Genomic DNA, 144179 nt, shown 5'->3' on the forward strand with positions numbered 1-144179 from the left:
CTTTATCAATGGCACTTTATCAAACTTGTAACCGTAAAAAACGTGGATTCTCAGCACCTTCCTCATAAACAATTCTTGAACCATTTGGTACAGGAACTAAGATTTATTTGTTCGTGTTCGAAACGTATGTTGCACAAATAAATCATAGTTCCTGTACCAACTGGTTAAAGAATTGTTTATGAGGACGGCGCTGAGAATCCATGTTTTTTATGGGTTACAAAATTTTTTGTTCCCACCCTTATTGATAAAGTTTCACAGTATCTAGGCCCTTGACAGATTAACAGGTACAAAATAGTACACCACTTAGATGCAGGTAAGTGGTATGCACTTATGAGGGCAGAAAAATGTGCTACTGTACGCTTCAAAAATTATTTGAGTAAAACACCACCCGGTGATTACTTTTGGCTGTCCTTTCACAGTATATAGGCCCTTGACAGATTAACAGGTACAAATTAGTACTCCACTTAGATGTAGGTGTTATGTTATGCACGCCGGTCGCACACGCTGGCCGTGAGTGCATGGTCCCGTTACCTGCTGCTGCTGGCGGGACTGGGACTTGCATCGCGGGACGCGCCCGCATGCGAGCCCCAGTCCGTCACTCACCTGGTGCTTCTCCTGCCCCAGCCTCTGCCTCACTGCTCCGGCACATGTGTCCCCGTCCCCTAGGGCGCGCACGCGCCGGACCTTTAAGATTTAAAGAGCTAGTGCGCTTATTAGTGTGATTCACATGTGACTCATTTATATATTCCTCCACCCTCCTCACACCCCTGCCAGATCTTTGTTGCCTTGAGCCTGAGAGAAAGCATTCCTGTTTCTGTCTTGCCATGTATCTGATCCTTGGCTTTGTGACCCGACCTTGCTTCTCTGCCGCCTGCCTATTGACCTCCTGCTACATCCTGACTACGCAACCATGCTGCCTTCCCTGACCTTCTGCTATTCTGACTACAAGCTGCCTTATTCCTCCTGTGCCTTGCATCTCCTCAGCTGCCTGTGTGGTTGAGCCGTGCCAGGGGTAGCGACCTGGGTGCCGCCTGCTGTATCAAGTCCATTCTGCTTTGAGGCGGGCTCTGATGAAAACCAGCGGCACCTTAGATTCCGCTCCCTGGTACGATCCAAGTCATCTGCCACACTGGTCCAGCGGATCCACATCCACTGGGGTTCCGGTCTTCTGAATCGTGAGTGTTACAGTAGGTATGCCCTTATGATGGCAGAAAATTCTCTACTGTAAATAGATAAAAAAATTAATACAAAAATTAATTGAGTAAAACACCAGCCGGTGATTATTTTTGGCTGTCCTTTCACGGTATGAAGGCCCTCGACAGATTAACAGGTACAAAATAGTACACCACTTAGATGTAGGTATGTGGTATGCACTAATGCGCTACCGTACGCTTAGAAATACGTATTTTTGATTGCCTGCAGTAAAAATCCTTTTCAGTGAAAAAAGCACTGCTCTCTGTCCACCAGAATGCTGATGTGACTAGGAGGTGAAACACTTAAATGTGTAACACACACACTAGGAGGTGAAAGCTTTTATGTGTAACACACACACAGTCTGTCCGTCCTATCTCTCTGCAGTGTAATAAATGAAGTGACAAGCCACAATATGGCTATCATATAGGGCTGTAACATCACAGGGGTGACTGGCTGCTGATAGGCTGCATCCTGCATGTGATTCAAGGTCATCCCGCCTACCTGCCTTGCCCCATGTACTGACATGTGGATCCGCCATTTTAGATGCCCTGGAGCATGGACGGCACTAAATGGAGTTTAATGAAGCAATTTGCGCCACAGAATTGCGGTGATATTCACATTCATTGTAAATCAAATTTTTCATGAAATTCGTAACGAATTCGGGTTCGCCAGCTTCGATCCGCTCATCTCTAGCTATCACCTTTGACAATCTACCTGCAAGAATTTTGGAGAAAATGTTTACATCGCAATTTAGGAGGGAGATTGGGTGATATGATTCTGCCAACTTCTCACATTTATTATTTTTTAAGATCAATGCAATAAAAGCGTGTGACATGGATGGAGGAAGCCTTCCTACCCTACAGGATTCATTAAAATTTGATACAGCTTAGGAGCCAAAACATCCCAAAAAAAATTATACTCTCCAAACGGAATCCCATCATGTCCAGGAGCCGAACCCAGTGGGCCCCCTTCATAACTTTCTTAATCTCTTCCAGAGTAATGGGAGCATTTAACATGTTAATTTCTACTTCTTACAATTTTGGGAGGTGAATGTCTTCAAAATATTTCTCCATTTCCTTTTCAGACTTAACTTCTACTGTATATAAATTAGAAAAATATGAGTGAAAAAGTTCCTCCAGCCCATCCTGATCTTTTATAATCAACCCGTCCTCATCATCAATCTTTTGAATTATATTCCTCCCTTTCTGCACTTTGATTTTTTTCAGCCAAAAATGTATTAGGTTTTCCTGATTCCACCAACTGCCGGTGCCCTGCAAAAAAAACACTTTATTCTGTGCTCTTTCCTGATAAAATTTCTTTAACTCTTCCTGTGCTTGCTTTACCCCATCAAATTCTTCCCCTTCTGGCTTCTCATAGTAATCAATTTGAGCTTTTTCTACTTCCTTAATTAGGACACGTTCCCTCTCTCTAAACTGCCTCTTTTTCCTAACAATTTCTTTAAACAGTATCCCTCTCAGGTATGCATTCAATGCGTCCTAAACTATAATTAAGCCCGTAGAGCCCTTATTGATGTCCCAAAATTCAGATAGTTCTTGTGCAAAAATACTGATCTTTCCCTATTATAGAGAGCCAGTGTGAATTAAACCTAACTGGCCCCCACTCCTTTTTAAGTTTATTGCTAACATCTATCTGTAGCACTTGGGGAGTATGATCTGATAGGGCCCTTGGGGAACAACTGATTCCCTTCACTAATCTTGCTGCCTTTTCATTTCCCAGGAAAAGATCAATTATTGACGCTGATCGATAAGACGAGCTATAACAGGTAAAGCATACTTCGTCATTATATAATTCCCTCCACAGATCAAACCACTGGATTTCATCAATAAATTTTGAGAGTAAGGTGTAGTACCTACTTGGCTATGAGCAGAGAAGCTTCTTCTAACTTTAATAGGATTTACAGCAGAGTTAAAATCTCCATTAACTATCGATGTGAGCAATACTCCTAATGTGAATGGGGGGGGGTGTATATAGTCAACCTCTACCTGTTCAAGAATACCATGTAAGAAAATATATCTACCCCCTTGAGTCAATTAATTTTGCTTTCAACTGAAAAGAGATTGACCTGTGGAAATATACTGAAACTCCCACCGAGTATGTTGTATAGCAAGAATAAAATTCTTGTAAAGCCCACTTTCGTCTAGGTATGTGAATTGTTTCGGCTGAAAGGTGAGTTTCAGCTAACCCCACCACCTGCCGGGACATACTTGGAGATTAAATCAAAGATGGTGCACCTTTTGTCAGACATACCCCTCACATTCCACATCAAAATCTTAGTAGAAACCCTATTCATAACTCAAAGAAGAGAAAAAAAAAATCTCTCTCCCCTCCCAAACCTCCGCTTTTCCCACCCTTCCCCTTCCACCCCCAACTGACCACATCTAGCTTAGTCCTAGGGTCTCTTGCCTTATGTCACTTCCACTCTCCCCGTCCAAACACCGCCCCCACCCCCAGTGACTAGGAATAAATTATTATTTCATCTACAGAACACTTTAGAGTAAGTTAGAACAGCAAACAAGAACACCACATCATTGTGCTTAACTCAGAGCTTAGCTGAAAACAATAATGAAAAGCTTATGTTAGCTGCATGCATTCTTCTTCAAACCCCTGTAAACGAAGCCCTCTTAATCTGAGTCTCCCTAGCATAGTCTGGGTAAAAGGAGATTTTTACCCCTTGGTATTGCAATTTGTAAATTTTTCTGGCTTCCCTCAATATAAGATCCCCAGACAACAATGCTTTACGCAACACAGTTCTTCTTGGGGGTGCCCGGTACATGCTCCCTACCAGGGACCCTATGAGCCCTTTCAATAGCAAATTAATTTGACAGAGGTAAGTTTTTAAAAACATCCTTAAACCAGTGGAGACAAAACTGGACTGTATCCTTTCCCTCTACTCCCTCCGGAAGTCCAATTACTCTGATATTAGAATGTCGGGATCTGTCCTTAAAATCTATTAACTTGAGTGGAAAGGAAGAATTTTCTTTTTTCAGAGAATCTATGTCCACTTGGTGTGCTTTTAACTCCTTTTTAATTTCTGGTAACACTTTTAGTGTATCAGAAATTCTCATTCTTATTTTATTTAGATTGTCTCTTAAAGGGATTATCAAGGAAAAAGCTTTTTTTTTATGTATCAACTGGCTCCAGAAAGTTAAATAGATTTTTAAATTACTTCTATTAAAAAATCTAAATCCTTTCAGTACTTATCAGCTTCTGAAGTTAAGGTTGTTCTCTCTGATGACACCTGTCTCGGGAAACACCCAGTTTAGTAGCAAATCCCCATAGCAAACCTCTTCTAAACTGGGCGTTTCCCGAGACGCGTGTCATCAGAGAGCACTTAGACAGAAAAGAACAACCTCAACTTCAGAAGCTCATAAGTACTGAAAGGATTAAAAAATTTTAATAGAAGTAATTTACAAATATGTTTAACTTTCTGGAGTCAGTTGATATATAAAAAAAGTTTTTTCCTGCAATACCCCTTTAATAAAGAAATATCCACTGCCATGCTACCCACGTTGCTTGTAAATTCTTTAAATCACAAATTACATTATTTAATCTCCATCAATATATTTTCCAGCATTTGCGGGTCCTGCTCCACCTCCCCTCCTACCACATTTTCTTCAATATGCAACGCCTCATATCTTGAGCCTGAACGTGTTGAAGTAGGCTAAATTGCCTTAGGTTCTCTGGTTTTGCTAGTTTGTACCATAGTTTGTGCATACATTTCTCTATTCTCCCTCTATTCTTTTCCTTAAGGGGAGACACCCCTGATTGTCTAGGCTTGGGGGCCATTTATGGGAGAGAGTTTGTTATAAAAAAATTGATGGATGATATTGTATGGGGTTTGGCAGCGTCGGAGTTACTTTTCAATCAGTTCTAAAATATGAGAGTAATACAGTTATATAAAAGTAGAGCTCTCTGGCAATTTTTTGCTTAGTTTCACCTGTGTCACGTACCATATTGCATACCGTGCCCTCGTTTATCTATTCAGGTAGCAGTGTGCCACAGCAAACAAATACTTAATAATTCCCTTCAGCCTGTGCTCAATCTACAGGGTGGGCCATTTATATGGATACACCTTAATAAAATGGGAATGGTTGGTGATATTAACTTCATGTTTGTGGCACATTTGTATATGTAAGGGGGGGGGAAACTTTTCAAGATGGGTGGTGACCATGGCGGCCATTTTGAAGTCGGCCATTTTGAATCCAACTTTTGTTTTTTCAATAGGAAGAGAGTCATGTGACACATCAAACTTATTGGGGATTTCACAAGAAAAACAATGATGTGCTTGCTTTTAACATAACTTTATTCTTTCATGAGTTATTTACAAGTTTCTGACCACTTATAAAATGTGTTCAATGTGCTGCTCATTGTGTTGGATTGTCAATGCAACCCTCTTCTCCCACTCTTCACACACTGATAGCAACACCGCAGCAGAAATGCTAGCACAGGCTTCCAGTATCCGTAGTTTCAGGTGCTGCACATCTCGTATCTTCACAGCATAGACAATTGCCTTCAGATGACCCCAAAGATAAAAGTCTAAGGGGGTCAGATCGGGAGACCTTGGGGGCCATTCAACTGGCCCACGATGACCAATCCACTTTCCAGGAAACCGTTCATCTAGGAATGCTCGGACCTGACACCCATAATGTGGTGGTGCACCATCTTGCTGGAAAAACGTGCCAGCTTCAGTGAATAAAGAGGGAAACGCATCATCATGTAGAAATTTCGCATATCCAGTGGCCTTGAGGTTTCCATTGATGAAGAATGGCCCCACTATCTTTGTACCCCATATACCACACCATACCATAAATTTTTGTGTTCCAACAGTCTTGGAGGGATCTATCCAATGTGGGTTAGTGTCAGACCAATAGCAGTGGTTTTGTTTGTTAACTTTCACATAAAAGTTTGCCTCATCACTGAACAAAATCTTCTGCGGAAACAGAGGGTCCTGTTCCAATTTTTGTTTTACCCATTCTGCAGCACCTGAAACTACGGATACTGGAAGCCTGTGCTAGCATTTCTCCTGCGGTGTTGCTATCAGTGTGTGAAGAGTGGGAGAAGAGGGTTGCATTGACAATTGAGAATTTTCCTATCCTTGGTGACGGAAAATTTAGATTTTAATAAAAACAAGACGTGAGTATTATGCTATTTAAACTTCTTTACTGAACCTCAGCAGCAAATAGATATGGTAAGTATAAAGACATTTTTTATACATGAAACTATAAACTATGGTGTAGCCTAGTGTACTGTCCATGTCAGCAACCAATCAGGTAGCATAACCGATGATATTAACAACTGTAACATTTGTAAATTCCTTCTTCTTTGCAAAGTAGAATAAGTAGAATTGGATAAACCGGATCAAATGTTGAACGTGAAGATAACGTAGAGTCGGAGAAAAATGTAACATCTCAATGAGTAGAGAAGGACATAAAGGATGGAGAGGAGTTGATCACTGTTGAGCTGAAAAGAGAAGAAAAAATAATTAAAGGGATGGGTTCTGGGAGGGATAATACTGGCGTCTTGTTTTTATTAAAATCTAAATTTTCCGTCACCAAGGATAGCAAAATTCTCAATTTTAAGGCAAAACAAGACGCTTCGTATTATGCTAGTTCAAAGCTAGGCATAAAATGAATATTATACATAATCAACAATATAAATAGATAGAATAAAAGATATATATAATAACAACATAGATACATGAGATTCAGGTTTAAAATAAAAGGTTTTGAAAGTAGAATCAGAAGACCAATTGGCAGCTTTTAGTAAATCCGAGAGAGAAGCTCCGGATTGGAAAAGTTTAGTGGAGACGGCACTTCTAGTAGAATGGGCTGTAAATTTTGAAGTATCGATACCCGCTAAATGCATAGATTGTTTAACTCATCTGGCCAGAGTGGAAGAAGAAACAGGTGCATGAGGTCTACAAAACGAGATCAATAATTGAGAGAGGAAGAAGATCTGAGAGATTTGGTTTTAGTTTCATAAGAATGAAGACAACAGACCACACAGAGTTTCTCGTGGTGAGGAAAAGAGGGATAAAAGACGGATTGAAGATTTGTTTTAGTACGTCGAGAAATAGAGAAAATAACACCCTGAGGAGTGTATTGTCTACGAGAAATATCAAGAGATTTTAATTCAGAAACTCATTTGACAGAAATGAGACATAAAAGAGTGGTAAGTTTGAAAGAGAGGAGTTTGAGAGATGAATCATTATCTTCCCATGAAGAGAACATATCTAAGACAGTGTTAACATTCCAAGTAAAAGTGTACTTAGGAAGAGGAGGTCTACGAAAGCGAATACCTTTTAACAATTGGCAAACTAAAGGATGTCTGCCAATAGGAATAGAATCAATAGGAAGATGTCTGAAAGAGATAGCTGAACGATAAAGATTAATCGTTCTGTATGCTTTACCGTCATCGAAAGAGGCTGATAAAAAATTCAGGATGTGACAAATAGATGCTTGTAAGGGATCCAGATGTCGTCGATCGCACCAATGAGACCAAAGTTTCCAGGCTGATCTGTAAGCCGACTTGGTACCTGGGGCCCAGGCATCTGAGAGTATGTCCTGAGTAGATTTTGAAAATTGGAGGTCAGATCTTGACGACCTGAAATTAACCAAGCAACTAGAGGTAGTTGGTTGGAAAGAACCAGAGGATGACCATTCCCTTGAGAATCCTAAAGGAGGTTCGGAAGGGAAGGGAGAAGATGAGGAAAATCTATGAGGAGATTTAAAAGTTGAGGGAACCAAGGTTGAGTCGGCCAAAGAGGGGTAATGAAAACTAGTGTGGATTTCTGAATCGAGGTCTGAAAGAGAACTCGAGGAATGAGATTGAAAGGAGGAAAGGCGTGTAGTGTTTTCTGAGGCCAAAATTGAAGGAAGGCATCTACGCCTAGAGCTTCCAGATCTGGGCACCAGCTGAAAAACAGAGGTAGTTGGGCGTTGAGACGTGAAGCAAAGAGATCCAGATGTAGTGGACCCCAGAAAGAATTGATCGATTGGAAAGTTTGATGAAGGATGTTTCCAATCGCTGGAATCTGTTAAATATCAAGAATACCAATCTGCCACTGAATTGGAGATTCCTGGCAGGTATTCTGCCTTCAGGACAATATTCCTTTCCAGACAAAAATGCCAAAAATCTTTGACAAAATCTGCAAGAATCTTTGAAGTCATACCTCCCAAATGAGTGATGTATTGGACAGCGGATATGTTGTCCATACGAAGAAGTATACAACAATGGGAATAATTTTTTGCAAAGCTTTTCAAGGCAAAAAAAATCATGCAAGTAGTTCTAGAGAGTTTATGTGCTAGAGACGATTTCCCTCCTGTTGAGAGGGAACCGCACTGAGCGCCCCAACCCGAAAGGCTTGCATCCGATTCCATAATGATGTCTGGATTCGGATTGAAAATTGCTTTCCCGTTCCATGATTCTATGTGATTGAGCCATAAAAGAAGTTCTTCTTTGGCTTCCAAAGAGAGGGGAATCTTGTCGGAATAGCCCAATCCTTCCCTCAGGTGACGAATCTTCAAACGTTGAAGAGCTCTGTAGTGAAGAGGAGCTGGAAAAATGGCTTGAATGGAGGCTGAAAGGAGACCCACAATTCGAGCTATAGACCTCACAGATATTATATCTCTGTGGAGAATTTGACGGATTTTCTTCCGAATAGTTTTCAGTCTTCTCGGGGGAAGGCTTAGAGTGGTTATTTGAGTATTGATCATGAAGCCTAAGAATTCCAGCTCTTGGGATGGGATTGGAACGTATTTCTTCAAGTTTATGAGGAATTCGAGATGTTGTAAAAGGGACAATGTGCAATTCATGTGAGTCAAAAGTAACTCTTTTGATTGAGCCATGGGAAGGATATCGTCGAGGTAAACGATGAGGCGAACCCCGCGACTTCTGAGGGAAGCTACCACTGGTTTCAGTAGCTTTGTAAAACACCATGGGGCTGATGAAAGACCGAACGGAAGGCAAGTAAACTGCCATTTTTGATCCTTCCAAAGGAATTGAAGGAAAGGTTGAGATGATTGATGGATTGGTATTGTCAGATATGCATCTTTCAGGTCTATTTTTACTAACCAATCTTGTTTTAGTAATAAATCTCTTAGGAGATGTATGCCCTCCATTTTGAAGTGGCGATAGATGACAAGATTGTTCAATAGTTTTAAATTGATCACTGCTCTGTGACCTCCGTCTTTCTTTTTGACAATAAATAAATTGCTTAGAAAGCCTGGGGAATTGTAGGGAGCAGGAATTATTGCCTGTTTGGAAGCAAGTTCCTTGACTTCTTGATCTATCAGAATTTTGTCTGGGAGGGAAAATTGAATCGGATGAGGAAGGCAATTGAACCAGTTGGGCAACAAATTCTATTTGGTAACCCATGACAGTGTTTAGTATCCAAGAGTCTGTTGTAGTCGTAATCCAGTTTTGGGAAAAATAAAGGGGTCTGCCCCCTAATGGGATGTGATGGAAAAAAGATAGAGGTAGATTTACCTGTTGGAGGTCTAGAGCGAGGGTATCCTCTCTGTCCACATGGGCGCCAGGGTCTGCCCCTGTAAGGAAAGAAAGGGGGGGAGGGCATTGGAGGGTCCTCCATATTGTGCAGATGGTTGGGTAAAGGAACCTCTGTAGTATTTAGATTGAGAGAATCGGCCGGAAGAGCGGTTCCGTCCTCTCCCGGCCTTCCCAAAAATTATTTGGGAGAACACCTTTTTCATTGACACTTGTGTCTTATTCAAGGATGAAAAGAGGCCTACGTACTTATTAAAGGGGTGTTCCAGGACAAAACTTTTTTATATATATCAACTGGCTCCGGAAAGTTAAACAGATTTGTGAATTACTTCTATTAAAAAATCTTAATCCTTCCAATAGTTATTAGCTTCTGAAGTTGAGTTGCTGTTTTCTGTCTAACTGCTTTCTGATGGCTCACGTCCCAGGAGCTGTGCAGCAACTATGGGGATATTTTCCCATCATGCACAGCTCCCAGGACGTGACATCATCATTGAGCAGTTAGACAGAAAACTTCAGAAGCTAATAACTATTGGGAGGATTGAGATTTTTTAATAGAAGTAATTTACAAATCTGTTTAACTTTCCGGAGCCAGTTGATATATATAAAAAAAGTTTTTGCCTGGAATACCCCTTTAAGATCTCTAATAAAATCTTCACCAAAAAGCATTCCTTTGGTGGGATTGAGGGTTTCCACGGAAGCTAAGTTTGACCGTTTCCTTTCTGTAGAAAGGGAAGAGTTGGCGTTGCCAAATATGCAAATGACTCGTTGGGCCCAGCCTTTCAATGTCTCGGTGTCCACCGAAGTATTAGAGGTTGAGGCTTCCTCGGCCAAGTTTAAAATTTTGGTCAGTGGACCAAGTAAATCCATCAATTTATCTTGGCACGATTTAAAGCTGCGGTCCAGTCCTTTTTTAGGGTTCCTTACAGTTTTGAAAAAAAAATTGGACAGGAGTGGGTCCAACTCAGGAGTGCAGGAAGTGTTATGGGGTAAAGTGGGGCGAGGGCACTCTGGCTTAAGTTTACTACGGGATGGGCGATCCAAGGATTTGTGTGCCCATGTGGCTAGAAATTCTGCCACTTTTGTATTTGGAAGCCATTCCCCCGATCTTGGATGGCATATGAGAGAGGGATCGAAATAGGATTCCCCCGTTTCAGTCACTGCAGTGTCTTCCTGCGTAGCAGGGTCATCATGATTAGAATCACTTTCCTCATTGGAAACATAAAGTACCTCTTCCACATCTTGAATATCGGAATCATCAGATTCCTCAGAGGAAGACATTTTAAAGGAGTTTGGTTTTGCTCTGAAAGCGGATTTCATTGCCCTAATGGATTGTGCCTCCTCGTGGGCTGAGGGTGAAACAAGTGACTTTGTGCGTCACCAGTAACAGGACCATGTTTAGGGTCCGAGGATTGAAGTAAAGTGGAGTCAGTTTGAACTCCAGACGTTTTAGGTTGTTTTGAGGGATATGGGCCCTCATATGAGGTATGGCGAGTTTTGCTTTTAGCCTTACCAGGGCCCTTGAAGCCTTTAGCCAAATGGGATACAGACTCCTGTGGAGTCCAATGTATGTCTGATGGAGTCAAAGGAGGTAATGCTCCTGAGGCGACATTGTTAGAGCGGGCGAGGGCCATAGAGAAAGACTTCTTAATGGAAGTTTGCAGTGCAGAAACTGCTGATTGCACCGCTGTGTGTATTGATTTGGGACAGAAGCATCCACTAGACATGTGCAATTCGGTTCGGCACGAATGTCTAATTTACTAAATTTTACTGTTTTCGGGCATTCGGACCGATCCGAATGCATGAAAACATATTTTGAATATTCCAAAATAGCCACAATAATACGAATAGCAAATAACGAATGCATTCATTATTTCCCCGAATGCGTGCGGTAAATAACGAATGCATTCGTTATCCGTAAATGAACGTAAAGAGTTCATTCTAATAACAAAAATAATAAAAAAAGGATACAGATACCGTTTCATTTTTCGGATACATTCGGTATTCGGGTACATTCGGTAAATCTTTTTATTATTTTTTGGACTTTAGCGATCCTAAAAAATTATGGAGATACCTTTTTTATAAAAATTTCGTAGGGTACCATGAAAAAATAACAATAAAAAAGATACAGTAGTGATGGAAAAAATTGTATCTAACGAAATGTATCTTTTTTTATTATGAAATGTTTATTAATTTTTAAACAGGGATCAATTTATGTGGGCAGGTAAAGCACTAAAAATGTAGCCGACAATAATAAAAATGTAGTGTGTGCGTATTTTTCACTTTTTTAAAAACATTTTTTAGGTAGTACTACTACTCCCAGCATGGAGCACACTCTTCCATGATGGGAGTAGTAGTTACCTGTACTAATTGACAGATCGCCGGGGTCCCTTGTGATTCTCTTGTATAATGTATAGATGCGGTGGCAGCTCTTCTCTGGTCCCCTGCACTCACGTATATATACACATATTCATATTTCCCGCAGAGCTGTGATTGGCCAGATGGTTCCAGCCAATCACAGCTCTCTGTGAGAAATAGGAATATGTGTATATATACGGCCGTGCAGGGGACCATAGGAGAGCGGCCGCCACATCCATACATTATACAGGAGCATCACCGCAGGTGTCAGGAGTGATACCCACAGTGATCTTTCCTTTACTACAAGTACTACTACTCCCAACATGGAGTACACTCTGCTCCATGCTGGGAGCTGTAGTACCTGCATTAATAGACAGATCGCAGCGGGTGTCAGAAGTTACACTCGCTGCAATATGTCTATTAATGCAGGTACTACAGCTCCCAGCATGGAGCAGAGTGTGCTTCATGTTGGGAGTATTAGTACCCAGCGGATGTAACTCCTCCTGACACCCGCTGCAATCGTCCTTATGTGAATGTCGGGATCAGCTGTTCTCAGGGCTACAGAGCCGGGAGAACAGCTAACGCTGATCCGTAGGTATACATCGTATATCTACTGCCCAGCAAGAACTTACAGTGAGCCTGCAATGTGTATACAGTATACACATTGCTGGCTCACTTAACCCCTTGCTGAGCTGTGCGCTATGCACAAGCCCAGCAAGGAAAGAGTTAACTTACACTGCTGGACAGTGTAGGTTAACCCTTTGGGCGGTATACACTATATACAGCTAGCTATAGATAGCTGTATATAGTGTATACAGAAGACGAAGTCCGCTTACTTCCCTCGAGTACCGGGCAGGTCAGTGTAGTGATGATGTCATTAGTGGGTGGATCTACAGAAGGGAACTAGGCTAGTTAATCTGAAGCTCTGTTCACATTGACCGTTTTGTATAAGGTGAACCAACCATTCTGCCAGTGTCTACCCGGACAGGGAGACTCCAGCTGTTGCTAAACAACAACTCCCAGCATGCCCAGACAGCCAAAGGCTGTCTGGGCATGCTGGGAGTTGTAGTATTGCACCAATTGGTGGCTCCCTGTTTGGGTAGACATTGCATCATGGGTGCTCTCCGCAGCGGACAGCGCCAAAAATGTCATAACCATTTTTTTGTGTTTTTTTTCTTCTCGTTTCAGATCCGTGTATGCAGAGGATTACTGCGGATTCGATGGATAACCGCCACAGGGGTGCCGGGAAGAGCCGGTACCAACAGGCCCGGAGCGTCAAAAATGGTGCTCCTGGGCCTAGGCGGTTTTTATTTAAATAAAAATAAATTTAAAAAAGTATAGGGTTCCCCGTATTTTCAGCCTGACATTACCAGGGTGGGCGAGGACCATTGTTACTGGCCCTCCCCAGCCTAAATAACGCCAGCCTGTTACCGCCTAGGCCCAGGAGCACCATTTTTGACGCTCCGGGCCTGTTGGTACCGGCTCTTCCCGACAGCCCTGTGGCGGTGGGTACCAGGGTAATAATTGGGGGTTAGCGCTAGCTATTTTTGGGGCTAGCACTAAGCCCTGGCTTAGTAATGGATTCAGTCAATAAGACCAGCTTCCAATACTACGCCTGAAAATTTTATTTAAAAAAAACACAACACATTGGATAAATTATTTTATTTAAAAAAAAACACTTCCCCACAGCCCTCGTTAACCATTTTATCAAAATAAAAAATAAAAATCCGCCGTAATCGATCGAATCCACAGTAATCCTTTGCATACACGGATCTGAAACGAGAAGAAAAAAAAACACAAAAAATTGGTTATGACATTTTTGGCGCTGTCCGCTGGGGAGAACACCCATGATGCAATGTCTACCCAAACAGGGAGCCACCAATTGGTGCAAAACTACAACTCCCAGCATGCCCAGACAGCATTTGGCTGTCTGGGCATGCTGGGAGTTGTAGTTTAGCAACAGCTGGAGTCTCCCTGTCTGGGTTGACACTGGCAGAAGGGTCTGTTCACATTATACAAAACGGACAATGTGAACAGAGCTTCAGATTAACTAGCCTTGTTCCCTTCTGTAGCTCCCCCCTAATGACGTCATCACTATGGGGCGGAGCTACATGGACCTGCCCGGTACTCGAGGGAAGTAAGCGGACTTCGTCTTCTGTATACACTATATACAGCTATCTATAGATAGCTGTATATAGTGTATACCGCCCAAAGGGTTAACCTACACTGTCCAGCAGTGTAAGTTAACTCTTTCCTTGCTGGGCTTGCGCATAGCGCACAGCTCAGCAAGGGGTTAAGTGAGCCAGCAATGTGTATACTGTATACACATTGCAGGCTCACTGTAAGTTCTTGCTGGGCAGTAGATATACGTCAGCTGTTCCCGACATTCACATAAGGACGATTGCAGCGGGTGTCAGGAGGAATGACATCCGCTGGGATCTGTCCCTTACTGCAGGTACTAACGTCTGACACCCGCTGCGATCTGTCTATTAATGCAGGTACTACAGCTCCCAGCATGGAGCAGAGTGTACTCCATGTTGGGAGTAGTAGTACTTGTAGTAAAGGAAAGATCACTGCGGGTATCACTCCTGACACCCGCGGTGATGCTCCTGTATAATGTATGGATGCGGCGGCCACTCTCCTATGGTCCCCTGCACAGCCGTATATATACACATATTCCTATTTCTCACAGAGAGCTGTGATTGGCTGGAACCATCTGGCCAATCACAGCTCTGCGGGAAAAATGAATATGTGTATATATACGGCAGTGCAGGGGACCATAGAAGAGCTGCCACCGCATCTATACATTATACAAGAGGATCGCAACGGACCCCAGCGATCTGTCAATTAATACAGGTAACTACTACTCCTATCATGGAAGAGTGTGTTCCATGCTGGGGGTAGTAGTACTACCTAAAAAATGTTTTAAAAAAAGTGAAAAACACGCACACAATACATTTTTATTATTGTCAGCTACATTTTTAGTGCTTTACCCGCTCACATAAATTGATCCCTGTTTAAAAATTAATAAACATTTCATAATAAAAAAGATACATTTATTTAGATACAATTTTTTCCATCACTACTGTATCTTTTTTATTATAATTTTTTTATGGTACCCTACGAAATTTTAATAAAAACGGTATCTCCATAATTTTTTAGGATCACTAAAGTCCAAAAAAGAATAAAAAGATTTACCGAATGTACCCGAATACCGAATGGATCTGAAAAATCAAACCGAACACCCGAATACCGAATGTATCCGAAAAATGTAAACCAAAAATATTACCGAACCGAAATTTTTTTCCAAAGCGAAAAAACAAAACAAAACAAAACAAAAAATTTTCTAGTGCACAAGTCTAGCATCCACTAAAGATTGAATGTTTTCCTGGGAGGCATTTTCAGCCACAGTAGCTCTATTTTCCTCAGACATTATATTGTGAATATTATTTGGAGATAGATGAAATAAATAATGCGAGCTGTAAAAAATTAATTAAGGATAAATATCGGTAAAAAATTATTGAAATATATAAATATTTGTATATAGTAGGGAAAATAAAGTAAGTTAATATATTAATTAACCATGTAAATAAATGAATTAGAATAAATGATGAAGAGTTAATTATTAAATAAATAAAGAATTAATGTATATAGTTAATTCCTATAGGGGTATATGAAGAGTGTAAAATCAATCAAATTTTTATATAATATAAACCTGTTGGCTATAGTGAGGCAGTATGGGATAGACAGAGGGGAATTGATTAGAATTTACTAAAAAAGGATATCACACAGTATACAGTAATGAGGAACTGTACGGAGATATTCACACAGGCGTCCGCAGGCTCCGAAGTCTCTGAGGAGAATGACAGAGCCCGCGAACGCTTGACAGGAGAGGACCTCGCTGTCAACAGATATAGCGAGATCCAGGACATGCGCCCGAGACGAGGAAACGGCGGAGGGAGAAAGCGCTCGAGACAGTCAATGTCGGTTGTGGTGATGCAGTTAGGAATAAGGTAAGAGAAAGGCACAATATAATAATGATAAATAAATGGAAATAAAGGAATCGGAATCGGAGGTTGGAACAACCTGAAAGTATATGAAGATAGGGAAATGAAAGTGAATAGGCGCGGTCTATGGGAAAATATATATATAATATGGATGATATAGGGCACAATAGGGACACAATACTGATAAGGTCAGAAAATTGAGTATAAAATTATATAAAAGAGGAATTGATAAATTATAAGGTATGGATCAAGAAAGATATATATAAGTATGGTAAATCAATAAACAGAAGTATATAAGGAAAAATAAGGGTAATTGATTAAAATAACAAATATGGAAGAAATAGAAGGAAAATATTAATGAAATGAATATACATTTTAAATATATACCAAATTAATACAATAATATGAAAGAGAAAAAACAACTTATCCTTGTCTGACTGCTGAGCAGTAAAGAAGAAGGAATTTACATATGTGACAGTTGTTAAAGGAGTACTCTAGTGCAGAGTACTCCTGCTCCGTCCTGCCCGGGCTGCAAAATAAATGAAAATGAACCATCACTCACCTCCCTGGGTTCTCGCGGAGCGCCACTACAGCTGATCGGTGCTCCGGTGCATCTCCTTCATACTTCCGGGTGTAAGGAAGCGTCACATGGCGCTCAGCCTATCGTCAGCCGCCGCGATGTTCAGCCTCGGCCGGCGATAGGCTGAGCGCCATGTGACGCTTGTTACACCCGGAAGTATGAAGGAGATGCATCGGAGGACCGATCAGCTGTAGTGACGCTCCGCGGGAACCCAGGGAGGTGAGTGATGGTTCATTTTCATTTATTTTGCAGCCCGGGCAGGACAGAGCAGGAATACTCTGCACTAGAGTACTCCTTTAATATCATCGGTTATGCTACCTGATTGGTTGCTGACATGGACCAAGCACATCATTGTTTTTCTTATGAAATTCCCAATAAGTTTGATGTGTCACATGACTCTCTTCCTATTCAAAAAACTAAAGTTGGATTCAAAATGGCCAACTTCAAAATGGCCGCCATGGTCACCACCCATCTTGAAAAGTTTCCCCCCTCACATATACTAATGTGCCACAAACAGGAAGTTAATATCACCTACCATTCCCATTTTATTAAGGTGTATCCATATAAATGGCCCACCCTAACAAGAAGATATTTACACCAGTTTATTAGTCCAGACATTATATTTTAGAACTCCATTACAATAACTTTTCAATCTGGCAATTCCTTAGTTATACAGTAATTATAATGAAAAGTATACCCTTACAAGAGCTTTGCCAAAAATTTACTTTTCTTAGAGTTCCTTCACCCTCTGTCCAAGTATACATTTCTTACAATAAAGCTTCTCGGGCGGACTGCTGAGCTGAATTTACTCGGGATGGCAGTGAGGGGTCCCTGTGGTGCCTCCGGCCATTACCAACGCACCTCTTCCTAGCCGCCGCCACCTCACTCAAAACGGCAGCAAGGAGACAAACACCATAGAGCTCCCGTCTGATGGTAGAGCGCTGCACCCTCTCTCATATGGTGCGCGCAACCCGGGGCTCCAGTCCTCCAGCACCTGCAAGTCATCTATTAGCACATCTCCTTGGTTTTCCTGCCCCGCAAGACATCTCCTTATTTCCTTTTTTCTGGCGCAGTCCCCGGACTTACCCCCAAAGGATCCCCCACACAACACCCTCAACACCAGGCCAGACAGACAAACGCAGGTCCCGGCCACAGCTTGCATCCTCAAGTCCGGATCTCGCCTCAGGGGCTCAGGCATCTCAGTCAGTCTTAGTGGGTAGCTTAGTGGTGCTACCACGTCATGCCTTCTGAGGGTCCCCAACGTGTGTGTTAGGTGGCACTCGGATATGAACCAAGAGTGCATATTTTTTATAAATTAGGCGCAAGTACACAAAAGAAAAAAAACAACTACTGACAGTGTAGGCAATCACTTCATCCACTCTAGTACTGATTAATTCCCCCAAATGTGGTTATCGAGATTGAATTATATCTCTTATTGAGTTTAGTTTATTTACCCGAATTGTATGTTGCCAACAATGATGGCTTAGGTAAAAACTAAACAATTTCTTCTTAATTTTCCTAGCTGAATTTAGGTGCAGGACTTTCTCCTAGTTAAATAAGTGGAAATAAAACCGTCCAAACTCATAACATTGTATTTCTTTCTAAAATGCTTTTCTGGAGCCTAATTTTATTTCTACTGGAATTTTTTCTTTTAAAAAAAATTTTAAATGGTAAAACCATGTTCACAAATATGTTAGGAAGCTGTTGTGGAGCTCCAGAATATTATGTGGTACAGCATCAGGCAAATAATATAGATGTAATATCTGTATTCTGTGTTTTTCTCTGTTTGTGTGTATTCACACCTGCTTTTTATACCTGACCAGTTTTTTTATGTTGTGGGATTTGGTCAGGATAGTGTTACTGTTTGTTGCCAATAGGCTTCCAGGGGGAGTTACTGTATATAGACCTTAGCTCTGCTGGTATTGCATGCTGCTAATTGCAATATGTTTGCGCTATGTTTGACATAGCACCTTTGTCTGTGTACATGTATAGCTATGGCTTCTTATCCTGTATTTGTGTATTTAGATTTCAGCCTTGTTTGCACTTTTCTCTGGGTTTTAATGTTATGCTTTGTATATATGTTCTTTGGTTAGACCCGCGTTCAGATTGTATTCTATTTTTTGTCCTGTTTTGGTCCTTGTTAGTTTTTCCTGTTTTGGGTCTTGGAATATGTCTAGACTTATTCAGTTCTCAGTCCAGTGTTCGGTATTTAGTATTCCTGTTTAGAATCTTGACCCATATTCCTCTATGTTATAAAGTTTGGCTTTTGAAGTTCCCATAGTTTTTCTTGTAGCTGTCTAGTGTGAATTGTGTTCTAGTATTTTAACCTGTATGGTGTCTGACCTTCAGTTAACCCATACATCCTGCATACCCTGTTCCTGTTTAGTCCATGTTATATCTATCCTGTTATTCAGTCCTGGTTATATTTTCATATCTACTTGTCCATACGTGACATGTTCATGACAATAAAATCCCCACAAATGGAGTAGAGAATATACAGTATTTCACATTATTCCACCCCTCACATTTTTTGTTAATAATTTATATCTTTTCTTTTTTTTTATTTATTTTTATCAACACATTACATCATATATATCCATGTTAAAACAAAATTAATATGTATCTTTATTTCACCCGTTCTCTAAACGGAGGATCTAGAGAACGGGTGAAAGAAAGGTACATATTAAGTTTGTTTTTACATGGATATATATATGCTGTAATGTGTTGATTAAAAATAAATAGAAAAAAAGAAAAGATATAATAAATCCCCCCTAGCCGCATTGACCTCCCACTCCCGAGTCAGCCTGTTGCCCATTTCTTCTATGGACAGTTGTCCCATTCTTTCATAATAGAAGAACCCTTCTTTTTATCCTTATAATACACCATTTCATATTGTTTTAACTTTCCGCACCATATTTAGCCATTCCTGGAAAAAAGGTGCCTTTGGCGCAAACCACTTCCTGAAAATTGCGAGTTTCACCAAGTTTAATAATTTTAATATCAACCCTTTATTCTTCTCCCTAAGCAACAAAAGCTGCGCCTCTAAAGTTAAATCGTAATTTGACCCCGTGGACTTCCTAAATTTTTTCAAAGACCAGTTTCCAGATGGTTTGTACCTCCCTACAGTCCCATATCATGTAATAAATATCTGCTTCCTCCGTTTGCCATCGAGTCATTCCTTTTCCCCATTCTGAACAGTCCATTTGGTGTATGTTAAGCTCTATGGATGAACTTTATTTGTGATATTTTGTGATTTACATTAACAGAAGATGTTTCAATATTGCCAAAAATTTCCTTCCATTCCTCTTGCTTAATTTTCCCCCAACTTCCTGTTCCTTTTTCAACCTACTCCTAGGTACCCCTTTCCCCATTGTGTAATTAACCAAGAACAAATAAATGTTATCTAATACTTTCTTAATGTTTACACATTTCCTATTTTGGTTTTCTTTTTCTTTTAACAAACGCACATTTTATCTGCATATATGCATATCTATCCGTATTTTCTAAATTGTATTGCTTTCTTAGATCTTCCCAGTATCTTAGCTCCTTACTTATCACTAATTGACCTACTTTACATATCCCTTGTGGCTCCCAGTTAACATATTCTCTCAACTTTAAAACTTCTGGAAAGTATCTATTTTCCCAAATTCTAGTAATTTCCAAACTCCCATTAACCTCCAGCAACTTCCTAATGTATTTCCATATTTTATTGAACATTTAAAAAAAAAGGTACCTCTAATTGAAGAATCTACCAACCTGCCACTCTCTAGTATCTCCCAAACCGTGTACCCCTTTTCCATAAAACACTCTAGAAATGTTTTAATCAGACTACCTTCTGTGATGAGTAGGTTCAATTGTGCTGCTATTTAATAGTATCGAAAATTGGGAATATTCATTACACCTATTTTTACAGGGGGATTCAAAAATGTCAGTTTTATTTTGACATGTTTGAGACTCCAAATGAGTTTGTTCATTTTCCTTTCTATCCCTTTAAAGTATTTATTGTTTATCCATATCGGAGCTGCTCATAAAAAGTACAAAAGAATATTATATATTTTCATGTGACAACACTAAATAACTAATACTCTGCTACAGTGTAAAGTAGTGAGTGCACAGTCTGTATAACAGTGTTTAATGGTGCTGTCCCTTAAAAATAACTCAGCACACAGTTATTAACCCCTTAAGGACTCAGCCCATTTTGGCCTTAAGGACTCAGACAATTTAATTTTTACGTTTTTGTTTTTTCCTTCTCGCCTTCTAAAAATCATAACTCTTTTATATTTTCATCGCCAGACTAGTATGAGGGCTTGTTTTTTGCATGTCCAGTTGTCCTTTGTAATGACATCACTCATTATATCATAAAATGTATGGCGCAACCAAAAAACACTATTTTTGTGGGGAAATTAAAAAGAAAAATTTTGCTAATTTTGGAAGGTTTCGTTTTCACACCGTACAATTTACGGTAAAAATGACGTGTGTTCTTTATTCTGTTACCCATTACTACATATTTTTATATTATTGTTGTGCTTAAAAAAATCACAAACTTTTTAACCAAATTAGTACGTTTATAATCCCTTTATTTTGATGACCTATAACTTTTTTATTTTTCCATATAAGCGGCCGTATGAGGGCTCATTTTTTGCGCCATGATCTGTACTTTTTTTTGATACCACATTTGCATATAAAAAACTTTTAATACATTTTTTATAATTTTTTTAAAAATAAAATGTATTAAAAAAGCAGCAATTTTGGACTTTTTTTTTTTACGTTCACGCCGTTCACCGTATGGGATCATTAACATTTTATTTTAATAGTTCAGACATTTACGCATGCGGCGATACCAAATATGTCTATAAAATGTATTTTTTTACGCTTTTTGGGGGTAAAATAGGAAAAAAACGGACGTTTTACTTTTTTATTGGGGGAGGGGATTTTTCACTTTTTTTTTACTTTTACTTTTACATTTTTTTACATTTTTTTTTTACACTTGAATAGTCCCCATAGGAGACTATTCATAGCAATACCATGATTGCTAATACTGATCTGTTCTATGTATAGGGCATAGAACAGATCAGTGTTATCGGTCATCTTCCGCTCTGGTCTGCTCAATCTCAGACCAGAGCAGAAGACGGCGGGAGCCGGAAGGTGAGGGGACCTCCGTGCGGCGTTCTGAATGTTCGGATCCCTGCAGCAGCGCTGCGGGCGATCCGATCATTCATTGAAATCGCGTACTGCCGCAGATGCCGGGATCTGTATTGATCCCGGCATCTGAGGGGTTAATGGCGGATGTCCGCGAGATCGCGGGCGTCGGCCATTGCTGGCGGGTCCCTGGCTGTGATCAGCAGCCGGGATTAGCCGCACATGATACGGGCATCGCACCGATGCCCACGGTTATGCACAGAACGTAAATGTACGTCCTGGTGCGTTAAGTACCACCGCACCAGGACGTACATTTACGTCCTGTGTCCTTAAGGGGTTAATTTCTAAATCTTGGCAAGAAGGGAATACACCCCCAGGTTGATATGTCCAAATTGAGCCAAATTAGCTATTTTTACTACCTGGTATCATGTGACTTGCTAGTGTTACAGGTGTGAATGGGGAGCAGGTGTCTTAAATTTGGTATTGAGAAGTAAGAGGGGGAAAAAACAAGGAGGGCAGCGCCTCGTGTAATTCCACTCGTATCAGTGGTAGAGATCCTAATGTGCAGATGGACTCTCACCTTTTTAGAACTTTGGTTTCTTGCATATCCCCCCTAACCAGGGATACGTCAGATAGGATGCCACGGCCTGTCAGTGTCTCGCACTGGGATCTTCGGCGGAAACCCATTAGTGGCAAATGTGAAAAAGAAAAATGTAAAACTGGAATCAGCGTTGCATCAGGATAAAACCTCAGGAGTCGTTGATTATTGTTTTTTAAAAGTATCAATATATCCTGATGCTGTGCCAATTCCAGTGCAAATTTTTCTTTCTTCTTCACATAAAAATTTGGTGTTATCACACTCACACTCTCTAATACTGGTCAGTGGAAGTTCAACATGACACTTCAAGGCAAAGAATTCTCTGAGGATCTAAAAAAAACATGTTACTCTAAATAAAGATGACCTAAGCTATAAGAAGATTGCCAAGACCCTGAAACCGAGCTGCAGCTTGGCAGGCAAGGCCATACAGAAATTTTTACAAGACAGGTTCTATTCAGAACAGGCTTTGTCATGGTCAACCAAAGAAGTTGAGTGTATGTGCTCAGCATCATATCCAGAGGTTGTCTTTGGAAAACAGATTTATGAGTGCTGCCAGCATTGCTGCAGAGGTTGAAAGGGTTGGTTGGTGGAGGGGCTTAGCCTGTCTGTGCTCAGACAATATGCCACCCATCAAATTGGTCTGCATGGCTGTTGTCCCAAAAGTTAACCTCTTCTAAATATGATGCACAAGAAAGCCTGCAGTTTGCTGAAGACAAGCAGGCTAAGCAAAGGCGCTCTCCTCTTAGTCAAGTTAGTTGGCCTCACAGCCTCGTAACTCGCCTCCCTATGGGGAAAAGTACAGGGCCTAAAATGCTTTTCTTTTGTAGTGTTGAGCGCAAATATTCGAAATGCAAATTTTTATTGCAAATATCGGCACTTGGCAATTTCGTGAATATTTGTAATGATAAATATTCATTTTTTTAAATTAATTTTAAATTTATGTGAATATTTATGCGAATAAATATCCCTACCTTCATTTAGGTGAGAAATAATTGCGCATTCGCACTACGTGAATTTCATTACAAATTTTCACATGAAAAAAAAAGAACGAACATCACAAATATGCGAATTTCACGAATATAGGACGAATATGCGTCCATATATTTGCAAAATATTGCAAATTCGAATATGGCCCCTGCTACTCATCACTAGACTTTTGCAGCTTCTGTGGAAATGAGTTGTTGTTGAAAGAAATTGTCACTGGGAGCTACACTGGAAAGCTACAGTTCATTAGGGAAAGCATGAATACCAACATGTACTATAACACAATGAAGCAGAGCATGATCCCCTCATTTCAGAGACTGGGCCACAGAGCAGTATTCCAACATGATAATGGCCCAATCACACCTCCAAAAAGACCACTAACTTGTTAAAGAAGCTGAAGGCAAAGGTGATGGACAGGTCAAGCATGTCTGCAGACCTAAAACCAGTTGAGCATCTGTTGGGCATCCTCAAATCAAAGGTGGGGGAGCACAAGGCTTCTAACATCCACCAGGTCTATGATGTTGTCATAGAGGAGTGGAAGATGACTCCAATGGAAAACTGTGCGGCTCTAGTGGACTCTCTGTCTGAGAGGCTAAAAGCAGTGCTGGGAAATAATGGTGGTCACACAAAATTTTGACACTTTGGGCCCAATTTGAACATTTCCACCTAGGGGCATACTCACTTTTGTTGCCAATATTTAGACATTAATGGCTGTGTGTTGAGTTATTTTGAAGGGCACAACATTAACCCCTTAAAGACCCGGGTTTTTTCCGTTTTTAACCTTTCATTTTTTCCTCCTTACCTTTAAAAAAATCATACAGTATCTCTTTCAATTTTGCACCTAAAAATCCATATGATGGCTTCTTTTTGTGCCACCAATTCTACTTTGTTATGACATTAGTATTTTTCCACAAAATCGACGACAAAACGGAGAACAAAATCATTTTGCAACGACATTTTGGGGGCTTCCGTTTCTACGTAGTAAATTTTTGGGTAAAAATGACACCTTCTCTTTATTCTGTAGGTCCATATGATTAAAATAATACCCTACTTATATAATGTTGACTTTGTCATACTTCTAGAAAAAATCATAAATACATGCAGGAAAATGGATACATTTAAAAATTGACCCCTATAACTTTTTAATTTTTCCACGTACGGGGCAATATGAGGGTTAATTTTTTGCGGTACCACTTTTGTATTGATCGGACTTTGATCGCTTTGATCGCTTTTTATAAATTTTTTCATGATATAAAAAGTGACCAAAATACACTATTTTGAACTTTGGAATTTTTTTTGGCGCGTACGCCATTGACCATGCAGTCTATTTAACAATGTGTTTTTATAACTCGGACATTTACGCATGTGGCGATACCACATATGTTTATTTTTATTTATACTGGTTTTTTTTTAAATGGGAAAAGGGGGTGATTCTTAGTTTTATTAAGGAATGGGTTAAATTATCTTTTTTTTCACTTTTTTTTTTGCAATGTTATAGCCCCCCCCCCATAGGGGGCTATAACGCTGTACACACTGATCTTTGACATTGATCATTGTTATCCCATAGGATAACATTGATCAATGATTCTGCCGCTTGACTGCTCATGCCTGGATCTCAGACACTGAGCAGTCATTCGGCGATCGGACACACAGGAGGAAGGTAAGCCCCCTCCTTGTGTCCTGCAGCTGTTCGGGATGCCATGATTTTGCCACAGTGGTCCCAAACAACCGCCTGAGCTTGCCGGGGGTAGTTTACTTTAACTTTAAGGGGGTACACCAGTGAAAAAAATATTTTTTTAAATCAACTGGTGCCAGAAAGTAAAAAATATTTGTAAATTACTTCTATTACAAAATCTTAATCCTTTCAGTACTTATCAACTGCTGTATGTTCTACAGGAAGTTATTTTCTTTTTTAATTTATTTTCTGTCTGAGCACAGTGCTCTCTGCTGACACCTTTATCCATTTCAGGAACTGTCCAGAGCAGTAGAAAATCTGCATTGCAAACCTATCCTGCTCTGGACAATTATAATGGACAGAGGTGTCAGCAGAGAGCACTGTGGTCAGACTGAAAATTCAAAAATAAAAGATGTGGAACATACAGCAGCTGATAAGTACTGGAAGGATTAAGATTTTTTAATAGTAGTAATTTACAAATCTGTTTAACTTTATGGCACTAGTTGACATATAAAAAATTGTTTTCCACTTGAGTACCCCTTTATCCCATTAGGAACTCAACCTATTTTCACCTTAAGGACTCAGCAAATTTTAATTTTTGCTTTTTCCTCCTTCCTTTCTAAAAATGATGACGCTTTCAATTTTGCACCTACAGACCCATATAAGGGTTTGTTTTTTGCGTCACCAATTGTACTTTGCAATGACATTACCTATTTTATAATATAACCTACGGTGAAACCCAAAAAAAAGCCGACTCGAATATAAGCCGAGGCCCCTAATTTCACCCCAAAAACCCAGGAAAAAGTTATTGACTCGACTATAAGCCTAGGGTGGGAAATACATCATCCCCCCATGTCATTATCACCGCCTGTCATCATCCCCCTTCATCATCACCGCCTGTCATCATCCCAAATATATATCCTTGAGTTAACTCCACTAAGTAGAACAGAGTCAGACATATGTATTATATTAATAATTTTGATACCTGCAATGATGTTAACTTTACAAGACAATAAGTTATTATCACATTGTAACATTGTTTTGTACATTTGATTATGATGTAGTTCCCCAGTTATATACCTAGAAATGTACACATTAATACACAAAAGTAACTGACCAGAATTTTTTTTCTTATAAAACACAATGCTGCCTAAGAACTAAGTTACAAATAGCAAAACATAGACCAAAACTATCCTCCCAATGGGGGAAATAAAAAAAACAGTACTGAACTACACCACTTCAGGTTGAGGGTCCCGTGCGTGAAGATTGGAGAAAGTGGCCCAGACAGATAGTAGAAGCGTTTACACACTAATAAGTCTTGACATCATATGCTTAAAGGCATATAAAAAATTCCTGCATTCGTACACAAGCATACATTGTCTAAGTATAAAATTGTGGGCTGACCACAGTTTCTAGGTACAATGGTGGATATTTATCAAAGCTTTCTATATCCCGCATCAATATAGACCAAACTACAGAGTGTTTGGCTGGTCTATTGTGCGCCTAATTTATCAAAAGGTGCATGGCTCTTGATAAATTCTGTGCACAGACTTCGTGATCTATGCTTTTTGCTGTATTTAAACCTGCTCCAACATGGTCTGTCATTTCGGAGTACTTTCAGCTGATGCGACTTGTCGCTGAAAAGTTGCTTTTGATAAACTTAGCACCAATGCATTTTCCAATGCATTTCCATCTAAAATAGACTAGAATACATCATGTTCTAAAAATCCTCTAGAGCAAAAGTCGCAAAAAAGTCGCAGATATTTAGACTGCGACTTTCTGTGCGACAAATTTAGATGGGAAAAACCAGTCTAAATCCTTTGATAAATCTCCCCCAATAAGTTTATTGTATAGTGAAGACATTAGTGTTAATTATAACTGAATGTGATTGTGTTGATCAGCTATTCTACTCAGGGTGGAATCTAAGCTCTTTTTTTCAGTAAAGCTTTTCAACTGTCGACGTATCTCTATATAATACCATAACATTTAACTTGATGGTTTATTGCTTTTAAATGTAGCAATTTGCCGAATTGCTGTAAATGTCATATTTCCTATAAGCTGCTTAGAGTTTCTAGGCTGGGAACAAGGATTTATTTTCAGCTTTTTTTTTTTTTTTCCGAATGATCTTTTGGTCAAAGCATTTTACGTGTGTGAAGGAGGGGTAAGAGCTATTGATCACACCTGGAAAAAGATGGCTGAGACAAAAAAAAAATATATCTAGGCAAAAAGTAACCTTCAGTTGCTAGAAAAAATAACAACCTCAGCTTAATGCATTGACTGCAAAATCCCATTAATTAAAGTGTGGAAGCCGTGAGGCCACCTCCAGACTAAACACATTACTTTATCTCGCTGATGGCCAGACAACATTAATTTATTACTGAATTCTGCTTCATGTGCAGAGATATCGATTCTTCCATATACACCTTTAAGGATTTATCTCGAATTAAATCTGAAAATAGACCAACAAAATGGGAAGGAACAAAAGATCAGGCAGCTGGAACTGAAGTGCTGAAAGTAATGTAAAATCAGCAAAAACATAAAAAGAACTGAACAAAAATAGTACTTGCGTCTTCCTACTCCAAGAATTTGTTTTTTTTTACATTTCTTCTGCTAGCTCAACAGTGTTATAAGAACACTTAAAGTAGATCATATCTATAAATATATAAAAATAAAAAATAATATTTTTTTGGAGCATTCTACTTCTAAAACTGAGATTAGCTTCTGATGATTTAGCCATTATTACAACTCATGTGACATTAGAATCCCAGTCAGATTGATATGTATTTTTATCCGATGCTGAATGCAACAACAAAAAAATAAAAAGATTGCTTCACTGCATGAAGTATGTATGGTGCTCCTTTTAAAACTACTGCAACTTATAGCATAACGTGTGGGCATACAATGTGTATGATGTAATGGTTTAAAGGCTCAGGGTTTTAAAGGGAACCTGACAGCACTATATAATGTTCAGAGCTGCAGACATGCAAATAAATGAAAGGGAGTTAAAACAAATGATACCTCTTAGCCGATGGCTGTTTGCAAAATTATAAAATCATGTTATCCTTCTAAGCTCAAGAGTTGGAAGTCATGCTGAGCTGCAGCTATGTCTTCTTTCTCCTCTACTGATTTACATGGCTCATTGCTGTAAGTCAAGCAGTAAAGGTGATGGAGGGAGGAGGAGTGCATGCTGCAGTTCAGACTGGCCTCTATGATTCCTAAGCTTATAAAAAAAATATACAATGTTCTAACTTTAGGTTAATAATACCATTAGTCCATGGCTGAAGTTCTATGCATGACATAATAGGATCTAGCCGCTCTTTATCATACTATAATTTGCAGACATTCTTCAAGAGTTCAAGTGTTCAAAAGGCAGTGCTGAGCTGCTGAAGTGCCACAACATTGCATGCCTTCTAGCTTCCGTGCCCCTTTATGCCCTGCATCATTACTGTACAGAGCTTCAGCTTACAATGCAGAGCACTGTCTCCAAATCCTGTGCCTGTACTAATAGTGATGCTCACGTTGTTTGCCTTGAGGCTTTTACCCATAGCACAGACTATCACCATGCATGCAACACTATTAGTATCCATGACATAGGATTTAGAAACAGAGCTTGGTGCTTTGAAGGGGTACTCCGGTGAAAACCTTTTTTCTTTTAAATCAACTGGTGGCAGAAAGTTAAACATATTTGTAAATTACTTCTATTAAAAAATCTTAATCCTTCCTGTACTTACTAGCTGCTGAATGCTACAGAAGAAATTCTTTTCTTTTTGGAATGCTCTCTGATGACATCACGAGCACAGTGCTCTCTGTTGACGTTATTATAATAATAATAACACTTTATTTATTGTTGTCCTTAGTGGGATTTGAACCCAAGTCCCCAGTTAACCACTGAGCCACCATGCTGCTATGCATCTGCTATGCGTGGTTGCTAAAATAGACAGAGATGTTAGCAGAGAACACTGTGTTCGTGATGTCATCAATGTTCCAAAAATAAAGGAATTTCCTCTGTAGCATTCAGCAGCTAATAAGTACTGGAAGGATTAAGATTTTTTAATAGAAGTAATTTACAAATATGTAAAAAACTGGGGATGTGCAGCTCACAATTAACTAGCCGAGGTAAGAGGGCTGTACACCTACACCTGGTGTTGTGATAAGGGAAACAAAACTAAAAAAGTAGCCAACCCCTCTAGGCTAGCATCAGTTGCCTGATACAGTGATGTAATGGTAAAAATGATGACTGAATCGTGCTTCAATTAAAATATGAAAGTGCAAATTTATTACACAATAAAATACATATAAAATATAAACAATAACTCCTCGAAACACAAGGGCCCTTGTGCCAAGGAAAATTACAATATAAAACTTATAAAACTTATACACACACCAATAGCTAGCATTGAGAATTTTTTTTGAGAATTTTTTAACAATGCAATAATACTTTAAATCCGGTCTCCGATATTTCAAATGGGTTAAATGTCCCTTAAAAGGTATGGATTCCAATTATACGTGAGGTAAAGTCCCATATAGGATATAGATTCCAAATTTTAAACGTAGAATGGGTAAATTATAGTTACCAGTCTGCAATACATCCCGATAGAAAGTCACCTTGAGTTGAAATGTGGAGTACGCACGATTAGGTGGTACCAGACGCTGGCATGCGTCCTCGCGGCGGTCTGCCTGCCACAGACCAGCTGTAATAATAACCGCTTGCTGATGTTTCGCTGCAGATGGTAACCACACGATGAAGCAGGTGCGGACTTCTAGGTAACTCGATGGTGGGTGACGTCACTGCGAGCATTGCCCAAGCGCCTGTGACGTCACCCACCATCGAGTTACCTAGAAGTCCGCACCTGCTTCATCGTGTGGTTACCATCTGCAGCGAAACATCAGCAAGCGGTTATTATTACAGCTGGTCTGTGGCAGGCAGACCGCCGCGAGGACGCATGCCAGCGTCTGGTACCACCTAATCGTGCGGACTCCACATTTCAACTCAAGGTGACTTTCTCTCGGGATGTATTGCAGACTGGTAACTATAATTTACCCATTCTACGTTTAAAATTTGGAATCTATATCCTATATGGGACTTTACCTTACGTATAATTGGAATCCATACCTTTTAAGGGACATTTAACCCATTTGAAATATCGGAGGCCAGATTTAAAGTATTATTGCATTGTTAAAAAATTCTCAAAAAAAATTCTCAATGCTAGCTATTGGTGTGTGTATAAGTTTTATAAGTTTTAAATTGTAATTTTCCTCGTTACAAGGGCCCTTGTGTTTCGAGGAGTTATTGTTTATATTTTATATGTATTTTATTGTGTAATAAATTTGCACATTCATATTATAATTGAAGCACGATCCAGTCATCATTTTTACCATTACATCACTGTATCAGGCAACTGATGCTAGCCTAGAGGGGTTGGCTACTTTTTTAGTTTAATTTACAAATATGTTTAACTTTCTGCCACCAGTTGATTTAAATGAAAAAAGGTTTTCACCGGAGTACCCCTTTGAGAAAACAGCATCACCTTTGTCCTCTGTTTGTGTGTTTTATTGCAGATAAAACACACAAACAGAAAAAAAAGCAAGACTACAGAGTAAAAATTCACTTATATAATCCAACATGACAGTCAATATCAGGATGCATGTACTATAACCCCTTAAGGACCACAGGTTTTTCAGTTTTTGCACTTTCGTCTTTTCCTCCTCACCTTTTAAAAATCATAACTCTTTCAATTTTGCACTGAAAAATCCATATGATGGCTTATTTTTTGCACCACCAATTTTACTTTGCAGTGACATCAGTCATTTTACCCACAAATCTACAGCGAAACAGAAATCATTGTGCGACGAAATTGAAGACAAAACGCCATTTTGTAACTATTGGGGGCTTCCGTCTCTACGCAGTAAATTTTTCAGTAAAAATGACACCTTATCTTTATTCTGTAGGTCCCTACGAATAAAATGATACCCTACTTATATTGGTTTGTCGTACTTCTGTAAAAAATCATAACTACATGCAGAAAAATGTAGACGTTTAAAATTTTCATCTTCTGACCCTTTAACTTTTTTTATTTTACCGCGTATGGGGCGGTATGAGGGCTCATTCTGATACTTTTATCAGTACCATTTTTGTATGGATCAGACTTTTTGATCGCTTTTTATTCATTTTTTCATGATATAAAAAGTGACCAATAATACGTTATTTAGGACTTTAGATTTTTTTTTGTGCATACACCATTGACCGTGCGGTTTAACTAATTATATATTTTTATAGTTTGGACATTTATGCATGCTGCGATACCACACATGTTTATATTTATTTTTATTTACATGTTTTTTTATTTTTTTGGGGGGAAAAAGGGGGGTGATTTGGACTTTTATTAGGGAAAGGGTTAAATCACATTTATTAAATTTTTTTAACACTTTTTTTTGCAGTGTTATAGCTCCCATAGGGGGCTATAACACTGCACATCTTCTACACTGTTCACCCCAAAGCTACAGCTTTGCATGAATCAGTGTTATCGGCGGTCGATTGCTCAAGCCTGCATCTCAGGTTGGAGCAATCAATCGCTGAAGGGAAACACCAGAGGAAGGTAAGAGAACCTCTGCTCCTGTCCCAGCTGATCGGGACACCGCATTTTCACTGCGGTGGTCCCAATCAGCCCCACTGAGCAGCCGGGCACCTTGCACTTTCGTTTTAGACGCGGCGTTCAACTTTGAACGCCGCATCTAAAGGGTTAATAGCGCGGAGCACTGCGCTCGCTGCCCCGGGTCCCGGTTTTAGTGACATGCCAGGACCGACCCGATATGACACGGGGTCACCGCGTGACCCCGCGTTATATCACGGGAGCCGGCCAAGGACATAAATATACGTCTTTGGTTGTTAAGGGGTTAAACTGCTATAATTCCTGATAATTACGCTCTTAAAATCAAGAGGATTGCTATCAGATTGCCTGGAACTTGCAGTCAGAAGGGGACATCTCTCACAAGACAATCTTCAAATTTCAGTAGAATGTAGGATCAGCCCACATGCTGAAGTCTTCATAATGTTTGCCTCTTTATTCTTTCTAATTTCCAATTAAGCAATAATGAGAGCTACTACGTGAACATTTTTAAGATACTTCATAGAATCATAGAAATTACATTTACATTGTAGTCCCCCGAGTAATCCCCCAAACTTTTTCATTGGTATGCAGTTATGTTAAATTTAATGGGTTATGTTAATCCAGAATACTAACCCCAAAAGGTCTGCTTCAAATTGGATTGTAATATTCTTTCATGTTCTAAAACATGATGTGGTCTAGTGTAATCCACGTATTGCAGAGAAGGGCAAGAAAGGAAAGGGACTTCTAGATCTTGTAAGATTTGGAGAATCAAATTACGAGTCACTTGGTTTCAGAGAAGGAAAGAATGGTTAGGAAAAAAAATGCAAATAAAAGGACTCAGTATATTTCTTTAAGTGTAACTGTCATGAAATCTTGGTGCAATAACCTGCACACAGCAGTGGCTTGAGTGTTAGATTAGCTGAAGGGGCATGCGCTGGGACCTGTGTGTCAAACACACAGCAGTCCAAGCACTGACATACAGGGGGTGGGCATGGTGGCGGCAGGGCATCACGTACCTCGCACCACACCTATCCGACCGTCAATGGCTTTGATCAAAAGCATTTTTTGGGTTCATGAAAGCCTGCAAATAATAGGTAAAAACTTTGCTATACCCATCACCTACACACAGTACAAAGGCTGTGTGCAGGTTATTTCACCAAGATTTCATGACAGTTGCACTTTAAAAAATTCTATTGGGCCGGCTATTTCTGGCCTACAGAGAGCCTCAATAGGGGTGTAGAACACTTTGCCTTTCTGTAACACGTATAGTGAAATAATACTGTTATTTAGTATGACATGCAGATTAGAGGTGTTGCTATTAGAATCACTGTCGCAGAGTGGCACAATGACACAGCCTTGAGGTGGCATCAGTATGAGGAGACCATATAGTGGTTGAATGACACAGTGTTGAGGTGTTGGCAGTATGAGGAAACCATATAGTGGCTGAATGACACAGCGTGGAGGTGGCGGCAGAATGAAGAGGCCATATAGTGGCTGAATGACACAGTGTTGAGGTGTTGGCAGTATGATGAAACCATATAGTGGCTGAATTACACAGCGTGGAGGTGGCGGCAGAATGAAGGGGCCATATAGTGGTTGAATGACCCAGCCTGGAGGTGGCAAAAGCCTGATGAGACCTTAGGGTCTCACAAGATATTTTTAACATTTAAATTGAAGATTTCAAATAGATGAACCTAAAAAGTTTTATTTAATGTGCCAGCAGCATGAGGAGACCACATGGCGGCACAGTGACACAGCCTGGAGGTGTTAACAGCATGAGGAGACCATAATCTAGCAGAAAGACAGCCTGGAGTTGGCGGCAGCCTGAGGAGACCATATAGTGGCCGAATGACACAGCCTGGAGTTGGCAGCAGCATGAGGAGACCATATAGTGGCTGAATGACACAGCCTGGAGGTAACAGAAGCATAAGGAGACCATATAGTTGCTAAATGACACAGCCTGGAGTTGGTGGCAACAAGAGGAGACCATATAATAGCTGAATGACACAGCCTGGAGCTGGTATCAGCATGAGGAGAACATATGGTTGTAGAATGAGACAGCCTGGAGGTGGCATCAGCATGAGGAGAACATATGGTGGCAGTATGAGACAGCCTGCAGCTGACATCAGCATGAGCAGAACATATGGTGGCAGAATGAGACGGCCTGGAGCTGGCATGAGCATGAGGAGAACATATGATTGTAGAATGAGACAGCCTGAAGCTAACATCAGCATGAGGAGAACATATGGCGGCAGTATGAAAAAGCCTGGAGCTGGCATCAATATGAAGAGAACATATGGTAGCAGAATGAGACAGCCTGGAGCTGGCATTAGCAGCATCAGGAGTCCTGAAAGTGACCCAGTGACAGAGTGGGGCGGTGGGTGGCAATACCAGTAAACAGTGACAAAGGTGGGTGAAAAAAGGAGAACTTGACATCAGATGTGTGGCATCAGGCGGGTGGCAGGCTCAGAATAGTAGCTGAGGCAGGTAGGCAGAAGAAAATGGTCTTTCTTTTAACCCCTAGAGGGTACGTTCACACTACGGAATTGCCGTGGTGTGAACTTTAACATTAGTGTGAACGGGTCTCCGCGAGACCCGTTCACACTGCGGAATTTAAGCGGCGGACATTTCCGCCGCTGAAAGTGTTCCGCGCAAAGAAAGAACATGTTCATTCTTTGTGCGGAATCCGCGAGCGGACCATAGCCGTCAATGGTGACGGCTCAGTGCCCCGCGGCCCTAGCGCCGAAGTATTCGGCAGGGCGGAATCTCCGCTTGCTGAATTCAGCGAGAGGAGATTCCGCAGTGTGAACCAGCCCTACCGACGAAGGACGTAAATGTACGTCCTGGTAATGTTGTACTTAACGCACATTTACATCCTAAGCATAACTGCTGGCATCGGAGCATGTTGATCGCAGCGGGCATGTTGATCGCAGCCAGCGACCCGCCCGTACTGGCGGACACCCGCAATCCCGCGGATGTCCGCCATTAACCCCTCAGATGCCGTGATCAATACCGTTCACGGCATCTGCAGCAGTCACTTAATTGGATAATCGGATCGCCCGCAGCGCTGCCGCGGCGATCCGATCATCCAGCATGGCAGCCGGAGGTCCCCTCACCTGCCTCCACTGTCTTCCGGGAGTCTTCTGCTCTGATCTGCCTTCCCGCAGACCAGAGCAGAAGATGACCGATAACCCTGATCAGTGCTATGTCCTATACATAGCACTGAACAGGATTAGCAATTGAGTGATTGCTTTAAATAGTCCCCTATGGGAACTATTAAAGGGTAAAAATAAAAAAAAGGAAAAAATAAAGTTAAAAAAATTTGAAAAAATCCCTCCCCCAATAAAAACGTAAATTGCCCGATTTTCCCAATTTCACCCCCAAAAAGTGTTAAAAAATATTTTATAAACATATTTGGTATCGCCGCGTGCATAACTATCTGATATCAAATAAAATGTTAATGATACCGTACGGTGAACGGCGTGAATGTAAAAAAAAATGTCCAAAATAGCTGCTTTTTTATTGCAAAAAAAATGAATACAAAATGTATTAAAAGTTTTATATAAGCAAATATGGTATCAATAAAAAGTACAGATCACGGCACAAAAAATGAGCCCTCATACCGCCCCTTATACAGAAAAATGAAAAAGTTATAGGTCTTCAAAATAGGGGGATCTTAAACGTACTAATTTGGTTAACGTACTAATTTGGTTAAAAAGTTTGTGATTTTTTTTTAAGTGCAACAGTAGTAGAAAAGTATATTATCACGGGTATTATTTTAATTGTATTGACCCAAAGAATAAAGAACACATGTCATTTTTACCATAAATTGTACGGCGTGAAAACAAAACCTTCCAAAATTAGCAAAATTGCGGTTTTCTTTTTAATTTCCCCACACAAATAGTATTTTTTGGGTTGTGCCATACATTTTATGGTAAAGTGAGTGATGGCATTACAACGGAAAACTGGTCGCACAAAAAACAAGCCCTCATACTAGTCTGTGGATGAAAATATAAAAGAGTTATGATTTTTTGAAGGCGAAGAGGAAAAAATGAAAACGTAAAAATAAAATGTTCTGCGTCCTTAACGCCCAAGTGGGCTGCGTCCTTAAGGGGTTAAAAGTGTTAGTGTGCACAAGTAAGTATTGAGGATATGCACTGTGTAAAGCTAAACTTTAATAATATTCTTAGGAAAAATATATGTACCCAAAATTTTTATTTTTATTTAACAAAAGGAAAGGTGTGCAAAAAACACCATGTGCCACCTACACCAACAAGTGTTGATGTGATGCAAAGACTTCTAACTAAAGGAAGGGAACAAAGTATGGTCCATTGTAACTGGGGGGGGGGGGTTAAAAACTTCCCCTGTAAGGCCCTATTCTCGCATTATTAATTTCCTTCTTGGCAAGTGTTACTTGCACTAAAAGGGCGGCCCCACACAGGAACCTCTCCCTATTTGCACCTACAAACATTGCCATTTCCCAAGGTTTTTAGATGGAAATAGGGAGAGGTTCCTGTGTGGGGCTGCCCTTTTTAAGACGAGTAACACTTTCCTTGAAAAGGTGTAATTGAACAACGTATTGTCCATTGCAGCAGGTGGGGGTAAAAACTTCCCCTTTAACCCCTTAAGGACCAGGCACGTATGAGTACGTCCCTGCGCCCTGGGTCTTAAGGACCAGGCATGTACTTATACGTCCTGGCGATTTCCGGTCCCTAGCGTGTGCCGGGCAGAGATCGGAAGCAGATGCCTGCTGAAATGCTTCAGCAGGCATCCGCAGAGGGGGGCCATGTCTGCCTCCCATGTCGGCGATCATCGCAAATCGCGAGGGAAATCACCCCTGCGATCTGCGGCGTTACCGGGCTGATTGGGTATCTGGGACCCGACCGCCCGGTAATTTAGCATGATCCCGGTTGTCACAGACAGCCAGGACCATGCTGAAGTATAGGAGCGAAGTGGCAAGCCTGCCACCTCCTCCTATCCCCTGCGATTCCTAACCGACCAATCGCAGGGGGGCGGTTACTTCCTCCCGCCCTGCCCGGCCCCTGGAAGTCCGGAGAGAATGGGAGGAAGACTGGAGGACGCGGCGGGGGACGGGGGAGTGCTGGGGCCCGGCCCCTGTACTTACCTCATCCCTGAAGACCCGGATCCCGGCGGCGGAGATGGCGGCGGTGGCGACAGGTGAGTGGATCTTTCGGTGGCGTTGCGGGACCTTTTTAGCAGTCCAGACCGCCGTAAAGCGATCTGGACTGCTCTATCTGGTCCCCTTACACTACAACTCCCAGCATGCCCAGACAGCCCTGGAGGCACACTGGTTGTGAAACATTGTCTGTTTCCTAACTCAGTGTTTCCCAACCCGTGTGCCTCCAGCTGTTGCAAAACTATAACTACCAGTTACAGGGTACATTCACTTGGGCAGGGGGCTTACAGTGAGTATCAGGCTGCAAGTTTGCGATGCAGCAAATTTAGCGAAGCAGCTCAAACTCGCAGCGGGAAACTCGCTGTAATCCCCTGCCCGTGTGACTGTACCCTAAAAACACTACACTATACTAACACAAAATAAAATAAAAAGTAAAAAAACACTACATATACACATACCCCTAAACAGCCCCCCTCCCCAATAAAAATGAAAAACGTCTGGTACGCCACTGTTTCCAAAATGGAGCCTCCAGTTGTTGCAAAACAACTCCCAGTATTGCAGGACAGCCGTTGACTGTCCAAGCATGCTGGGAGTTTTGCAACAGCTGGAGGCACCCTGTTTGGGAATCACTGGCGTAGAATAGCCCTATGTCCACCCCTATGCAAATCCCTAATTCGGGCCTCAAATGCGCATGGCGCTCTCACTTTGGAGCCCTGTCGTATTTCAAGGCAACAGTTTAGGGCCACATATGGGGTATCACCGTACTCGGGAGAAATTGCCTAACAAATTTTGTGGGGCTTTTTCTCCTTTCACCCCTTATGAAAAGGTGAAGTTGGGGTCTACACCAGCATGTTAGTGTAAAAAAATAAATTCTTTACACTAACATGCTGGTGTTGCCCTATACTTTTCATTTTGACAAGTGGTAAAAGGGAGTAAAGCCCACCAAACTTTGTAATGCAATTTCTCCCGACTATGGAGATACCCCATTTGTGGGCGCAAAGTGCTCTGGGGCGCACAACAAGGCCCAGAAGAGAGAGTGCACATTTGAGATGATTTGCACAGGGGTGGCTGATTGTTACGTGATTTTGACAAACGCAAAAAAAAAAAAAACCCACATGTGACCCCATTTCGGAAACTACACCCCTCACGGAATGTAATGAGGGGTGCAGTGAGAATTTACACCCCACTGGTGTCTGACAGATCTTTGGAACAGTGGGCTGTGCAAATTACAAATTTTGTACAGCCCTCTGTTCCAAAGATCTGACAGACACCAGTGGGGGGTAAGTGCTTACTGTACCCCTTGTTACATTCCTCAAGGGGTCTAGTTTCCAAAATGGTATGCCATGTGGGGGTTATTTAGCTGTCCTGGCACCAAAAGGGCTTCCTAAATGCGACATGCCCCCCGAGCAAAATTTGCTCTCCAAAAGCTAAATGTGACTCATTCTCTTCTGAGCATTGTAGTTCGCCCGTAGTGCACTTCAGGTCCACTTATGGGGTACCTTCATACTCAGAAGAGATGGGGTTACAAATTTTGGGGGGTCTTTTCTGCTATTAACCGTTGCAAAAATTTGAAATTTGGGGGGAAGCACACATTTTAGTGAAAAAAAAAATATTTCTACATATGCAAAAGTCGTGAAACCCCTGTGGGGTATTAAGGCTCACGTTATTCCTTGTTACATTCCTCAAGGGCTCTAGTTTCCAAAATGGTATGCCATGTGGGATTTTTTTTTTTTTTTGCTGTCCTGGCACCAAAGGGGCTTCCTAAATGCGACATGCCCCCAGAGCAAACTTTGCTCTCAAAAAGCCAAATATGACTCCTTCTCTTCTGAGCATTATAGTTCGCCCGTAGTGCACTTCAGGTCCTATTAATTCCCTTCTTGGCAAGTGTTACTTGCCCTAAAAAGGGCGGCCCCACACAGGAAACTCTTCCTATTTCCACCTAAAAACCCTGGAAAATGGTAGTGTTTGTAGGTGGAAATAAGAAGAGGTTCCTGTGTGGGGCAACCCTCTTTTAGGGCGAGTAACACTTGCCAAGAAGGGAATTTATAATGTGAAAGTAGGGCCTTACAGGGGAAGTTTTTACCCCCACTGGTTAAAATGGACCATTTGTTGTTCCCTATTAGAGGTCTTTGCATCACATCAACACTTGGTTGTGAAGGTAGCACATCATGTTTTTTGTACACCTTTACCTTTGTTAGATATAAAAAAAAATTGGGGTCCATATATTTTATCCTAAGAAAAGTTAAATTTTAGCTAATGCATATCCTCAATACTTACTTGTGGTCTGATGCGGAGGAATTTCTGTAACTGGGGAACAGCACCTTAAATATGTTTTGCACTATCCATATTTGTGAAGTGTTGATGTGGCACCATGATCAATCTACTCTGATGCATCAGGCATTGGTGGGTAGAAATCCTGGCTGATCCATGCCTGATTCATCTTCACAAAAGTCAGTCTCATCTTTACAAAGGTCAGTTTCTCCACATTTTTCGTGGACAAACAAGTTCTCATTGGGCCTACTATGGCCTCCGCCACACTAAACACCCGCTCTGATGGCACACTACTGGCCAGGCACGGAGGCTTTTCCAGGGCAAACCATGCTAGTTGCTGCCACAAATCAAGTTTGGCTGCCCAGAAGACCAGGGAATCTTCAAAGTGTGTTGGCAGGGTCATGTCAAGGTATGCCACCACCTGCTGCTTCAGGTCCTGCTCCAGGTCTACCTGCTGCTGATGACTTGCTTCACTATACGGGTGAAGAAAGCTACTTATCAGCAACTGTAGACTCAGGCTGCTGCTGATGGAGCTGGTATTGCTCCTGCCACCCCAAACCTCCCCAGCAGCAATGGCAGTGGAAGGTGAGTGCAGAGGGCCCCGCGAGTCAGACCTGCCAGAGGATGGATGATGGTGCAGATAGGCATCGGCCAACTGACTACGTAGGATGTTTCTGTAGTAGGTACTGGCATAAAAAAGGCCCACATTTTGTGCCAGCAGCGAGGGTCCAATAAGGTAGAGAGCCAGAAGTCATCCCGCTGCCGAATGGTGACAATTCGGCGGTCACTACGCAAGCAAGTGAGCATGCAGCGTGCCATTTGTGCAAGTGACTCGGAGGGACTCCCTACCTCCATCTCCTCTGCATACTGCCACGGTGTGTTTGAGTCCTCTGTCTCGTTTTCCTCATAACCCTCTAGCTCCTCTGGCTGCTCCTCTTCTGTCAGATGAATATAAAAACCGCCCATTTTGCGAAACCTAAACTGTGCTGCACTGTCCCCCTCCTATTACAGTTCAGCCCCCACAGGGTTCATGGGGCTGTGAGATGTAGGTGCCAAGTCTCCAGTGCCCTGACCAGCCATAGTTTCCAATACTTGATGTAGTAAATGAAGCAGTGGAATGACGTTGTTCATCCCGTAATCCTGGCGACTGACTAATAATGTGGCTTGGATCATCAAGAAATCGGTGATGGCTTTTCTCTGTTTGTACAGTCGGTCAAACATACAATATGTAGGGTGGAATTCCAAAGTATGGAAACGTCGCAAATCAGACTATGTTGGGAGATGCCGTTCTGATGCTGCAGCTCAAGGAGAGTGTGCTTTGCGGTGTACGAGTGGCTGAAGTGCATGCAAAGTTTCCTTTCCATTGTTAGGATGGATTGCAGATTGGGGAACACTTCAGGAACCGATTGACAGCAAGATTGAACATGTGTCCCTTGCAATCGAATGGCTAAGGCTTCCTTGTCACAGCGCAGACAAGATGTTCCTCCCATTGTGGGTCACCATGGTTCCCATTTTCAGTTTTCGTGGAGTAAGCCATGGTTCAATTTCTTGATGAATTACTTTTAGCAGTTCCTCCCCTGTGTGACTCCGCCAAGGCAAACCATGTGTAGAACAGTGTAACACTGCCATGCCCTGCACACATGGTATGCTGGAGGGACAGAGACTTGTCCATGCAGTGGAGGCTAAGCACACTGTAGAGGATGAGGAGGCGGAGTCGCACACTGTCACAGGACCAACGGCTTAAGAGCGTGGAAGCGGAAGCAGCGTGACCCTCTTGCTGTTGTGGCTGTGCAGGAACCACATTTACTCAGTGGGCTGTAAAGGACATGTATTGTCCCTGACAATAGTTACAGCTCCACACGTTGGCACGGTCGTGCACTTTGGTACACACCGACAGGCTCACGGACTGGCCCACCTTCTGTTCCACAAAATTGTGCAGGGCTGGTACTGACTTTTTAGCACAGGAATGTTGGCTTGGCACTCTCCACCTCGGCTCGGCACAAGCCATCAGTTCTCTGAAAGGTGCAGAGTCCACCACTTGAAAAGACAAGGACTGCAGCACCAGCAACTTGGACAGGAGTACATTCAGCTTCTGCGACATTTCTGCGCATACTGTTTTCTCTTGGACATGGCTTCGCCTATGGATTGCTGGCGGAATGACTGACTCGAAGTAGGAGGAGCAGGAGCATCTGAAGCGACAGAAGATGGGTATGACACACAGCTCCATTCGGCTGAGGTGGTGGAGCCTTGGCTGGCTGAAACAGTGAGCGACGAGCCACTGAGTGATGCAGCAGGCTGAACCACTGCATCGCAGCAACGGTTCTTCCAGGCCTCTTTATGGTGACGCTGCATATGTTCACGCAGAGCTGTGGTGCCAACATTGGGACCCTGGCCACGCTTCACCTTCTGCCGATACATGGCTAGGTTAACATTCCCCGGATGCTTGATGAAAAACTGCCACTCTGCCGAGTAGCTGATTTTCCCCCCAAAAGTCCACACTGATTGACTGCTACTGCCGCTGACTAAAGGAACCCCTGTTCCACTACCTCCTGGGAAGGTAGGCTGCCGCAAAGCAGGTGGTCTACCCCAGGCACGTTTGGCTCAAGACTTCCCACTTCTACCACCATGCTGTCAGATTTGATTTGCTCATCCCTATTTCTTAACTGCAGCGTGTTATCCTGATGGAATAATAAATGGGAGTAGATTTTTTTTTCTTGAAATACACTGTTTGATAACTTGTACTCTGAAGTGACATTTAAATCCTATGTTAGTGTACTTTACAAGTATGAAATAAGGATATGTATTGGAATATAATCAACATCTAGAAGAATGCTTACTGCGAGTTAAAAGCAGCAGATGATCTGCAACAGTAATATCCTACGTAACATGAGGGAAAACAGCTGCAGCAGAAACATTTTGGAGTTATATGTGATTCCCCTGTGGAATTACCTGTCCCAGTGATTTATGGCCAAATATTGAATTACAGTTACAAAACATGGCTGTGTTTTTTTTTCAGCATTCCATAAGAATAATAATCTGTTTAGTGATTGTAAAATTCAGCCGTAGTTTATTTACATATTTTCCCAGAAGTCATACTACGAATATGTGAAAGATGTAAAGTTATAATACCGAAAAATTTTAAGCATTAAGACACCTTTAGGCAAATCTGTTGACAGCCCTAAATAGCCACCGGGAAGAAGAAAGCACACATACCTTTGTTCTCAGTCATGCACTCGCTTAAAAGAGAAATCATCACATCCTGCATGAGCTGAACAATAAACCCTTCATGTTTCAGTGTACTTAAAGGAGTACTTCGTGGAAAAAAATGTTTTTTATTTCACTGGGTGCTAAAAAGTTAAACAGATTTGTTAATTACTTCTGATTGCGGGAGTTACACCGCTGGGAACCTCCACGATCGCTCCAGCAGCACCCCCTATTTTCTGGTGCACAGAGCGTGCTCTGATCTGTGCCTGATGACTGGTGATGCGGGGGCCGGAGGATCGAGCAGCTGATAAGTACTGGAAGGATTAAGATTTTTATATAGAAGTAATTTACAAATCTGTTTAACTTTCTGGCACCAGTTAATAAAAAAAAATGTTTTCCAGTGGAGTACCCCATTAACAACTTAAGGACGCAGGGTGTACAGGTACGCCCTGGCATCCTGGTACTTAAGGACTCAGGGCATATCTGTATGCCCTGAGTCCCATTACCGGGGTTTAAACCGTTCTCACCAGCTGAGCATGCTTTAAATCCGGTGGGTCCTGATTGCTATCAGCAGCCAGGACTTAGGGTTAATGCTGAGCATCACCGATGCCTGGCATGAACCCTTTAGACGCTGCAATCAAAGTTGATAACAGTGTCTAAAGTGAAAGTGAAAGAATCCCGACAGCTCAGCGGAGATGATCGGGACTATCGCGACAAAATCCCGATGTTCCGATCAACTGAGAGGACGGTGAGAGGGCACTTGCCAGGCTCCTCGCTGTCCGATCAGTGCTGGAGCAGCAGAGCACCAATAACACTGATCAATGCTATGCTATCAGTATATTGCATGGTATAGCCCCCTATGGGGGCTAAAAGAATTTTTAAAAAGTGTAAAAAAAAGTTAATAAATGTGAATAAGCCCCTCCCTTAATAAAAGTTTGAATTACCCCAAATTTCCCATTTTTTGTACTGAAATAAAAAATAAAATAATCATATGTGGTACCACCACGTGCTTAAATGTCTGAACTATTAAAATATAAGGGTAGCTAAACCCCATGGTCAATGGTGTACACGTAAAAAAAATACCAAAGTCCAAAATTTAGCATTTTTGGTCACTTCAGATATCATAAAAATATTAATAAAAAGCTATCAAAAAGTCCCATCTAAAAAAAATAGTACTAATACAAACTGCAGATCATGGTGTAAAAAATTATCCCTCATATAGCCCCGTATGTGGAAAAATAAAAAGTTATAGATCAGAAGGGTCAGAAGATGACAATTTTAAACATACTAATTTTGGTGCATGCACTGTATATCTACTAATTTACCCAGAGTGCGTGGGGGGGGGGGGGGGTTAGGAGCCCACGGCAAGTGTTTCCCTAAGTGGAAGTAGCAGAATCCTGCCCCATGTGTTTGAGCCTCTGCAGTGAGGCTCTGTCCTATATAACTTCCGGCAGCTGCCACAGTCAGTACCCTACTTACAGTGTAGCAGCCAGAGGGGGGACCCCCTGGAGGATGGGGGCTCTGGGCAGTTGCGTTGTTTGCCTCCCCTTAATGCTGGCTCTTAACTGGCTATTGCAGGTTGTAGGCTGTGAGGTGGTGTGTAGCTGGGGACGGAGTCGGGGGAGCAGGGACCTATTAGAAGAGCCTCTGCGCAGCATGTGACCAGTCCCAGAAGCTCCTTCTCTTAAAGTGACAGAGGGGCAGCAGGGGCTGGTCCAATGCAGCGCTGTGGACCACAATTATTAGGTTACACTTAGGTTGTGATGGTGGGGGCCAGTGCAAGGCCTTAGCCGGCGGCCTAAATGGCCTAATGCTAGAGCCGTGTCTGGGTCTGATATCCAACGTATGTGTGCCCTGGGTTATAGTGCAATATAATGCTGCCCATGGTATGTGTTCAAATTGTCTCACTTTTCATGTGCTGCTCATTTGTAGAGCTTTGCATGCAGCTCTGGGAAGCTAGTCAGTGCTGGTTTTGCACAGTTTTTTCAACATGTCAAAGCACTTAAAAACTGGTGTCTTGGATGGTTGAGCATAGAAATTGAGCAAGTGAGGAAAAGCTGCTGTGTCTTAATTGAGGATTGTCAAGAGGGCAACAACACCCACTTAATGATCCTCCTCCCTTCCTTGACGATACATTAACATGACACCCTACTGTGTTCCCACACCAGATGACGTCAACTGCAACCCTTGGGTCAACTCGATTCCAGCCAGAATTCAAAATTGGTTCAGCATGTATATGTAAGTGTTGTAGACTGTATGTAACATGACCTGACAAAGATAGGAGTTATCTTCTAGAAATGCATAGTCCATAACTCTCCTAAAAAATCAAATCTATCGATCATCAATGTTGACTGCCTTAAGCGATCATTTCTGTCACTGGGGAGCACTGTATTGCTAACATAGGATAGAGCTCAGCCTCTCTCCTTTCTGTACGAGAATAGGGTCCCCTTTAGTGCCTGTGTCTATGGGGCTTGCTGTAAAACATATTTCTAAAAGCATCTTCAGGAATATGTTTGCCCTCTAATGTATTACAATAATATAGAAAAAAAATTATAATAAAAAAATAGAACCAGATTAGAAATATAAAGTGTTTTAGTATCTATCTCAATTAAGCAAAAACATAAAGAAAGAAATAAACTAAACAAAAACAAGCAACAACAAAAAATGTGGATGATGCATTCACATTATGGGGTAGTCACTACCCAACCCTTTGTTTTTTTTCTACCCTGCCAATAGCCTGGTCAGTTGCCACAAATAAAACTTTTCCTAGTTACCTTTTAATTTTGGGTTCCTAGGTTTCTGTAGATGATGATTATTATTATTACATATGTAGAGGCTTCTTTTCATTACCCTAAGGCTAGGTTTCCACTTTTTTTTTGTACACCTTAAAAAAAGCCAGCAAAAACGCCAGAAAAACTGCCACAGGTTTTTCCTGTGTTTTGGCATTTTTTCTGGCATTTTCCCTGGTGTGTGGAAACAGCAAAATTTGTACCCTGCTGCAGTTTTTTCACTGTCTTCAGGTACCACTCTGTGGGTCGGATGCTGAGCGCCTGGTCCACAGAATGTAAGGAGGTGAGGAGCAATGAATAGCTCCGCCCCTAGTGATGATGTCATTAGGGGGCGGGGCTACAGTCGGGATCCAGGCTAGTTAGTCTGAAGCTCTGTTCACATTGTCCGTTTTGGATAATGGGAACAGACCCTTCTGCCAGTGTCTACCCAGACAGGGAGACTCCAGCTGTTGCTAAACTACAACTCCTAGCACCCCAGGACTCGAACCACCACCAATGTCACCCATCCACTGTACTGCCAAGACCCTACTGCTTATCTTACAGTTTTACATACCATGAAATCTCCATAGACCACAATGGGCCCATTGCGACGGTATTACAAGTCATTACAGATAAATTGTTAGATTGTATTGTATGTTCACATAGATGGTCAGACAGACTGTCCCCTCAAAACATCTCAACATACAGCCTTTAATGTCTAAACCTTGGCAAGAAAAGTGAGTACACCCCAAAGTGGAAAGGTCCAAATGGGCCCAATTTTCCTTCCCAGGTGTAATGCGATGAGGTATCTTTAGTGTTCTAAGGTCTCAAGAGTGAATTGAAAGCAAGTGTCCTAAAGGGGAACTATGTTACTTAACTACTTATTCCCTTTCCAAAGAATGGGGATAAGTGTTTCATCGTGGGGGTCTGTCTGCTTGGACCTCCCGTGATCTCATGCCCAGCACCCTGGCTCACCTCATGCACCGAGTGCCTGCTGCTCCATGCATGGAGCGGTGGTTCACATACCCCTTTCATGCATCTCCGTGAAAGAGTTGGATATACATGAGCACTGTATCTGCGGCTCTCCCAAAGAGATAAAGGAGATGTGTCAACCACTGCTTCGTGCAGTGGGCAACACCACTCCATGCACAGAGCAGTGGGTGTTCTGGGCATGAGGAGAGATGGGGCATCGGACAGTAGATTGCGTGGGGTCCCAGTGGTCTGGCCGCTCGCAATCAAACACTTTTTCCCTATCCTGTGGATAGGGGATAAGTAGTTAAGTACTTCTGATGTCATGCTGTCAGACACCCTCCCATAGTCATGAATGGAGGGGGAGTGATGTCACGACCACTGCTGCCAGAACCCACCCAGCATTCTGAACATAATGTTCAGGATGCCAGCACAGAGATCGCAGAGGGGTCCCTAGCGATCAGTCATCTTATGCCCTATCCTTTGGTAAACAGCCTCTGAAGATCTCACCACTATGGGTCCCTATATGTACTGGGACACTAACCAGTCCTGCAGCAGCATAAGCTTGTCCATTAGTCATGGATAAGAGATGACTCATGGACAAGGCTACATGAGCAAATACACCGATCACTTCCCACCACCACAAGGGAGGGACATGATCCCTTCCCCTGAGAGGATTTCTTACACTGTGAGCTAATGAAAAGAGGGATTTTTACAATAAATATAGGTGAAAGAGGCATAAAGATAAGATGTACATGGTCAGGATTAGGTACTGAGTAACATATTAATTCTTTATTGATGGGGATTTGACAGGTACGCTTTAAACTGTCACAGAGTGTCATTTCTGCCGTGTTATTACATGAAAATATCTAGTAAAATATTTGCAAAATATGTGAGATACTGTCAGGACTTAGATATGTATAATGAACCAGAGAGTCCAGTAATCAAAATCATGCCATCCATGCTGTCAGTAGATAGACATTTTAGATGTGGTCTAAGCCAGTTCATGTACAGTTCAAATCCAGTTTCTAAAATGTTACTTTTAAAGTATGTCTTTCCGAATTTCTCTCTATACTAATTAGTGAAATTTACTTCTCCCTGAGAGAAACTAATGGTGCAATTCACAGTATGCCTGAAGATATGACATGAGCAGGGTGGGGAACACAGTGAGAAGCTAATGCATTTAACCTAATATAATAAACATTACTTCTTTAACCCCTTTACGATGCAGGACATAAATGTACATCCTGTTGAGCTGGTACTTAATGCACCAGGACGTACATTTACATCCTATACATAACTGTGAGCATTGGAGCGATGCTCGGGTCATGCACAGCAGGTCCCAGATGCTGATAGCAGCAGATCACGGCATCTGCAGCGCTGTGGTCACTAAAATGGATGATCAGATCGCCCGCAGCGCTGCCGCGGAGATCCGATCATCCAGAACGGCAGACGGAGGTACCCTCCCCTGTCTCCGCTGCCTTCCACGGGTCTTCTGCTCTGGTCTGAGATCAAGCAGACCAGATCAGAAGATGACCGATAACACTGATCAGTGCTATTTCCTATGCATAGTACTGAACAGTATTAGCAATCGAATGATTGCTATAAATAGTCCCCTATGTAAAAATAAAAGTAAAGTAAGTAAAAAAAAAGTAAAAAAATATTTGAAAAAACCCTACCCTAATAAAAACTTAAATTGCCCCATTTTCCCTGTTTCACCCCCAAAAAGTGTTACAAAAAAAATGTAATATACATATTTTGTATCACCGTGTGTTTAAATATCTGAACTATTAAAATATAATGTTAATGATACCGTACGGTGAATGGCGTTAACGTTAAAAAAAAAAAATAAAATTGCTGCTTTTTTTTATAAAATTTTATTTAAAAAAAACGATAAAAAATTTATTAAAAGTTTCATGTAAGCAAATATGGTATAAAAAAAAGTACAGATCAAGGCGCAAAAAATGAGCCCCATACCGCCACTTATACAGAAAAATGAAAAGGTTATAGGTCTTGAAAATAGGGGTATTTTAAACTTACTAATTTGGTTAAAAAATTTGCTATTTTTTTTAAGGCCAACAGTAATAGAAAAGTATGTAATCATGGGTATCATTTTAATCATATTGGCCCAAAGAATTAAAAATACATGTTACGGCGTGAAAAAAAAACCTTCCAAAATTTGCAAAATTGAGGTTTTCTTTTTAATTTCCTCACACAAATAGTATTTTTTTGGTTGCGTCATACATTTTATGGTAAAGTGAGTGATGGCATTACAACGGACAACTCGTCGCGCAAAAAACAAGTACTCATAATAGTCTGTGGATGAAAATATAAAATAGTTATGATTTTTTGAAGGCGAGTAAACTTGTCTGAGTCTTTTAGGCCCAAATGGGCTGAGTTCTTAAGGAGTTAAATAAAAATAATCCATAAGGACACATGTAATTTTCACATAAACAATAAAATATTGTCAGTGACATCACACAAACATATTATAGTTGTATTTGTAGTGAAATTAAAAGTCTGAAGTTTGACATTAACTTTCTAGCCATGTTATATCGTGTATGTGAAGACATGTTGCTTCCAACATTAATTGGTGCATTTTTGTTAGGGAGTCAAGTCTACCCATAAATTAATAGTATGGGAATATCGCAGCTGATGCCAGTAAGTCATGTACTAAGGTATAAAACTGCCTAAATTTTCTGTTGTTCATGATATAAAACTTCACCATTGATGGATGACATCAAGTTATTTACTCTTAAAACATTAACTTGAATGATAATGAGTGTAATAACCTAGTCAATAGTGCCATCTAGTGAATCCAAAGGATAGGGGATAAGATTTCTGATTGCAGGGTCCAGCCGCTGGGAACCCCCGCCATCTCCATGCTGCACTCGGCGTTCGTTTAGAGCATCTGGTTCAGCGCCCCCTCAATGCAAGTCTATGGGTGGGTGCATGACGGCCGTCACACCCCCTCTCCCATAGACTTAAGGAGGCATGGCCGTGACATCACGCGTGGGGCATGACCGTGAGGTCACGAGCCTCTGCCTCGCATCGCCCATCATCCGGCACGGAGTGAAGTTCGCTTCATGCACCGGGTGTCTGGGGGTCCCCAATGGCGGGAACCCTGCAATCAGACATCTTATCCCATATCCTTTGGATAGAGGATAAGATGTCTAGGGGCCGATTACCCTTTTAAGTTTACGGTATCCTAACTGGATTAATGAATGAGAAATAACTGTATCTCACAATTTTATTACCAGTATTAAACCAATCTGACAAACTTCTTTAACTAGATCATATACCGTATTTCCTTTTGAGAGTAAAACAAATTAAATAATTGGCTGAGTTTATAGGCTTTCTTCTTTGGGAACCAAATAACAAATGTAAGAAGTATTTTGCTAATATTCCAGTAAACATGAAATAAATTATCTTCTGAATTCTAAAGTGAAGTGAAAGCAGTTTACCCATGACTTTGGGGGGAGGCTTAATTTGTTGCAGGTGGACATTTTCTATGTGATTAATGTTTGCTCGCTGTCCCTTTTCTGGGCCTTTTTACTGTAAAAATAATCCAAGCTATATCTCTATTATATCCTGTTACATCCAGTTAACATCCTAACAAATGCTGAAACCGAAGGATCTAAAATGAGACGCTTCTGTTTAAACTATTACAAGCAATGAGAATTCACATGGTTTATTTTGTGTAGATATTCATAATTATGAAACACATTTTTCAACAAAATAATTACTTTTCTATCTGTATTCCATCATTATAATATTCTGCCTGGCAGATTTTTTCTGTTGTACTCTGTTGTACCAGAATTTTAACTATGGAAGCCATTATAAATATTGTTAGAGTATAGCACTTATTAATAAAAAATAATAATAATAATGCTGTGGGCAGACACGGGGTTTTGACAAGAAAGGCTATACAATTGCTTTGCCTGTTGCCACTCCCCCCCTCCCCCCTCCCCCCCAAAAAAGGCTACCTTTGGATAGTGTACCTTTTGGTGAATGATCAGTGATTGCTGGGCATTCTTCTTTGATGCATTCTAAGACATTTTGCCAAGTTGACAGACTATGAGAGGGTACAAATCATTGAAAAGAGAAAAGCAGGATGGCCCTTTCGATGAATTGCCTGCCATCTAGGCCAAACTGTTTGACCAAACTGTTTGGAGGCATTGGGAGCTGTGGTTACATGAAAGCACAGATTGGTTAACCTGCTTACAGGTACAATCGGCTTTCACATTTTCTTATCCATTATCCAAACACAAGTGACACCTTTATTATACACCCCTGTCTCTGCCCTGACCATTTCCAATTGGCTAGCAGAAATTTGTTTCATGTGTCCTGTTATTGACAGCCAGCATCCATTGCTTTCGTTTGCATGCAATGTTATGACTGAGAAACCTGGAATGCTACAGACTGGAACCACATAGTAGTTCACTTGGCTGTTGGTTGATTGTTTTTATAATAAAATGACTAACAGGATTACTAGCATTAGCCATCTGATAGACAGTGTGTGTTAATAAGATAGGACTTAGCTATAGCCCATCAAGCGACTATCACTTACCCCCTATTATTACCCTGGTACCAAGAAGATCCGGGTACCATGAGGCCCTCTATGTCTTGGTTTAAGCAGGCTGTCATTATTTAAGCCATTTTTCGCCCTCAAAAATAAATAAATAAGTTAATAAAAAAGCATGCCCCCTATTTTCCATAACAAGCCAGATACAACAAAGCAGCAGCCTGATGTTACCAGGGAGGACACAGACAATACCTTTTGCCCTCAGCCTAATTAATGTCAACCTGCTACCACATCAGGCACAGAGCGCTAGCTGACTGGAAGGGTTTATCAATTTTTTTTGCAAATTCTAACCCTCTCTTTAGCATGGTTAACAAAAGCTGGATTAATCTGATCAAGCATTGTACACTTTTTAAGTTTGCATGACTGATCATTGCCTGTTTAGCGGAACATCCTTTTAAAGGAGTAATCCGGCCCTGGACATCTTATCCCCTATCCACTACGCCCCGTCCCATAGACTTGCATTGAGGGGGCGGGGTGATGTCACTATACTCCGGCCCCGTGATTGTGAGTCATCAGACATGGAGCAATCTTCGCTCCGTGAGGCTGATGATAGGGGGTGCTGTATGAAAGATTGCAGGGGTTCCCAGCGGTGGGACCCCCAAGATCAGACATCTTATCCCCTATGCTTTGGATAGGGGATAAGATGTCTAGGGCCAGAGTACCCCTTTAACATCCTCCTCTGACCCCTCATATAAAAAGTTATTTCCATCCATAAGATCCCCTTTTGTTAGCTTTCTCGGTATACTCTCAACACTTTTGCATGAGGAGACCCATAAGCTCGGAAGTCTTGAAATAGTGGCGTTGGCTAGGCTAGTCCTGATGACAATACCTTGTTCAAAGTCGCTCAAATAACCCAGTATTATCATACTTAGGTAGAGTGCTACTGATCCAGAAATATTGCTTACATGATTTTATCCTGCACTCTGGGGATATATACTGTATCTAAATTCCACAGAGGAAAGCTCCAACCGTGAAAGAGCAGGTCTCTCTAATAAAGGGGCCATTCAGTACATAAAGACATAGTGTTGTAGCCCAGATCAGTTAGTTTTTGGTCACTTATAAAAATAGATTTTATTACAGTTTTGTAAATCATTCCAGTCATTCCAAATATTAATCAGAATTCCTATTCCTTGTAATCGTTCTTTTTATTATTGCTTATCTTACAAACCTCATTGAACCATCAATTTACCTTCCAATATCTGGGGATAAGTAATTTTCCAACATTAATGAGAAGTTCAGTAATTGGGTGCTTGATGAATGCGGTATGTGTATCAAAGAGATTGAGTAAAATGAAACTTGGTTAATGCTTTTACAGGGTTATTTTTAGGAGTAGAAAAGATGTTACCAATTATCTTTCCAATGTTATCCTAGAAGAGTGTAATTAAATAGCAGTACATTGAAATATGGGATTTCTTTCTTACACCAGAACTGTTCAACGTTTACCATATTTAAATCTGTTCATATATAAGTAGACAGGACAATTTCTAACCCTTTTTTAAGGCTTTGAAGAAAATGTACCAATACTGTCTAATTTTTTAGATTAGACAATATATAACTGCACCAGATTTATCTAATTCGGCTTTTATTACAACAAATGTTTGCCCCAGAACTCTTTTTACACTTTGGCACATCGAGCCACATTTTAAAGCTAACATCCTTTTCGACTAAGCCCCATTCTTTATGCAATAAATGATGACCCTTAACTACAGAGGCCCATTTTACTATTCTTTGTTACACACTCTATATAGCTATAATAAATGTATTGGGGCTTCCTCCAGACAAGAATTAAGGCCAAAATCTTTGTGTTCTGATAGGAACCTTCAGGAGCTTATCACAGGTTCATCTATAAGATGACAGCAGAGGAGTCCTTACCTGTCCCTCTGCTGTCTGATTGGCATTTTAAAAATTCAGGCTAAGATGCGACAATAACATTGATCAATGCAATGCTATGGAAAAGCATTAAACAATGCAACAATGTTTTTAATCAAATGTAATAGTCTGCTATTGGGAGTAAAGATTGTAAAACGATGGAAAATCGAAAGACTAATAGCTACTAAAAATGAAGGCCAAAGGCCAAAACAGGCTGCATGATTAAACGGTTAACACAAATAAAGAATTTTTATGACCATCTTTAATAAAAGTTCAGCCTTCATTTCCTTTTTTCTCTATTTGTATTAAATAGGGTTCTTAAGACTTTCAGAACTTGTGATGTTGATTATTACTAACACAGCTCCAAGAGTAAAATGCACAAGGGGGAGAGAATCAATGGAACACTGTAAACATACACATTTAGAAAAGCTCAAGAGTACCCCATGTTTTTCCTTCAATAGAACATATTCTTCTTAAGGACAAGCTCAATACATGTATGCAGCCCATCCATATTATATTCATATTACAACTCATTTTTGTACAGAGCTATAATAGCCATATCATACTACCTTATGCTTTTGACCTACGGTTTTTCAATTTTTTTAATTTATAAAAATAATAATTTTATAATTTTTGTATTAATAATTATAATAAAATCATGTATTTCTAGGGTAATTAGGTCCATTCTTCACAGTGGGGTAGACCACCCTTAGGAAGGCTACTCTAGACTCTCATACCTTAATTCTACTGGTTTGCTTGATAAAAATAGGCAGTCCTAATAACTGTCAGATCCAAAAACGTGTTATATGTTGTTACTGATGAAAATGAAAGACCATTTGTAATATGGTGGATTAAAAAAATAAAAATAAAAAAAAATAATAATAATAATAATATTTAATAAAGAAAACAACCCATGAAAATCCCACTACTAGGGGTCCCCTTACCTACTGGGACACTAACCAGTCCTGCAGCAGCATCAGCTGGTCCATGAGTCATGGGCAAGTGATGAGTCATGGACAAGGCTGCATGAGCAGACACACCATTCACCTCCCACCAACACAAGGGAGAGACTTACCCCCTTCGCCTGAGAGGATTTCTGAGCTAATGAAAAGTATTTTGATAATAAATATAGGTGATGGTGATAGATGCATAAAAATTACATGTACATGGTCAAGAACAGGTACTGAGAAATATATAAGTTTTTTTTTTTGTGGGATCTGAACAGTATAAAACATGTAATTCATGTGATACCTAACTAAAAATAGGTCCTAAACATGTGCTGTGGTACACTGCAGAGAGAGAAAGAGAGATAGAGAGATGGATATCTATGCTTATTAGGCACCTTCTTTTTACAAATATAACCTGTAATGTACTCCAGGACATGGTCTTGTGGAGTCTATGCCTACACTAGGTGGGTAGTTTTAACCCCTTAAGAATTAAGCCCATTTTAAGCTTAAGGACCAGGCCAATTTTATTTTTGCGTTTTCGTTTTTTTCCTCCTCGCCTTCAAAAATCCATAACTCTTATATTTCCATCTACAGACCCTTATAAGGGTTTGTTTTTTGCGTGAGCAATTGTACTTTGTAATGAAACCTCTCATTTTACCATAAAATGTATGGCGAACCCAAACAATTATTTTTTTTAGGGAGGAAATTGAAATGAAAACCACAATTTTGAGCATTTTGGAGGGTTTCATTTTCAGGCTGTACACTTTACGGTAAAAATGACATGTGATCTTTATTCTGTGGGTCAATACGTTTAAAATGATAACCATGGCTAGATACTTTTGTATTTTTGTACCGCTTAAAAAAAAACTTAAACTTTTTGTAAAAAATCATTAATCTAAAACCACCCTATTTTGACCACCCTATTTGTAATTTTTATCAATACCACATTTGTATATATAAAACTTTTAGATCATTTTTTTTATAAATTTTTTTTGGAATAAAATGTGACTAAAAAGCAGCATTTTTGGCCTTTTTTTTTTACGCTTACTCTGTTCACCGTACTGGATCATTAACATTATATTTTGATAGTTCGGATATATATGCCAAATTTGTTTATAAACATTTTTTTAATGCTTTTTGGGGGTAAAATGGGAAAATTTTTTTACTTTTTTTTTTTACACTTTTTAAGTCCCCATAGGGGACTATCTATAGCAATAATTTGATTGCTAATACTGTTAAGTGCTATGCATAGGACATAGCACTGATCAGTATTATCGATCTCAGACCAGAGCAGCAGACGCCGGAAGACGGACGGAGCCAGGTGAGGGGGCCTCCGTCCGCCATTACAGATGAATCGGATCCCCGCAGCAGCGCTGTGGATGATCCCATCATCTATTTTAACATGCGCACTGTCGCAGATGCCATGATCTGTACTGATCACGGCATCTGAGGGGTTAATGGTGGACATCCGCGCGATCGTGGATGTCGGCCATTACCGGCAGGTCCCCGGCTGCTGCTAGCAGCCGGAACCTGCCGTGTATGACGCGAGCACCGCTCTGATGCTCGCGGTCATAAACAGGACGTAAATGTATGTCCCGGTGAGCTAAGTACCGCCGCATCAGGACGTACATTTACGTCTGTGGTTGTTAAGGGGTTAATGTTGTGGCTAATCTGTGTATACTTTTTCTTTTCTTCTGCTAATTACTTTTGTATTTACATGCATGAATAATGTACAGATACAATGCGATTTCTATTCAAATAAAAAAGTCCATTTCAATTTATAGTCCACTGCATGGGTCATATATTTTAGTTGGAGAGTACAGTATTTGAAGTGAGCTTCATTGACACTTGCATTATAATAAATCTGCATTTTGCTAGAGAAACTAATCAAATGCTAGCTGCAGACATTAAACGGCTTTCTGTCAGAGAATAAATGGTGCTACCTTCAGCACTGTGACAAATTAAGATAAGTGATTTTGAATCTGCAGCTAAACAGGTGGCAAAATCTTATTTACTAGACAAAAATATTATGAGGCATAAATAAAATTAATGTGCTTTAAAGAAGCACACCAACATTTTTTGCTTTTATTTTCCTTACATAGAGAATAATGTTGAGGTCCTCGTGCATGCCTTCTCCTAACCTGCTCTAGCTGATTCGGTAAGCATGAATTTTCAGCTATACTGATTCCAATTACTTAACAGAAATTATTTTCTAATGCTTCCTACATTTCCCACAAAGCCTTTGGTTTTGCAGAAAGAGGAAACCACATCACTGCACACCCCCTAATGATATCACCTGACTGTACTCCAGCAGGTAGCAGCCTAAAGGCTCGTTCACATGGCCGTTGTGCTTCGATAAATAAAGCACATGTGCTATTGTTTTTTCTCTGCTCAACTAGGTGAAATACCAGATCCACGATGAACCCCACGATGAAGTGAGTGGAATCCATCGGGACCCAGTGGTTTCAGTTGTGCTTCGACCAGTTCTGAGTCCATTGAGATAAAAAAAAAAAAAAAAGAAGAAGAAAAAGCCAAACGGATCCAGAACAGGAGATGATGAATAACGGCAGTGTGAACTTAGCCTTAATTGCTGAGACTCATAAGTGGGTTAGTGATAGTTCACACTACATACAGAGAAATATTGCCAAGAGGAGAAAGTGATTTTACCTACAATCACAATTAAGGTGTTTTATGAAGATTTAAAGTCTTTAGGCAGTATTAACATTTTACATTTTTACAGTTTTCACACATTTTTACAACTTTTTCAAAATCGCTGTAAAAATTACACGTTTTACCATGTTTTGCGCAATTGCACGATTTTTCCTCAGATTTTGGAAAATTACACGAAAAACACTGCAAAGAATGCTGCAACAACATAATGTGGGAACACAGCCTTAATAGAGGGATATGACCACTATATACCCTGATCCCATAGAAATGGCAGTAGCATACAGATAGAGCTGAGTATAGAGAGGTGGGGAGAGGTCTGTGAGCTGCCAGGAGGTGATGATGTATTCTGCAGTTCACAGGAAGTCAGCTGACCCAGGACAGATCACTTACTGATACACAGATCCCTTACTGATAACCCAGGTACAGTAATGAACTGATGCAGATGTGCTGGTAGTGATGGTAGGTGTACATGATATAGGCACAACAATTTTAAGTGCCTCTTCATGCCTCATAATCTTCTGACAAAGAAACAGCAGTGCAAAATTTAGACTTTTAAAATGTTATTCCAATTAAAAGCCAGAAATAACAAACACATTTAATGGAACATGGAAAACATGATAAAGGATAGTAGGATTATAGTCACAAAATAGTTCTCTGAAGATCTTTATTTTAATATTAAATTTTCTAAATTTCCAAACTCTACATAATCCTATATTTTCTTGGTGTCAAATATCAGAGCCATGACACTGGATACACTATCATTTAGAACACTTTACAGTAATTATTAAGTAAGCGTGTAATGCGTGATTTTGGCAGGTGGGGTAGTGTACATTGCAGGATACCCGGCTAACGCCTGATGAAAGGGTATTCCCCCAGAAACGCATTGCATGTAATTAATAATGTTAAGTAATTATATTTCAACATCATCTTTGATATATGTATGCATTGGTCGCGCACTGGTCTCTGAGTGTGTCGTTCTCCATTTGGATCCATAGTAACCAAGCAGATTGCCTCTTTAATTTACAAATGCCGTATTGGACCGAAACCATAATTTCACTTCAGAATAATGAAAACTTTAGAATAAAGAATGAAATGAAGGAACAAAAAATGCATTAAACAAAAAAAAAAAACTAAACTTACAATTTTGTATGTTTAACGGAAAGTACAGAATAACAAATGAGGTTGAAAAACAAGAACAAAGGAACAAAAAAATGCTAAACTAAAAGAACCAATTTTTCTGCCATGCACAGATATGTGCACAACAGAAAAATTGGTTCTGGAAGCACAGTTAGAACAGTGGTTACTCAAATTAGAGTTTCCTTTCTTTCATGGAAGAAATATCCATGAAAAACCATAGCATGAAGGTAATGAGAAAACACCTCACTCTTTTTCCATATACTGTTGAGTATTGAACCCAGAAAAACAATGTTAGAAGGAGATGAAGAACAATTGTAAACATGATTTTTACTAGGAGTAGTATTAGTATTGTGATTATTATTTTATCACAGAAAACATTAGCCTCTAGCTCCTGCAAAGACTTTCCGCTGATCTTCAAGTTAATAAAGCTGACCTGTGCTGTACATTATATAAAAAAATGCTTTTGACTGATTCTTATTCTTTTATTCTTAAAGTTGCAAAGATTCTTTATTTATTTTTTTGTCCCTGCATGGTTCTTTTGGGGAGGGGGGAGATATTTTTCTTCTGTACTTGGAATTTTGAGCATTTTTATATTGTAACTGTAAGAACCCATAGGGTGAAACAGTTCTGACAGTTTCTTTTGTTTACCTTTTGTTGTCTGGACCGGTCAGCTGACCTTGATTGGAGCACCTGTTCTGGCTCCTATATAAACTGGCAGTCTGCCCTCACACCCTGCCTGCGAAAGAGCTTCATCTCCTAGCTAGGGTGTATATTGTATTCTGTATTTTTGGTATATGTGACCTTTTGGCTCTGTACTCTGACCCTTCTCCTGTTTCTGCGACTTGGCACTTCTATGATCTCTTGGTATTGACTCAGCTTGTGGACTGAGACTTATTGTGTGTGTGTGTATTTAGATATAATTTCTGGTAGCCTGTGTGCTCCCTTACAGTATCCTGACTTTGACTGTATTGTAGTTTGTTGTGTTAACCCTAACTTTCCTCACTATTTCAGGAAGGATCCGTCAATGCAGTTGTCGATCTGCTGCCTAGGGCAGATAGGATAGTAGGCAGGGAAAGGGGGAGTGGGCGAGAATAGTGTTGCACTCCTTCCCTGCCCATAAGTGACATTTTTGCCTGCATTTGCTAAGATGGAAGCAATTACGGCTCTAGTAGAGCAAATGCAGGGTTTAATACATTTTGCACAGTCTCTTGCCAAAAGGGTTCAAGCTCAGGCATCAGCTAATGTTCAGGTAGTGGTCAGTCCTCCAGCTGTTTCAAGTGAACCAAAAATATATCTTCCTGACAGCTTTTCTGGTGACCGAAAGAAGTTTGTTGTGTTCAGGGAGAGTTGTAAGCTGTATTTTCGTCTAAGACTCCAGTCAGCTAGCACAGAAGTTCAGAGAGTAGGAATTGTCATGTATTTTCTGCAAGGGGATCCCCAGGAATTGGTATTCTCTTTACCTCCCTCTGCTCCTGAATTAAGTTCTGTGGATGCTTTATTTTCTTCTATGGGTCTTCATTATGATGAACCTGACCGTGCAGCCTTTGCTGGGTCTCAGCTGGTAAATTTTAAGCAGGGGCGAAGAGCGGCTGAGGAGTATTGTGCAGATTTAAAAAAATGGTGTACAGTATCTGGTTGGAATGATCCAGTGTCACGATTCGGCTGGCTGGAGGTGGATCCTCTGTGCCAGAGAGGGATTGGCGTGGACCGTGTCGGTGGACCGGTTCTAAGTTGCTACTGGTTTTCACCAGAGCCCGCCGCAAAGCAGGATGGTCTTGCAGCGGAGGTAGCAACCAGGTCGTATCCACCGGCAACGGCTCAACCTCTCTGACTGCTGAGATAAGCGTGGTACAAGGGAGTAGACAAGAGCAAGGTTGGACGTAGCAGAAGGTCAGGGCAGGCAGCAAGGATCGTAGTCAGGGGCAACGGCAGGAGGTCTGGAACACAGGCTAGGAACACACAAGGAAACGCTTTCACTGGCACAATGGCAACAAGATCCGGCAAGGGAGTGCAGGGGAAGTGAGGTATAAATAGGGAAGTGTACAGGTGAAGGTACTGATTAAAAAAGACCCGGCGCGCGCGCGCCCTAGGGAGCGCGCGCGTGCCGGGACAGCACAGACGGGGAACGAGTCTGGTAAGCGGATCGGGATGCGCATTGCGAGCGGGCGCGAATCGCATCCCGGCTGGGAACATTATCACAGCGCACCCGGTCAGCAGGTCTGACCGGGGCGCTGCGAATAGGAGAACGCTGTGAGCGCTCCGGGGAGGAGCGGGGACCCGGAGCGCTCGGCGTAACATCCAGCACTTAGGTGTCAGTTCAGACTTATCTGATGCTATAAAGGATATCCTTGTAAGCTATCCATCACCTGACTCCTTACAACAGGCCATAACTTTAGCGGTACGACTTGACAGACATTTCCTCCATGTTGTCTTCTTTACCTATCTCTTTAATGTCTCTTCTGAGGAATCCATGCACACAGGGAAATTGTCGTCCCAGGAGAGAAAATCTATCCGGAAGAAGAACAACTCATGCTTTTTTTGTGGAGAGATGGGACATCGGATACAGAATTGTTCCAAACATCAGCAGCTGGGAAATGCTAGCGCCTAAATGATAATCGGCCGAAATCATTTAGGGACAAAGGGATCTCCGAAATTGTCTTCTAAACTTTTGTTACCAGTCCAAATGGTTTTTCTTGAAAAAAATTATTTCTGGTAATGCATTTGTTGATTCAGGTTCTGCTGCTAATTTTGTTGATCTGAATTTTATTAAGTCTTTGAATCTTCCCTTTAAATTGTTGGAAAATCCTATCCCCATTGCTGGAGTGGATTACACACCTTTGTCTGGGGGTTGTGTTTTTTCTTCCACTCCAGAGGTGGGATTACTGGTGGGTTCTCTGCATTTTGAAAAAAATCACATTTTTGTTTTTGTAAAATTTGTCAGTAAATGTGATTTTGGGATTACCGTGGTTAAGAAAACACAATCCTTTCTTTGATTGGTCATCCGGGGAACTCATCCAGTGGGGTTCTGATTGAATTAACAAATGTTTTTCCACTTGTGTTGCAATTCTCAGTGTGGCCCAAAGTAATCTACCCACATTTATTTCTGATTTTTGTGACATTTTTTCTGTAGAGGCCTCCTCTGCTTTGCCCCCACACCGAGATTATGACTGTGCTATTGAACTTGCCAAGTATCCTAAGGGGTGAAGTTATAATTTGTCTGGTCCTGAAAGGGGAGCTATGAAGGATTATATTCAAGTTTGCAAAAGGGCCGTATTCATCCTTCTGTATCTTCTATGGGAGCATGGCTCTTCTTTGTGGCAAAGAATGACGGAGGGTTAAGGCCGTGTATTGATTATCAGGGTCTGAACAAGATTACTGTTAAAAATCAATATCCATTGCTTCTCATTCCAGAACTGTGGTCGTGATGTCATCAGAGAGCATTCCAAAAAGAAAAGAATTTCCTCTGTAGTATTCAGCATCTAATAAGTACAGGAAGGGTTAAGATTTTTTAATAGAAGTAATTTACAAATATGTTTAACTTTCTGCCACCAGTTGATTTAAAAGAAAAAAGGTTTTCACCGGAGTACCCCTTTAAGGCTGATGCCTTATCTCGGAGTTTCAGTGCTTCTCAGCCTATTTCAGTGCTTCTCAGCCTGTTTCAGCAGTGTCCTCAGATGTAACTTCTGAGATATTGAACATTCAAGGCTTGGTTCCTCCAGAGATTACTAGAGGCTAAATTTTTGAAGAATATCATTGTTCCCTGTTATAAAATAGGTGCAAAATGACCCGAAGATCTGGCTCTGTTCCAGATTCCAAAATTAAGAAGCCAATGCAGTTGTAACGGTTAAAGTACCAGCAGGTACTGTATTTATTAGTTCAAAGACAAATGACGCGTTTCGGATGTGAGACCCTACTTCCTCAGATTGTTCCCCGTTGGCAGGTCATCCTGGTATTCAGGGTACAAGAAGATTGCTTCAAAGGAAATTCTGGTGGCCAACTCTCAACAGTGATGTGAAGGCTTTTGTTGTTGCTTGGGAATTTTGTACTCGAGCAAAGACTCCTCGGACATGTCCCGCAGGAGAGTTGTGTCCATTGTCTATTTCCAGTAGGCCCTGGACTTTATGACTAATCTGCCTCTATCTAAGGGAAAGTCTGTTCTATGGATGGTGGTAGACAGGTTCAGTAAGCAGTGTCATCTCGTTCCTCTGAAAAATCTCCCTTCGGCCAAAATTCTTGCTAATCTATTTTAAGACATGTTGTTAGGTACCTTGGGGTTCCACAAACTATTGTGTTGGGTCGAGGAGTACAATTTGTTTCAAAATTTTGGCAAGTTTTTTGTAAACAGACAATCTAATGGTCAAACAGAAAGAATGAATCAGAATGTTGAACAATACCTTAGATGTTACATGTCAGACAGGATGAATGGGTTTCTTTTCTGTCTCTTGCTGAGTTTGCTTTGAATAATTGAGAGAATTCTTCTACTGGTATGTCACCATTCTTCTGTGTATATTCATTTCATCCATGGTTTTCTTCCTGTACTAATACCATTACTGATAATCCTGAGGTAGAATCTACAGGGTGGGCCATTTATATGGATACACCTTAATAAAATGGGAATGGTTGGTGATATTAACTTCCTGTTTGTGGCACATTAGTATATGCGAGGGAGGAAACTTGTCAAGATGGGTGGTGACCATGGTGGCCATTTTGAAGTCGGCCATTTTGAATCCAACTTTTTTTTTAGGAAGAGGGTCATGTGACACATCAAACTTATTGGGAATGTCACAAGAAAAACAATGATGTGCTTGGTTTTAACGCAACTTTATTCTTTCATGAGTTTTTTACAAGTTTCTGACCACTTATAAAATGTGTTCAATGTGCTGCCCATTGTGTTGGATTGTCAATGCAACCCTCTTCTCCCACTCTTCACACACTGATAGCAACCCCTGCAGGAGAAGTGCTAGCACAGTCTTCCAGTATCCATAGTTTCAGTTGCTGCAAAATGGGCAAAACAAAAATTGGAACAGGACACTCAGTTTACGCAGAGGCAAACTTTTATGTGAATGGTGAAGTTAACAAACAAAACCACCGCTATTGGTCTGACACTAACCCACATTGGATAGATCCCTCCAAGACTGTTGGAACACAAAAATTGATGGTATGGTGTGGTATATGGGGTACAAAGATAGTGGGGCCATTCTTCATCAATGGAAATCTCAAGGCCACTGGATATGCGAAATTGCTACATGGTGATGTGTTTCCCTCTTTATGCACTGAAGCTGGCATGTTCCCTGAGTTTTTCCAACAAGATGGTGCACCACCACATTATGGGTGTATGGGTGTCAGGTCCGAGCATTCCTAGATGAACAGTTTCCTGGAAAGTGGATTGGTCATGGTGGGCCAGTTGAATGGCGCCCAAGGTCTCCCAATCTGACCCCCTTAGACTTTTATCTTTGGGGTCATCTGTAAGTTGGATGTGTCACATGACCCTCTTCCTATTGAAATAACAGAAGTTGGATTCAAAATGGCCGACTGCAAAATGGCCACCATGGTCACCACCCATCTTGAAAAGTTTTGTAGCTGTCTGGACTGGTCAGCTGACCTTGATTGGAGTACATGCTCTGGCTCCTATACAAGCTATCAGTCTGGTTTCACACCTTGCATACCAAAGAGCTTCGTATCCTAGCTAGTGTGTATATTGTATTCTGTATTTTTGGTATATCTGACCTATTGGCTCCGTACTCTGACCCTTCTCTTGTTTCTGTGACTTGGCACTTCTGTGATCTGTTGGTATTGACTCGGCTTGTGGACTGTGACTTATTGTGTGTGTGTGTTTAGATATAATTTATGTTAGTCTCTATCCCTTACAGTTTCCTGACTTTGACTGAATTGTAGTTTTGTTGTGTTGACCCTAACTTCCCTTACTATTTCAGGAAGGGTCCGTCAACATATTGGTTGATCCGCTGCCTAGGGCGGATAGGCAAGTAGGCAGGGAAAGGGGGAGTGGGCGAGAATAGTGTTGCACTCCTTCCCTGCCCACATGTGACAGTAATTGTTGTAAATTGTTTGGAAACATTATAAAAAGTATTACATAATATTTTTTTAAAAAGGTGCGAAGATTCTCATGTAATATTTTGGTCAGTTCAAAGTTAATTTTGGTCAGTATTTTAAGCCAAAAGCAGAAGAGGGTCCAAAACACAGTAAAAGGTGCAAATACCGGGTGATCCAAAAGTCAGGCCGAACTTTAAAAATTAATAATTTGAAAACGAATCAAGAAACAAAGATACGGTTTTCAGCAAACGGATGAAAAAGAAACCGGGTTTTGTGTGGCAACGAAAAAAAATGGTTCTGTTGGCGACCAACATTGGCGACGGGTCACCAATATGTAGCACTGTTACAGAACAACATTATTCCTGAACTGCAAGCGCAACAGGCACTCCAAACAGTCATCTTTATGCAAGCGCATAAAGGGGTACTCCAGCCCTAATACATTTTATCCCCTATCCAAAGGATAGGGGATAAGATGTATGATCGTGGGGGTTCCGCCACTGGGGACCCCCGCAATCTGTCATTCCGCACCCACCATTGACAGATTGCGGGGGTTCCCCGCGGTGGAACCCCCACAATCATATATCTTATCCCCTATCCTTTGGATAGGGGATAAGATGTATTAGGGCTGGAGTACCCCTTTAACAGTGTCTATGTAATAATGCTAATGGTTCGCTGATTTATTCCTGTCTCCGATGAACCCAGATAGCATTCAGGTGGGAGAAATGTGTTAGAAATTTAGAAAATAATTATTGTTTTCAACCCTTTATCATATAGGATATTGAAATCTGTACTTTTAGTGCATATCTCAGCTGTGTTCACATTATAGTTAGATTTTTTCACTGGTGCACCATTTTGTTTTATAACACTAGCTCCATGGGTCTGCTAAATTAAGCGAATAGTCTTCCCCATTTTTTTTTTATCTTACTACATATATTGCAACTATAGCATTAGCCCTTTTATTATTTCCCCCTCCCCCTTTTTATTATTTTATCCTGTGTACTTAGCACTAAGAAGGGAACATCATCATAGTTAAGACCATCCTGGTATGGTTAATGGGTCCCTCAAAAGGCAGGACTAGTCAATAAGGCCTCATGTTTAGGGTGGGCACATCTTTTTTTTCCCCTCAGGGCATAAGTTCCTACCACATGTGACACATTATAGACCCAATCCTTAGCAGGTGACTATATGTATTTTGGTCACATTTCCATTCCATCTGTTTCCTTTCATCAGTTTATCATACCCACATCCATCTATCACAGTGTGTGTTTTTTTTTCTTTTTGTGTAATTTAATCCTGGGTTCCAATTTTGTGTTGGTACCTTTTTAATGTATTTCTAATAAAAGTTATTTCTTACTTTGCCATTACCAATTCTCTAAGGGTAGTCTTGGTTTGTGATTTGTGGGCAGCATTTATAACATGACTTTTGTCTGATAATTCTATAATACAAAATGTAACAAACTGACAGAGATTGTTCAAAATTGACAGCATATTTGTTAAAAGTAAAAAAGATTTAGAACAATTTTACTACTTCTTATGTCTCTATCAAGAATATCTTGGTTACCTTTTGGGTTTTACACAATCACTTTCCCTGAAACAAATCCATAATTTTCAAGCAACCTCAAGAAATAAAATAATTTCACCCCAAAAAAAGGAACACCCCGTCTGGATTCTACCCCTACTGGTAAAATTTCCTTTAAAAAAAATCCCAATGCATATTTTATGGAAATGACCCAGCAGGGTATGCATAGCAGATTAGAGTTCTGACATGTTTCATCTGGATCAACACAGTAGGGTTTTAGGTTGAACTTGATGGACTTTTGTCTATTTTCAACCTTACAAACTACACAATGCTATTATATAAGTAAGATACATTTTCATTATACTTTTGGGAAGTGGAGAAGCAGTACATTGTACTATAGATAACATTTCCTTACTGTTTATTGTACTGCAAAAATATCCCCCTTTGGCCACTTTTGTACATGTACATATAGTACATGTAATGGAATAGTGATCCACCAGATATATAACTAGTGGCTAGGTAACACAAAGAGAGTCGCAAGAATGAAATTAACAGAGATTCTGCACAGGCATGTAATACTGAATATTTAGAGTTATACAGAGAAATATTCTACCACAAACTTATTGGTATAGTGTCATTTGACATAGTGTAAGTAGAAAATAGATGGACAGACATATAGATAGATAGACTGCTCAAAAAATGGGCTATACAGTTTGATATTAAAGGGGTTCTCCGGCGTTGTCTGACGTGTTGCACTGTGTTTGCGTGTCTAATGCGTTTATTTTTCGTGTTACACCTGAGTTGTACATTCTCCCCTTCTTCCGGTGTTTTTGTGTGAGTAAACTTCCTTTCTCATGAGCGTTTGCGGACACATCACGTGTTTTGGGTTCTATTGTAGGTGGCGTTATTATGCTTTGTTGGGCTGGGCTTCCCTTTATTTCCCTCCCTTCCCTATGCTTTTGTTGCCGCCCTGCCTTCTGCTTACCATGTTTTCTCCGCCCCGAATCCACCCTTTTGTTTTCATTTTCCCAGTGTGCATGTGTGTTGGACCTTGCGTGCAGCCTAACCTGTTTGCGCTTGCGTTTCAGCTACAATGGCCAATCACCTTTGCAGCAGCAACACTAAAACGCGAGCGAATAAACATCTGCAGAAACAGCTGAAGCTAACTAGATAATTTACAAATATTATAGCCGAACATTAAGCGCATTGGCAAAGTGAAAACATGACATCGGCAGCGCTGTGGTGCAACAAAACATCACAGTTACAGCGAAGCATCACGGAGGAGAAGAGACACCCATCACATGACACTAAGAATACAGATGATTGGACAGGAAACAACAAATGGGGAGCCTCGAAACATAGAAAGGCACAACCCAACAAGGAGGAACTAAGGAAAACGCGATGAATATTCAAACAAGGGGGGCGGCAAGGAGGAGACCCAGAGGATGCAAAGTGTGAGGTCACGAACGCAAGATGGCCGCCGAACGGAGAAAAAAACTGGGTCGTAAGCAAGGCTAAACCTGCAAAACTACAATACTTCCGCCGAGGAAAAAAGGTAAGATTGCACAGAAACTGTAAGGCATACCCACAACGAAAACAGCACATAAATGAAGCACAACCACATACACAACATACTATAAAAACACTCCAGCGCCGTAGTACCCCTTTAAGGGTAGACTTATTATTTTCTGTGCCTGGCACAGAACAACAACATTTCACAAATGTTTGTGCCAACTCAAGTTTGCACAATAGTCTTACAACTTTTTGCAGTTCTTCTTTACACTCACCAAGTTGTTGAAGCTTAACAGGGAGGGGTTCGGTTTTGTGCAAAGTTGTCTTGACCCCCATACAGGGGAAATTGACTACACCTTGTAGTTGAAATCCCCATCAGCTCCAAGCTGGCATAGATTTTTAGTGCTGCCTCAGAGTCCTGTGGCAAATGCTGCATGATTGTATACTGATTGGGGTTAAAGGGGTTATCCAGGAAAAAAAACTTTATATATATATATATATATATATATATATATATATATATATATATATATATCAACTGGCTCCAGAAAGTTAAACAGATTTGTAAATTACTTCTATTAAAAAATCTTAATCCTTTCAGTACTTATGAGCTGCTGAAGTTGAGTTGTTCTTTTCTGTGCTCTCTGATGACACATGTCTCGGGACCCGCCCAGTTTAGAAGCAAATCCCCATAGCAAACCTCTTCTACTTTGTGCAGTTCCCGAGACAAGCAGAGATGTCAGCAGAGAGCACTGTTGCCAGACAGAAAACAACAACTCAACTTCAGCAGCTGATAATTATTGAAAAGAATAAGATTTTTTAATAGAAGTAATTTATAAATTTGTTTAACTTTCTGGAGCCAGTTTATATTAAAAAAAAAGTTTTTTCCTGGTATACCCCTTTAAGTAAAGACCGCTTTACGAAACGCTGGCCTTAGTAAATTCGCCCCCAATATCAGTCTGACTAGTTAGGAAACCTAGGTGATTGTGAATCAATTTCTCCTTTGGTGCAATTGAAAGTGACACCAGGTCCACTGGAGAGCCAACAGCCAATAGGATTAAAGGTGGTGGCCACAGGGAAACACTTTCTCACTATGCTTCCTGACTAATTTCTCACTAATTTTGTGTGCTTCTTGTGTCATTCTCACTACTAACAACATGAGACACTTCCACCAAAAAACCTGCAAAAAAAGTGGTTTGAAAAATGACATAAAAAAATCAACACTGATCAATTTCCCCCAGAAACTTTCAGCAAGACTTTTTTTTTTTGGCTACCAAGTGCATCTCAGGCTACTTTCACACCATGTCAGTGATATCTGTTTGTTTTATGCACCAGGAAGTTAACCAGCACTTACAGCAAGAAACAAACAAACAAACAAACGTAGATGACCCAAAAAAGACCAATGACCAAAAAAAGACTTATTATTGCCTCTGTTCTGGTGATTTCTTACCCGGTTTTGTGTTTTTTCTGCTTAATGCAATAGTGCAGACTTCTTCGCTTTTCCATAGAGCAAGATCCTGTAAAAAAAAAAAAAAAGTAGTACGGTAGATACCTAAACTGGTTAACGACCAAGGACATGTATACACGTCCTTGTGCCATTAACGGTGTATACCAACCGGCCCTCAGCTGGTTCTTGTAATCGCAGGGTGGATGTGATCCACTGCTGAGGTACATCTTCACAACAATATGCCATAACAGAACATTCTGTACATTCTGTATTATGTAAAACTGCCAGTACTATCCTGCAACTTTATTTTATTTTTCTAAATCAACTAAGCAATACAAATCAAAAGAGTTTTCTTTTTCAAAGACCGGCCTTTACTGAATGTCTCTTGGCCATATTCAGTGGCAGTTTGCTGACTTTAATTTTACATTCATTGGCACAGACATTATTTTGTAACTGTTTATGCCTTGTTTCCCTGACAGGTCATTTTTTTTTGTTGTTAATCAATAGATGAAGGTCATTATAAGGTGATTTTATGACAGGTCAAGCCGCATTCGCATTCAGTCCATGATGAGAAGGAAAATTCTGGCATAATGAGTCAGCAGTAAGTGTACACCATAAAATACAAGTAAAATGCTTAGAGCCTTAATAAATCATTTTATTATACATTTATGCAGATAATATATTGTATATCTTTAAATGGGGCCCTATTACTGCACTATTTTGTGGGAACGCCTATGGAGGCTTTATGGCTGTCACACTTTTAGGGGACATGGTACTAGCATTAAAGTGTTCTGTCATTTAAATGGACACTGTAATTTGCAAAAACCTTTTATATATTGTAGATAACATATATATGTAAATTTGTAGTGTGGGCGGAACAACAAAGCTCTGTGCATGCTTCTGGCTTGTCAATCAGTTGCTGTCTGATTCGGAAGCATGTCACAGAGCCTCAGTGCACAGAGCAGCCAATTGTCAACACTATAAGGGAGGAAGTTCCCAAATGAGATGAGCGAAAAGGAGCGATCTTGCAGACCATGGAATCACTACTGAAAAGTCTCTTTTCACCTTTTCAAGAACTTTTTGCCAAAATTTCTATACTTCGCCACTCGCAATACATGTGTACTAATCCTGCCTCTTCTTTCTTACACCTTGGGCATTAAGTGTCTCTTCTTATAGGAAAACTGTCACCAAGTTCACCCACACTAAACCCAATAAACTGGAGGGGTCACTTACTTTTTTATGTTTTCTTGTCGCCGAGTTGTCTTCCGCTAAAGTTCCGCTGTTTGCCCTTCACTTGCGCTCTGAAAGCGGGTCCCCCGCCAGCAGCGTGTCGGTCCCTCGCTAAACCCAGTACCTCTTTCTGAAGTCTGAAATTATGCTGAGAAGCAATTGAATCATTGTGCAAGATTGTAGATGTGCACCATGTCTGTTTTCTACTTGAGAACACATCTTTCTGAAGTCTCGCTACTCCCGACTTGTGGGTGTAGTGAGGGACCGGCGCATGCGCAGTTACACTGCACAGAGCGCTCTCCCGATGCGCTGCTCTAAGGGCGAAAATGAATATGTGAACAAGGGGGGCGGACTGAGGCCCCTTCCTCCGGGACCCAAAGCAAGGCTGCCGGCGGGGGACCCGCCTTCAGAGCGCAAGTGAAGGGCAAACAGCGGAACTTTAGCGGACAACTCTGCAACAAGAAAACATTAAAAAGTAAGTGACCCATGTATGGACTCCTGTTCACCCACATTATAACCCAGTGTTTTGGATTTAGTATGGGTGAACTTGGTGACAGTTTTCCTTTAAACCCATTTTACCCAATTACAAGGGGGAATAGTGTAATCTGTAAATTATCTTAAAAAAGGTACCTTGTGGGTATTGTTGCCTGAAGCCATATCATAGTAATATCACCTAACTCTTGTGACCATTTCTCTCTACACCTAGGATGGTTTTTTGAAGTTGTGCTTTCCAACAATTTCTTATAAAATCGTTTCCTCCTTTTTTCTCCTTTCTCAGATTCTCTTCTAAGATTTCAAACACCTCATGATTCCTCATCTCCCATCTTGGGTTATCTTTCCCCTTATAAACAGCATTATAAAATGTAATATATACAAATTTAGTTTTCCCCTAGCTGATACAGTGCTTTAATTTTTTTCCCAAGCCAAAAATTTATTTCTCTATATTTTACCAATTGGTGTACTTTATTTAATCCCAATTTTTCCCAAACCACATAATTTTGGCACTTTAAAAGAAATTTTCCCTGAACCTCCCATCTTGTCCTTCAGACAACCACCTCATTTAAAACAAAAGCTGGTTAACAGGATATTACAACAACAACACACACAAACCATGCACCAACCCTAACTGTGAACTCTGGCAACACTTCTGCACAAAGAAGAAAGCCACTTTTTTTTACTATGCTACAGGGGGTATAAACGTAGTGTAGTTAATAATATAGTGTCTGTACCTGTGTTTGATGGCTGACCACTTAATTCTTAAGTGAGCTTTGCCCCGATGTTCTTTGCCTCTAAGTTTGCAATTATGAAACCGATATCAGTATGTTTAAATATATTTGCTTCAAACTAACATGAAAACGACCCCAAATAAATTCATTTATCTTACTTTCAATTTCCTTGAAAAATGTATCTGGAATCCATATTGGTGCTACTCTCAAGTAATGCAGAATAAGTGGTAATAAAACACTTTTACTTGTCCAGTGTAAGTGGTAGGTTGTTCTAAATCCTAACTTTCTCCTCTACCTTCTAAATCATAGGTCTCATATTCAATCCCACATAATCCGTGGGTTCAGAAGTAACTTTACCCCCAGGTTGTCTATCCCCTCCCGTTCTCCCACCACTTTTAGCTAACCCACACTGTCCCCTATGGTAAATCCCAATGGTAGCAGTGAGGATATAGATCAATTGATACTTAATCCTTAATAGATACTTAATTCTTTAACCCCTTCAGGACCAAGCCCATTTTGGCCTTAAGGACCAGAGCGTTTTTTGCACATCTGACCACTGTCATTTTAAACATTAATAACTCTGGAATGCTTTTAGTTATCATTCCTATTCCGAGATTGTTTTTTCGTGACATATTCTACTTTAACATGGTGGTAAATTTTTGTGGTAACTTGCATCCTTTCCTTGTGAAAAATCCTAAAATTTGATGAAAAATTTGAAAATGCTGCATTTTTCTAACTTTGAAGCTCTCTGCTTGTAAGGAAAATGTATATTACAAATAAAAAAAATTTTTATTCACATATACAATATGTCTACTTTATGTTTGCATCATAAAAGTGACAAGTTTTTACTTTTGGAAGACACCAGAGGGCTTCAAAGTTCAGCAGCAATTTTCCAATTTTTCACAAAATTTTCAAACTCACTATTTTTTAGGGACCAGTTCAGGTTTGAAGTGGATTTGAAGGGTCTTCATATTAGAAATACCCCACAAAAGACCCCATTATAAAAACTGCACCCACCCAAAGTATTCAAAATGACATTCAGTCATCATTTTAACCCTTTAGGTGTTTCACAGGAATAGAAGCAAAGTGAAGGAGAAAATTCACAATCTTCATTTTTTACACTCGCATGTTCTTGTAGACCCAATTTTTGAATTTTTGCAAGGGGTAAAAGGAGAAAATGTATACTTATATTTGTAGCCCAATTTCTCTCGAGTAAGCACATACCTCATATGTCTATGTAAAGTGTTCGGCGGGCGCAGTAGAGGGCTCAGAAGGGAAAGCGCGACACAGGGATTTTGGAGAGTACGTTTTTCTGAAATGGTTTTTGGGGGGCATGTTGCATGTAGGAAGCCCCTATGGTGCCAGAACAGCAAACAACCCTCACATGGCATACCATTTTGGAAACTAGACCCCTTGAGGAACCACACCAGGAATAAAGTGAGCCTTAATATCCCACAGGTGTTTCACGACTTTTGCATATGTAAAAAATTTTTTATTTTTTTTCACTAAAATGTGTGTTTCCCCCCAAATTTCACATTTTTCCAAGGGTTAATAGCAGGAAATGCCCCCAATATTTGTAACCCCTTCTCTTCTGAGTATGGAGGTACCCCATAAGTTGACCTGAAGTACACTACAGGCGAACTACAATGCTCAGAAGAGAAGGAGTCATATTTGGCTTTTTGAGAGCAAATTTTGCTCGGGGGGCATGTCGCATTTAGGAAGCCCCTATGGTGCCAGAACAGCAAAAAAAGAAACACATGGCATACCATTTTGGAAACTAGACCCCTTGAGGAACGTAATAAGGAATAAAGTGAGCCTTAATACCCCACAGGTGTTTCACGACTTTTGCATATGTAAAAAAAAAATATTTTTTTTCCACTAAAAAGTGTGTTTCCCCCCCAAATTTCACATTTTTGCAAGGGTTAATAGCAGAATATACCCCCCCAAAATTTGTAACCCCATCTCTTCTGAGTATGGAGGTACCCCATAAGTTGACCTGAAGTGCACTATGGGCGAACTACAATGCTCAGAAGAGAAGGAGTCATATTTGGCTTTTTGAGAGCAAATTTTGCTCGGGGAGCATGTCGCATTTAGGAAGCCCCTATGGTGCCAGGACAGCAAAAAAAAAACACATGGCATACCATTTTGGAAACTAGACCCCTTGAGGAACGTAACAAGGGGTACAGTGAGCATTTGCCCCCCACTGGTGTCTGTCAGATCTTTGAAACAGTGGGCTGTACAAAATTTTTAATTTGCACAGCCCACTGTTCAAAAGATCTGTCAGACACCAGTGGGGTGTAAATTCTCAATGCACCCCTCATTACATTCCGTGAGGGGTTTCATTTCCGAAATGGGGTCACATGTGGGTTTTTTTTTTTTTTTGCGTTTGTCAAAAACGCTGTAACAATCAGCCACCCCTGTGCAAATCACCTCAAATGTACATGGTGCGCTCTCCCTTCTGGGCCTTGCTGTGCGCCCCCAGAGCACTTTGCGCCCACATATGGGGTATCTCCGTAGTCGGGAGAAATTGCGTTACAACTTTTGGGGGGCTTTTTTCCCTTTTACCTCTTGTGAAAATGTAAAGTATAGGGCAACATCAGCATGTTAGTGTAAAAAATTAAAATTTTTTACACTCACATTCTGGTGTAGACCCCAACATTTCCTTTGCATGAAGGGTTAAAGAAGAAAATACCCCCCAAACCTTGTAACACAATTTCTCCCGAGTACGGCGATACACCATATGTGACCCTTAACTGTTGCCTTGAAAACGACAGGGCTCTAAAGTGAGAATGCCATGTGCATTTGAGGCCTAAATTAGGGATTTGCATAGGGGTGGACATAGGGGTATTCTACGCCAGTTATTCCCAAACAGGGTGCCTCCAGCTGTTGCAAAACTCCCAGCATGCGTGGACCGTCAACGGCTGTCCGGCAATACTGGGAGTTGTTGTTTTTCAACAGCTGGAGGCTCTGCTTTGGAAACAGTGATGTACCGGACATTCTTATTGGGGGAGGGGGGCTGTGTAGGATTATGTGTATATGTAGTGTTTTTAACTTTTTATTTTATTTTGTGTTGGTGTAGTGTAGTGTTTTTAGGGTCCAGTCACATGAGCGGGGGATTACAGCGACTTTCCCAGCGCAAGATTTGCTGCATCTCAAACTTGCAGCGAGAAACCCACTGTAAAAGCCTCGCCCATGTGAATGTACCCTGTTCATTCAAAGGGGGGGGGGGGGGGGGGGGTTGCACCAGCTGTTGCAAAACCACAACTCCCAGCATGCATGGTCTGTTAGTGCATGCTGGGAGTTATAGTTTTGCAACAGCTGGAGGCTCACAGGTTAGGAAACACTGAGTTAGAAACAGACAAAGTTTCCCAACCAGTGTGTCTCCAGTTGTTGCAAAACTACAACTCCCAGCATGCCCAGACAGCTGAAGGGCATGCTGGGAGTTGTAGTTCGGCAACATCTGAAGGGCCAGATGTTGCTGAACTAAAACTCCCAGCATGCCTGGACAGTCAGTGCATACTGGGAGTTGTAGTTTTGCAACAGCTGGAAGAGCACAGATTGGAGACCATTATACAATGGTCTCCAAACTGGGGCCCTCCAGATGTTGCAAAACTACAACTCCCAGCATGCATGGTCTGTTAGTGTATGCTGGGAGTTATAGTTTTGCAACAGCTGGAGGCACACAGGTTAGGAAACACTGAGTTAGAAACAATGTTTCCCAATCAGTGTGTCTCCAGTTGTTGCAAAACTACAACTCCCAGCATGCCCAGGCAGCTGAAGGGCATGCTGGGAGTTGTAGTTCGGCAACATCTGAAGGGCCAGATGTTGCTGAACTAAAACTCCCAGCATGCCTGGACAGTCAGTGCATGCTGGGAGTTGTAGTTTTGCAACTGCTGGAAGAGCACAGATTGGAGACCATTATACAATGGTCTCCAAACTGGGGCCCTCCAGATGTTGCAAAACTACAACTCCCAGCATGCCCAGACAGCCAAAGGCTGTCTAGGCATGCTGGGAGTTGTAGTTTTCAGACTCCTAGAAGCAGCAGTGAAGATCTTCACTGCTGCCTCTGAGGACCATATACTCACCTGCCGGTCCCGTCGCTGCTCGTCCACGTGGCCGGTCCCGCGCGGCTCCTCGGTCCCGCCGCTGGTTCGGGTAAGGCCGCCGGTCCCCCCCGTGTTCCCCCACCTATGCCGCGAGCCCCCGCTAGATCACTGTGATTGGTCCACAGGGACCAATCACAGTGATCGCTGACCAGGACCATCAATGGATGGTCCTGGGGGTGAAGCAGAAGTTGTCCCCTGCTGGAAACAGCGGGACTTCTGCCAGTTAACCCGTGCGATGCTGCCGGGTTAACTGAATGTCATTTACAAACGTCGGGATGCGCGAACGCACTGCACAACCCGGCGTTTATATATGACATTCTGCGGGAAGGGTTAAGTAAATTGATTAATTCAGGGATTTTAGTATTTGGATCCTTAACAAAAAGGACAATATCATCTGCATACATTAGTATTTTTTCCTTCACTCCTTTTAATCCAAACCCTTCAATCAAATCCTATTCTCTTATTTTACAAGACAATGGCGCAAATAAAAGTGTCGAAAGCGGGCAACGCTGACGGTTGCCCCATTCAATCTGGAATGATTTTGTCAAATTGCCATTAACATTCACTCTGGCTGTAGGTGTTGTGCACATGTTCATAATCCACTTTTTAAATGATTTGCCCATATAAAATTTTCTAGAACTGTAAATAGGAATCCCCACTCCACCCTGTCAAACACTTTATTAGTGTCAAGGGCCATAATGGAGCAGGGCACCCACACTTCTTAACTAAATATTAGGATTTGTACCAGTTAGGGGGTAAGCCTTGAACATTTTCTTTTAGCTCTTGACTGTTACAATTAGCAAAACATTTGACATGTCACAGAAATATGTCAAAAGTTTTGATCGGTCAGGAGCTGGATGTTCAGACCCCCGCTGATCATAAGAACAAGCAGAAAGAGGAAAGTGGCTGTGCAATTAATTTCCAGAATGCTGAGATCTTTGTCCAGGAGACAGGCTCTATAGACCACCAGAATTACAGATCTCTATTCCCCACCCGCCAGTGTTTCTAGGTTTGGTGACATCACACGCCTACTCATTTAACCCCTTAACCTGTTCAGGACCCAGGGCGTATGGGTACGTCCTGACACCCTGGTACTTAAGGACCCAGGACCTACCTGTATGCCCGTGGGAATTTCGGTCCCCGCCACGTGCCGCACGGGGATGGGATCGGGGTGACTGATGATATCGATCAGCAGGCACCCCGCGCAAATGCCCAGGGGGGGTCATCAGAACCCCCATGTCGGCGATCACAGCAAATTGCAAGTGAATTCACACTTGCGATTTGCGCAATACAGAGTCATTACGGGTCTATGGTGACCCGGTGACCCGGAATATAAGGGGGGTCGGGGGGGGGGGGGCGTCCAAGACACTGACGATTCCCCTGAAGGAATAGGAAGGAGGTGGCAGGGGTGCCACCACTCCTATCCCTGCTATTGTTCGTATAGCCGCGACGACCAATAGCAGATCGAGGGCGGGGGGGGGGGGGTTACTTTTGGTTTCCCCGTTCTGCCCACAATAGGCGTGGCAGGACGGGGAAACTGACAGGGACCGGCGCTGAAGATCACTTACCTATCTGCGGAGGCTGCAGGCGACTGTGATCGGCTGGCGGTGATGTCGTGTGGCTGGCTCCCTGGATCCTACGGAAGCCGGTGAGTTGCCTAGCAACATCTGGAGGGCTACAGTCTGGGACCACTATACAGTGGTCTCTAAACTATAGCACTCCAGATGTTACAAAACTACAACTACCAGCATGCCCAGACAGCTGTTTGGGCATGCTGGGAGTTGTAGTTTTGCAAGATCTAGAGGGCTACAGTTTGAAGATCACTGTGCAGTAGTCTCTAAATTGTAGATCTCCAGATGTTGCAAAACTACAACTCCCATCATGCCCAAACAGCTGTCTGGGCATGCTGGTAGTTGTAGTTTTGCAACATCTGGAGTGCTATAGTTTAGAGACCACTGTATAGTGGTCTCAGGCTGTAGCCCTCCAGATGTTGCTAGGCAACTCACCGGCTTCAGCAAACAGCTGTCTCGGCATGCTGGGAGTTGTAGTTACGTACCTCCAGCTGTTGCATAACTACATCTCCCAGCATGCCCTTCAGCGATCAGTACATGCTGAGAGTTGTAGTTTTGAAACAGCTGGAGACACACTGGTTAGAAAATACTGAGTTAGGTAACAGAACCTAACTGAAGGTTTTCCAACCAGTGTGCCTCCAGCTGTTGCAAAACTACAACTCCCAGCATGCACGATCTGTCAGTACATGTTGGGAGTTGTAATTTTTAAACAGCTTGAGGTTTCCCCCCCCCCCCCCCATGTGAATGTACAGGGAATTTTTCGACGCAGCGCAAACTCCTAGCGGGAAACTCACCGTAATCCACCAGTGCGAATGTACCCTGAAAACACTACACTACACTACACTAACACATAATAAAGGGTAAAACACAACATATACACCCCCTTACACTGTCCCCCCCAATAAAAAAAAAAAATGCATTGTATGGCAGTGTTTCCAAAGCGGAGCCTCCAGCTGTTGCAAAACAACAACTCTCAGCATTTCCGGACAGCCACTGACTGTCAAGGCATGCTGGGAGTTTAGCAACAGCTGGAGGCACCCTGTTTGGGAATCACTGGCGTAGAATACCCCTATGCAATCCCTATGTAGTCCTCAAATGCGCATGGCACTCTCTCACTTCAGAGCCCTGTCATATTTCAAGGAAACAGTTTAGGGCCACATATGGGGTATCTCCGTACTCGGGAGAAATTGCACTATAAATTTTGGGGTGCTTTTTCTCCTTTTACCCCTTATGAAAAGAAAAAGTTGGTGACTACACCAGCTTGTTAGTGTAAAAAAAATTTAAATTTTTACACTAACATGCTGGTGTTGCCCCATACATTTTGTTTTACCCCATATGTGGACGTAAAATGCTCTGCGGGCGCACAACTAGGCTCAGGATTGAGAGTGCGCTATGTACATTTGAGGCCTAAATTGGGGTGGCTGATTTTACAGCGGTTCTGACATAAACACAAAAAAATAAATACTACATGTGACCCCATTTTGGAAACTACACCCCCCACGGAACGTAACAAGGGGTATAGTGAGCCTTATCACCCCACAGGTGTTTGACGAATTTTCATTAAAGTTGGATGGGAAAGTGAAAAAAAAAATGTTTTTCACTTAAATGCTGGAGTTACCTTAAATTTTTCATTTGGGGAAAAAAAGCCCCCCAAAATTTGTCACCCCATTTCTTCTGAGTAAGAACATACCCCATATGTGGATGTAAAGTGCTCTGCTGGCGAACTACAATGCTCACAAGAGAAGGAGCGCCATTGGGATTTTGAAGAGAAAATTTGTCCGGAATTGAAGGCCACGTGTGTTTACAAAGCCCCTATAGTGCCAGAACAATGGACCCCCCCCACATGTGACCCCATTTTGGAAACTACACCCCTCATGTATTCTAATGAGGGGTACAGTGAGCATTTACGTCCCACAGGTGTCTGACAGAATTTTGGAACAGTGATCCATGAAAATGAAAAATTTAATTTTTCATTTGCACAGCCCACTGTTCCAAAGATCTGTCAAACGCCAGTGGGGTGTAAATACTCACGGCACCCCTTATTAAATTCTGTTAGGGGTTTAGTTTCCAAAATGGGGTCACATGAGGGGGGTCCACTGTTCTGGCACGACGGGGCACCCATGGCCTTCGACTTCCATTCCAAACAAATTCTCATTCAAAAAGCTCAATGGAGCTCCTTCTCTTCTGAGCATTGTAGTTCGCCAGCAGAGCACTTGATGTCCACACATGGGGTATTTCCATACTCAGAAGAAATTGGGTTAAAGATTTTGGGTGGAATTCTGTCCTATTATCCCTTGTAAAAAATTTAAATTTGTGGTAAAACTAGCATTTTAGTGAAAAAATAATAAAAATATTTTTCACATCCAACTTTAACGAAAAGTCGTCAAACACTTGTGGGGTGTTAAGGCTCATTGTACCCCTTGTTACGTGCCTTGAGGGGTGTAGTTTCCAAAATAGTATGCCATGTGTTTTTTTTTTTTTGCTGTCCTGGCACCATAGGGGCTTCCTAAATGGGACATGCCCCCCAAAATCCAATTCAGCAAAATTTTCTTTTCAAAAGCCAAATTTGGCTCCTTCTCTTCTGAGGGCGGTATGAGGGCTCCTTTTTTGCACCATGACCTGAAGTTTTTATCTTTACCATTGATTGGTCTTTTTGATCACTTTTTATTCATTTTTATGGTATAAAAAGTGACCAAAAATATGCTATTTTGAACTTTGGAATTTTTGGCGCGTACGCTATTGACCGTACAGTTTAATTAACACTATATTTTTATGGTTCGGACATTTAGGCACGCGGCGATACCACATATGTTTGTTTTTATTTTTATTTACTCACTTTTTTTAAATAGGAATAGGGGGGTGATTCAGATTTTTATTTGGGAAGGGGTTAAATCACATTTATTTACTTTATTATTAATTTTTTTTAACTTTTTTTTATGCAGTGTTATAGCCCCCTCTAGTGGCTATAAAACTCCATGCACTGATTGCCATAGGAATGCATTGATCAGTGTTTTCTGCGCTTGATTGCTCAAGCCTGGATTTCAGGCTTGGAGCAATCAAACGCCGATCGGACTGCCGGGAGCAAGGTAAGACACATCCCGTTGTCCTGTCAGCTGTTTGAGATGCCGCAATTTCACAGCGGCGATCCCGAACAGCTCCGCTGAGCAAACTTGCAGTGTATTCTCCCATTTTAGATGCCGCAATCAACTTTAATCACAGCGTCGAAAGGGTTAATACCGGACATCAGCCCGATCGGCGATGTCCGGTATTAGCCGCGGGCCTTGGTTGCTGATAGCAACTGGGACCCGGCAGATACGAAGTTAATATATGTCCGTGGTCGTTAAGGGGTTAATCAGTGGCTGCAGCTGTATCCCCCCCTTAGCCACTGAGCGGGCATGTGATTCACTTCTCCAAATCTCAAAGGGCCAGACAGCGGGGAACGGAGCTTTATTATACCAGCGGCATAATAAGGTAACTCTACCCTGACCAGATTTTAAAGAACATGGTTTCCCCACCATTCACATCAATGCAAATCCTCAATACCTCAATGCATATTCTGCAGAAAAGCAACTTTCAGTAGTTGTTGGGGTGTGGTCAATTTACTAAGGGGTAAGGTATAAGTCATTTCTCAGTATTAGGCAAGTGTCAACTAATAATTTTCCTTGGAAGCTATACTAAGTAGTGATGAGCGGCAGAGGCCATATTCGAATATTCGTCCTATGTTTGCAAAATTAGCATTTTCCATGGTTAAATTTGTAATGAAATTCACATAGTGCGCATGCACAATTATATCTTTCACCTAAAAGAAGGGAGGGATCAATGTCCTCTGGAAGTGCCAATATTCGAAAATATTTGCATATTCACATATACGAAATATTTGCGTTTAACACCGAACACACAGTAAATAATATTGGGGAGGGAGGGATTATCACTTTTTTACACAGTACACATCATTGTAGTGATGTGTACTATGAAGAAAAAAAAAAGAATATTCGTCATTATGAATATATATCACTATATTCTAAATATTCGTGAGATCGCGAAGTGCCGATATTTGCGGTAATTCGCATTTCGAATATTCATGCTCAACACTAATACTAAGTCATGTACCAAGAGCCAGCTTGTTCTTTATACATTCATATTACTGCATAGTAGCAAGAGTTAACATGTTTGTGTTTATTTTCTATGTATATATATTCTAATTACTTAAAATGCACAATATAATTCAAGGATGAGCAATTTTATTGATGAATTGTAAATACATTAACAGCAAACAAACATTCAGTATTCTAACTGAAAATTCTCAAAGGAAATAAAATGACTCCACATTAAGAAATGAGATGAAGAATTTATCAGGAAGAAAATACAAGAAACCCACAATAAAATCTAGATAAACAGCCCCGTTAATGAGTTACCTTTGTTGTCCGGAAGAATGATGCTAGGAACAAGAATGAAATTCTGCATGTGTGCATGTAGACTGTATTAACAAAAATTACTTCATGTTATTGTCATCTTGCAACCTTGAATGATTTTATTGGATATAATCATGTAACCCATTGCAGATAAATTGCTTGTGTGATAAAATCATGATCAATTGCCTATTACAATCTGTTGTTTATGCTAAAAAAAAAAATGTTTGTGATTTGGTTGGATTAATTCTAGAAAATTAGATCACTGAACACAATACATTCTATTTATAGAAAATACCATGTATGGAACTAGCCTTCTGCCATCTAGATGTATGGTGTATAAAGAATTACAATAGTGACACATTGAAAGCAAGACCATAAGGCTAGAAAATTTTGATTGCAACAGGAGTCACATGACCATAAATCACTGTGTCGCATTACAGAGGTCATGCTGCATTGCAGCTTAGGTAAGTAAATGGTGTCGCATTGCAACCCTCAATTGGTCATGACTGATATCTGACAGTCAAAAGATACTTAACAATACTAATTAAATATTCAGTTTTAGGATGCGTTCCCACACGGCGTATACGCAGTGTATTTGACGCTGCACTAAATTTACGGCAGCAGCGGGAAATACACTGCATACTCCTTGCTCACTATACACACAGGGCTTTCCGGCGGCAGCCCTATGTGTGCAGTGCGTTATAGAGGCGGAGCCGCGCGTCACAGTCACGTCGGCACACGGCCCCGCCTCTAAAACTCACTACACGCATAGGGCTGCCGCCGGAAAGCACTGTGTGTATAGTGAGCAAGGAATACACAGCGTATTTCCCGCAGTATTTCCTGCACCCTAAAAGTACTCTTAAAGGGGTATACTCATGTCGGACAATTAATAGCATCTACATACAGTGCAACTTCTTCAAAAGACAATTACATTAAGGGAGTACTCCGGTTTACTAAAATGTATCCCCTCCATTGGATAGGGGATACATGTCCGATATCGGGGGGTACACTCCTGTCAGACCCCCCCCATCCTGATTAGTCACTTATCCCCTATCCTTTGGACAGGGTATAAATTTAAGTAAACCGGAGTGTTCCTTGTCCACTGTAGACCAAGTTTCACATTACAGATGTTCAGACCACTATACATTATGCATAGGGGTTACAAAGGGGTTACAAAATTCCCCAAAGAAAAAGATAGAAAATAATTTGGCAAAGGGGACATAAAGTAAGATGTGTCCTGCAATTAGAGCTACAGGTATTTCCAACCTTGAAATCAGTCAGTTGCCTATTAATTGAACGAAAAGTAGTCAATGTGCTATTTGGTATCATTGGGGGAGATTTATCAAAACCTATCCAGAGGAAAAGTTGCCCAGTTGTCTATAGCAACCAATCAGATGGCTTCTTTCATTTTTAACAAGGCCTCTGCAAAATGAATGAAACAATCTGATTGGTTGCTAAATTAAGACATATAATACAAAAGTTAATCAAACAGCCCAGAACAACTTCTAAAGACAGTAGAGGTGATTTCCAAGATCAAGGTACATGAGTGTCAGATCGTGTTTCAGCCAAAGTGAACTTAATTGAAGATAACCGAGGAGGACAGCACTGTTGAAAGCAAATAAAATAGACAGAAAATAATAAATTAAACTTTATTGAAAAATACACAAATTTAAAATATTGCAGTGTGTTTTCTCCCTATCTAGTCAATACTCCGTATCTAGTACACCAGCTGCAATCTTATCTTGCTTCACATGTTTGGCATTTGTGAGAATAAACACACTGTCACTGAACACAGTCCTCTCAACGTTTCACCACGTCTGTGGCTTTGTCAAGAGGATTATGGGTTACGAAAAACGCCATGCTGGGGGTTAAATAACCTCCCTCTGTGACTTTGTCTCTAGGAAGGACCAATGACAGGAACCAAGAGTAGCTTATTGAGACCCCCAATCATGAATTCCTATGTGAGTTAAAGACACCTAGTAAGACCAATCCCGGCTAAGAACTGTAGGAGCCATTGGAATTTTGTTACGTATCGTATCATGATAGGGTATGGAGCGCTTACCTCATTGCGCACTATATAGATGCGCTGAGAATTATAAACAGATCATGGTGTGATGTTTCAAATGCGCCTGTGACACTTGCCAGCGTTGCAGATGGCTGCACACGGACTCCGCTGTGATCGCACATGTCCAAGCTTGTAACATCCTCTATCTGCACAACAAATAGCTGCGCACAGACTTAGACTCCAAATCCACATACTAGCTTGGGGTCTGAAGTATATATAACAAGGTGAGTGATGACAATATGGTCAACGATACATTATAGGGGAGCCTCACAGGTATAAGAAGCTTAATGCTCTCCCAGTAGGGATTGCGAGTAGATATTATTGTATATCTGACCAAGGAAGATGTAATTTGATATGTACTCCAATATTAGCTGTTTGATAAAATGATTACTGATCCTATTGTTAATGGAATAACTCCAAACTAGTCTGTATATACATGGGAAACTATAGATACTCCACCAATAGGTGAGTATGAAATAAACAATATCACAGTGAAACTATACCCCATATGGTGAGAGATGTTAATTTAACCTTGATTATCAAGGCCATTCCATACAGGAGAGTAGAATTATACAATTAATAGTGAAAACACAATTGAACAACCTACATCCCATATAAGTATACAGTGGGCCCTAAAGTTACAACATTAATTGGTTCCAGGATGACCATTGTATGTTGAAACCATTGTATGTTGAGACCATGACTCTATGGTTACCTCTACTTGGTTCAGAAGCTTTCAAAATGTCATCCAAAAATAGGAAAAAGTGAGGATTAAACAAAAATAAGTAGAAAACTAATAGAGATAAAGCAAGTCCTTACATATAAAAGTTAGAAAGATCTGCTGGGAGCTGTAAATCACTGTCTATGTAGAGGACAGGAGCTTCTTTAGGGTCCCTTACATTACAAACAATGTCATAAAAATGTAAAAAGGAGCCGCCTTTACCTGGTGCCTAATGGAGCAGCTAAGTGTGGCATAGGTTAAGAGTAGTACAGAACATGTGGTACCACCCTGTACTGTTAGGAGGCACTACCAGACAGAAATTCGGTGCATGTGCTTCAGTAATACAGGTGTTTTACCAGGGAATGTCCATTTTGATTGGTCAGATCTTCCAGCCATTGACATATTTCGCAAATTTGGACTGTCCGTAGCATTATATGTTGAGTATGGTTTCAAGTTACAATGGTCCAGAAAAGACAATTGTATGTTGAAACTATTGTATGTTGAGGCCATTGTAAGTTGAGAAATCACTGTATATATACCAATTAAGAATGGCAAAAAATTCCACCATATTATCCACATAGCACATGAAGGTCCACAGTCCTAACACAAGGGCCATAGGTACATGATAGGCGATAACATTCCTATCTATCAGAACTAAAGGTGTTAATTGGTCCATTTCGAAATCGTAAGAGATGTGACCTAACAGTTTGGCCAGCTCAGTCACTGAAAAGGCTTATACATATTAAAATCAAAAAGATGTAAATATAATAAAAATTCTGAAAAGGAAAGGAAGGATTCACAGAAAGGCTCCAACAGGATAATGACCCAAAACACACAGCTAAGTGCAAAATATTGGACAATTCTGAAGTGACCTTTTATGAGCCCTGATCTGAATTCTATTGAATATCTATGAAATGGGCTGAAACCTGCCGTCTGAAGAAGGCATCCTTCACACCTGGGTCAGCTGGAGTATCTAATGAGCTGGAGTATCTAATAAAGAGTGGGCCAAAATACCTGGAGACAAGTGCAGAAGTCTCATTGATAGTAACAGAAATCGCTGGATCACAGTGACTGCCACAAAATATTAGGTTCAGTGTACCATCATTTTTGTCCAGGCCAGTTGTATTATTTTTTTTTTGCTTTTCAAAATGATTCTGTCGAACCACAATTCAAAAGCAATGTCTGATTTTCATCTGTTTATTTGCAGTAAATATTTATTCATTATTACTTCTGGTAGTTTCAAGTTATTTCATGGAGCATTGTAGGGTTTTCTGTCTTAAACGGAAGAGGACAAACATTGTAACAATTAAAATTGTAGAGACTCTAAAGCAGTCTATTATAAAATGAAAGGTTGTAACCTTAAATGATGAGCAATTTGTTTTCTGGTGAGGTTAATAGTCTGTCTAGAATCATGATACTTATTGGACAGCTTTGAGACTTAAACAGATATATCTACATATCTATATGTATCTATCTATCTATTTTGGCGCCAATTTCAAGTGTATAAAAAAACATGTGTATAGGAATATGTATGACAGCCAACTTTTAAGCAATTGATAAAGGGAAATTATATTCCCGAATGCGTTTTCCATTTGTCATATGTTTTAATCGTTTTTATGGAACAATAAAAATTCCTTGGTTATACCATATCCCGTGTCACGGAGTCTCAAGTGGATCGCATGAAAGCAGCGCCAGGGCAACACAACTTTGTATATACAGTTGTCTACATTAACGACCCCCACCCCTGGAAGGTGACAGGTCCTACAGGTTGCAGGCTGCAGCTCGAAATCCATACTTCTGTACCCCATACGGAAGGGTTACGTGCATGAACTCAAGTGTCCTGCCAGGTGAGCACAACACCTATATTGCGGATTCTTGGTATTTGTTTCTCACAGAATTACGCTAGGCACTGTCCTCCTGTCTTTTTTTCTCTTATTCTCTGAAGTAAGATAGGAGGATGGGATAGGAGGTCGAGATAGGAGATTGGGATAGGAGGTTGAGATAGGAGGTCTAGATAGGAGGTCGAGATAGGAGGACAGGATAGGAGGACGGGATAGGAGGTCGGGATAGGAGATCGGGATAGGAGGTCGAGATAGGAGGACTTTTTTTTCTTTAATACACCGGCAGGTGTATAACGTGTGGTATAACACTGAATTTAGCACAGAGACAGAAAAAAAGGTGGTATATGGTATGCTATTTGCTTGTATGTAGGCCCTTTGCAATGATAAGGCCACTGAAAAAACATATTTGTACGCAGGAAAAACTTTTTTTTCTTTAATACACCGGCAGGTGTATAACATGTGGTATAACACTGAATTTAGCACAGAAGCAGAAAAAAAGGTAGTATATGGTACGCTATTTGCTTGTATTTAGGCCCTTTGCAATGATAAGGCCACTGTTAAGCGTATTTGTATTCAGGAAAAACTTTTTTTTTCTTTAATACACTGGCAGGTGTATAACGTGTGGTATAACACTTAATTTAGCACAGAGAAAGAAAAAAAGGTAGTATATGGTTCGCTATTTGCTTGTATGTAGGCCCTTTGCAATGATAAGGCCACTGTTAAGCGTATTTGTACTCAGGAAAAAAAAAATGTTTTCTTTAATACACCGGCAGGTGTATAATGTGTGGTATAACACTTAATTTAGCGCAGAGACAGCAAAAAGGGAGTACATGGTACGCTATTTCCTTGTATGTATGCCCTTTGCAATAATAAGGCCACTGAAAAAGCGTATTTGTACGCAGGAAAAACTTTTTTTTCTTTAATACACTGGTAGGTGTATAACGTGTGGTATAACACTGAATTTAGCACAGAGACAGAAAAAAAGGTGGTATATGGTACACTATTTGCTTGTATTTAGGCCCTTTGCAACGATAAGGCCACTGTTAAGCGTATTTGTACTCAGGAAAAAAAAAATGTTTCTTTAATACACCGGCAGGTGTATAACGTGTGGTATAACACTGAATTTAGCACAGAGACAAAAAAAAGGCAGTATATGGTACGCTATTTGCTTGTATTTGGGCCCTTTGCAATGATAAGGCCACTGTTAAGCGTATTTGTACTCAGGAAAAAAAAAATTTCTTTAATACACCGGCAGGTGTATAATGTGTGGTATAACACTGAATTTAGCACAGAGACAGAAAAAAAGGTGGTATATGGTACGCTATTTGCTTGTCTGTAGGCCCTTTGCAATGATAAGGCCACTGTTAAGCGTATTTGTACGCAGGAAAATCTTTTTTTTCTTTAATACACCAGCAGGTGTATAACGTGTGGTATAACACTGAATTTAGCACAGAGGCAGAAAAAAAGGTAGTATATGGTACGCTATTTGCTTGTATGTAGGCCCTTTGCAATAATAAGGCCACTGAAAAAGCGTATTTGTACGCAGGAAAAACTTTTTTTTCTTTAATACACCGGCAGGTGTATAACGTGTGGTATAACACTTAATTTAGCACAGAGACAGAAAAAAAGGTAGTATATGGTACTCTATTTGCTTGTATTTAGGCCCTTTGCAATGATAAGGACACTGTTAAGCGTGTTTTTACTCAGGAAAAACTTTTTTTTCTTTAATACACTGGCAGGTGTATAACGTGTGGTATCACACTTAATTTAGCGCAGAGACAGCAAAAAGGGAGTACATGGTACGCTATTTTCTTGTATGTATGCCCTTTGCAATAATAAGGCCACTGAAAAAGCGTATTTGTACGCAGGAAAAACTTTTATTTCTTTAATACACTGGCAGGTGTATAACGTGTGGTATAACACTGAATTTAGCACAGAGACAGAAAAAAAGGTGGTATATGGTACGCTATTTGCTTGTATTTAGGCCCTTTGCAATAATAAGGCCACTGTTAAGCGTATTTGTACTCAGGAAAAAAAAAATGTTTCTTTAATACACCGGCAGGTGTATAACGTGTGGTATAACACTGAATTTAGCACAGAGACAAAAAAAAAGGCAGTATATGGTACGCTATTTGCTTGTATTTAGGCCCTTTGCAATGATAAGGACACTGTTAAGCGTATTTTTACTCAGGAAAAACTTTTTTTTCTTTAATACACTGGCAGGTGTATAACGTGTGGTATCACACTTAATTTAGCACAGAGACAGAAAAAAAGGTGGTATATGGTACGCTATTTGCTTGTATTTAGGCCCTTTGCAATTATAAGGCCACTGTTAAGCGTATTTGTACTCAGGAAAAACATCTATCCCTAACCTCCTCCCTGCCTAATTTTTTTTTTTTTACTATATAAAAAATGCAGTTTTGTCTGCCTGGTAGCGTGCTCACTACCAGGTAGACTTCCCCAGCAGGCACCACGTCACTGATGCCTGCTGGGGGGGACTTCCGCCCTTAGTTCATCTACACAGGGTGCCTCCAGCTGTTTCACCACTACAACTCCCAGCTTGCCCTGACATCTATTGGTTGTCAGGGCATGCTGGGATTTGTAGTGGGGAAAAACTGGAGGCACCCTGTGTTAAAAACAATACATGGCCGCGGCGCAAACCGAGCCACGCTACCCCTCCCCTGAACCCTCCTACGCCTCCCCTGAACCCCGCTACCCTAACCCCCCCCCCCCCTAACCCCCCCACCTTATTGACATACCAGGACAGTGCAGCGACGGGCAGGACAGCAGCGACGGGATGCCTGGAGGCGGGGCTGGCGTGCAAGGCCAGGGAGCAGGGGAGCCAATGCGCGCTTCTTCTGTTCTCAGCGCTCGCTCCCACCTGTTTGATTGACAGGCGGGAGCGAGCAACGCAGTGAGTGAATTCCGACTCATTGCCAGGCTTCAATGAGTCGAAATTCACTAGTGACGTCACTGCCGAATGCATTCGGCCACTAGGAGGGCGACCCCTAGTGGCCGAATTTAAAAGTGATTTTTAACTATTCTAAAATCACTTTTTTTAATTAAAGTATATTAGAGATATTTTGTAGTACTTAAGTACTACAACATATCAATTTTTTTATTCCATGACAGTGCCCATTTAAGCGTATTTGTACGCAGGAAAACCTTTTTCTTTTCTTTAATACACCGGCAGGTGTATAACGTGTGGTATAACACTGAATTTAGCACAGAGACAGAAAAAAAGGTGGTATATGGTACGCTATTTGCTTGTATGTAGGCCCTTTGCAATGATAAGGCCACTGAAAAAGCATATTTGTACGCAGGAAAAACTTTTTTTTCTTTAATACACCGGCAGGTGTATAACGTGTGGTATAACACTGAATTTAGCACAGAGACAGAAAAAAAGGTGGTATATGGTACGTTATTTGCTTGTATGTATGCCCTTTGCAATGATAAGGCCACTGATAAGCGTATTTGTACTCAGGAAAAAAACATTTTTCTTTAATACACGGCAGGTGTATAACGTGTGGTATAACACTGAAATTAGCACAGAGACAGAAAAAAAGGTGGTATATGGTACGCTATTTGCTTTTATTTAGGCCCTTTGCAATGATAAGGCCACTGTTAAGCGTATTTGTACTCTGGAAGATAAAAAAAATTTCTTTAATACTCCGGCAGGTGTATAACGTGTGGCATAACACTGAATTTAGCACAGAGACAGAAAAAAAGGTGGTATATGGTACGCTATTTGCTTGTATGTAGGCCCTTTGCAATGATAAGGCCACTGAAAAAGCATATTTGTACGCAGGAAAAACTTTTTTTTCTTTAATACACCGGCAGGTGTATAACGTGTGGCATAACACTGAATTTAGCACAGAGACAGAAAAAAAGGTGGTATATGGTACGTTATTTGCTTGTATGTATGCCCTTTGCAATGATAAGGCCACTGTTAAGCGTATTTGTACTCTGGAAGATAAAAAAAAATTCTTTAATACTCCGGCAGGTGTATAACGTGTGGCATAACACTGAATTTAGCACAGAGATGGAAAAAAAGGGAGTATATGGTACGCTATTTTCTTGTATGTAGGCCATTTGCAATGATAAGGCCACTGAAAAAGCGTATTTGTACTCAGGAAAAACTTTTTTTTCTTTAATACACCGGCAGGTGTATAACGTGTGGTATAACACTGAATTTAGCACAGAGACAGAGTAACAGGTGAAAAATGGTAAAAAAGCACTAAAGTCCACACTAATATGACTTATTTCTGAACAGCAGCAGGACCCAACAGTGCAGCACCACAAAATAAAAAAATCCAGGGATTAAACCCTAAAATGCAAATCAATTGGGCCTAAAAAATAAATTGGGCTGAACAATGAGGAGATAAGATGCTTCAGAAAGTTCAGGCAGCTTGGAGATCTGTATGAGGCAGCTGACAGCTATCTGCCCCTCTCTGCTGCAATGCTCAATAACGTGAATAGGAGGTTTAGCAATCAATGATCCTTCTCAGTGTGAACAGCAAAGCACTCTGCACTCCTGTCTTTCCCTAATGCTGATGTGACTAGCAGTTGCAGTGTAACTCTGTGGTATGAGCTATTCACACGCATGCAGTCCCGTCCTCTCCATCTATGTGCATAGATGAAATGAAGAGAGGCAAGATGGCCGCCGATTATATAGGGGTCAGTGAACACTGATAGGCTGCATCTCACATGTGATTCAGGGTCAGCCCGCCTACCTTCATTCCCGCAGCTGTTTCCCGACCTCCCATAATCCCCTGCCCCATGTACTCACATGTGGATCCGCCATCTTAGGTCTCCAATAGAAATAATGTAAAAAGATCAGTCCTCAGTGTTCCACTCACAATTGAGTGTGTAATGGATATCTGGTGGTAATTAATTCTTATAAAGCCAGTTAGTATTCAAAATTATATAATATTTATTACACAGTTCTAAAAATATCTCTAGAAGTCTGCCTCCGCAGGGCCCTTGCGGTGTGTAGGCTCGCTTCAGAAAATTAATAAAATAAACAGTAAAAATTAAGACCATATAATAATGCGGTTCACCTCTATAGTCATATTAATTACAATGTATATGAAATAATCCTGTGATGATGCTGCAGCAGAAAAAATAATGATATACGTTGTAATAAAAATTGTCCTGTAACAAAGGGTAACGTAGCAAAAAATGGGAAAAAATAGCCTATAAATTTTTTTTAGCAGAAATATCCTGCAAAACAAAGTACAGATCTTTAAAAAGAAATAGAATATTAATAAGTCCAATGGAAATATATACTAGTCCAAAATATATCCTGTAAATAAATCCAATTTGATTTATAGATCCTAGAAGGGTGTAAATCTCTTCAAACACTGACGTTGTATCTGTCAATCAAATTGTTGCAATATACTTGATCAAGTGATACAATTTATGCAATATGATTCAAGCCAAGCAGAACCTATGTAGTATATCTATGTTGGTAAGAGACCTATTAGAGGAGAAGTTTCGACACACTGTGCCACTCACCGCCCTTTAGTGGAATTGATGATTCTCTGGGATGGTAACCGTCTGGCTGGAGGTGGCGACACCTGATGTCAGGGTCTAGCCCCTTCTTGCAGCCTAAAAACACTGCCTGCTGGTGATTGCCGTAGATGTCGTGGATGTTCACTCCGATATACAGGTAAATGGCGCCCAATAGAAGCGACAAGTAGTATCGGCAGCGTGTGATGCAATCGGTCAGCTGATTGCAGGTCAGCTGACCTCGGCTGTATAGAGTCCCAATATGCCTCGGAGGTTTTAAATCCACTCAGCGAGAGATTCGGGATAGTGCAGGGTCCAGTCGTGATCTTATGATTCACGTGCTGGATTCAATGAATTGTAAAGGTCTGCTGGCAGTTGTAGTCCTTAATCTGATATATATAGGCAGTCCTTTGGATCTGAATGTGGCCAGTATATGATCTTTTTTAGCGACGTTGGAAGCAGGATATAAAATATTTAGATAAAAAAATAAAATAAACGCAGGATATAAATAAAACCGCAGGAGAACCGCAGACTAAGTATGAACTTGTAGCAATCCCAAACGCGTTTCGGGGTACCCGTAGGTGATATCCTGACCCCTTCCTCAGTGGTGCATACAAGAGACTCAATGCCGATGAGAAAAAGGTAAGTATCAACAAAAGAGATCCATGCAGATAGAATACATGAAGCAGTAATAGCCATACAACGTAAGACAGGAATACCAAATTATGCATACCCAGCAGAAAAAAACACCCCAACTCCCCTCCCCCAACCCACTGTCCAACCCCCCTCCCCCCCCACCTCCCATCATCCCGAATATCAGTACAAGGAGAAACTATGCGTCATATTAGGGCAATGTGGGGAAGTAAGCCAAGGTTCCCATACTAAGTTAAATCTATCTACCAAGTCTTCACGGATTGCCGTCAACTTTTCATTCAACATAATGGCATTGATTCTATCTATCACCACCGAGAGAGATAGGACAGGCTGTTTCCACTGCGCTGCAACATGTATCCTTGTCGCCATTAGAATATAATGGGACAACTTAAAGACCCTAAACGGCATCCTCGATGGTTGGAGGCTCAAGAGGCAAAAGGCAGGGGTACGAGGCACCCCGACCTCCAGCATCGAGGTCAGTATGTCCAAAATTTGAGTCCATAACACGGATACAGTGGGGCAACTCCACCAGGTGTGAAACATCGTACCTCTAGCCCCACAGCCCCTAAAGCACAGAGGGGAATCTGAAGGATATATTCGATGGAGTCTAGTAGGGACTTTATAGGTACGGTGAAGTATCTTCAGAGACGTTTCCAACAAGGAGATCTGCCAACCACCCTTACTAATAGTAGTGCAGCAGTCTCTCCACTGTGAGGTAGAAAGCGTAGAGTGAATGTCCCCTTCCCACTCAATCATGTATTTTAACTTTTTATCCGGGGGAGGAGCGTTAAAGTGTGAATAAAGTATTGAGAGGAGACTTGGTGCGCTAGAGGAGTATAACATATGTCTCTCAAACGAGGTAGGTATAACTGGAGAGTTACAATGAATATGGGACTTATAGAAAGAGACGATCTGACAGACCCGGAACCTCTCCCTCGGTGGAACTTCATGTCGTAAGCACAGGGAATCTAAGGACGGCAACATTTGGCCTACTAAAAAATGATGCAGGTACCTCAATCCCTTACTCAGCCACCAGTGAAAGGAAGTAAGAGTTAAGCCAGGGGGAAAAGAAGGATTGGAAAGAAAGGGCAGAAGAGGTGAAGGCACCGACTGCATACGGAATTAAAATCTCACCTGACGCCACAGAGAAAGGGCGTACAGAGTGACTTGCGCTGAGGAAGGTAGCAAGGACGCTACAGGGCACGTAGTCCACATCAATGCGGGCAGCGAATGTGGAGAGACCAGAACCCCCTCCAAGTCCACCCACCTGGGAGCCCCCACCGAAATATTAACCTGCGCTAATTGGGCAATGCGTGCGGCATAATAATATTTCAAAAGGTTGGGCACCGAAACACCCCCCTCTCTCTTATTATAGTACATAAGGGTCCTATTAATTCTTGGAGCCCGGTCAGACCAGATATATTTAAAAACAGTTTTCTGAAATGACATTAAATCCCGTTTCACAATAGGGATAGGGAGTGTCCTAAATAGATATAAAAGGCGGGGCAATATTACCATACGCACTACATTAACCCGACCTATCCAGGATATATAGGAATAGTTCCACTTCAATAGGTCAGTCCTCAATATCCTATATAGTGGAATGTAATTAGCCTGATACAAGGAGTCCAGTGAAGCGGTCAGTCGCACCCCCAGGTAACTGAGTCCCGCAGGTGAATCCCTATAGCCAAAATTCAAACCTATAAGGCGTTTAGCCCCATCAGGGACATTAAAGTACATCACTTCCGACTTACTAGTATTGACCCGCAGGCCAGACATATGTGCAAAATTGCCCAACACCTCAAGTAAATTAGGAAGGGATGTAAGTGGTTGGGTGATAGTTAACAAAAAGTCATCTGCAAACAGGCTGCATTTATATTCCCTATTCCCCACTCCCACACCCCTGATGTCGGAGTGCGCCCTAATTTGGGCGGCCAGGGGCACCATTAACAGGGCAAATAAGGCCGGCGACAACGGGCATCCCTGCCTCGTCCCGCGTAGTATAGTAAGAGGTGCCGGAGTGGTGGAAGGCAATTTCAGAAAAGCCTTGGGATTGGAGTACAAGTGATGGAGGATAGTGATAAAGGGGCCCCTGAATCCATACTTAGTCAGCACTGCGAACATATATGGCCATGTAACGCTATCGAAAGCCTTTTCTATATCGAGAGCTAAGGCTAGCATGGGTGTTTGGGTAGTATTGGACCACTGAATAAGATTTACTATCTTACGGACATTATCTGGGGCCTGTCTCCCGGGGATAGATCCCACTTGGTCCACCTGTACCAGAGAGGGTAAAAAACAATTTATATGGTCAGCCAGAATGGACGTCAGGAGTTTAGTATCAATATTCAGTAAAGTTATAGGACGGTAATTAGCAGGATGTAAATGATCCTTGTTGGGTTTCGGGATTACCGTTATGTGTGCGTCTAGAAATTCAGCAGGAATAGGGTCGCTGGATCTCAGGGAATTGAACAGCGATGTCAGGGGGGGGGACCAAAATGGAAGCAAACTTTTTATAATAGGCGGCCGAAAAGCCGTCAGGCCCAGGGGACTTGCCATTTTTGAGTTTTTTTTATCGCATCTGAGACTTCCTCGGTGGTAAAGGGGTCATTCATGACCTCCAAAGCATCCGGGGTAAGATTTGGGAGATGAATAGAAGATAAGCAAGAAGAGATAGATAAAGGAGTAGGAGAATTAGCAGATGGGGCAGCATACAGCGAAGAATAGAAAGAATGGAAAGCTGAGTAAATGTGATCGGGATTAGAGATAGTCACACCAGGACGTATCTGAATGGCATGCACTTTGTTATAGGAAGAGGTGTTGCGCAGCATAGAGGCCAAGAGGCAGTCAGGCTTGTTTGCGTACCTATAGTACGTGGAATGAGTCCAACGTACCGCTCTCTCGACCTCCATGGACAACAAGGCATCTAACTGAGTCCTAGTATTCTTGACTTCATTATACAGGTACAGGGAGGGGTCATTTTGGTGAGCTATAGTAAGGCGGAACAATTTAGCTTCCAGTGCGACCCTGGTGGCCGAGCGATCTTTCTTAACACCCGAGGCTAAGGAAATAATCCTACCTCTCATGTACGATTTATGAGCTAACCATAGCCAACAGGGATCACTGTCAGATGAACCGTTGCGAAGAAAATATTCTGTCAAGTCAGCCTCCAAGTGGGTGCGGACCCGGGTAATTGTAAGCAGAGACTCATTCAGCCGCCACCTAAAGGGGATCTTGGAGGGAGCGGCTAAATGAAAGGCCGCAACTACCAAATCATGATCCGACCACACACACGGAATATGACGGGCATATAACAAGTGGGGCAGTAACACTGCGTTGGCTAAGATCCAGTCAATGCGAGTATAGGTATGCTGGGAGGGAGAATAGTATGTGTACCCTCTACAGCGGCCATTATGCTCCCGCCAGACATCAGCTAAACAATGGTCGCTAAACAGTTGCTGGATCCTTTTTTGCTGAGCCCCTGACCTACGAAGCGGGGCAGAGTGAGACCTATCCAGGTCACTATGGTACACAAAGTTAAAATCCCCAGCCCAAATCAGCCAGTCGTAGGTCAGGGTCTCCAACTCAGAACACAATTTAGTGAAAAAAGAGATAGGGGCGTCCGTGGGAGCATAAGAGTTAACGAGGCAAAGTGTTTTATCATACAGTAATCCTAATAAGATAACATAACGGCTATCAGGATCCACAATCGAGTGTGCTACAGTGTATGGGAAAGCGTCGTGCAATAACGTCACAACCCCCCTACTTTTGGACGCATATGTGGACATATAATAACGGTGGTAGGATTTATGAAGTAACTTGGGGAGAGAGGATGGGGTAAAATGGGACTCCTGCAAGCAAAGTACATCCGGATGCAGCCTAGTATAATCCCTAAATGCCTTGTTACGTTTGTGAGGGGAGTTAAAGCCCCTCACATTGTGAGACACTAGCTTACACATAGGAACATAACACACTATGCTAGATAACACGTAATCAGGAGGGGAGCAAGCGGCAGGGGCAAATAATACAATACCAGTCCAGATAGTACATCAAGAGTCCACGTCAAGGATCTGACCATCAGCAAGGACCTACAACAGAAAACAGCACACAAAACAAAAGACAAACATGTCAGACAAAAACCAAAACACAACAAACAGTCCTGGCAAGGAAAGACAGGTCGGAGTCGTCCGTGACCCATCATACTTCCTAGTCCCATGTCCGGGCTGTGAGGGCGCACTACTCCGGTCTGTGCACCGCCCGGTATAACAAGTCCTCGGGTCCCAGCCGGAACGAGGTATGGAAAAGTCAGTCCCGCATTAATGCAAAGGTCACCTGAGCCATGTGAAAGAAAACAAAAAGAAAAAATAATTCACAGGAACCGCATGAGGTAACAGTGAGTCCCCGGAGAGAGGTCATAAGACTAGCCACCAGGGCCTCGGTCAAACAGTCAGGTAGGCTTCTTCGAGTTATCCTGACGGGCAACGGTGGTCCATGTACGCTGTGGACGCCTCTTCCTCTGTGGTTGTGGCGGCAAATCCACCAGCTGAATATTTTCAGATTTTAGGGCATCCAAGGCCTCTTTCATAGAGTGGACAAAATGGGGACGTCCATTAAGTCGAAAAGCCAAGGAAAAGGGGAATCCCCATCTATACTTAACTTGATGCTGAGTTAGAGCCAAGGTGATAGGCCGAAAGTCCCTGCGCCGGGCCAAGGTAGAGGGCGCTAAATCTGAGTATAGCCGAGCTGCAGGAGGCATGCCCGGCAGAGTAGGCAGGTCACGGCTGCAAGCAAAAGAACATCCCGTATCTCCGGATAGTGCAATTTCAATATAACATCTCTCGGGAGTTCAGTGTTTTTGGGCTTAGCGAGGGCCCTGTGGATCCTATCAAACCTCAGCATCTCCGGTTCTAATTGGGGAGCCAGCTCAAAAAAAGGGCGGTAAGTACCTTAGTCAGGTCAGTGATCGATTCCGGCAGACCCCGCAGTCTCAGGTTCGCCCTACGCGACCTATTCTCGAGGTCCTCCAGCTTCAATTCAATGGCTGCCATCTTACTCGCCTGCTCATCAATGTCCTGTCTATCCGACTCCACCGCGTCCGCCAAGTCATCGATTTTGGATTCATTATCGGCCACCCTCTGAGTAAGTTCCTGAATTTGCAACGAAAAAGCAGCCACAGCTTGCGATAACTCATTGCGGAACAGGGTCTGTATGTTTCGGAACATGGCAGCAGGGGTAAGATCTTCAGGCTGTGAGAGTTCGTCGTCAGAGTGATCCTCCGGCGGGAGGGAGCTGGCGACGGCCATCTTGGATTTAGCCCCGGCCCTGAAGAGATCCGGGATTGACTGTGAAAGTCCTTGAGAAGCTGCCTGAAGTCGTCTCCTGGAGGAGCGGGGAGTAGTCATAGTATCTCCGGTGAGTTTCCCCGTGCTAAGGAGCCGTGTATCGGCGCTGAGATCGGCGATATAAGCACAGCCGTCACGGAGCTCACATGAGGTGCGTCTGTCTCAGTGAGCCGCGCGCATGCGTCCTCGTGAACACTGACTTTAAATAGTAACTAATGGTTTGTATCTTAAATTATTGCAAACTATCTAACCAAAACATACTTAGTAGAGACAGGAGATATCTATATATGTAAAAAATCTAATGAAAATAATAAATATAAGTATAAAGAAAAATAAGGTGTGATAATAATAATATAATATAAAAAATAAACAAATAAAAAAATAAAAATAAATGAAAAATAAATGAAAAATAAAATACAAAATAAAAATAAAATGAAAATAAAAATACATAAAGAATGAATAAAAACGTATGAATAAATATAGAATAAAAATGAAAAAATAAAAAAATAAAGAAAAATGAAAGTAAAAAGAAAAATAATGAAAAAAAAAGAAAAAGAAAAGAATAGATATAAATACATTAATTACAAATGAGATTACTTTCATTTTATTTTATTTTTTATTTTTTTATTTTAATTTTTTCATTTTTATTCTATATTTATTCATAAGTTTTTATTCATTCTTTATGTATTTTTATTTTATTTTTAATTTTATTTTTATTTTTCATTTATTTTTAATTATTTATTATCATTTTTTTTTTTATATGATATTAATATTATCACACCTTATTTTTCTTTATACATATATTTATTATTTTCATTTGATTTTTTACATATATAGATATCTCCTGTCTATGTTTTGGTTAGATAGTTTGCAATAATTTAAGATACAAACCACTAGTTACTATTTAAAGTCAGTGTTCACATTGTGAATACTTGCCCTAATTCGATAGACTTCTTGGTTTCCCACTATGAACATCGGATCCTATTGATCCAGACCATATTTTCTAATGACTATTATAAGCCCACAGGTGTATTAATTACAAACATATAAAAAGCCAGTATTGTAATCTCATAGGCATTGAGTCTCTTGTATGCACCACCAAGGAAGGGGTCAGGATACCTGTATATCGGAGTGAACATCCACGACATCTACGGCAATCACCGGCGGGCAGTGTTTTTAGGCTGCAAGAAGGGGCTAGACCCTGAAATCAGGTGTCGCCACCTCCAGCCAGACGGCTACCATCCCGGAGAATCATCAATTCCACAAAAGGGCGGTGAGTGGCACAGTGTGCCGAAACTTCTCCTCTAATAGGACTCTTACCAACATAGACATATTACATAGGTTCTGCTTGGCTTGATCCATATTACATAAATTGTATCACTTGATCAAGTATATTGCAACAATTTGATTGACAGATACAACGGCAGTGTTTGAAGAGATTTACACTCTTATAGGATCTATAAATCAAATTGGATTTATTTACAGGATATATTTTGGACTTGTATATATTTCCATTGGACTTATTAATATTCTATTTCTTTTTAAAGATCTGGACTTTGTTTTGCAGGATATTTCTGCTAAAAAAAAATGTATAGGTTATTTTTTGCCATTTTTTGCTTCATTACCCTTTGTTACAGGACAATTTTTATTACAACGTATATCATTATTTTTTCTGCTGCAGCATCATCACAGGATTATTTCATATACATTGTAATTAATATGACTATAGAGGTGAACCGCATTATTATATGGTCTTAATTTTTACTGTTTATTTTATTCATTCTCTGAAGCTAGCCTACACACCACAAGGGCCCTGCGGAGGCAGACTTCTAGAGATATTTTTAGAACTGTGTAATAAATATTATATAATTTTGAATACTAACTGGCTTTATAAGAATTAATTACCACCAGATATCCATTACACACTCATTTGTGAGTGGAAAACTGAGGACTGATCTTTTTACATTATTTCTATTTTTCTCCCTATCCTCTGAGTGAAGGAAATCAGTTAACCTTGTGTTCCTTAGTGTGAGCTCCACGTCTCTTTTAATCATTTAGGTCTCCAATAGCCTGGAACGCTGTAAAATGGAGTTTAATGAAGCGATTTGTGCGATAGAATCACGGCGATATTCGTATTCGTTGCAAATCGAATTTTTCATGAAATTCGTAATGAATTTGGGTCATCAACTTCGATTCGCTCATTTCTAACAACAATATATGAGAACGGGATATGAAGTCAAAAGCTTCCTCTGTTGATTTTCCTCCACAACAAGAATTAGGAAGGAAAAACAGGGCAATGTCGGGTACTCAGCTAGTGTATGTATATATCTATCTATATATCTATATATATATATATATATATATATATATATATATTTCTTTTTTTTATAAAGATACAGTAGAAGGATTTTCTAAACTGTAACACAGTGGAAAGTTCACAACTGAGGGCCACAGTAACTAACTCGCTTGGAACAATGATTGATAGCCTTTAGAGAGCGGTATAAAATGTTATGCAAAACTCATTATAGCCTTATGTCTAGATGGCATCAGAAGAATGTAAAAAAACTAAAAATTCACACACTAACAACACATTTATACATGAATTGTATGCAAGAAAAAAACCTACAGAGGGCTATAGGAGAAAAATTTCACTGACTGGGTGAAAAAATTGCCACATCTACAGCATGACAAGTTTTTTTTTTAATTGCCACAGATTTTTGCATTGACTTCTAGCTAGTATCTGGCTTAATTTTTTTTTTGCATTTTTCCCACTATACTTTGTGTGTAATTACAATTATAGTTAAGAAAAAACAACATTGTTATAAAAGAAACCTAAGCTACATGTGAATGTCAAACTAAGGTTAATCTACCGGTGTCAGTCTTACACTTAATGTTTACCCTTCTCTGCAAAGCATCATAGTGTAACCATGCATTAGAACTGCACATTTAATCCTTTTCTTGCAGCTCATCTGGATAGCCGTAATATAATCTGTTAGCCTATTTCTGGATAACTTAACAGATGGAGAATGTAAAATGATTGGTGGTCACAGGAAACCACCACATCAATTGTAAAATGAAAATCCCCATAATTAAAACAAATGAATTTGCCGAGGCGGCCGAGTCAGATGACTGTAATTTAATTTCAAAGTGGTCATTTTATTATTTAACACCTGTCACTCTGCCAGAAGAATCGGATTTTAAGTGTTCATTTAAAATTTGTTTAAACTATCTTGGCTACAAAAAGTCATATACTTGATACATTTTCCTTTTTTTTCCCCTGATTGATAGCAGTGATCCATCGCTAGCCAACTTTCGTTGTCATTATCAAGAACATAAAGGTTTGTGGCTTGAAAGTCTTCCAACCCAGATTTATTTTACACTTACGCTTGTATTAGATTGTTTATATATGAATAACATCTGTTTCCGAGTAAGTCTCAACTGCATAATGTTAGCAAAACACCTTGCAAGATACATAATCCCAAAGAAAAAAAAGAACACAACTTTATATTTTAATTGACAGGTCATTAATTGTAGTATTTTAGAATATTATTCTTTTTATTAATAGGGTATCAGACTACATTAATATGCTTACATTATTATATATGATGGCCTTTTGTAAAAATCCATACAACTCAATCTAAACAGCAAAGTATGAGATGGTTGTAAAAACTCTGATCGGATTTCGAAATTAATTTACATTCTCAAATAAATTTTAAGCCTTCCAGTACTTATCATCTGCTGTATGCTGTAGAGGAATTTGAGTAGTTCTTTCCAGTCTGACCACTGTGCTTTCTGCTGCCACCTCTGCCATGTCAGGAACCATTTAGAGCAGGAGAGGTTTGCTATGGGATTTGCTTCTTCTCTGGACAATTCCTGATATGGCAGAGGTGGCAGCAGAGAGCCTGTTACGCCTAGCGCTCCGGGTCCCCGCTCCTCCCCGGAGCGCTCACGGCGCCTTTCTCCCTGCAGCTCCCCGGTCAGCGCTGACCGGGAGCACTGCCCTGTCATGGCCGTTGGGGATGCGATTCGCACAGCGGGACGCGCCCGCTCGCGAATCGCATCCCAGGTCACTTACCCGTTCCCGTCTCCTGCGGTCATGTGCTGGCGCGCGCGGCTCCGCTCTCTAGGGCGCGCGCGCGCCAGCTCCCTGAGACTTAAAGGGCCAGTGCACCAATGATTGGTGCCTGGCCCAATTAGCTTAATTGGTTCCCATCTGTTTCCTGGCTATATCTAGTCTCCTCCCTTGCACTTCCTTGCCGGATCTTGTTGCCCTTGAGCCTAGTGAAAGCGTTTTTGTGTGTTTATACCCTGTGTACCAGAACTTTGCTATCTCCCCTGACTACGAACCTTGCCGCCTGCCCCCGACCTTCTGCTACGTCCGACTTTGCTTCTGCCTACTCCCTTGTACCTCGCCTATCTTCAGCAGCCAGAGAGGTGAGCCGTTGCTAGTGGATACGACCTGGTCACTACCGCCGCAGCAAGACCATCCCGCTTTGCGGCGGGCTCTGGTGAAAACCTGTAGTGTCTTAGAACCGGTCCACTAGCACGGTCCTCGCTATCCCTCTCTGGCACAGAGGATCCACTACCTGCCAGCCGGCATCGTGACAGTAGATCCGGCCATGGATCCCGCTGAAGTTCCTCTGCCTGTTGTCGCCGACCTCCCCACACTGGTCGCCCAGCAAGCCCGACAGATTGCCCAACAAGATCACCAGCTGTCGTACTTGACCACCATGACTCAGCAACTCCAGTCGCAGCTACAGCAGATTCAGTCTCAGCTACAGCAGCAGCAACCATCTCCTCCGCCAGCTCCTGCACCTCTTCCGCAGCGAGTGGCCACTCCTAGCCTCCGCCTGTCTTTGCCGGACAAATTTAATGGGGACTCTAAGTTTTGCCGTGGCTTTCTTTCCCAATGTTCCCTGCATCTGGAGATGATGTCGGATCAGTTTCCTACTGAAAGGTCTAAGGTGGCTTTCGTAGTCAGCCTTCTGTCTGGAAAAGCCCTGTCATGGGCCACACCGCTCTGGGACCGCGATGACCCCGTCACTGCCTCTGTACACTCCTTCTTCTCGGAAATTCGAAGTGTCTTTGAGGAACCTGCCCGAGCCTCTTCTGCTGAGACTGCCCTGCTGAACCTGGTCCAGGGTAATTCCTCCGTTGGCGAGTACGCCATACAATTCCGTACTCTTGCTTCTGAACTATCCTGGAATAATGAGGCTCTCTGCGCGACCTTTAAAAAAGGCCTATCCAGCAACATTAAGGATGTTCTGGCCGCACGAGAGACTCCTGCTAACCTGCATGAACTCATTCATCTAGCCACTCGCATTGACATGCGTTTTTCTGAGAGGCATCAAGAGCTCCGCCAGGAAAAGGACTTAGATCTCTGGACACCTCTCCCACAGTCTCCACTGCAATCTGCACCTAGGCCTCCCGCCGAGGAGGCCATGCAAGTGGATCGGTCTCGCCTGACCCTGGAAGAGAGGAATCGCCGTAAGGAAGAGAATCTTTGTCTGTACTGTGCCAGTACTGAACATTTTTTGGTGGATTGCCCAATCCGTCCTCCACGTCTGGGAAACGCACGCTCGCACTCAGCTCTCGTGGGTGTGGCGTCTCTTGATGCCAAGTCGGCTTCTCCACGTCTCACGGTACCTGTTCGGATTTCCACTTCAGCCAGCTCTCCCCTCTCAGCCGTGGCCTGTCTGGACTCTGGAGCTTCTGGGAATTTTATTCGGGAGTCCTTTGTGAATAAATTCCATATTCCGGTGACCCGTCTTGTCAAGCCACTCCACATTTCCGCGGTCAACGGAGCCAGGTTGGACTGTACCATACGTTTCCGCACGGAGCCCCTTCTTATGAGCATCGGATCTCATCACGAGAGGATTGAACTTTTGGTCCTCCCCAATTTCACCTCGGAAATTCTCCTTGGACTTCCCTGGCTTCAACTTCATTCCCCAACCCTGGATTGGTCCACTGGGGAGATCAAGAGTTGGGGGTCCTCTTGTGCCAAGAACTGTCTAAAACCGGTTCCCAGTAACCCTTGCCGTAACTCTGTGGTTCCTCCTGTATCCGGTCCCCCTAAGGTCATTAAGGACTCTGCCTGCCACAGGAAATGCCCCTCCCCCCCTCCCAGTTCCATCAGGCAAGCTTCTGTGTCCCCTCATGGCCCTCGTCCTGGTGTCACACTGCCCCGTGCCAGGTCTCGCCCTCTGCCCTCTCTCCCCATTCCTACTCCTGCGGTTCTGCCTGCCGTTGAGGAATCCCTCCATCCTTTCCCGGTGTCCTCATCCCAGGGGAGGCAGTTACCCGATAAAGAGAAGGGGAGACCTAAGGGGGGGGGTACTGTTACGCCTAGCGCTCCGGGTCCCCGCTCCTCCCCGGAGCGCTCACGGCGCCTTTCTCCCTGCAGCTCCCCGGTCAGCGCTGACCGGGAGCACTGCCCTGTCATGGCCGTTGGGGATGCGATTCGCACAGCGGGACGCGCCCGCTCGCGAATCGCATCCCAGGTCACTTACCCGTTCCCGTCTCCTGCGGTCATGTGCTGGCGCGCGCGGCTCCGCTCTCTAGGGCGCGCGCGCGCCAGCTCCCTGAGACTTAAAGGGCCAGTGCACCAATGATTGGTGCCTGGCCCAATTAGCTTAATTGGTTCCCATCTGTTTCCTGGCTATATCTAGTCTCCTCCCTTGCACTTCCTTGCCGGATCTTGTTGCCCTTGAGCCTAGTGAAAGCGTTTTTGTGTGTTTATACCCTGTGTACCAGAACTTTGCTATCTCCCCTGACTACGAACCTTGCCGCCTGCCCCCGACCTTCTGCTACGTCCGACTTTGCTTCTGCCTACTCCCTTGTACCTCGCCTATCTTCAGCAGCCAGAGAGGTGAGCCGTTGCTAGTGGATACGACCTGGTCACTACCGCCGCAGCAAGACCATCCCGCTTTGCGGCGGGCTCTGGTGAAAACCTGTAGTGTCTTAGAACCGGTCCACTAGCACGGTCCTCGCTATCCCTCTCTGGCACAGAGGATCCACTACCTGCCAGCCGGCATCGTGACAGAGCCTTGTGGTCAGACTGGAAAGAACTAAACAACTTTCTCTGGAGCATACAGCAGCTGATAAGTACTGGAAGGATTTAGATTTTGAATAGAAGTTATTTACAAATCTGTTCAACTTTTTGGAACCTGTTCCACTTTAACATTTCTCATCAGACCTTATACCCTTTCAAATGGCCCCAAAAGTGTATTTCTAATCTGGATCTAAAACTAACATGGTCCTGTGTTAATATTTATGTTTTTTCTTGTTAACTCCTTAATGATGCAGGAAACTTAACATTTTGGGTTTCATGTTTGCTGAACAAAATGTATTCGCTGTAGAGCTCTGTATCCTTCAGATCCTGATACTTGGTTAACAAAGGTATAATTTAAAGTTATTGGAATTCAACACAAAGTCCGTTAAAGATACCAACTAGAGATGAGTGAGCCAAGCCTGACGAACATTGTCTTGCTCAGAACTCTAGGCTAAAAGTGGTTCGATTATAGAAGGGATGAGGAACACAACTGAGTTAACATCAGGGTAGCCCAGCATACTTTGCAGCTAGCAGCAAGATCATATCACTACAGGTTGGTCAATCATAGCTTAAATTATGTTACATACAGCTCCAAGGTCAATCAGGAGACAGCATAGGGGTAAATTCAAGAGACTGATAAAACCTGTGCATTGTATTGGGGTCGACAACTTGGAGAAAAAGCTTAGCAGAGACCAGTGCACAGAGGAAGTCACTGTGGAACTACTGATCCCAGAAATACTTCATATATATATATATATATATATATATATATATATATATATATATATATATATATTTGTGGTGTCCCAGTACCACATTCTATACGGTACTTGTTTATTTTTATGGGTCCCCATAGCCAGAGTCCCTAGGACTTAGGGATCCCTCTTAGCGAGTCTACCCCTAGTCGCCTCTATTCTAGTGTATAAATCTCTAATTTATCCATAGGTTAATGTAAATAGAATAGTATATGTAAATAAATGGTTAATTACTTGTTTCCATGGCGTCGCAGGGCCTTCGGGTCATGTGATGCGTTCCAAGCCTCACTCTGTATGCGTTCCAGGCCTCATTTCTAGCCTCATTTTGGTTTTATTTTGTGAATAGGACCTGTATAGGAAGTCAGGTGATCACCCAGAAGCCTGTGTGATGGTGAGTGACAGCTGACCTTGGACCTATCAAATTAGGCTCCGCCCCCGTCCATATAAGGGACGCGGCAGCCATTTTAGTTCTCTTTGTTCCTGGGTTGCCAAGCGAGCAACATCTCTCTACAGAACCTGCGCTGCTAAAAACCGTGAGTTAGGCCCAAGCCTCGCAGCAACGGCCAATCCTTAGCAAATATAGAGTGCATCAATATCCAAACACTCTGCGGGACCAACGGACCTAATCTACCCCTAAATCCGGACGGATCCATGAACCAATTACCTTGATTCTATTAACCTGCAAAAGACGCAAGGTCCGCAGCAACTATCAGTCATTGAAGTCTATAGAAGTGTATTGCAGAGACTGTAACTGTATTCTGAATGTACCACGAGTTCAAGAGTAAAGTTTACTTCAGTTTAAGTTTAACTCCAGTGTGGACCTTCAGTCATTACATGCATACGCCTGTCAATTCTGGGAAGGGCAGTGATAGGCCGAAGCTATACCTCCGTAATACCAGCCCTCACCCTGGCGTCATGAGTGATAGGGTTAATATTAACCCCTCATATACCGACACCATACCACCACCACCATACACCCCCCCAAGGGCTACCACATATATATACTATGCAAAGCAAGCTGAGCAAAGCACTATGCTGTGGGCTGACCTTAGTGACCTATCAACTGTATTACTGGGCAAAACAGACAGTTTCAGTTAGATTGATAAACCTGGGCCATTGTTTTTATGTTGTGGACAACTAGCCAGGGCTAACATACTGACTGTCTGTTAGACATATATGGTCACACCATAGCTAGCATTTATATTGTATCTGTTACTTCTGGCATTTTGACCCTTTGCCTAAACTCTTTGACTCTTCTCCTGGCTTTGCAAATTGGATTATCTGTAACCTCTTGGTATCGACTCGGACTGTGGACAGTGACTTATTGTATGTTTAGTTATTTTTCTGTTAGTCTGAGTGTTTCCATTCTGTGTCCCGAACTCTGTCTGCATTATAATTATAATAGTTTATTATTTTGACTGGACTGCTCTCACTTATTGTAAGTAGGGACCGTCACCGTGGTTATGTACCCGCCACCTAGGGCGGGTACGTAAGTAGGCAGGGATAGGGGGAGTGGGCAAGAATAGTGTGCACTCCTTCCCTGCCCAGACGTGACACTTTCTTTCTCTCTAGAGCTGAAAGCATTAGACAATCCAGAAATTCTCTCAGACCTAATCTCTTACAAGACCAGTTGTTTTTAAGGTAAAAAGAAAACTCAGCATAAGGAAGAAATTGAAAGGGTGAAATCTTTGCAAACTTCTCCCCTGGGGGTTCTGCTCAAGAGGCACAAATTTCTATAATGCTGACAACAAAATTGCCTGATGATGCCTCCTTAAGCTTCCTCAAGGGTCCTGGTCACTGTATAGTTCCCTTTCACCACTCACGATGCCCCTAAATCTATGAAACCCATTGGGAAATTTGAAAGCCATTCTGACATACAAGGACATTACATGCCAGGACCATCCACAGATACCAGATATTGTGTAAGTAAAATGGGATGATGTAGAGACCAACTTTTACACAGCCCAGCACTACACAGGACACTCAAACCTACTTTTTTCACCCGGTCATAGCAGGTCTCTCAGGCACCTTATGTTTTTCCACCACCCACTTTCAGACATAATAATCACTGAACTTAACCCCTTAACGACCACAGACGTAAATTTACGTCATGGTTTGGCGGGACTTCGCGTACCAGGACGTACGTTTATGTCCTGTGTATGACCGCGAGCATCGGAACAGTGCTCGCATCATACATGGCAGGTTCCGGCTGCTAGCAGCAGCCGGGGACCCACCGGTAATGGACGACATCCGCGATCGTGCGGATGTCTGCCATTAATCCCTCAGATGCGGTGATCAATACAGATCACGGCATTTGCGACCAGGGGCGGACATACCATATGTGCAGCCTGTTCAGCTGCACAGGGGCCCAGGAGCCCAGGGGGGCCCAGCCGGAACTGAAACTGTTAGCGAGTCAGTGAGTGACAGTCACTCACTGACCACTGGGGCCAGGCCCGTCTTTAACGTGGGGCAAAAGGGGCGGCTGCCTCGGGCCCTCTCATTCCTGGGGGCCCAAAAGCAGCTAGCCCCTTTTCCCCCACGCGGGGCCCTGGTCATGACATCCCAGGCTGGGAAACAGGCGGGCCAGGCGTCAAAATTTTAGACTGAGGGAGGGAGGGGGTCCACAACCGCCGCCGCCCGCTACCTTTTTTGGGAGGGGGCCTTTTTCTAATTCATTGCCACCGCCTCCGCCGTCAATCTTCCACAGGCAGCCACTATCCCAGGACCGCTGTGGCTGCCTGGGAAATAGTCACGCCCGCTGACGTGACGTGCGACGTCACGGTGGGCCGCGGGCATCATAGAGATGAGAGGAGCGGAACAGAGAGGAGTCCTCCGCTCCTCTCTATCAGTGATTTACAGCCCCCACACACGGCCTCCAGGCTGCAGCGTCACTCACCGCCAGATGGACCGGTATATCATCCGGATTACAAGTGAGTTGAGGGGTAGGGGTTGTTTGGCAGGGGGGTGGGGTGAGGATTGGAGGGGGGGTGCAGGGTTGCGATTGTGTGTGTGGGGGGGGGGAGGAATTATGCATGTGATTGCAGGATAATAATGATTATTATAACCCTCCCCTCACGTGTATGTATCATCTCCCCCTGTATAGTCTAATAACCCCCTCACATGTAATCTTATTAGGAGATTATACTTGTGAGGGGACTATAAATGTGAGGAGGGGATTATCAGACTATACATGTAAGGGGGAGATAATACATATATGTGAGGGGAGGATTATAATAATCCCCTCCTCACCTGTATAATCCCCTCACATATAATCTGATTAGGAGATTATACTTGTGAGGGTATTATCAATGTGATGAGGGGATTATCAGATTATACATGTGCGGGAGATATGATAAATATATGTGAGGGGAGGATTATAATAATCCTCTAATGTGTATAATCCCCTCCTCACATGTATAATTCCACCCTCACATGTATAATCCCCTCCTCACATGTATAATCTGATTTTGCGATTATAAATGTGAGGAGGAGATTATTAGATTACACATGTGATGGAGAGATGTTACATATATGTGAGTGGAGGATTATAATAATCCCCTTCTCACATGTGTAATCCCCTTCTCACATGTATAAGGCTTGGTTCACATTGATGAATCTCCAGAAGCGATCCCTTTGGGCGGCGCTAGGACCGTGCAGATCTTTTTGCAGATCCGCTCAGAAATGCATTGCTGTCTGAAGATTTTTCAGTGTGAACCTAGTAATTATAATAGTTATATATCCTGTATTATATTCCAGAGCTGTACTCACTATTCTGCTGGTGAGGTCACTGTGTACTTACATTACATTACTTATCCTATACTGATTCTGAGTTATATCCTGTATTATACTCCAGAGCTGTACTCACTATTCTGCTGGTGAGGTCACTGTGTACATACATTACATTACTTATCCTGTACTGATCCTAAGTTATATCCTGTATTATACTCCAGAGCTGTACTCACTATTCTGCTGGTGAGGTCACTGTGTACATACATTACATTACTTATCCTGTACTGATCCTGAGTTATATCCTGTATTATACTCCAGAGCTGTACTCACTATTCTGCTGGTGAGGTTACTGTGTACATACATTACATTACTTATCCTGTACTGATCCTGAGTTATATCCTGTAAATCTTTTATTAGAAAAATATAAATCATAACAAACACAGAACCAGCACAACTTTGCCATAATGGAAAACAACAAAATGAAATAACATAAACCCATACTTTTCAAGAACAAAAATCCTGCCTAAACGGCCAGCCCAGCTTTTCCTAAAAATACTAATACTACACCAAACATAACCAAACACACTCACATGCATGCATACCTAATGTGCAAAAAACAAAAGTAAAATTGCATATTTAGCTTTAACAAAAAAAAAAAAAAAAAAAAAAAAATTAATTTTTTTATAAATATTATATATATTGCAAACATAAAACAACCCAAAAAGTCCATAACAGATACAAAAAAAAAAAAAAAAAAAAAAAAAAAATGGTTCGACTGCCATCTATCACTACTATAAACACTATATAATACACAAACCAAAATATAAAACAAACAAAATTATAATATTTACTATATATACTATATACATACTATATACATATAACCTATATACACCTATAAATATACAGAAAACAACCTACTCTAAACTGTCCCTTCACCCGCACCACCCACCCTCCTGTACATGGGTCAGAGTCCATAGAGTCCATAGTCCTCAATGTCCAGTCCATAACTGACCCATGCCAGGTCCACCAAAACAAACAACCACCACCACCCACAAAAACACCCTCCCAACCTAGAACTCCTCCCAACCAACTTTACCATAACCAGCTTTATAATATACAAAAATAAACAATACAACCCACTTTAGGCCCAAGTTCGGTGCCTGTAAGCCCTACATAACTTTAGCGTCTGAAAACAAAACAAAAAGCTATGGTGCACATGCATTAGCCCACCACCAGGAAGAAGGATGGCAATCCTGATACATACAAAATATTTACATTCTTTCCCTAACTGCACCCTACCTCTCACCCTACCATTATCCCTAAAAATAAACTGACCCTACTATCACCTTAACCCTGTCCCTACATCACTGTCCCTAACCAAAACCAGGGTACTCTACCCAAAAGGTCTAGTACCTAGGGCACATCAAAACAAAACCCTCTCCATAGGAGAGAAGCCCTACTGGTACCAAGACTGCCATACTCCAAAGACCTGATCTTCCCAAGGTCACCGGTGATGTTCCTACAGACCTCCACCTCGGAGAGGACTTTCCGCTGTGTAGACACTAAACACCGTGCATTCCACGTGTAGTACCTAACCACTAAACTGACTAAGAATAAAGTGCCCCGATCACGGCCACCCAGGGTCCTGAATGCCCCATAAGCCCATTCCGGATAGGTAAGGCCGGCAAGTTGACTCCAGCCGATGGAAGCGCCCACCCGGTTGTAGACCCCTATATTAAAGGGACAATGAAGCAGGAAATGGTCCATGCTTTCCAGCATGTCCCCGCACTCTTCTCGGGGACACCCCCGGTCATCAGATCTCCTACACTTCAAATTGTCCCTCACATATAGCTTCCCCTGAAAGCAGCGCCAGGCCAAGTCCCAAAACTTCTGGGGGATCCTTTTCATGTTTAAAAGATACAACCCCACCCTCAAATCCCGACCTGGGCAGTCCCTGAGCGCCAGAGGCTTCTGGAAGTGGGTCAACAGAACCTGTTTGTCAAGGAACTGCCTTGACTGGGTCCTGATCTCCCACACTCCCAGACCCCACCGACGTATCGCCTTCAGAGTCGGGGTAGCGTAAGCCGGAAGGTATCCATGGGGCGTACGGAGGTCCTTCACTTGCCCTCCTGTCTCCCATTCCTGGAAGAAAGGCCGAAACCACTCCCTGCAGGAGAATACCCACGGAGGAGCCCTCTCTGACCAAAGGTTTGAGATGTTGGCTTTCAAGAAGGTGTTCGTTAAGAACACCACGGGGTTTACCATAGATAAACCCCCTAGTCTCCTCGTGCGGTACGTAACCTCCCTCTTGACTAGGTTCATCCTGTTCCCCCATAACAGATGGAAAAACAGGCTGTAGATCCTAGTATAGTAAGCCTCTGGCAAGATACATACACTGCCCAGATAGATAAACAAGGGGAGCAGGTACGATTTGATCAGGTGTACCCTTTCCCTGAGGGTCATAGACCAACCCTTCCACTGATTCACCTTCTGAGTGGCATCCTGGAGCTTACCATCCCAGTTTTTTGTGGGATAATCATCCTGGCCGAATGTGATGCCCAGAAGTTTTGCTGACTCTTGGGGCCCTGGAAGGGTGTCCGGGAGATCAAACGTGGGATCTCCCCCTCCCAGCCAGAGACTTTCACACTTATCCTGGTTGATCTTAGACCCGGATGCCTCCGAGTAGCGGTCCACTTCCGACATCACCACATCGACCTCCTCTCTCGAGGACACGAAGATGGTGACATCATCAGCGTACGCCACCACTCTCTGGGCGACATCCAGCTCCGCCAGACTCATCCCGACTCCCGCCAACGGCCCACAATCTACCCTCCGGATGAAGGGATCGATTGCGAACACGTATAAAAGCGGGCTCAAGGGACAACCCTGACGGACTCCGGACCCCACCTCAAAAGAGCGGCCAGACCAACCGTTCACCAGTGGGAAACTCTCTGCCCCTGCATACAAGATCTTAAGCCAATTAACAAAAGTACTCGGTAAGCCATATCTCAGGAGGACGGACCAGAGGTACTCGTGGTTCACCCGATCAAATGCTTTGGCCTGATCCAGGGACAGCAAGTACCCCTTCCAGAGACCTGCACTACTCCGCTCCACTGCCTCCCTGACACTAAGGACAGCACTTAAGGTGCTTCGGCCTGGAACAGAGCAGTGCTGGGCCCCCGAAAGGAGCCGGGGTGCAAACTTCACCAGCCGATTAAACAGTATCTTGGCCAGAAGTTTCCTGTCCGCATTGAGAAGAGCTATGGGTCTCCAATTCTCAATACGGCTGGGATCTTTACCCTTTGAGAGAAGAATCAGGGCTGACCTCCTCATTGACTTCGGCAGAGTGCCCGAGGAGAGACACTCATTGAATACCTCAGTCAAGAGGGGAGCTAAAGACTCCTTAAAGGTCCTGTACCACTCGGATGTTAAGCCATCCGGACCTGGCGACTTCTTAGGGGCAAGCCCCTCAATCGCCAGTCTCACTTCCTCTTCCCTGATTTCTTCTGCCAAAACATCAAGAGAGGGGTCTACCCCTGGCTCAGGAATGGTTTCAGCCAGGAAAGCCGACATCCTGTCTCGATCTAGATCCTTCCTTCCCAAGAGGTGTGAGTAGAAGGATCTGACGACCTCCAAAATCCCTGATCTGGACCGATTCAGAGATCCCGTACTATCAATCAGTCCTGAGACCACTTTACTACTCACTGACATCTTACAGTTTCTGTAAGGGTCGGGCGAGCGGTACTTCCCGAAATCCCTCTCAAAAACCAAAGATGCGTGCCTATCGTACTGACACCTCATCAGCAAGGACTTCACTCTGGAGATATCCTCATGGCTACCTCCAGTCGAGACGAGAAGCTCGAGTTTCCTCCTCAGACCCTGATACAGGCGATACCTGTTCAGGGACCTGAGGCTCGAGAGCTGGCGGAAGAACCCCGCAACCCGCTTCTTGAATATCTCCCACCACTCTGACTTACTACTACATAGGTCCAGTAAAGGTACCTGACTCTGAAGAAAATCCTCAAAGGACTGTCTTATCTCCGCTTCCTCCAGGAGGGACGAATTCAGCTTCCAATAACCTTTACCCATCCGGGGGGTCTCTGAAACATTCAAGGAAAAAGAAATCATACAGTGATCGGAGAACTCCACCTCAACCACGGACACTGCGGAAGAGACGGCTTCCTCCTTTAAATAAAACCTGTCTATTCTAGACCTGCAGCTACCTCGATGATAGGTGAAACCCGCGTGGCCTGAGGGGCTCCGGATGTGGGCATCCTCTAGGCGAGCTTCCGTAACTATACTATTGAGGGCTATGCTATCATAAGCCAACCGATCATTGGAGCCTCTCCTATCTTGGGATCTCGTGACAGTATTGAAATCCCCTCCAAAGATCACCTGTCGGCTTGTAAAAAGAAAGGGCTTAATCCTCATAAAGAGATCTTTTCGTCCCCACTTTGTTTGTGGGGCGTAGATGTTAATAAGCCGAAGCTCTTGCCCCTTCATGAGGACATCTAAGATCAGGCACCTCCCCATTTCTAACTCAATAACCCGTCTGCATTCAACAGGAGCGGTAAAAAGGACCGCCACCCCACTATACGGCTCAGCCGCAAGAGACCAGTGGGAGGGGCCGCGCCTCCACTCTCTCCTGGCTTTTACCAGGGAGGCTAGATCTAACAACCTGGTCTCCTGTAAAAAGAAAATGTCGGCATCAACACGGCCGAGAAAATCAAAGGCTGCGAATCTAGCCGTATCAGACTTTATGCTGGCACAGTTAATAGATGCCAGCGTCAATGGGGTGAGTGCCGCCATCATGGGTGACTGAGTTAGATGGCCCTAACCCCCATTATCTCTGTTTTTTCTTCACCCCCTCATCCCCAGATGAGGAGGCTTCTTTCTCTTTGGACCGTTTTTTGGATTCTGATTGGTCCATTTTTGAATCCCCATTTCCACCTGGCTCCGGTTTGGCCCCATCCCCTGAGGAAATTGCCCCATCAGGACAGGGCCCAGTTCCCCCCGGAGGCTCCCCCACTTCAGGCACCCCGTCCTCGACCCCCCCCTCCATGGAGGGGGAGGAGATGTCATCAAGGACAGAGTACCGGTTAGACAGATCAATCAGAGGGGGGGCAGGTAAGCTTCCGCTTGGGACCTGGTCCATAGGACGAGGACTAGAGGGCTCCGACCTCTTCTTTCTCCCTTTACTGCCCTTTTTTTTTGGCCTCTCTTCACCTTCCTCATCCACACTTTCATAGTGGGAGGAATCGGAAAGATCGGCCTTGCTGCCCTCTTCTTTACAGATTCTCCCCATTTCCTCATCCAGCACATTCTCCCCCAGGGCCTCAGCAGTTTCAGGACTAACCTCTGGAGCAGGGCCAGAAGCTACCCCTGCCACATGGGAACTCTCCAGTTCCCTGCTCCTTCTCCGATTAGCCTCCCGCCTCAGCTTGGCGGGACTTTTCCTCTTCACTGACCCTGTTGCACCTTCTCCCGCGCTCGTGCCCTCCCCAGCTGAGGCAACCTTACTGCTCTCCCCAGCCAAGGTGACCGTCGCACGGGAAAAGGCGCTAGGACAACGGCTGAAAGGGTGTCCTAAGACACCACACAGATGACACCTGATCTGCCTACAGGATGCGGCAAGATGACCTACCCCACCACACAGAGCACAGACCTGCACGGTACAGGCTGCGCTAAAGTGAGTGGGGCTGCCACACCTGTGACAGACCTTGGGCTGCCCCTGGTAGAAAATTTGGATTCTGTCTCTCCCAAGAAAAGCAGCTGATGGGATGTGGGCAACAGTGCTCCCCGAACGCTTAAGTTTGACGGAAAACGTCCAGGCCCCAGACCAGATCCCATGTTCGTCATAGTTCTTTTTCGGCATGTCCGTCACATCACCATATCTGCTGAGCCAGGTCATGATGTCATAGCAAGATAGTGACTCGTTACGTGTCAATACAGTCACTTTCTTGGCCAGATTCTGACGGGATATCGCCTTTACGGCGAAATCCCGCCAGCCGGGCTCGCTTTTCACCACCTCATAGTTCGACCAGAAAAGTTCCAAACCCTCCGGTCGAACGAAGCTGATGTCAAACTCGGAAGTACCATAGGGGTGGATCAGGGCAAAGATGTCACTTGCCCTGAATTCCATCTGGAGGAGGAGCTCAACCACCTTACCCCGAGGCGGACACGCATCTTCGCCCCTCCACACCAAACGGACCACATTCCTACGGCCACTTTCCTGCCCGGATGTTGGGAGGGACCAGACCACCTCCCCGTTTTGTTCTCGGAAGGCGCCTAAGCCATGTCTTTCTATCCAAAAAGACAGGTCAACCTCACCCCTCCCCTCTACATGGATTGACCTGTCTCCCCTACGTAGAGCCTCCAGGAGGCGCTGTTGCAATTGACCCCCAGAGCCAGATGGAGATGGAGATCCCCCTGATCCCCCGGCAGTGACGCTGGCATAGCTTCTGGGAGAAGCAGCCACTACCGGGGGGGCAGTCGAACCAGAACCAGACCCCAAACCAGGACCCTTGTTCCTAATGTAAGCCTCAGCCATAACACCTCTCTTTTGCATACCACTACCACTCCTCACCTGTATTTCACAAACACCCCTCTCTTGCACCCCACTTGCACCCATCTCTTGCACCCCGCTTGCACCCCTCTCTTGCACCCCGCTTGCACCCCTCTCTTGCACTCCGCTCCCTTCATCCATACTGCTACTACAACTCCTCCCATGCACACTGCCATAACTCACATCCTGCACATTACCATTTTTATTCACATTTTTGCACTCACTTTCACTCCTGCGTTCACTCTCCCTTGATGTGTTACAGGCCGGGCTGGCTGGGTCTATTACTCCAGGTATAAGGGTTGCTGGCTTAATGATTGGAGCTGCACGGCTCTTCTGTCCAGTGTCTTTGGGCACAGACACAGACTCCGCCCCCATCATAGGTGGCCCCGCCCCATCGCACGCCGCCGATTTTGACGGGAGCTGTCCCTCCGGACGCACTCCCGCCCCGCCTACTGCGGCTGACGCGCAGGGAACCTCCTCCTTCACAGTGCCAGGATCGGTACCGACTGCATCACCTAGGGGACCGCCCCCTGAACCAACAAGGTCCGGTGCCCGAACACTCCCCCCCCTCACAGGGGAGTGCCCTGCAATGCCAGGACCTGTACCGCCCCCCGAACAAGGGAATCTGCCACCATTTTCTGGTGCCTGGGCACCCTCCCCCCTCACAGGAGGGTGCCCTTTTTTTTCTATCGCACCCGCGGCCATTTTGGGTGCACTACTGTATCCCTCATGCTGGCCCCGCTCCACTACAGAAACGGGGTCTGGCAGGTTGGGGGACCCAGCATCCTGAATCGGCTTCTCAGCTGACTCAGACTGCTGGAAAGAAGAAAAGACAAACTTCACTTGTCCTTGCGTTTTCTTCCTCTTCCTGCCCTTCGCTTTTTTATTCTTCCTCTCCTCCTCTGGGCCTAAATCCTCTCCAAAAGAGAAGTTTTCCAGACGGGTGGGGGACTCCTGCATTACAATCGCCCGCAGGAGACCCCCATCTGCCAAGCCGCTGCCTTGACTGCAGTCACTGCCATCATCATTATCATCATCATCCTCACTGGAGGTAGGTAAGGCCACCTGAGCCGGGTTCACACGGTCTTCACTCAGGGTAAGTGGGGGGTCAGGGGTAGCAGTGGTGTCACGCACAGAATTAGTATCCATATCCCCCTCACTCACAATACCCTCCTCACCTCCTTCACCTTCCTCCATCTCCTCCTCCTCACTCTGGCAATCATCATCATCATCTCTGGAGACCGGCATACCAGAGAAACGAGCACCATGGACAAATTTCTCACGGAAAATGCCGGCACCTTCCACAATGTCAGACCTCATGCGCACAATCTCCTCCACTTTTTTCTTTAATGTTTTTACCTTAGCGGCAAATGCTGCCTTCTTGGCCCTGGATGACTGATCCACTTGGTAGCGGGCAAATTTTAAATCCGCTCTTATTCCTCTGAGCTGCTTCCCAAGCTCCTCATATTGAGCCATCTTGGCCTGCATTCTGGATGTGAATATTGCCAGGGATTCCCTTGGCCCCTTTACCCCCCATTGCTGGGGTTCTGGGGAAACTGATGTAGACGCCTTTACTCCATTCCTCTGCCTGGATGAGCTTCTTGGCCTGGATGAACTTTTGCTAGAAGCTTTGCAGCTCCCAGCTGGGGATGGGGGAGGGGGCCCCACATTGCTGTGGGCCCTGGTCGATCTTCTGACCCCATCCTGGCTACTGGCCGTTGCATGTTCGCGCACACACCCCTCCGGCCTAGAACGGGGAGCGCAAAATGAAGTCCTGGATTCCCGGGGCTCCATAGCAGAGACCCCTACCCAGGAGTCTGCCACACACCTGGGGAGGGGCGGAAGAAAAGTCTGCTTCTCTGGAAGTTTGCTGGAAGTCACAGGAGCACAGACACACCCAACCTTACTCCAGAGCTGGACTCACTATTCTGCTGGTGAGGTCACTGTGTACATACATTACATTACTTATCCTGTACTGATCCTGAGTTATATCCTCTATTATACGGCAGAGCTGTACTCACTATTCTGCTGGTGAGGTCACTGAGTACATACATTACATTACTTTTCCTGTACTGATCCTGAGTTATATCCTGTATTATACTCCAGAGCCGCCATTCATATAACAGAATCTGAGGAGCCTCACAACAGTCAAATCTAAAAGTTTCCTTAGGAGACGAGGTGAGTGACCTGCTGCTTCCACCATAAGTAATGTAACGTGAGCCTTCATTTATCGCAATAGTTAGATTTTGCACAATGGGTGCCACCCGTTGTATAAGATGTCACGTTGTATAGGGTCACTTTACATTACTTATGTACTGAGTTATATCCTGTATTATACTCCAGAGCTGTACTCACTATTCACTAGACTGTCCGGGAATGCTGGGAGTTGTAGTTTTGGACCACGTGGAGAGACACTGTTTTGAAAACACCTCCTTAGTCAGTATTTTCCAACCTGGGCTCCTCCAGCTGTTGCAAAACTACAACTCCTAGCATTCCCCAGACAGTCTTTAGCTGTCCAGGCATGCTGGGAGTTTTAGTTCTGCAACAGCTGGAGGCTCTCAGGTTTGGTAGGTAGGTCCTTAGTCCATTGTTTCCCAACCTGGGTTCCTCCAGCTGTTGCAAAACTACAACTCCCAGCATGCCCAAGCAGTCAAAGCCTGTTTGGAAAACACTGGACAAAGGGCCTACCTACCAAATGTTACATGGCTACCCAGCTACCAACCAAACTTATACCTGCCTACCTACCTAGCACCAAACATTTTACCTGCCTTCCTACCAACTGAACTTACTAACTGCCTAAATATCTTGCAAATTTACTACTTGTCTACCTACTTAGAAAATGTTCTACCTACCTAACTAGCAAATGTACTACTTGCAAACGTACTACCCGCTTACCTAGCAAACATATTACCTGGGGGGGGGGGGGGGGGGCAGGCATATTCTTTGCACAGGGGCCCTCTGCTGTCTGTGTCCGCCCCTGTTTGCGACAGTGCGGTACTTTGAATGGATGAACGGATCGCCCGCAGTGCTGCCGCGGTGATCCGATCATCCAGCATTGCGGCCGGAAGTATCCTCACCTGGCACCGGCCGTCTCCCGGGGTCTTCTGCTCTGGTCTGAGATCAAGCAGACCAGAGCAGAAGATCACCGATAATACTGATTGGTGCTATGTCCTATGCATTGCACTGAACAGTATTAGCAATCAAATGATTGCTATAGATAGTCACCTATGGGGACATAAAAAGTGTAAAAAAAAAAGATGATAAATGTAAAAATAAAAAGTAAAAAAAGTGAATAAATAAGTTTTTTAAAAATAATTATTAAAAATTAAAATTGTCAGTTTTTCCCATTTTACCCCCAAAAAGCGTAAATGTTTTTAAATAAACATATTTGGTATCGCCGCATGCGTAAATTTCCATACTATCAAAATATAATGATCCCATATGGTGAATGTCGTAAATGTAAAAAATAAAAAAAATAAAAAAAAATAAGCTTTTTTTGTCACATTTTATTTTAAAAAAATTTATATAAAATTATCTAAAAGTTTTATATAATCAAATGTGGTATTGATAAAAAGTACAGATGACGGCGCAAAAAAGTTATAGGTGGTCAAAATAGGTCGATTTTAATTGCTGATTTTGTACAAAAAGTTTTAGATGTTTTTTAAGCGGTACAAAAATATTAAAGTATCTAGCCATGGGTATCATTTTAATCATATTGACCCACAAAAGAAAGAACACATGTCCTTTTTACTGTAAGGAGTACAGTGTGAAAACAAAACCCTCCAATATGAGCAAAATTGTGGTTTTCTTTTAAATTTCCTCCGTAAAAAAAAAAAAAATGTTTGGGTTCGCCATACATTTTATGGTAAAATGAGAGGTTTCATTACAAAGTACAATTGGTCACGCAAAAAACAAGCCCTTATATGGGCCTGTAGATGCCTGAAGAAGCTGCGCATGCGCAGCGAAACGCGTTGCAATCAATAAATCCTTTGATTTTATCCTGCCTCCTGACGGTTCCTCTCTGCGCTGGACAAACTCCTGATTTCTTGGTCATCCTCTCCCGGTTCTATTTCTACTAAGGAGGGCTGCAGTGAACTGATCCATCTATTTTATGCTTGACCTTGTTGTGTGTGGGCACAACCAACTCTGGTAAGCGGCCTGGGAATACCTTCCCTCCCCCCATTAACAAGACCTGCTGATCCCGCACATGAGGCGCCTTCTCCTCTCTCTTCATATGGGCCTGTAGATGGAAACATAAAAGAGTTATGGATTTTAAAAGGCGAGGAGGAAAAAACGAAAACGCTAAAATAAAATTGGCCTGGTCCTTAAGGTTAAAATGGGCTTGTTCCTTAAGGGGTTAAATTGCCTCCCTTTAGCCACCTCCTACCAGATTTGTGGCACAGTATTTCAACACTAGAACCCTCACACTACCTCAGTATCAGGTTCTTTGTTGGCTTACACTGATGCCAGAACCTCCTTCCAAGTTATCAGCCTTGAAAACTACCCTCCCTGCTTACCTGAAACTCTACCCGGAACTGAAGGATGCTACTCCATACCATATTTCATCAACCTATTATAATTTAATATACAAGATGTTCTGACAGTGTAAAGGGCGCACACATATACAATACATACACAACAGTACAGTGTATACTTATAATCAGTAAATACTATAAAATTGCCAACAACATTCTTCTTAAAGGGTCAATGCCCCCACCACCACCACTACTTTAAAAGTATGATAATTACATAAACTGTTCTCAGTATCAGACCACAATATTAAACAGTTTTAATACTGTGAAAATACAAATATGCATCCGTTCCTAAGAGAGGAATATATAATAGGAGATCATAACTGCTTCTGGATGTAATTAATCCTTTTTGAAGTTAGGTCATACTAACATCACACTTGATCTTTCCCTTGTGTTGTATCTTATGTTAGTGAATGGAATTCTTCAAAATTACACCCATGAAAAGTGTCCCAGACTTATACATTCCTAGGACAAGCTTCAGGCTCTTAATCTGATGCATGTCTGTCTGCGATGGTTGTTTCATGTTGATAAGTTCTTATTACTCATTGAAAAATTGGTGCTATACAAGCAAAGGAAAGAAATAATAATAATATATATATATATATATATATATACATATATATATATATATATATATATATATATATATATATATATATTGATGGCGTGTGATACCCTCTTTATTGGCACCCCCTAGTCGAATAAATCACATCTAAGTTACCCAAAGACTATGATCATAAACTGTGCGGCACATTAAAAGCACAACATAAGGACAGAGGAAGCACCCCCTGGGGTACACGTATCACAAGTTGAGAACCTAGGGAGAGACCAATATTTCCTGAAAATACTGCATAATGGAAAGCAGATGTGATTCTAGTGCCTTTAATATGCATTTCTAAAGAAAAATGTCATGATGTTTTATATAGAAGAGCAGTGATAACTTTCTACATTGCTAACTAGAAAGCACAAATTCTGAAAAGTCTTAAGCTGAGCACACACAAAAATATAAAAATAATATTGTCAAAAGTTGTTTTAGCCAACAGTTATTACCCAGATACTATCATTTTCATGTACATAATAGAAGTTTAGTTTATGTAAACATGCAATAATAATGATGTCTATAGTGAAGGGTGGAAGGTTGGTTGATCACATGGGAAAGATGCCAAAGGTTAGCTGTAAATATCGAACCCGACCAATATAATTATCTCCCTGAGGGTCAGACAACTGACAGTGCCGACAACCTCTGTATTCTAAGATCTTCAGACAGGGGCATTGTTATGGTCTAAAACTATCTAAACAATATTTTAGATAAACAACTTTTAGATAAAAATAGGCTTAGATATACCTCTTTGTCTGTATACTGCCCCAGATGTCTATAGTAAAATCTGTACCTACAGATTTATCAGCTCTGCCCCTAAATAATTCGTTCATTATAAAAACTAGTAGAAAATCTTTGACATCCTTTCTAACCAAAGTCTATCACTTTCCCATCTCCATCCTGCATAGACTGCCATGACAACTTCTCCAGGCTACACCACATCTCTCCAGTGTTTGCTTCCTTCTTTCATGAGCCACATACTAATAGTGTCCCCCCTTAGTTCCTCACACAAACATAGTGGCTCCTCAGTGCCCCCTACTCAGCAATGGGGACCCTTACTTCCCTCACTTAGTATTGGTGACCTCTTATAGCAACCCATTAGTGCCCCCCATTCAGCAATGATGCCCTTTAGAGCCCTCACTCAGAAATTATGTTGCTTAGTGCCCTTACTCAGAACTGGCGCCCCTTTAGTATCTTAATTCCAGAATGGTGCTCCCTTAGTTCCTCTAATAAGAAGTGCTGCCCCCTTAGTGCCCCCAGTGAAACAGACTGCCCTATAGTGTCCCCAATATGTTGTGCTGCCCCATAGTGCCCACAGATTGTAGTGCTGCCCCCTTGGTGCCCCCAGTCAGTAATGCTGCCCCTTTGTGCACGCCAGTTTGCTGCTCTTTAGTGCCCTCATTGAACAGTGTCACATCATAGTTTTTCTCTTATTTGTAGAGCTGCTTCAACTGCTTCAGCTGGGATGGGATCAGAGGGCAGGCATGATGATTAGTGATGATTGGCAGGGGCCATATTCGAATTTGTGATATTTCGCGAATATATGGATGAATATTCGTATATTCGCTGTGTTCATGCCCTTTTTTTCCATGCAAAATTTTGTAATAAAATTAGCATAGTGCGCATGCGCGATTATATCTTTCACCTAAAAGAAGGGAGGGATCAGTATCCTCTGGAAGTGCCGATATTCGTGAATATTTGCATATACGAAATATATGCGCTCCACACCAACTCACACAGTAAATAATATTAAAGAGTTCATTGGACCACAAGCTGGAAGCAATGATCCTTTTTTTTTTTTTTTTTACACAGTACTCATCATTGCTGTGATGTGTACTGTGGGGAAAAAAAAATAATATTCATTATTATGAATATATATGCCTATATTATATATATTTGCGAAATAGCGAAGTGCTATATATATATTCGTGGTAAAAATTTTGATGCTCATAGGCTGCATGCCTGAAGTTACTGCAGCCTTTGTAAATGCATGGCAGAGCAGAAAGGTGACAGCTCCACATTGCATCATAGTATTTAAATGCATATGTGTCCTCAGTGGTTGTCAAACATCTTTACTAGAGATGAGTGGATTATTAGAAAAATTTGATTTGGCCGATTCACCAATTTCTGAAAAAATTCGGTTTGGTCTGAATTTATTAGCAGTGAATCGCTATTAAAAATGGCTATTTCTGGTGTACAGAGAGCTTCAATAGGGCTGTAGAACACTTTGCCTTGTGCTAACACGCATAGGGAGTGTGATGCGTTAGTGAAATAATACTGTTATTCAGAATGACATGCATATTACAGGCATCGCTATTAGAATCACTGCAGCAGAGTGTCTGGATGTGGTAATTTTTATTTAATTTAATTTGAATTTATTATAATTACTTTTTTGATTACCTATTTGGTGAGCATCGAGCTGGCAGTCCTCTGCCAGGCAAGATACCACCTGTTCCAGCCCCTGCCTCTCAGCGCCCCCCTGACTGTGAAAGTGCGAATGTAACATTTAATCAGGTATGGTTCATTTTTATCGCTCCAAGCTGTTGCATTGGATTCTTGTGGTAATTCCACAGATAACATGACATAGACGACCATAGGGCCTCAGGCTTGAAAAGATTAGATTGATTTTTAAATTTTAAATTAAGATATATATTAGATTCCCAAGTTTAATATCCTGGCATTTACTTTGAACTTATAATGTATGACCACACAACCCAATCTAACAAGGAGTCACATGGCGGCACAATGACAGAGCCTAGAGGTGGCAGCAACATGAGGAGACCATAGTAAAAAGATTAATTTTCAAATTTAAATTGAAACTGCCGATTACAAGCTGTTCTCAGCCGTTCAGTTTACATTGAAATCTGCAGCAGAAAATCCTGTGCATCAAATCTGCGTACATGTGAACGTACCCAAAAATATTAATTTTCAAATTTAAATTGAAGATTTATGGTAGCTAGTGCTACCATAAAAATGTTTAGGTACTGTCCCAACAGCGTGAAGAGACCATAGGGCCTCACAATCCCTAAGAAAAGATGATTTTCCAAATTTAAATTGAAGATTTATGGTAGCCAATGCTACCATAAAAAAGTTTAGGTCATGTCCCAGCAGCATGAGGAGACCATAGGGCCTCACAATACCTAAGCTTAAGGGTATTGTGACAGAGTGTCTGGAGAAGTAGTGGACGGGGTCTATGTGTGCCCGAGGTTCCTCACTTATGTAATTTAAAGCAACCAGGGAAATGTTCAGCAGAGGTCTATGCAGACATCTCTGCAATTTGGGTTTGTATAAAACCTGTGTGTTTTTAGGGCCTGTGTTGCTGGAGTGGGGAGAGAAGGGTGGGCCCCCACTCCATCCGGACAGTCCGGGTTTTGGGCTGTCGGGTAATTACTCCTCAGGTGTGCTGGCCTGATATAAGGCTGAGAATGCAGACACATCTCTCTCTCAGCCTGGGAACAGGTTATCTGCATGGAGCCTGTGAGAGCACTACAAGTGGTATGGACTTTGCTATGTTGTTTGGTGCCCGGTATTAGGCCGGCACTTGGTTAGTGAGGTTTCCTGTTGTTAGTTAGAGCCGGACAGGCTTAGGATTTTGTTTTTCATATTTTATGTTCTGTACTTCAACCTGTCAATAAAACTGGCTGAGGTCAGTTAAACGAATCCCCTGCTGTTTGGACTGCAATTTCTACAGTGTTCCTGCAAAAACTGTGCCTGTCTACCCAGGAGACGTTATCCCCGTTACCTAATCCCTTACAAGTGGTGGAGGATGCGGGCAAAGTAATTCTGGTATAAGAAAGCCAAAAACTGAACATTTAAAGGGCCAGAATCCTTTTTTTGTGCAGGGCACCAAAGACAATTTTTTTGCCTCTGGGAAAATGGAGGATGTGGTTAAAGCTATGTTGCAAGCTGTTGCATCTCAACAGGAGGCTACCCGAGTGCAGCAGGAGGCTACCAGAGTACAGCAAAAGGCACTTGAGGAAACCAGCCACAGGCTGACGACCCAAATTGAGGCTACACAAGAGGCCCAAAGAAAAGACCGGGAGACCTTAACAGTTGTTGTGCAGCAACTAACCAGTGTCGCTGGACGAAACCCAGGTATGGCGGACGCCACTCATTCCTCCATAAGGGCTAGTCACTTTTTGCAAAAGATGACAACCACAGATGACGTGGAAGCCTACTTAACCACCTTCGAAAGGACTGCTGAGCGAGAGGGTTGGCCAAAGGTACAATGGGCAGGACTGTTGGCACCCTTCCTTTCAGGGGAACCCCAAAAGGCATATTTTGACCTGGAGAATCATGATGCTATGGACTATGATAAGCTAAAAAAGGAGATCCTTACACGTCTGGGAGTTACTCTTTCGGTCCGCGCACAGCGTGTGCACAACTGGGACTACAGCATGGATAAACCTCCACGTTCCCAAATGCACGACCTCATACACCTGACCAAGAAGTGGTTGCAGCCGGAGATCCTGACAGGTCCCCAGATGGTGGAGCGGGTTGTGATGGACCAGTACTTAAGGGCCCTCCCTGCTACGTTGCGTAAGTGGGTGAGCCATGGTGACCCCAAGAATGCTGACCAGATGGTGGAGATGGTGGAGAGGTACACAGCCGCAGAGGAGCTACTGACCCTGCCACAGCGCCCCCTAGCCCCGCAGCGAAGATCTCCAGGACTACCTGGTAAGACTGTTCTAAGGGAAAAGGGGTCTGGCAGAGGTGAGATATCTGTGGGTGCAAGTGGAGAGACTCGAGGCCCAAGCTCTAGAAGCTGGCCAGCTGGGCCAGGGAGGTCTGTGGCCTATAAGAGACTTAATCGAGACTTAATAAAATGTTTCAGATGTCAAATGCCAGGTCATGTTGTTGCCAATTGCCCAATGTATGACGAACCAATGCAATGTGATGCCTCCTATATAAACCGCCGTTTATCACTGTATGCTCAGCTTGCGTGTATGGCATATCCAAATACTGAGGGTGAGAAACAAATGTGTGTTATTACTGTGGAAGGTAAAGATGTGAGTGCATTGTTAGACTCAGGCAGTCTGGTTACCCTAGTAAAAAAGGACTTGGTAAATCCCAGGAAATGGCAAGCGAAAACCATTGCGGTAACCTGCATACACGGAGACACCCATAATTATCACACTGCTGTGGTAGATGTAAATACCCGGTTGGGGGCAGAAAAATTTATGGTTGGTTTAGTACCCAGATTAATGCATGATGTCATCATGGGGCGGGATTTCCCACATTTTTGGCAGCTATGGGAATATAAACTTTCAAATGCCCGTCAGGAAGGGGATGACCTACCACCGGGTACCGAAGGGTGTGAGTGTTTAAGAGGGACTTCTGTTGATGATGAATCATTTCCCTTCTCTGTCATGGTGGGGGAGTCTGAGGTCTCTGACCACAGTGATGGGTTAGAAGAGGGTCAGAGCAGTCCAGAGAGAGAAGACTCTGCTAATGACAATCTGCCAGACCTTGCAGTAAGGAAAGAGCATTTTGGTACTGAGCAGTTAAAAGATCCCACCCTTATTAGAGCCAGGGAAAATGTGAAGTCTATCGATGGTAAGCTGGTGGAACCTGACAGCAGACTTTGCTACCCGCATATGGCTGTGAAACACAACTTATTATACCAGGTGGTAAAAAGGGGAGAGGATCTGGTGGAGCAACTAGTGGTTCCTAAAGTGTATAGACGAACAGTACTAGATATGGCTCATGGTCACCTTATGGGGGGGCATTTGGGAGCTGAAAAGACTACAGACAGAGTCCTTCAAAGGTTCTTTTGGCCTGGGGTCCATAAAGATGTTAAAGATTATTGTGACACCTGTCCAGAGTGTCAAATTTCAGCTCCTAGGCCCCACTATCGTAGTCCCCTGGTACCTCTACCAATCATTGAGATACCATTTGAGAGAATAGCCATGGATCTGGTGGGGCCTATTGTAAGATCTGCTCGAGGCCATCAACATATTCTCGTAATCATGGACTATGCTACTCGGTACCCTGAAGCTATACCCTTGCGTAATACGTCATCCAAGGCCATAGCTAAAGAGTTGGTACAGGTGTTCAGTCGTGTGGGTCTACCAAAAGAGATCCTAACAGATCAGGGTACCCCCTTTATGTCACGCATCATGAAGGAGTTATGTAAACTGTTCAAAGTGAAACAGCTGCGTACCTCTGTCTACCATCCACAGACTGATGGACTGGTAGAGAGATTTAATAAAACTCTAAAAGCCATGCTTAAGAAAGTGGTGGACAAAGATGGGAAAAACTGGGATTTTCTTCTCCCCTACCTTATGTTTGCCATCCGTGAAGTACCTCAGTCATCCACGGGCTACTCCCCATTTGAGTTGCTATATGGTCGTCACCCTAGGGGTCTGCTAGACATAGCAAAAGAATCTTGGGAAGAAGAAGCTACCCCCTATAAAAGTGTCATTGAACATGTGGCCCAAATGCAGGACCGTATATCGGCGGTGATGCCTATTGTCCGTGAACATATGGCCCAGGCTCAGGGGGCACAACAAAGGGTGTATAACCACAGTGCCCGAGTACGTACCTTTGCCCCAGGTGACCGGGTTCTTGTGCTAATCCCTACAGTAGACAGTACATTTCTGGCTAAGTGGCAAGGCCCCTTTGAGGTGATAGAGAAAGTAAATGAGGTAAATTATAAAATCCGTCAGCCAGGTAAGAGGAAGCCGGAGCAAGTATACCACGTCAATCTTATAAAACCATGGAAAGATCGACTATCACTTGCTGCCGACACCACCTTCCCACTAGAGCAGCGATGCTCTGGGAAGCCCCTGTTGCCAGAGGTAACAGTGCCAGACTCCCTGTCCAAGACACAAAAAGTAGAAGTTCAGGGGTTCCTCTTTAAGAATAGGGATTTTTTCTCAGAGGTCCCAGGTCGCACCTCTGCCATAAAACATGACATCATTACAGAACCAGGGAAAAAGGTTAAGCTGCGACCCTACAGGATACCAGAGGCCAGAAGAGGGGTTATCTCTGAAGAGGTGAGGAAAATGTTGGAACTAGGGGTAATCGAAGAGTCCCATAGCCAGTGGTCCAGTCCCATAGTTCTGATCCCCAAACCAGATGGCAGCTGGAGGTTTTGCAATGACTTCCGGAAATTGAATTCCATATCTAAGTTTGATGCCTACCCAATGCCACGTGTTGATGAGCTCATTGACAGGCTTGGAAATGCCAGGTATATAACCACTCTAGACTTAACCAAAGGATACTGGCAAATTCCCCTGACAAATGAGGCCAAAGAGAAAACTGCCTTTGCCACTCCTGAGGGGTTGTTCCATTATGTTGTCTTGCCATTTGGTTTGCATGGAGCCCCTGCAACCTTCCAGAGGGTAATGGATAAGATATTAAGACCCCACAGACGGTACGCAGCAGCATATCTAGATGACATCGTCATCCAAAGTCCAGATTGGGAATCCCATCTACCTAGGCTGTTATCAATTCACTGTGTGAGGCAGGCTTCACGGCCAATCCAAAAAAATGTGCCATTGGTCTTGAAGATGCTAAGTATCTAGGTTACACCATAGGCCGAGGCCTAGTAAAGCCCCAGTTAAACAAAATTGAAGCCATACAAAGATGGCCTCAACCGGTAAACAAGAAGCAAGTCCGTGCCTTCTTGGGGATAACAGGCTATTACCGACGGTTTATACCAAATTTTGCTTCCCTTGCAGCCCCATTAACAGACCTGACAAAAGGAAAAGACTCTGTCATGATCAAGTGGTCACAAGAGGCTGAAAGATCATTTCAGACTCTAAAAACTCTCCTGTGCGCTCAGCCGGTGCTGATAACCCCAGACTTTAAGAAAGGGTTTGTCCTACAGACAGATGCATCTGAGGTAGGACTGGGGGCAGTACTGTCACAGGTACGGGATGGAGAAGAACACCCCGTACTGTATCTGAGCAGAAAACTTAATGATCATGAGCAAAAATATGCAATTGTGGAAAAAGAGTGCCTTGCTATTAAATGGGCCCTGGAAGCACTCCGCTATTATTTGCTGGGCCGTCACTTTGAATTAGTCACAGATCATGCTCCCTTAAAATGGATGTGTGAGAATAAGGAAAAAAATAGGAGAGTAACAAGATGGTTCTTAGCCCTACAAGAGTACCAGTTTACGGTAAAGCACAGGCCAGGGACCGAAATGGGAAATGCAGATGCCTTGTCACGGGTACATTGTCTGACGTCCAGATGTGTTCCAGCCCCGGGTCTGAAACAGGGGGGGAGGATATGTGACAGAGTGTCTGGAGAAGTAGTGGACGGGGTCTATGTGTGCCCGAGGTTCCTCACTTATGTAATTTAAAGCAACCAGGGAAATGTTCAGCAGAGGTCTATGCAGACATCTCTGCAATTTGGGTTTGTATAAAACCTGTGTGTTTTTAGGGCCTGTGTTGCTGGAGTGGGGAGAGAAGGGTGGGCCCCCACTCCATCCGGACAGTCCGGGTTTTGGGCTGTCGGGTAATTACTCCTCAGGTGTGCTGGCCTGATATAAGGCTGAGAATGCAGACACATCTCTCTCTCAGCCTGGGAACAGGTTATCTGCATGGAGCCTGTGAGAGCACTACAAGTGGTATGGACTTTGCTATGTTGTTTGGTGCCCGGTATTAGGCCGGCACTTGGTTAGTGAGGTTTCCTGTTGTTAGTTAGAGCCGGACAGGCTTAGGATTTTGTTTTTCATATTTTATGTTCTGTACTTCAACCTGTCAATAAAACTGGCTGAGGTCAGTTAAACGAATCCCCTGCTGTTTGGACTGCAATTTCTACAGTGTTCCTGCAAAAACTGTGCCTGTCTACCCAGGAGACGTTATCCCCGTTACCTAATCCCTTACAGTATGATCACACATACAGGATCCTGCGCAGGATTTGTAACTGTTGATTAGAAGCTGTGCTCAGTCATTCAGCTTACATTGAAATCTTAAGCAAAAAATTCTGTGCATCAAATCTGTGTACGTGTGAACTTACCTTAAAAGATGCATTTTCTAAATTAAATTGATAATTGGTAATATTCCAGCAGCATGAGGAGACCATATATTGGCTGAATGAAACAGCCTGGAGGTGACGGAAGCATGAGGAGACCAAATAGTGACTGAATGGCATAGCCTGGAGTTGGCGGCAGCAAGGTGAGACCAAATAGTGGCTGAATGACAGCCTGGAGCTGGCGGCAACATGAGGAGACCACATAGTGGCTGAATGACACAACATGAAGGTTGCAGTAGCATGAGGAGAACATATAGTGGTCGAATGGCACAGTCTGGAGTTGGCGGCAGCATGAGGAGAACACATAGTGGCTGAATGGCACAGCCTGGAGGTGGCGGAAGCATGAAGAGACAATATAGTGGCTGAAAGGTACAGCCTGGAGTTTGTGGCAGCATGAGGAGACCATATAGTGGCTGAATGGCACAGCCTGCAGTTGGCGGCAGAAAGAGGAGACCATATAGGGGCTAAATGACACAGCCTGGAGTTGGCGGAAGCATAAGGAGACCATAAAGTGGCTGAATGACAGTGCGTGGAGGTGGCGGCTGCATGAGGAGAACATATAGAGGCTGAATGGCACAGTCTGGAGGTGGTGGAAGCATGAGGAGACCATATAGTGGCTGTATGGCACAGCCTGGAGTTGACGGCAGCATGAGGAGAACACATAGTGGCTGAATGGCACAGCATGGAGTTGGTGGCAGCATTAGGAGACCACATAGTGGCTGAATGGCACAGCCTGGAGGTGGCAGCAGCATGAGGAGACCATATAGTGGCTGAATGGCACAGCTTGGAGTTGGCGGAGGTGTGAGGATAAAATATAGTATCTGAATGACACAGTGTGGAGGTGGCGGCAGCATGAGGAGAACATATAGTTGCTGAATGCCACAGCCTGGAGTTCACGGCAGCATGAGGATACCACATAGTGGCTGAATGCCAGAAGTCCAGCGGATCTTCAAGGTGTATTGGCATGGGCATGTCAAGGTATGCCACCACCTGCTGGTTCAGGTCCTGCTCCATGTCTACCTGCTGCTGATGAGTTGTTTCCCTATGCGGGTGAAGAAAGCTACTCATCAGCGACTGTAGACTCAGGCTGCTGCTGGTTGAGCTGGTACTGCTCCTCCCACGCCTCCCCTCCCCAGTAGCCATGGCAGTGGAAGATGAGCACAGAGGGCCCCCGAGTCAGACCTGCGAGAGGATGGACGATGGCGCTGATAGGCATTGGCCAACTGACTACGTAGGATGTCTCTGTAGTAGGTCAGTTTGACCTCCCCCATTTTGTGCCGGAAGTGAGGGTCCAATATGGTGGAGAGCCAGAAGTCATCCCGCTGCCGAATGGTGACAATTCGGCGGTCACTACGCAAGCAACTGAGCATGCATCGTGCCATTTGTGCAAGTGACTCGGAGGGACTACCTGCCTCCATCTCCACTGCATACTGCCATGGTGTGTCTGAAGTGCATACAAAGTTATCTTTCCCATTGTTAGGATTTCTTGCAAATGGATGGAACACTTCAGGAACCGCTTGACAACCAGATTGAAAATGTGTGCCATGCAGGGCGCATGGCTCAGCCTTCCTTGTCGCAACATAGACAAGATGTTATTCCCGTTGTCAGTGATGATGGTTCCCATTTCCAGTTTTAGTTTAAACCATGCTCCAATTTTTTGGTGAATGACATTTAGCAGTTCCTCCCCTGTGTGACTACGTTCGCCACGGCAATCCATGTGAAGAAAAGCGTAACACCGCTGTGCCCTGCACACATGGTATGCTGGAGGGACACTGAGACTTGTCTGTGCAGTAAAGGCTGAGGACACATTGGAGGATGAGGAGGCGGAGTTGCACACTGTCACAGGACCAATGGCCTGAGAGCATGGAGGAAGAAGCGGTGTGACCTGTCCAAGTTGGTGTTGTGGATGTGCAGGAACCACATTCACCCAGTGGGCCGTAAAGGACATGTATTGTTCCTGACAATAGTTACAGCTACAGACGTTGGCGCTGCCGTGGTACACACTGACAGGTTCAAGTACTGGCCCGCCTTCTCTTCCACAAAATTGTGCAGGGTACTGCCTTCTTGCAAATCAATGACGGCTTGGGACTCTCCACCCCGGCTCGGCACAAAACATCAGTTCTTTGAAAGGTACACAGTCCTCCACTTGAAACGGGAGTGACTGCAGCACCAGCAACTTGGACAGGAGCACATTCAGCTTCTGCGCCATTGGATGAGTGGGCGCATACTGTTGTCTCTTGGACATGGCTTCACCGATGGATTGCTGGCGGAATGAATGACTCAAAGTAGGAGGAGCAGGAGCATCTGGAGCGACAGAAGGGGGGTATGACACACAGCTCCGTTCGGCTGAGGTGGTGGAGCCTTGGCTGGCTGAAACAGGGAGTGGCCACTAGTTGATGCAGCAGGCTGGACTACCACATTGGTGCCACGGTTCTCCCAGGCAGCTTTATGGTGGCGAAGCATATGTTATTGCAGGGCCGTGGTGCCAACATTAAGACCCTGGCCACGCTTCATCTTTTGCTGACACATCTTGCATGTGACTATGTAAACCTCCTCCAGATGCTTGATGAAAAACTGCCACACCGCCGAGTAGTGGATTTTCTCACCAACAGTCCACACTAATTGACTGCTACTGCCACCATCTCCAGGAACCCCTGTTCCACTACCTCCCAGGAAGGTAGGCTGCCGCGAAGCAGGTGGTCTCCCCCGGGCACATTTGGCTCCAGACTTTCCACTTCTGCCACCATGCTGACTGCCAACCATGCTGCCACCTTGCTGGCTCAGCTGCTGCCTCACGGACAACCTGCAACCCTCTTCTACTGAAGATGATGAAGCCCCTACTGCACCCGGCTCCCAATTGTGATCGGCTTCACAATCATCAACAAATGTCTGCACGTCACTGATTTCCTCCTCAGGTTCCTTAACAGTGTCTGCTTCAGGACCCTGGACGCTGGCAACACCACCTCCCATGTCACTCTGCTTATCACTACTTGCCCCAGCATGGGCAGCAGTGGATGTCATCTCCACTTCTTCGCTGGGCAGTAGCTGCTTACTGTTGACTGGGGGTATCAGATGTCACTTGTGATGAAGTGGGTAACCATGTTAACCAATCAATGACGGTAGATGGGTTGCTGGTCGAAACAGGACTGCTAAATGATACCGGGAGATCAGGCCTCTCACTGAGACTCCTGCTGCCACTCACCCCTAGTCTGCTGAGACCTCAGCCTGCACCTGATGAATTTAGGCCTCTGACACTGCTCTGTGCATGTCCTGGCACTTCTCTGCCTTACATACTCAGTGTGTATATGAGGAGATTACAATACACTTCACTACTCTTAAAACAGAATTTGTCTAGAACAGCAGCAGGAGTGCACTTTTGGCTGGTCTTTTACAGTAACTAGGCCCTTAAGATTTTATCAGGAACAAAATGGTACAATACTTAGATGAACGTATGTGGTATGCACTTATGAGGGCAGTAGAATGTGCTCCACTATGCTTAACAGTCCAGGCAAAAGTACTCACCGGCTGTTGTTTTACTCAAATACTTTTTAAAGCGTATTGCAGCTTATTTTCTGCCCTCCTAAGTGCATACCACACACCTACATCTAAGTGGTACACTATTTTGTACCTGTTAAACTCTCAAGGGCATCATATGAGTCTGTAGATGGAAAAATAAAACAGTTCGCATTTGCTTTGATCTGAAATGAACAGATACTGGGATCAAATTATGTATTTTTTTTAATTCCCTTTCAATTTTACATAAAAAATGCTGCAGTTTTGATGCATTGTGCTCTATTAATCTCTCCAATATATCATACTGAGGACACTAATACACAGGAGTGATGATGTCATCCTTGTAAGAACACGATTCCACAGGAGTGATGATGCCACAGTGCTGTGTAAGTTCTGTACAGGCTGATCAGGGACAAAATTCCTTTGATAGAGAGTGAAGGCGGAAAAGAAAGATGGGTGGTCATAAGTCCTATTTGATTGGTTGCAATGGGCCACTGGTCCACTTGTCCTCTACACAGGTTTTAATAAATCTCCCTCACTGTCTTTCAAATAAAACTCCTGCCAAATCCTCATAACATACCACTGGCTGTGTTTATAGTGGCTGGTAGCGTCGCAACCTGCCACACCCTTCAAGACTGGGTTCCTTCTCAAGATTACGTTTGATCAGTCAGACCCACTCAAGATCAGCTAGTTATCCAGAGGCTAACTTGTTTTGTGTTTCCACTTGTTTTTTGCCCCACTGCTTTTTTCCGCAGGAAAAGATGTTAGTCAGAGTCAATAGGGAATCACAAAATGCCAAAACCACTTTGCATTTTTAGGTTTAACCTTTTTTTTCTGACCTCGGCACTTTGCTGCAATTTATCAGTTTACTAAATTGCCGTATGCGGAGACTATGGCGTTTTTTAAGAAAATATGCCATAGTTTCAGCATAGCATCACTACTTCTCTGCATCGCTGTACAGTATACAGCGCAGCATAGTGAAGCGCTGAATACTGTCCCTGCAGAAATTGATATTATACAGCTCCGAGCACAGCTGATGCTGTGCAGTAGATAAATGCCATACATCTCCTGTCCAGTTAGAACATACAGTCAAAACAGATATACAGTACAGACCAAAAGTTTGGAAACACCTTCTCAGTTTTCTTTATTTTCATGACTATGAAAATTGTAGATTCACACTGAAGGCATCAAAACTATGAATTAACACATGTGGAATTATATACACAACAAAAAAGTGTGAAACAACTGAAAATATGTCATATTCTAGGTTCTTCAATGTAGCCACCTTTTGCTTTGATCACTGCTTTGCACACTCATTCTCTTGATGAGCTTCAAGAGGTAGTCACCTGAAATGGTCTTCCAACAGTCTTGAAGGAGTTCCCAGAGATGCTTAGCACTTGTTGACCCTTTTGCCTTCACTCTGCGGTCAAGCTCACCCCAAACCATCTCGATTGGGTTCAGGTCCGGTGACAGTGGAGGCCAGGTCATCTGCCGCAGCACCCCATCACTTTCCTTCTTGGTCAAATAGCCCTTACAAAGCCTGGAGGTGTGTTTGGGGTCATTGTCCTGTTGAAAAATAAATGATGGTCCAACTAAATGCAAACCGGATGGAATAGCATGCCGCTGCAAGATGCTGTGGTAGACATGCTGGTTCAGTATGCCTTAAATTTTGAATAAATCCCCAACAGTGTAACCAGCAAAGCACCTCCACACCATCACACTTCCTCCTCCACACCAGCACACCTGTGAAGTGAAAACCATTTCAGGTGACTACCTCTTGAATCTCAACAAGAGAATGCCAAGAGTGTGCAAAGCAGTAATCAAAGCAAAAGGTCGCTACTTTGAAGAACCTAGAATATGACATATTTTCTCTTGTTTCATACTCTTTTGTTATGTATATAATTCCACATGTGTTAATTGATAGTTTTGATGCCTTCAGTGTGAATCTACAATTTTCATAGTCATGAAAATAAAGAAAACTCTGAATGAGAAGGTGTGTCCAAACTTTTGGTCTGTACTGTATGTATACTTCACTGCATTACTGTATCCTCTTGCTGGCCTGTGCACTATGCGCCAACCCAGTAAGGAAAGAGCTCATTGCTTACCACACAGGTTGTTGGATTAGTTTGATTGCTATACAGATTGCTTAATTGCTGCAAGCCCTTGCTAGGCTAAGAGCTATCCAGCCCAGCAAGGGAAGAGTTAAGTAGCCATGCTGAGCAGTGCTAATTAACTCTTTCTGGGGTATTAAAGTAGTCCATAAAACACAGCGCTCTCATCTAGGCACCCATAAGGCAGTGTGTTCCTCCAGGTGTTGCTATTTTACAACTTCCATCACTTCCAGACAGCCTTTGGCTGTTTGGGCATGATGGGAGTTGTAGTTTAGCAATAGCTGGAGGCTCCCTGCTTGGGAACACACTGCTGGAACGGATAATGAGAACAGAGACATACTAGACGTCATCAATAGAGGTGGGACTGCACCGGACCAGGCCAGGCCAAAACTGAAGCTACGGTGTGGTAGGTGGATGTTTGGCTACTGTATCCAGTCTATACAGCCATCTATAGATGGTTGTATAGACTGGATACCCAATGTATAGTTAATTAGCTCTGCTCAGCAGTGGGGTTATAGAAATGCTGTGATTTATACAGATGGCTGGATTACTGTTTGGTAAGCAAAGAGTTAAGGTGGGGTGATTTAAAGGGAATCATCTGACATCATGATCATCTGATTGACCTTAATACACCGGTTAATTTTGCAAGGGACAATAAAATAAAAAGCTGTTTACTTTATTAACTTGTTAGGGACCAAGGGCGTACAGGTACGCCCTTGCTCCCTGGTGCTCAAGGACCAAGGGCATACCTGTACGCTCTTAGCGTTTCTGGTCACCGCCGCGCACAGGGCAGAGATCGGAATGGGATAACTGCTGATATCTATCAGCAGCCATCCCAGGACATTGCTTAGGGGGGTCCTGAGACCCCCCTTGTCAGCAATCGTTGTGATTCGCCGGTCAATCCTGATCGGCGAATCACAGCTTTTTCCGGCCGATCGGGTCACTGTTGACCTGATCACACTGAAAATAAGGATGATCGGCGCTGTCAGAAATAGTGCCAAACAACCTAAAGGATAAGAGCAAGTTGGCAGGGGTGCCACCTCCTCCTATCCCCTGCCATTGGTCGGTCAGGACTGACCGACCAATGGCAGGAGGGGACAGGGGGGTCAAAAGTCATGATCCCCTGCTCTGCCCGCCCCTGGAAGACCGGGCAGAGCTGGGGTCCCCTGGTAATGACTGCAGGAACTCTGCAGTGGCAGTGGTGGCAAGCGTGACTGGCGGCTGGTGGCAGTGGCGGAGCGGCAGAGGTGAGTGATTTTTGAAACAGTGGTGTGTGAAAATGAAAAATTAAATTTTTCACTGCACCTTTTATTACATTCCGTGGGGGTGTAGTCTCCAAAATGGGATCACATGTGGGGGGGGGGGGTCCACTGTTCTGGCACCATGGGGGCTTTGTAAACGCACATGGCACCCGACTTCAATTCCAGCCAAATTCCCATTGGCGCTCCTTCTCTTCTGAGCCCTGTAGTGCACCCAAAGAGTACTTTACATCCACATATGGGGTATTTCCATACTAGTGTTACAAATTTAAGGGACATTTTCACCTATTACCCCTTGTGAAAATGAAAAATTTGGGGTAACAGCATTTTAGTGAAAAAAAAATCAGATTTTTCATTTTCATGTCCCACTTTAACGAAAGTTTGTAAATCACCTTTGGGGTGTTAAGGCTCACTATACCCCTTGTTACGTTCCTTGAGGGGTGTAATTGGCCAAACACTGTGCTGTATGGGATGTTTTTTTTCTGTTCTGGCACCATGGGGGCTTTTTAAAAGCGATATGCCCACCAAAATCCATTTCAGCAAAATGGAAATTGGAAATCCCATTGTCGCTCCTTCCCTTCTGAGCCCTCTAGTGCACCCACAGAGCACTTTACATCCGCATATGAGGTATTTCCTTACTCGAAAAAAATAAGGCTACACATTTTGGTAGGCTTTTTCTCCTTTTACCCCTTGTAAAAATAAAAAAATATGGGTCTACAAGAACATGTTATTGTAAAAGATGTAGATTTAGAATTTTCATGAAAAATTGGAAAATTGCTGCTATACTTTGAAGCCCTCTAATGTCTTCAAAAAGGGAAAACATGTCAACTTTATGGTGCAAACATAAAGTAGACATATTGTAAATGTGAATCAATATATACTTTATTTGGCATGTCCATTTTCCTTACAAGCAGAGAGCTTTAAAGTTGGAAAAATGCCACATTTTCAAATTTTTCATGAAATTTTGGAATGGAGAAATGATGCAAGTATCAACAAAAATTTACTGCTAGCATAAAGTATAATATGTCACGAAAAAACTATATTGGAATCAAATTCATAAGTAAAAGCATCCCAGAGTTATCAATGCATAAAGGGACAGTGGTCAGATTAGCAAAAAATGCTCTTGTCCTTAAAGTGTACCTGTCAGATCCAAAAAAAAAATAATTTTTTTAAATATATCACTCAGTACCTAATCCTGACCATGTACATCTAATTTTTATGTGTCTATCACCTTTATTTATTTTTTAATTACACTTTGAATTTAGCTCACTAGTTTGAATCCCTCTCAAAGTGAGGGGCGTGGCCTCACTGCAGGTCTCCACCCCCTCCCTCAGTATGCAGTCTGCTCACATCTTCCTTAGCATTAGCAAAGCTACAACTCCCAGCTTGTCCTCACTGACAGTAGCGGGACACAAGCTGACAGTTGGAGGATTTTTCCTCCAGCTGTGAAACCTGCGCTCACAGCTGTCAATCAAGGAAGTGTGTCCATGACGTAGGTGATGATGCATGGACACAGCAGGACTAGTATGTGTCCAAGCAGGCAGGGGGGGCAGTTGTTTGACTGGCTTTTTCAGTATGAAATACTGAAAATTTTCTATTGAAAGAAATTGCAAAACCTATTAGTTTTGCATGCTTTACAACATATCAAAAGTTTTTGTATCTGACAGTGCCCTTTTAAGGTCATAATGGGCTTCGTCCTTAAGTGGTTAAAACCATCCCCACCATTCCACAGCAACCGCAACAATGATTCTCACAGAATTTAAACATGAGAGTAAGGCCGGATGAATTTTCAAGATGGTGGAGAGGATCTCGAGACACAGGGGGCCGAAATGGATCAGAACAATGCAGTGTTTTATTTGAAAAATGGGAAAAGGGGGTGATTTCAATTTCCCCAAGGGGCCTATCCTAATCCATCATTAGATGGCTTACATAGATCAATGTAATGCTACTGAAACTAATTTTGAGATGTTGTAGTGACATGTCTTGATCTGCCACAATGCCACTTTGTTTCTGATCAGCTCTCAGTCTTAGAGTAGATGATTATTGGGATATATATCTAGTAGTGGTCACATGTGTATTCATTTAGTATAATTTTCAATACACTGGACGGCCATAATCCTCTTCTGAGAATAGACTGATCAAAGGAGATTAGCTCGCATTAGAAACTAATTAGCCATGTATAATAAGGGAATTACCTGTTACTTCCCTTTGAAGCTCAAAATTTCAAACAGGGCCATTTTTTAAAAATAGAAATTAAAATAGGATGAAGAAAAGCAGATTATGCCAACAAGCCAGGCATTACAGCAACTGCCAACTAATATACAATCGTAACAAACAAGCAATGATACTTTAAACAATAGAATCACCATTCCATAGTTGCTTTTTCATAAAGAAAAAAAAAAAACTATTCTGACTGATCGACACCGGTCCAGCTTCTATAACCAAAGATGTCTAAATGTGGGTATAAATTTGAAAATGTAGCATTACATGCCAGTTACTTTAATGAATGAATGATAATTCAAGGATAGGCTTGGTCTGCCAAAGGGCTCCTCTATGATGTTTAACAATAGGACATATGGAAAGGGTTGTTTGAGGGTGCGCTCCCACTATAAAAATGTCTGCCCAGCATTCACCAATAAGGAAAATTGTGCTTCAATCTTCAATCACGGTGCACACAGTAAACAAAGTAGCACAGATGGCAGGGGCACTTGGGACAGCCATTTCGAGTGTCTGCAAGAGAAAGTACACACATGAGTACAAGAAAGCTGCCCTTAACGCCCCTGTCATCTGTGTTACTCCCTGCTTTGTTTACTGTATGCACCATGATTGAAGATTAAAGGACTATTTTTATTATTGGTGAGTGTTGCTTTTCTATCTTCATACTACCATGTGCCATATTACTATTTAGAGCTAAGCTCAACCAGTGTAATACAATATAGGTGCAGGTCATGTGTGGTTATCTGTACCCAGTGTGAACTGTCACTTTCTAATCAGTGGCGGGTCCATATTTGGATTGACAAAAAAAAAAAAAAAAAAATGGAGTGTTAGGCAGAACCAGACACAGCCAATCTGACACATGACCACAACCTCCATCTTGAAGCCAAAAATTTGTTTCACCAGGTGGTGCCTCTGAGGTAAAGGCAAACTGTGTCCATGTAATGATGTAATGTCTATAGGTTTTTCATGTAATTTGTTTCCTATATACTGTAGGTCAGATTTATTAATAGGCTTCCAGGCTTGCTGGGAATTGAAGTTTTGTAATAGCAGGAGGCACCCTGGTTTGGAATCACTAGTGTAGAGAATTAGACTAGTACCCTACCATTATCATCCAAATGAAACCTCAGTCTAAAAGAAATAAGAGATGTGTCAGACTTTCAAACATCCTACTTTAAAACGGATTATTTCTTGAATTGAAACAAATATATTCCCATTCACTTGCATACATCTGGCTGCTACAGTTTTAGATGCTTAAAAGCACAACCGTGTACGCTGTTACTGCGGAAAGTGTTCAGAACAAATATATATGGGAACTGCCTGACAAGCTATTACCTAAGATAGTGTCAGCTATTACCCACGCTAGACAGAGCATCCTAAATAAACCTGGAAGGCATCTCAGATTACGGTTAAATGAATTGGTTTTGATATCTTGAACTAGTAGAAATATTAGGCCCCTTTTCCCACACACTTATACAAATTAAAAATCTAATGGTGGTTATGTTAAAAAACAAAAAGACAATATTTATTTATTGGATTTCAAGTTGCTCGCTGTGACACATTTGATAATAAGTCAGTTGTGTAAAAGCTTTATGCTCAGCTGTCGTCTTACACTGTAATAGAAAAATGCTAGCTGTACAATAATTCCCCAACGCTCATACATGGCATGATTGAAGGAAGATAAAATGCACTCTCAGTAACTTTCCAGTTCAATATGTCACTCTTTTTGTTCAGTAAAGGCTTTTTGTTTAGGAGATGGACAGTTTAGTGCCAAAATAATGTACTGCAGTGCCCTCCTATGGATGCTATACAGTTAACAATTCCCCACTTGCAGTTTAGTGCTTGTTTTTGTTTATGGAAACAAATTCTTGCTATATCCTAAGACAGTCCACATGTCCCTCCATAAATCAGATTAGCCTACATAAACTGAGGTAATACACATTGTAAAATGTAGAAATTTAGAGCCCTCGGAGATTTGGCTTTGATGTTTGTCATGTTTATTACTCCTAAATTATAAAACCTTTATATTGTATGTTTTACTTTCAAATGCTTTGATATGATGGTGCCTTTAAATTGTCTTGGCTGACAAGTTGAAGCACACTAAACAAGCATTGTAGGAACGCATATTCTTTTGTAGTTAATAGTTTACATGCACCATATGCTTCATTGATTTTAAGATCTAACGTGTAAATAAATAACATATCTGAATTGTTCTGTTTGTTTAGCTGGCTTTATACACATTAGATTATTGCTTTTGCTAGATGCTAGAACTCAAAAAGCACAATATTTTTTGTGTGTTTATGTTCATGTACAGCAGTCTTGTCCCCATGATTTGCTACCATTAAAGGGGTTCTACGCCATAAGGTGATTTTAGTACATACCTGCCAGACAGTAATGGACATGCTTAGGAAGGATTTGCGCTTGTCTTGGGTCTACATGGCTATGTTGTGAGATTACCATAACACTAGCTTTTTGTGAACTGGTATTTCCTTTTTGAGTTTTTCTTTTCCTACAAATCCCATAATTCCATTTTCCTCCATCCCACACCCCACCCATTGAAACATAAAGTAGCTGCATCCATTCAAAAGACCTGTAATTTTCAATCAGGGTGCCTACAGCTGTTGCATTAGATCTCTCTCCCACCAAGCGATCCCTCCACCCATTGAAACAGACAGGCTTCCTGTCATCAGCTGACTAGTGAGCCAGGTCTCGGCCGCATTGCAACCTGGGAAAAATCTAAGACAACAGTCATTTTGTATGCTGTTAAAAATAAATATTGGGGTGAAAATCACAGAAGAATTGTGAGAAAACCGGCACACACAGGTTTCAGACACTATATTAGAAACTACACTAAATTTACAGCCCCTTTAGCATAGTCAAGTAAAAAAAAAATCCTGGAATACCCCTTTAAATAGAGAGAACATTGCTGTGACAATCGTTGCCTCAAAGTTGTGCATGATTGATACTTATTATACTGCTTGATTATACTCATACTGTAATGAGTAGAATCTGGTTCTGACCTAAGGATTAATTTTCCTGTGTTTGGCCGAAGCATCATGCGTTGCTGTGACGACACCTGGCCCTTCAGCAAGCCTGGATATAAAGCCAATTACCTCTGGTCTCAGCATCCATGCCCTTTTCTGCTAGCTCTTCTATATTCCATACTTGTTTATTCCTGTGTATTCTGATCTTGGCTTGTGACATTACTATTCTCTAGTGATTGATTTTGTACCTTCACGGCTATCTCGGTTTGGACCCAGCTTGTTTGACCACTTGTTATCTGTTGATGTGCTTATCTTATGTGTTATGTTTCTTGTACCTTGCCTTTTGACCCTTTATACCCTGACCTGCTTCCCTGACATCTGTACTGTGTTGTTAATTATTTTTGGATCCCTGCACTTACTGAGAACAGGGAATGCAATCCAGGTGAGGCTTCCTTCATTTAGGACGGATATTCGAGTAGGCAGGGAAAGTGGCTATGGGTAAGTTCAGGGCTGCACTTATCCCTGCCCGACATGACAGATATTTTACCTTTTGTTTCTCCTTTTTATTTTTCTTGATGTACAGAATCTTAAACAGATATTCCCACAATTTGATTTTCTAACCGATCCAAAGGGTATTTACATATCCTATTGGGGATATCCTGGAGTTATGGCACTATAATTCCAAACAAGAGTCCTATATGCAGCATTCACTATATGTCTCACTGCTCAGCTAACATATGCTGGGCCAGTCATATTGGCCCAGTCCAGCATATGTAATTTTAATAGTTCTGCATACATTGCAAGTTACTCCAAAAAAAAATCCCCAAAAAGTTAGATTCAACTGAATCCCATACATACACTTATAGACAGACACTCTTCACCTCAATCACCTTATGAGTTCTTATCCTGCTCATGAGTGCTTATTCTGACATTTAAGAACTTTTGATCACATTCTGGCTGTCAGACTAAGACCGATGATTGAGGCTCAGATATATGCAGAGCCCTCTACAACCCAGGATTCAGGCTGTCTCTAGTAATGTCAACATACAGATAAGGATGCCGACCCAGCTTGCCGCCACTTTTCTGCTATGTGCAAAGAGAGTGAATGAGGTCATCATCCTGACTACTGCTACTAGAGTGGTGGCTGGTAACCTAAACAATGAGCAAATAACAAGGGAATGGGACAAAAAAAAACATATCTTTAAAATGATGAAGAAAGGTAAATATAACTATTTGTGTAAATATTCATTTTTACATGCAGTACAAGTTAAAAAATCCCTTTGATGGTCTATTCACATGCACAGTATTCTGTGCAGATTTGATGCGCAGATTTGATGCGCAGGATTTTCTGCTGCAGATTTTAATGTAAACTAAATGACTGGACACAGCTTCAAATCCTGCGCATCAAATCTTCGCATCAAATCTGCAAAGAATACTGTACGAATGAATAGACCCTAAAGGAGAACTATGGCAAAAATGAACTTATCCCCTATACACAGGATAGGGGATGAGTAGCTGATCATGGGGGGTTCAACCGCTGGGACCCCCCGCGACTTACGGGAGAGAACGCGCCACTCAGTGAGGAGCCTGTGTTGTCTACCGGTAAACGGCATGCGCTCCATTCATTTCTATGGGAGCACCGAAAAGACTTGAGTACAGCACTCAGGCATCATCGGTGGTCCCATAGAAATGAATACAGCACGTTTACCGGTAGACGATACACGCTCCCCATTGAGAGCATCGGAGTCCCGTTTGGAGATCCGGGGGATCCCAGAAATCGGACCCCCCACTAGCTGATAGCGAAGGGTCCGACTGCTGGGATCCCCTGCGATCTCCAAACGGGACCCACCGCTATCAGCTACTAATCCCTTATCCTGTGGATAGGGGATAAGTTAACTTTTGCTGGAGTTCTCCTTTAATAAATTATATAAAATACTACAGGCTAAATCAATGTTGAAAATCAACCTTCAGAAAGGGGGGTCATGGGGTAATTTGTATTTTTTAATAATCATATCCAGTGTTATATATATATATATATATATATATATATATATATATATATATATATATATATACAGTACAGACCAAAAGTTTGGACACATCTTCTCATTCAGAGTTTTCTTTATTTTCATGACTATGACAATTGTAGATTCACACTGAAGGCATCAAAACTATGAATTAACACATGTGGAATTATATACATAACAAAAAAGTGTGAAAATATGTCATATTCTAGGTTCTAGCCACCTTTTGCTTTGATTACTGCTTTGCAAACTCTTGACATTCTCTTGATGAGCTTCAAGAGGTAGTCACCTGAAATGGTCTTCCAACAGTCTTGAAGGAGTTCACAGAGATGCTTAGCACTTGTTGGCCTTTTTTGCCTTCACTCTGCGGTCCAGCTCACCCCAAACCATGTCGATTGGGTTCAGGTCCGGTGACTGTGGAGGCCAGGTCATCTGGCGCAGCACCCCATCACTCTCCTTCTTGGTCAAATAGCCCTTACACAGCCTGGAGGTGTGTTTGGGGTCATTGTCCTGTTGAAAAATAAATGATGGTCCAACTAAAGGCAAATCGAATGGAATAGCATGCCGCTGCAAGATGCTGTGGTAGCCATACTGGTTTAATATGCCTTCAATTTTGAATAAATCCCCAACAGTGTCACCAGCAAAGCACCCCCACGCCATCACACCTTCTCCTATACACCAGCACACCTGTGAAGTGAAAACCATTTCAGGTGACTACCTCTTGAATCTCAACAAGAGAATGCCAGGAGTGTGCAAAGCAGTAATCAAAGCAAAAGGTATCTACTTTGAAGAACCTAGAATATGACAAATTTTCAGTTTTTTCACACTTTTTTGTTATGTATATAATTCCACATGTGTTAATTCATAGTTTTGTTGCCTTCAATGTGAATGTACAATTTTCGTAGTCATGAAAATAAAGAAAACTCTGAATGAGAAGGTGTGTCCAAACTTTTGGTCTGTACTGTATATATATATATATATATATATATATATATATATTTATATATCAATTATCAGCATAATAATTAACATAACAAAAATGATGTGCACAGTAAACTGGCCTTCAATTGCACATATTGGCAAAATTCTCTTTAAGGCAAACATATTTATCCTGTATGCATTCTAGCTGCACAATAAAGTTGGACAAGGTCCCAGTGTGAGATTTACAAACAATACATGCAGCTGTGTAAATCTAATCACAGACAAATATGGTTCTGGCAAACTGAATAAATGATACACAAATTGCTGCACAATGAAAATCCAAGAGTGACAAATTGTACATTTAATACATTGCTTGCGTGGCACTAATCTTATTTTTCTCTTACCTTTGCACAATGGCACAGCAAGGCTCATGGTTATTGTAATTAGATACAGACTATATAGAAAGTATACGAACATTAATGTACATAGAAAATCTAATATGCT

General features: G+C 42.4%; 1 long non-coding RNA gene across 3 annotated transcripts; it reads left to right on the forward strand.

Annotated features, from left to right (window-relative positions):
- The first annotated feature begins 16033 nt into the window (after positions 1 to 16033).
- On the forward strand, positions 16034 to 80873 carry LOC130273349 (uncharacterized). Of its 3 annotated transcripts, none has more exons than XR_008843965.1 (4): positions 16034 to 16088; positions 65882 to 66348; positions 68260 to 68353; positions 80586 to 80873. It is a non-coding gene; the product is annotated as an uncharacterized LOC130273349 (long non-coding RNA). The 3 variants fall into 3 exon arrangements; XR_008843964.1 differs by lacking the exon at positions 80586 to 80873 and adding an exon at positions 55519 to 55574 and having other exon boundaries at positions 16036 to 16088; positions 68260 to 68394; XR_008843963.1 differs by lacking the exon at positions 80586 to 80873 and having other exon boundaries at positions 68260 to 68394.
- Positions 80874 to 144179: the final 63306 nt, after the last annotated feature.

Source organism: Hyla sarda, chromosome 5 (assembly GCF_029499605.1).
Source record: "Hyla sarda isolate aHylSar1 chromosome 5, aHylSar1.hap1, whole genome shotgun sequence".
Lineage (NCBI taxonomy): Eukaryota > Metazoa > Chordata > Amphibia > Anura > Hylidae > Hyla > Hyla sarda.